This window comes from Hibiscus syriacus, unplaced genomic scaffold, assembly GCF_006381635.1.
Source record: "Hibiscus syriacus cultivar Baekdansim isolate YM2019G1 unplaced genomic scaffold, ASM638163v2 tig00111812_pilon, whole genome shotgun sequence".
NCBI classification, from domain to species: domain Eukaryota; kingdom Viridiplantae; phylum Streptophyta; class Magnoliopsida; order Malvales; family Malvaceae; genus Hibiscus; species Hibiscus syriacus.
Window position 1 is genome coordinate 2,319,720 of NW_024063187.1, and position 144,179 is coordinate 2,463,898.

The 144,179-nt window shown below is 34.1% G+C and overlaps 2 protein-coding genes and 3 pseudogenes across 3 annotated transcripts; 2 read left to right on the forward strand and 3 right to left on the reverse strand.

Moving 5' to 3' along the window:
- Window positions 1–39,813: 39,813 nt before the first annotated feature.
- Window positions 39,814–40,371, reverse strand: LOC120171213 (mitochondrial import receptor subunit TOM9-2-like). The gene has a single exon (XM_039178959.1). It carries the CDS (start codon window positions 40,350–40,352, stop codon window positions 40,035–40,037), a length of 318 nt encoding a protein of 105 aa, XP_039034890.1. The 5' UTR covers window positions 40,353–40,371; the 3' UTR covers window positions 39,814–40,034.
- Window positions 40,372–40,560: 189 nt separating this feature from the next.
- Window positions 40,561–55,622, forward strand: LOC120171148 (annotated as a pseudogene).
- On the reverse strand, window positions 55,616–57,218 carry LOC120171155 (annotated as a pseudogene).
- A 50-nt stretch (window positions 57,219–57,268) lies between these two features.
- LOC120171159 (60S ribosomal protein L23-like) lies at window positions 57,269–58,805 on the forward strand. Of its 2 annotated transcripts, none has more exons than XM_039178931.1 (5): window positions 57,269–57,412; window positions 57,560–57,593; window positions 57,691–57,975; window positions 58,205–58,246; window positions 58,708–58,805. In XM_039178931.1, exons 2-5 carry the CDS (start codon window positions 57,581–57,583, stop codon window positions 58,788–58,790), a joined length of 423 nt encoding a protein of 140 aa, XP_039034862.1. In that variant the 5' UTR covers window positions 57,269–57,412; window positions 57,560–57,580; the 3' UTR covers window positions 58,791–58,805. The 2 variants fall into 2 exon arrangements, with proteins under 2 accessions (XP_039034862.1, XP_039034863.1); XM_039178932.1 differs by having other exon boundaries at window positions 57,695–57,975.
- A 15,169-nt stretch (window positions 58,806–73,974) lies between these two features.
- On the reverse strand, window positions 73,975–77,814 carry LOC120171149 (annotated as a pseudogene).
- Window positions 77,815–144,179: the final 66,365 nt, after the last annotated feature.

Consider the following 144,179-nt stretch of genomic DNA (forward strand, 5'->3'; position numbering starts at 1 on the left):
AGGCAACTTTAAAAGGGTAGTATCGATACTCTTTCATAGAGTATTGATACCATGGCAGGAGTATCGATACTTCCCATAGGGGTATCGATACTGGGGTATTTTTCAAAACATCAAACCAAAATTTGATATCGATACTTAGTCAAATACCGATACCCCAGTACCATAATATCGATACTCATCCTAGGGTATTGATACTGCCTTAACCAAATAACCACGTCAGTTAAAGGGTATTGATACCAACTAAAGGTTTGGTATTGATACTGAAAGGTCAATATCGGTACCCACGAATATATTTGGATAAATAATCCAAGAATTAAGGGATCGGATTCGAGGTACTCCATATACCTACTATAACAACAAATAAGACTTCAAGCGAGAATAGAAAACTGTAACAAAATAGTAGAAACAATAACAACTATGATTACATAAAACTAGCCTTGTTTGACGCTCAGAAATAGCCATGACAACTGAGTCTCTCTTATCAGAATAAGACAGTCACTGGATATCCAAGTTAGTGCGAAGGCACTTCAGTAGCCAATTGGGCACAAATGCCCCAAGGCTTGATGGAGTAAATTAGCGGGTGTACGTTTTTGATGCAGCTTCGATCTCACCCTAGATACCTGAGGGTATCTTAGAAAGGCTAGAGGGCTGTGTGAGATTCGAGATGCAGAAATCTTAGCTGCACCATGATGCATACTCAATAGTTAAAATCAATATTTAGTATTTTCAGACCTGTACCACTAGTCTTTTCATGAAATAAATGCATATAGTATAGTACAATTATTAGTGATGCATTAAACTCGTAAACTCAGCGTTTAGAATATGTTTCCGCACACATGTTCTTAGGGATAGATCGCGGGGAGTTATCATCGCCATACATTCCAGTGCAGCAGTACATACTAGTTGTGACCATTAAAGTACGGCTTGAGTCATCTTTAGAGGGCATGTACTATTTATGGACCATTGTGCATATTCAGTCTATCTTTGAATTGTATTTGGTACTGTATTATTTTGAGATATATTTTGGGAGCCCTCTTATTTGTAAACCAAGATTATCATGATTTATTTTATTACTATGGATGGATTATTTTTAATGATTATAAAACATATTTTAAAGAAATTTTTTTGGATCACTATTTTGGTAATCCCATGTAACATTGTAATCCATGTATCTTCGAGTCAAACTGGATTAGGGTGTTACACTCCAAAACTCTATTTATACAAAAAAATCCAACAACCATAAATGACTAGTTCATTGGAACTTGTCATCAGGGTGATGAGTTACAATGGATTAGTCGTTTATGATTGTTAGAATGAGCTCGTTGTCTAACATTTAGTAATGAATAATCTTTTCAAATTCAAAAGGAACTCGTCACCCCACATAACGAGCTCCTCTTTTATTATAATTAAAATATATTATTTTAATTAATTTAAAAAAATAATATATTTTAATGTAATTCGTCATGTTAACGTGACGAGTTCCATGAAAATTAATAAACAATTTGACCCCATGAGACCAACATACTTGGGTTCATTAATTAGTAATATTCGGGCAAACTCGTCATTAGGGTGACAAGTTCACCCTATACTATAATAAATGTCGTAGAGTGTAAAATAATGTTAGGATTGGTTTATTGGGCCAAATAATTAATCCGCTTAGATCGTTGGCCCAATTTTACCCCAAATGCAACTGGTAGAATCACTTTTTGCCCCTAATTTTATCAATCTAATCATTTTACCTATTAGACTTTTATTATTACATTTTAACCCTCAAACTTTTATTTTATCAAATTAACTCAAATATAACATAATAAAAATGACATCATCATTCTTTTATTTTTATTTCATAAAAATTTAAAATATAAAAAATCCTTATTTAAATAATAACATTGATCTTTGTAATTTTTAATTTTTTTTTAAAATTTTTTGATGATAGGGTAAAAACTGGCAAAACATTTGAACCTAATATTTTAATAAAAATAAAATATTTGATTCCAATCTAATGATTCATTATTGATTCATCATACTTAAGCTAATTTGAGAAGAAAAGAAGTTTGAAATCAAAAGAGATGTACTAAAAGTTTAAGAGTAAAAAAAATTAAATTAATAAAACCGGAGGATCAAAAAGATTATTCTACCAAAGCAAACGAATCAAAGTAATCCGCACAGATTATATACCGTAACGGATTTTTACGTTACGGTATATATTATTATTAAATTAAAAACAATAAACATATATATTACGTATTTATTATTATCTTTGGTTAATATTGTTAAATTTAATTTCTAAATAATATTTTATAAAATATCAAAACAATCAAATAATTTTTTGTGTACATAAAATTATTAAATTAATATTGTAGGTGGAAAACATGAAACACTATTAAAAAAAATTGAAACATAAATTACATAACTTTAAAAAAAGTATCGATCCTTTTTATAAAAAAAATCGATACTTTACAATATATCATGTAAAAATATGATGTAATAGGTAGCGCTTATATAATGTAATAGGTAGCGCTTATATAATGTAATAGGTAACGCTTATATTGTAAAGTATCTATCCTTTTTATAGAAGTGTCCATATTTTTTTCACTGTGGAAAACATTAATTTAAGGTTATCTTTTGAGTGAGTTTTAAGATATCAATTTAGTAATTATATGTATCTAATGATTTTTTTATGTTATGGTATATATTATCATTAAATTAAAAACAATAAACATATATATTACATATTTATTATTATCTTTGGTTAATATTGTTAAATTTAAATACTAAATAATATTTTATAAAATATCAAAACAATCAAATAATTTTTTGTGCAAATGAAATTATTAAATTAATATTGAATGTGGAAAACATGAAACACTATTAAAAAATTGAAACATAAATTACATAACTTTAAAAAAAGTATCGATCTTTTTTATAAAAAAGTATGGACACTTTCAACATATTATAATGTAATAGGTAAATTTACAATGTTATCGGTATAAATATATCGGTTTACTTATAAAATATGTCAATATAAGTTCTACCTATTACATTATATAAGCGCTACCTAATATGTTATTGTACTTTATAATATTTCCGGTTAAATAATATAACATAACCGGTCTAAATTTTAACCGGTCACTTGTTTAACCGGTCACGCCGTATATTAACCATTTTTTAGGCGCCGCACCACAAACTACCCCATTAACATTAGACCCACAACGGCACAACCATAACATCAATCCCTCCAACTTTATAAACGATATTTCCGATTAATATAATGTTTTCAGGTCCGAAGGCGAACAAGTTTTTGTTAGGTGAAAATGGTGAAGTTATGTCATACAATAGTCTTAATATATGATTGAAGAAAGACGTTATTAGAAATATAATTATTTTTTAATATTTTTGGTAAAATTACTTAAAAATTATTTTTTTACTTAAAACATTAATATTTTTTTAACATTTATGGTAAAGTATTTAATATTAACATTTTCGGTAGAAAAAATAATGTTTTAGGTAGCGTTTTACCAGATATGTTAACAAACCCAGTAAAACTCCTAATAGTAATATTTTAGGTAGAAATAATAAAATTTTAGTAATTTTTTACCAGAAATATTAAAAAATAATAATATTTCTGGTAGCATCTTTCCTTAGCCGTATATTAGGCTGCCGCACGTGAGACTTCTCTGGTAAAAATGTATTAGAGGTTATTGTACTTTTAAAAAATATAATATGACACTCATATTTTTTTTATTTTAATATGATCATTCAACTTATAAAATAAATATAAGATAGCCTTTTTACAAACATTTTTTCGTAATTAACTGTTACGATAATGACATGACAATTTATAGTATTGATATAATAATTTAAGGTGTTGATTTAACAGTTTATGATGTCATTCACTACATTATTAATCATCGTGGACTGTCATATAAATGTCGTGAATCACTACGTCGGTGTAATGAACTATCACATTAATATCGTAATAATCAACGATAAAAAATATTGATTAAAAATTATATTTAATTTATTTTTGAATTAAAATATTACATTTAAAAAAACGAGAACAATGTAAATATATTTTTTAAAGCACAATCTCTATTGTAATTTTGTCTTTCGGTTATTGTAGTTTTGAATTTTTTTGGATGCGTCGTCGTTTTCGTCTGATGTTGAGGGCAGGAGACAAAACACAGTCCGAGTTGATAAGATTAGATACGGCTGAATCATTATATCTTTCCACGCCTACTGGTTAGCTGACGTGACAGCTTCAGTCCTCTAAACATGACACCTGTGATTTTAGAGATTAATACGAATAAAAATTATGAAAATGATAACCATTTTGTTTGTTTTTTTTAATGGTTGGGAAAAAACACGTACTCAACAAAGTACAGAGGTAGATTTTTTAATAATCAAATCAATTCCAATAATAAAACATGCGCAAGTGTAAGATTAGAATTTATTCATGTTTTTAATTAGGCATCACATTAAGACGGGTGAGTCTTAGCCGTTCAACTTTCATTCGCGATTTTAATTTGATTTTGTTGAATCATATTTTTATAATATTTTAATATAATAAATTAAGGTAAAATATTTTTGGATTTAATTGAATTTGTTTAAAATTTTTAAAAAAATTCAAAGTTCATTAAACTAGAATTTGAGCACAAAATAGTTTTTTTGGGTATACAGTACATATATTGTTCTTACAGAATCGATATTACATAAACTATACCAATATTGTTAATGTGGTACTGATACCAAAAAGTAAGAGAAGTATCGATACTCTCTAGGTAGTATTGATACTACCAGTTACTTTTCAAATTGCTCAAATTCCAGAATGCAAAATAGGTACTGATACCCAAGGGGTACCGATATTACTTTACACAGTGGTATAGATACCATGAACTATAGTATCGATACTGGTCAAGCCCAACAGTCTTTAACGACTAATTTATTTAAATATTACAAAGGTAATACCGATACTCATTAAAGGAGTACCGATACTCCATAACCTGTGTAGTTTTATTTTGCAGAAAATTAATCCTCAATGGAACCAAAACATCCTCAACGACTAGAAACGGTCACAAACTCATCCCTACATATAAAAACAAGTTGAAGACTCTTGAATAAGGTTGAACAACACATATCCAAGCAATTGAGATCAAGAGAAAAGCTCTTACACTCTTATTTTTCTTTTTCTCTTGTACATAAGTGTTTTAATCTTTGTAAATACTTTCCTTTTGAGAGGTTTTTCTTGTTTACATCTTTTAACCTTTGTAAAGGGGATTGGTTCTAGCTTAGCCTTTGAAAAGCTAGGGAGTTGTAAAAGTTATCTCTTTGTCCTGGAAAAAGAAAGAACTAATTAGTGAATTTGTTAGAAAATCCTTAGTGAGAAACTAAGGTAGTGGATATAGATTTGATTAAGAAGTCGAATCACTATAAATCCTTGTGCAATTTGTTTCATCTTTATACTCCTTACTCCCTAAACTCTAAAAGACAATTCATCATCTCTTGGCAAATTATTCAGTTGATTAATTTGATCTTCATCGAATCCCAAAAATTGGTATCAAAGTTTGACTCATTAGAAGATATAACAACCTTGTCACGATCTTTGAAGAAGCTCTACCCATTTTCGAAGCAACTGAGAAGATGGTTTCCACCTCTGGCTCGTTCTACATGGAAGACTCACAACCGATCGACAAGCCTCCTTACTTCAATGGAGCCAACTATCATCATTGGAACAAATTAATGAAGCTATTCATCTAATCCAATGATATTGATGCATGGGAGATGATTGAAAACATCTCCTCTTCTCCAAAGAAGAAGACGAAGGAGTGAAGTGCCAAAGAACGGAATAAAGCTCAACAAAATGCTAAGGTCATGCACATGTTGTTTTGTGCATTTGGTCCCGATGTTTTTGAAGGAGTTTCTTCTTGTTCAAATGCCAAAGAGCTTTGGAATAAGCTTGAGGAACTTCATGGTGACAAGAAAGAAGAACCACCAAATGTAGTGTTCTTAATGGCTTTTGAAGAGCCCAAGGTACCTTCTAACTCTAGTGAATCAAATTCTTATTCTTTTAATGAGTTACAAGATTCCTATGATGAGTTGTATTTGGAATTTGAGACCATGAATTCAAAATATAAGAAATTAATTTCAAAATTTAAAGTTGAAAATGATTTTATTTTGAACGCAAAAGTTGATTTTAAAAAACAAAATGAAACTTTGAAAAATGATTTAGAGCTTTCAAAAATCAAAATCAATGATTTAGAAAAAGAAACTTTTGATTTCAAAGTTAAGCTTGAAAGCTTAACAAAAGAAAAAGAATTAATTTCTAAAAACAACTCATTATGTTTAAATATGGGAAAATGTTCACATTGTCATTTTCATGGTCATTTGGAACATACTTGTCCTTTAACGAAAGGAAAACGTTTTTAAATTAAACAACTATGGGTTCCAAAAGGAACAAGGGTATTGAAACTATTGTTCAAGGATCCAAAGCAATTTGGATACCAAAATCCAAATGAATGTCTCTTGTAGGTGTGTGGGAGAAATGGTGACAAATTAAAGAAATTGAGATGATCTAGCTACACTTGATATGGAATGGGTAACCTCTAAGCTTATTTTGATTATCTTGCATAATTGGTTGCTCATTTAGTTTAAGCATGCATGAGTTTTTACTTTAAATGATTTTATGTTTTCTATCTCATGTATGTTAAAAAATGTTGTGATGAACATATTTTAAAGTTTTAATGATTTTTCATAAATGTTTGTTCATCATAATGAATTTTGGTCAAAATTGGTTTTAATGCTTTGTTTTTACAAATTTTAATTTTTTTTACCTTAATTTAAATGTTTATGCATGTGATTTATTACAAACGATATCTCTTTAACAATTGATATCAATTTTCAAATGCATAACATTTTTTGATAGCTTTATGCACATGCACTTAAATACAACATTTGGTATTGCATAAAGTATATTAGACTTGGATATATTGAATTTCTTGTGCTACTAACATGTTTGTTAATCTTTGTTGAAATTCAATGTCTTTTAAGTGTCAAGCTTTTAAAGTCAAATTTTTGTTTGAAATGCTTTTATTAAGGGTGAGTTTTGATTTTTCAAATGATTTTAATGTTAAAATTTCTACTTACTCTCCATTGTTGTTTTGTACCTTAAAAGTTTGAATTATTTTTGATATAACAAAAAGGGGGAGAAGTATATGTTTGAAAAATTCAATTTCTCAATAAAAAAGATGGAGCTTTAATATTTTCCAAATATATCTATTTTTCATGAAATATTTTATTAAGGGGGACTTTTGCCAAAAACAATTTTTCAAATGTTTTGTTATATCAAAAAGGGGGAGATTGTTGAACCATGTTTTATAATATTTTGATATAACAAATTAAGGCCAAATTTTTTGGACTTGGTTGAATTTTTTCAAAATTTTCAAAAATAATTCAAAGTCCATTAAACTAGAATTTGAACACAAAATAGTTTTTTCGAGTACGTAGTACCGATACTGATCTTACAGTATCGATACACATTAAGAGTACTGATACTGTTCATGTGGTACCAATACCAAAGGTAAGAGAAGTTTTTCTTGTTTACATCTTTTAACCTTTGTATAGGGTATTGGTTCTAGCTTAGTGATCACTTGTAAATGTATATGCTAAGGCAAGCAATTTTGTGCAAGTATAAACAATCAATTAAAGTAATATAGGGTAAGTGAGTATCGTCTCCTCAGGGATTGGTCTAGAAATTTATCTTCACCACAACTAGAACTAGTGGTCACAAACTAATTCCTACTAGATTGTCAATTTTAAAACTAATATTAATAAAACAAGGAAGTTATATAATGATTGCAGAAAAGTTTGGTCGATGCGAAATAAATATGCAGAATGCTGGAATGAAATAAAATAAAGGCAAGTGTTGATCTAAATATAATGCAAACAACCTCACATATTCAGACTTCTCACAGAGCACTTATGCTAAACTTTCATATCAACAACAATTACTCTAAGTCTAGAATGAATTATTATGACTTGCTTAAGCTGCTTGACAGGATTAATAGGTATTCTTAGTCGGTTGCTATGGCAATACTCCTCAGTGTTAACTACAACCCTTTGTTTGTCAGACTATTGTCGTAGTAATACCTCTCAGCGTGAACTATAGGCGTTGTTTATCCTACTCTAGCGTCTATCCCTTTTAGTCGATTGAAACATATTCCTTACATCTAAGGTAGGCAAGTTAGAACTTCACCATCCTAGATTCATTCCCTTGTTCACGTAGATCTATCTTAATTCTCTCGAATCTAAGAATCACTATCTAGACAAAAGGCAATCTCTCGATGCTCTTACATTTCCAAGACATGTTTTACCAAAACTCTAGGCGATCTCTCTATGCTCTTACAGTGTTAAAGCAAAATATTCAAACAATGAACAAAACAGTCATGAGCAAAAACATAATTCATCATTCATTAAACAAAAAATAATTGTTTAGGCAACACAAAGTTTAACACCAAGTAAGGCAGTCATGGTGCTATCAAAAAGTCATCCAAGATTCAACGTTTAATACAACCCCAAACATATAAAGAGATTAAGAACAAAGGAAGAATGACATCAAAAAATCGGGGGCTCTATCGCGACAATTCTGATCAGTACCTCGCCTGACATGGTGATCAACCTCTCTCGAGACCTGATCACCGCTCTGCTATAGCCTGGTTATGGAGGATACCAAGGAAGGTCGGTTGGTAGATGGTGGGAAAGCACTGCAGTTGCTTGCTCATGCCCTAAGTAAAGTTCTTCTTTTTTCTTCCTTGCCTCCCCTTTTTGGCGGCTAAGGCTGGTTATTTATAGGGATGATTCTCCTAGGGCTTCGTATAATTTAGAGATTCTTTAAATAACCGTTGTTATCTGCCCAGGCTTAAAAAAGAAAGGCGGTTGTCAGAATATTTAAGGCTTGCTTGCACGTGAAGTAGGTCATCCAGCTGGCGTGTGACATAGGCGGTTTCGTCATACCCCCTTTAGACTCTTTAGATAAACCTTGCCTCAGAGAGATAAATCTGCTCCTCACGTTCTTATATGTTCCAATGGCCCTTGCAATTTACATTCTCACGACTGAAATGTTCTTCCTCTGTAACTTTCCTGCACAAACACAACCCAAGCAAACCCTTTCTCTTCAGCAGCATCAGTTAAACCAAATAAATCTTGCCGAAGCAAAACTTATCCACCACAAGCTAACATAACCTATATGCAACTAAAATGTTGTGCATACTTTGTTTAGATGAGCAATAACTTAAGTGAAAAGAATAAAAATTGAGTCTTTTTACGGAGTTATCACACCCCCAAACTTAAGCTATTGCTTGTCCTCAAGCAATGTATACTAACTAGAAGAAAATTAAAATTGTCATGGCAAAGTAGTGTTAAGAGAATCATATGGTTTGAGATTTTAGCCCTCAGAAAAAATAGTTGGCCTCAACATGATCGACAATCATATCAGTCAAGCCCCTTCCCTAGTCAGGATTCCTTGATATTGTGTGTGTGTGATTGTAACCAGTCTATGCATAAAGGTAAGTAGAAAACTTAAAGTAAGCGCTTCTGGATTGTCAAGACATCAAATTATTTGTCAGGCCTAGTTTACACTCCTAGTTATTTATCAATTTTATTTTGGGGAGTCAGCTCATCACTGTAACACCCGTAACCCGTATAATTATACCTATACAGATTATAGATGTCACCTGAATTTCTAAAAATATTTTTAACTTAAAGTGATTTAAATTTTATTTTCTTAAAATGGTAAATGATATTATAAAAATATCATATCATATCAAATTATCACATACTATTTAAAATATATATTAATATGGATTTATTCTATCCATATTGAAACATAGTAAAACAGTTTAGTTTAAGCATTACAAACCAGTTGCTAAATAATTTAACAGAGCAACTAGGACATTATTAATTACACGCCACTAACAAAGTCAAAATTACATCATAGGACGTCTTACTGATATTGTAGTGTATTCCTGGATGCTCGGAGTGCCCTGTACTCTTTACTCTATTTTTGGCTTTTTACCTATGCGTGAAAATCATCAGACGCTAAGTATATACTTAGTGAGGCAATTAAAGACAATCAACAGTATAATACAACTCATGCATGAATTTCAATGTCAAAAACAAATGTCATAAGATAATGTTACCTACATATCCAATATTTTACCATGATCAACATGATATAACCGAATATAAAATTATTACCACTATACTTGTCATTTTATTCCATAAGCGCGTAAGCTTATTTGTATGCTTATCATTTATTAAGCAATAAACCATAAAACATAGCCCAATTTAAAACCCTGAGGACCCTGGGCAATCGAGTACTATTTTCACAGTAGTGCTACACATAAGGTCGTGCCCACCATATACACCGAAGTGTATTACACATAAGGTTGTACCCACCATATACACCAAAGTGTATTACACATAAGGTCGTACCCACCATATACACCGAAGTGTATTACACATAAGGTCATGCCCACCATATACACTTAGTGTCCTTACACACTATAGTGTAATATAAACCCTGCAGCTGCTATACTCTATGGCATGCCAACTATACCCTGTCCCTCAATGACTTACTTGAGCATATAGTCTATTTTATTTGATCAATCCATGGCAAAGTATATTATCATAATTTAACATTGGGCAATTCATACCTGAAATAACATTCATGGTAAAATATCACATTATCCATTATCAATGCATTATAATTTCATACTGTGACATATCAATGTCATGTCGAAGTTATAAAAATGACATAATATCATGCCGATATAAACAAGGTTGACTTGTCGCAAGACTTCCTGGTGATGTATAAAACATCTATGTACATGATGTATAAAACATCTATGTACAATGTCATGCATGTATTGCACTCACCTTGACACTTTATATATTCCAAAATATGTGCCTCACTATGTTCCACAATAAACCCTTTTATTACTTGACTTGCTTCAATCACAAATCAATCACGATTTGTATAAATCACAAATTCATAATAATACATATGTTAGTATTGTACTAACATAAACATATCCCAAAATAACTCCATAATATACTTGAAACTCATTTTCTATCAAAATACTTAACACTTAATAATTCATTTTAACATTGGAACCAACTTTTCCAATTTACACAAGAATGGTCCTTCATCATTTTATCACTTAGATTCTTAATACCAAAAATTCCAGCATTGAAATTATTACCATTCAAATGCTTTTACAAAGATATAATTACATTTAAGTACTTCAACTATGTTAATGTTGTACTTAAATCACCAATCTTTTCAAACTTCCAAAATAGTCATATTTAACATCTAAAAACTCGTTTTAATTCCAAAACAACATTTTCCAGCATAGTACATCCATTCACAACTTTTCCAAAATTATCAAATTGGTCCCCTCAACTTTTCAAAAAATTACAAAATGGTCACCAAATTTTTCTAAGGCTTGTAGAATACTTTTTACATCATTTCCAGACCTTATATAATTTTTTCATAATTTTTCTCACTCAAATACATCATAGCCGAATTCTTTATCCTTTAAAACTATGTTTTCATGATTTTGCTCAATTTTGATTCGATTCAAGCATGAAATTAATTTTCAATCATGAAATTAATTTTCAATCAACCTTATAACATCTTTACAATCAAATCCTTTATCAACTATAATCAGAAAACAAAGTTTCCCCAACATATAATTTGGTCGAATTTTATAGAATTATTTCTAGGAAGATTGAACATGTTATAACCATAAATCAAGCTTGAAAATGAATCTACAACCTCTAAATCATCAAGATTTATCATCAATTTCATGAATCCTATCATGAAAATAAACCCTTAGATTTGGAATCTTTTAATTCCAGCAAGATTAGAAAGAAACATTAGTACCAAATGATACCGTTTTTGCGTAGATCACTTTCTTATTTCACGACATAACCCGAATTCCAAAGGAATTGACTCAAAAATGGAAAACAAATATTTTTCCATTACCTTGGTATAACTCACGTCCATGGAGAAGAGATGAACACTTTGACATGAAATTTCAGATATTTTTCATGCTTATCTACCATTAAATTATCATTTAATGAATATTAAATTCATTAACTTAGGAAAATACCAATATACCCTTAATAAAACTTTATAATTACCATAAAACCAAGATACCTATCCTTATCATCTTCCAAATCATGACACCTAAACCTTATCATCTTTCAATAGTCAAAGATGAACAAAATAGTTTTCCACTTTACCGTTTTGCCCTTGTAATTTCCAAAACTTACAATCATGCCACTTTAATCCAACAGTTCAAATTAAACATGGAATTAAACCCTTAAATATTATTTTCCAACATTTAAAAATGTGAAAATAATATATTTATTTCCTTATTTTCGAGACAAATTGTAACTTTTCAAAATTACCATTTTAGTCCCTAAACTTTTCAAAGTTTATACTTTGGTCCAAACTTTACAAAATCTTATAATTTGGTCACTCACTAAATCCATTTATGGAATAACATTCTTTTTGGGAAAGTACCACTTAATTCCTTAAATTTTTCCCAATTTTCTACTTTGACCTTCAAACTTTCAAAATTTAAATTTTGGTAATTATCTAAATTTTTAGGGTATTACAATTTTTCCCTCCTTAAGAAAATTCGTCCTCGAATTTTAGAAATTTCTATGAAAACCCTTACTTCCCTTTTATATGGATTGCCATAATTTCGGGTTGTCAAAATTGGTAAGGCGTGCTCACGCCTTAACTGTAGACTTCTTCTGTGATAGCTCAGGATGAATAAGTCGTGCCCACGCCTTATGTGAAAACCTCTTCTGGTCTTGCCAACTTCTTAAATTCTGATATTTTTTCTCCTTAAATTTGGGGATTTTGAGAAGATCATACTAATCATTAGATTTTGAACTTATTTAATCCAAATTTTCAACCTAATATGAAGAGGTGTGGAAACTGTTTTCTCATGTCCTATTCTCTTTCCCAAGAGCGACCTCAACTTTATGATTTTGCCAAAATACTTTGACTAGAGGAATCATCTTGTTACGTAGTTCTTTGATTTCTCGAGCTAAGATCTGAACTGGTTCTTCTTCATAAGTCAAATCTAATCGGATCTCAATTTCCTCTGATGCAATGACATGTGAAGGATCTGTTCGATACCTTCTAAGCATCGACACATGAAAAACATTGTATACTTTGTCCAACTTTAGAGGTAATACTAACTGGTAAACCACCAGTCTGACACGCTTTAAGATTTCATAAGGTCCAATGAATCTTGAACTTAGTTTCCCTTTGTGCCCAAAACACAAAATCTTTTTTCCGAGGTGATACTTTAAGAAAAACTTTATCGCCTTCATGAAATTCAATTCTTTCACTTCATGTCTGCATAAGACTTCTGCCGATCAAATGCCATCTTGAGATTATCTTGAATTTATCTTTACTTTATCCTCAACCTCTTTCAATAAATCTAAGCCAACAAGATTTCGATCTTTTAATTCGAACAAATTTAATGGTGTTCAACATTTTCTCCCATATAAAGCTTCATACGGAGCCATCTTGATGCTCAATTGATAATTGTTATTGTAGATAAATTCTTATAGAGACAAATAATTTTCTTTTCCCATGATTCCTTGAAATCAATCACACATGCTCTCAGCATATCTTCTAATGTCTGAATAGTACTTTTTGACTTACCATTTGTTTGTGGATGAAAGGTCGTACTGAAATTCAATCAAGTACCCAAACCTTATGCAAATAATTCCAAAATCTTGAATTGACCCTTGGATCCCTGTCTGATATGATTGATATTAGCATTCCATGTAGTTGAACTATCTCCTTGATATACAACTCTGTATATTTATCCAATGCATAGTCCATTCCCATCGAAATGAAATGTGCCGATTTAGTTAACCGGTCAACTATCACCCAAATGGAATCTTTTTTTTATTTGATGTCAAAGGTAGTCCAATAACAAAATCCATAGTGACTCTTTACCACTTCCACTCTAGAATAAAAATCAATTGCAACAATTCTGAAAGTACTTGATGCTCAGCTTTTATTTGTTGACATGTCACACATGTAGCAACAAACTCAGTAATATTTCTTTTCATACACGGCCACCAAAATGACTCTTTACATCTTGATATCTTTTATTCCCACCTGTATACATAGTCAGTGGAGTATAATGTGCCTCAGAAAGAATATCTTTCTTCAACTCATCATCATGTGGAATACAGATTCTTCCTCGGTAATACAGACATCCATCTAACTTGACTTCAAAGTCTTTAGTCTCACCTTTTTCCACCAATGAAATCTTTTCCAAACATCTGTTATATTTCCTTTGTAGCTCTATTATCCGATCTAAAAGCATCGGCTTTATTTTTAATTTAGCCAACAATGTGTCATTTTCTTTCAATAATAGTCGCACATCCATAGCTCGAAAAGCTACAAAGTTTTCCGATTAAGTGCATATGCTACAACATGTGCTTTACCTGGATGATAATCAATGATCAAATCATAGTCCTTTAAAAATTCTATCCATCTTCTCTGTCTCAAATTGAGCTCTTTTTGAGTCAACGGATATTTCAAACTCTTATGATCCATATAGATATGGCATCTCTAACCATACAAATAATGACGCCAAAGCTTTAGGGCAAAAACTACCGCTGCTAACTCAAGATCATGAGTAGGATAATTCCTCTATTGCGTCTTTAATTTTCAAGAAGCATAGGCTACCACCTTACCTTCTTGCATAAGTACACAACCCAAACCATTATGAGATGCATCACTATACACCACATACTCTTTGCCCGATTCTGGTTGTACCAATACTGGTGCTTCTGTTAAAATCTTCTTTAGAGCTTCAAAACTCTCTTGATATTTCTCAATCCAAGCAAATGAAACATCATTTCTCAATATCTTGGTTAAAAGAGAAGAAACCATCAAAAAGTTTTTCACAAACCTTCGATAATAACCAGCAAATCAAAAAAAAAAAACTTCGGACCTCTGTAACACTCTTTGGAGGTTTCCACTCTAATATTTCTTAAACTTTCTTAGGATCAACTCTTTGCCTTCTGATGAGACAACATGACTAAGAAAAACAACTTCTAATAGCCAAAACACACACTTTGATAGTTTGGCATATAACTTTCTATCCTTAAGTATCTCAAGCATAGCGCGAAATAAGCATCATGCTCTATCTTTGTCTTCGAGTATACCAGAATGTCATCAATAAAACCACCACAAACTGATTTAAGTAAGGTTAAAATACTCGATTCATCAAATCCATGAATGCTGCCATAGTATTTTTCAAACCAAACGGCATTACTACGAACTCGTAGTGTCTATACCATTTTCTGAAAACTATCTCTGGAATATCTTCCTTAAGCTAATCAAACAAGGCATCAATCCTCAGAGGAGGATACTTGTTCTTGATAGTTACTTTGTTTAACTATCGATAATCTATGCATAATTGCATAAATCCATTTTTTATAAACAACACCGGTTCACCCCAAGGTGAAATACTCGGTCTAAAGAATCCTCGATTTAGCAGCTTTTGCAATTGGTTCTTTATTCTCTTAACTCAATCGAAACCATTCAATACGAACCCCTAGATACATGATCAATGCCTTGATAACCATTAATATTGAATTCCACCTCTCAATCTGGAGGTAACCCAAATAATAAATCTAAAAAGACATATGGAAATTCCCGAGTTATGGAAATATCATATGATCTTATTTCAGATACTTGAGTATCTATCACATTAGCTAGAAAAAAACTATGCATCCTTTTTACATCATCTTAATCGCAACCATTGCTGATATCACTTATTGATGATTTCACTTTTTCATCAATCATTAAAAATTTTAATTTCTCCACATTTTTCTAAATTAATCGCTTCCTGCGACCATTAACCCAACCTTAATGCAGAGTCAACCAACTCATGATCAAAATGATCTTAAACTCGTTAATGATAATCCCATAAGATTCACCAGTAACATAAACTCTGAATCTTTATCGGACATTTACTATTTGTCCATCTAACCCTTGTATCATGACCCATATGTCTTCTGCCATAATAACACTTTTTATCAAGTTGAATTTAATATCTATAATTTAGAATTCCTTAAGGAAATCTGTATAACTTTTCCAGATCCAAAGATAATATTTTCGAACATTTGAAACATTTTCTATCTCAAATGAAAGTCTAAATGTTCACATCGTTCAATAAGAAAACTTGATAAATTTATAGCAATAACTTCATAGCAGTTAATGCTAAAATCACACTAGTAAACAAATTTACTCTTTTTCTTATCATTACGAACTTGATACTTTTCAAGTTCTTGAGAATCCTTCTCAATCTAAACAATAATTCATTTCAGCATGAAATCATATACAATATATTTTCGTAAATTTACCTTCAAAAGGTAATTCTATCAAGTTTTATGTACTTGATATTTATTCTCAATCCAACCATAATAATTTGATTCACTAATAACTCAGCTTTTTGTAAACTTTTAGCAGACAACTTATTACCGCTTATTTATTTTCTCTTACTCAAATCAACAATGCTTTAAACAATTTAATGCTTAGCTTAAATATTTCTCACTTCTTTAACTTACCTGGAGGAACCTCAGAATCATCACTAGATTCAGAAATCTCCTCTAGATCCTCATCCGATTCAACTTTTCTTGTAAACCATTCAAACTTTTTAATCGATTCTTCTAATTCAAAAACTTCGTTGAAAGCTGGGGCATTTCTTCCACAAAATGGAGGAAAATCCCTAACAACACTCACCCTTTTAAGGCGTATTACAACAGTCATGTCAGGTTCCTTTTTGTCAACTTCAATCTCGACCTTCTTTCAACATTTTCAAATTTCTTACCTTTGTCTTTAGTTTCTGACATTTGAACAAAGTCAACATTGTCTTACATTAGTAAAGAGTAACTTTACTCCCTAATAAGCATCATCACAATATATACACATCTATCATTAACTTTTGACATTCCAGTGGCATGTATACACTTTTTAACTCAAAACAAACTCGGTTTAGTCCTATAATTGGCTAAACCTATAACTCTGATGCCAATAAATGTAACACCCATAACCCGTATAATTATACCTATACAGATTATAGATGTCACCTGAATTTCTAAAAACATTTTCAACTTAAAGTGATTTAAAATTTATTTTCTTAAAATGGTAAATGATATTATAAAAATATCAGATAATATCAAATTATCACATACTATTTAAAATATATATTAATATGGATTTATGATATCCATATTGAAATAGAGTAAAATAGTTTAGTTTAAACATTACAAATCAGTTGCTAAATAATTTAACAGAGCAACTAGGACATTATTAATTACATGCCACTAACAAAGTCAAAATTACATCATAGGACGTCTTACTGATATTGTAGTGTATTCCTGGATGCTCGGAGTGCCCTGTACTCTTTACTCTATTCTTGGCTTTTTACCTACGCGTGAAAATCATCAGATGCTAAGTATATACTTAGTGAGGTAATTAAAGACAATCAACAGTGCAATATAACTCATGTATGAATTTCAATGTCAAAAACAAATGCCATAAGATCATGTTACCTGCATATCCAATATTTTACCATTATCAACATGATATAACTGAATATAAAATTCTTACCAATATAGTTTCCATTTATTCCATAAGATCGTAAGCTTATTTGCATGCTTACCATTTATTAAACAATAAACCATAAACCATAGCCCAATTTAAAACCCTAAGGACCCTAGGTATTCGAGTAATATTTGCATCGTAGTGCTACACATAAGGTCGTGCCCACCATATACACTGAAGTGTATTACACATAAGGTCGTGCCCACTATATACACCGAAGTGTATTACACATAAGGTCGTTCCCACCATATACACCAAAGTATATTACACATAAGGTCGTGCCCACCATATACACTTAGTGTCCTTACACACTATAGTGTAATATAAACCTGCAACTGCTATACTCTATGGCATGCCAACTATACCTTGTCCCTCAATGACTTACTTGGGCATATAGTCTATTTTATTTGATTCATCCATGGCAAAGTATATTATCATAATTTAACATTGGGCAATTCATACCTGAAATAACATTCATGGTAAAATATCACATTATCCATGGTCAATGCATTATAATTTCATACTGTGACATATCAATGTCATGTTGAAGTTATAAAAATGACATAATATCATGCTGATATAAACAATGTAGACTTGTCACAAGTCTTCCTGGTAATGTATAAAACATCTATGTACATTATGTATAAAACATTTATGTACATGATGTATAAAACATCTATGTATAATGTCATACATGCATTGCACTAACCTTGACACTTTATATATTCCAAAATATGTGCCTCACTATGTTTCACAATAAACCCTTTTATTACTTGACTTGCTTCAATCACAAATCAATCACAATCTGTATAAATCACAAATTCATAATAATACATATGTTAGTATTGTACTAACATAAACATATCCCAAAATAACTCCATAATATACTTGAAACTCATTTTCTATCAAAATACTTAACACTTAATAATTCCTTTTAACGTTGGAACCAACTTTTCCAAATTACACAAAATGGTCCTTCATCATTTTATCACTTAGATTCTTAATAACAATAATTACAGCATTGAAATTATTACCATTCAAATGCTTTTACAAAGGCATACAATTAAGTACCCCAACTATGTTAATGTTGTACTTAAATAACCAATCTTTTCAAACTTCCAAAATAGTCATATTTCACATCTAAACACTCATTTCAATTCCAAAATAGCATTTTCCAGCATAGTACATCAACTATTAAACAATTATACAACCATTCATAACTTTTCTAAAATTATCAAATTGGTCCCATAACTTTTCAAAAATTACAAAATAGTCCCCAAAATTTGCTGAGGCTTGTAGAATACTTTTTACATCATTTCCAGACCTTATATAATTTTTCATAATTACTCTTACTCAAATATATCATAGCCGAATTCTTTATCCTTTAAAACTATGTTTTCATGATTTTGCTCGATTTGATTCGATTCAAGCATGAAATGAATTTTTAATCAAACTTATAACATATTTAAAATCTAATCCTTTATCAACTATCATCAAAACACAAAGTTTCTAAAACTTATAATTTGGTCGAATTTTATAGAATTATTTCTAAGAAGATTGAACATGTTATAACCATAAATCAAGCTTGAAAATGAATCTACAACCTCTAAATCATCAAGATTTATCATCAATTTCATGAATCCTATCATGAACATAAACCCTAAGATTTTGGGATTTTTGAATTCCATCAAGATTAGAAAGAAATATTAGTACCAAATGATAGTGTTTTTTGTGTAGAACACTTTCCTATTTCACGGCATAACCCGAATTCCAAAGGAATTGACTCAAAAATGGAAAACAAATATTTTTCTCTTACCTTGGTATAACTCACGTCCATGGAGAAGAGATGAACACTTTGGCATGAAATTTCAGATATTTTTCATGCTTATCTACCACTAAATTATAATTTAATGAATATTAAATTCATTAACTTGGGAAAATACCAATATACCCTTAATGAAACTTCATAATTAGCATAAAACCAAGATACCTATCCTTATCATCTTCCAAATCATGACACCTAAACCTTATCATCTTTCAATAGTCATAGATGAACAAAATAGTTTTCCACTTTACCGTTTTGCCCTTGTAATTTCCAAAACTTATAATTCTGTCACTTTAATCCAACAGTCCAAATTAAACATGGAATTAAACCCTTAAATATTATTTTCCAACATTTAAAAATGTGAAAATAATATATTTATTTCCTTATTTTCGAGACAAATTGTAACTTTTCAAAATTACCATTTTAGTCCCTAATCTTTTCAAAGTTTATACTTTAGTCTCCAAACTTTAGAAAATCTTATAATTTGGTCACTCACTAAATCTATTTATGGAATAACATTCTTTTTGGGAAAATTACCACTTAATTCCTTAAAATTTTCCCAATTTTCTTCTTTGACCATCAAACTTTCAAAATTTACATTTTGGTAATTATCTAAATTTTTGGGGTATTACAATCACACATACCGTTCCACACTCTAGGTGAAATGGAGCATACCTTCCACCCCAAGCTAGTCGGGCAGAGTCATCTTGTGACTACTTTCATTCACTCATATGCCTTGGAAACTCTTAATTTCTTATGGAGTTTTTCTGTTTATTACTTTGCATAGAGGGGTATCCTTTTTATTTTTCAAGTTTTAAACACCTAGGGAGTTTCACCTTACCCTTAAAATATTTTTGAAGTCTCGGCAAGCAGAAAGTTCTTTCCTAAAAATTTTATAGATTACCTTAAGCAGGGACAACCTACAATCGTGTTTGTAAATTTCAAAGAATCAAACCCAGGACTGGTTCACTTCTTTAGACAGTCTTACAATAATTATGGCCTAAGCAATCAAATTATGCATTCATAATTGGGAATCCCTAATTCATTCCTAAAAATAATCTTAACCTGCTTATTTCATGACAAATAAAATTTTCAACCAATTATCATCAATAGCATTTTAACAAAGTATGGCAAAATATGGTACAATGCCTCCCCCAAACTTGAGGAATGCATTGTGCTCAATGCATGAGAACTAAAACTATATGATACTATATGCAGATGCAAAAAAAATAAAAGTTAAACTACTGTAAACTTACTGTGGTGGGGTGGCTTGACTAGATGCCCTCGTTTGACGTCGTTTGATAGGGGAGGGACTCTCTGATCCCGAGTGTACTACTGCTATCGTCGAGGGTGACGGCTGACGGATACGGCCTATCGTTCACTTGATGTGCTTCTTGCTAGTTGAGGCTTGTGCTGGAGTCGATTACTCGACAGTAGGAGTCGGTTATGTAGGAACTGGTGCTGGACTTTGAGTTGCTTTCTGGACTGGCGTTGCTTGACTGGCAGGGACTGAATAGGATCACGCTTGGGTTGCTTCGGGGTTGGTGTAAAAGCTTATCAGAGAAGAAGTTGGGTGGGCTATCTTGAATGTTCTCGGAGGTCGAGAAAGATGAGAAGCTGAGAAACTCTTCTGTTTTGCCTTGGCCTTCCTCTGGTACAGGCGAGACATGGGTTGCCAGTGGTGGCACATCTGTGGATACTTCTGGGGGAACCTCTAGAGGGATATTTTATGTTGAGGCATGGAATGTGCTACCACCAGTATTGTATTTGAGGATGACGCTGGGGAAGGGAGGCAGATTGGCAGTTATGTTCGGGAGTAACTCCTTTAAGAAGACATTGAGTTGCGCGTCTCTTGCCTTGACATACTCGAAATAGATCTCCATGTGATCCTCTAGGCTCCCTATCTTCTCACGCATTTCTCGTATTTGCATAACCACTACGACCATTCTGACTGTGGCAACAGATTTTGCTCCCCATTCCAAACCTTCATGCGGGGCGTTGTCAATGAAACCCATAAGCTCGGGTACCTTTTTCTTGGTGATACCCTCCTTGGATTTAATAAAATCCTCAAAGGGCTCCTCGGGGACCTTCTTTTTCCTGCACAGTACGGTTATTAAGTTAGGAAACAATAAATTACCCGGTTCCTTTTGGTACACTCGTGGATTTGCTCGAAGATGAGTTCTTCAATGTTGATCTTCCTCCCGTAAATTATCGAGTTCAAGAGCATCAATATTTTCACGAGCACAGTGGTGTTGTGAGATGTTGGCATAAGCTTTTTTTTTTGAGGAAATGGTTTCATAACTTTATGATCGGTTTGAGGGCTCGGCAACAGACTATCTTCCTCGTTGGGGCTTCCCTTTGAACTTGGCCCACCCAAAGCATAAATCTTCTAGAACTCCGCTGTATGTTTCCTGCTCTTCCTCGTCCACAAATTTCTTATGTTGCTTTTCCACCTTCCCCAACTTAAAGTATCTGTTGAGTGAGGAAGGGGAAAATCGAAGGAGCTTTCCAAACATATACCGTGTGGTTGGACGGTTCTTCGAGATGGGTGTATAACTCCCTCACAATCGCTGGTGCTACGACTTTGGGATGGCGAGCGAACTTCTCCCATTTATGTTTTTTATCACGTCCATAACCTCCAGTCCAAACGCTCTTCATCCTCTGCTGGAAATACGAACCCATCTTCCAAGTACACTTATCGTTTTAGGGTAAATAATGGGTGGTTTTGGGGTAAATTGGTCTTTACACGAGGGAAAAATATTTTGCATTGAATGTGGGATATGTGATTGGACGTAAAATTGGGGAAAGATTTCTTTCCCTCTTTAATTCTGCTGCCTAAAATCTTATCCTAGGGTTTCCTTTCTTTTCATGCATGCGCTAATTCCCCATGCAGCCATGTATATTCTTCATGCCTACAATAAACAAAAACAAAAAAAGAAAATAAAGCAAAACGGATAATGAAAGCATAAAATAACTTAATTTATTTATGTATAGAATTCAGATTTTCGTTGCCGCCACAACGAATTTTTGTTCAAGTAAGCAAAGCAAACTCTTGGGCATCTTGTGCCATTGATGTTGATTTTTCACGTATGATTGTGGCTCTTTTGTACTCCTTTAGCCTCTGCCCGTTCACATTGAAGATGGAACCATCGTCTTGGTTTTGGATTTCTATTTCCCTATTATTATGGACTCGATGTACGATAAACGGTCCTGACCATCGTGATTTTAGCTTGCCTAGGAATAACTTAAGACGTGAATTGTAGAGCAGTACTTGTTGTCTAGAATAAAATTACCTCGGCAATATTTTTCTGTCATGCCATCGTTCGGCTTGTCCATTAGTCTGAGGGTGATACGCCATAGCGATCCTTTGTCACACTCCATATCGTTTTAGTGCCTTGGAAATCAATTTGTTGTCAAAATGTGTGCCTTCATCGCTAATGATAGCTCATGGTGTTCCAAAGCGTGTGAATATATTTTTGTGTAAAATATTTTTCACTGTCTTGGAATCATTTTTAGGTGTTGCAATGGCTTCAACCCATTTGGATACATAATCCACTGCCAAGAGAATGTACAAATCTCCAAATGATGTGGGAAAGGGTCTTATAAAGTCTATCCCCCATACGTTAAAAAGATCAATCTCTAGAATATTTTACCATGGCATCTCATGCCGTTTTGATATGTTCCCTGTTCGTTGGCATCTATCACATGATTTATAGAATTCATGTGCATTTTTGAACAAGGTTGGCCAATAGAATCCAGACTGAAGCACTTTCGCCACTGTTCTCATTCCACCAAAATTCACAGAATCGTCTTCTGAAAATAATTTGCCTAGGCCAACATTTTCTGGTTCATACATCTCAGTTATAGGGTCATGGTACAAAACGTTATATTCATCGATTCTTAGAGATTCACCGTATCCAAGGATTATATTTTCTTCTACCTTGTTAATGCATTGGCATTCCTCTGAATCGTCCATATATTTCATGGAATTGAATACATTGATGGTAATGCTTTGTTCTCCTACTCGTATTGTGAACTCTCCTTTTTCACAATCTATTAGAATTCTCCCAGTGGCTAAGAAGGGTCGTCCCATAATGATTGGTACATTTTCATCGGCTTCGTAATCCAAGATGAGAAAATCAACTAGAACTATGAATTTGTCCACCTTTACTATAACGTCTTTTATTCTACCATCGGGCCGCACATAAGATCGATCAGCCAACTATAGGATGACTGAGGTTGAACAGGTATGATACCCTTCTAGTTTCATAAATATAGACTTTGGTATCAAGTTTACACTTGATCCCAAATCAATGAGAGCTCGTCCTATAAAGTCATTACCAATTGAACATGGTATTATAAAACTGTCAGAGTCTTTTTGTTTTGGTGGGAGTTTGCTTACTCCCGAACAGATTTTTGTTGCCGTGGTAACATGTTCTATCTTCCTTTTCTTCGTAACAATGTCCTTAAGAAACTTAGTATAGGAAAGTATTTTCTCGATGGCTTTAAGTAAGGGTACATTTATATACATCTGGTCCAAAACATCAACAAATTTTTTGAATTGGATGTCATCATCATGATTCTTCAACCGTTGAGGGAACGGTGGTGGAGGTCTCACATCATCTGCTGTTGGTGTTGAGAAATCCCTGGCCTTGGCCATGAATTTCTCATTATTTGAACGATGCTTTTCTGAGCCTTTACTTCCCTTATTCTCTTTAGGCGTTTCATCTTGTTCATCACTTTCAGCTCGATCCTCTGGTTCTGTTATGCCATGGCGAGGACTGTTAAGGTGTTCTCCCCCAAACTTGTCATTTTGGTTGACATGTTTTCCACTCCTTAGTGTAAGTACACTGCATTGCTTCTTTCCATGATGTTTAGTGATCTCTGTATCACTAGGGAGATTTCCTTGTGGGCGAGAATGTAATACCGTAGCAATTTGTCCCATTTGATTCTCCAATGCTCTTAGAGATGAACTATGTCTTTGTAAAAGTGTTGCTTGGCTTTGTAACAAATTTACTTGATTTTTAATGGTTGCAGAATGTTTGTGCATCAAGTTTTAAGTTTTTTGTGGAGGCCATGAAATCTTTTGTCAAGGCCATAAATTCTTGCAATGATAACTCCAAGGAATTAGTATTGGAATTAGTATTAGAGGAATAAGCTATACCTTTTGTTGTTTTGCCAGGGCTACTGATGATGCTGATTCTGGAAGTGTTGATGGTCAGAATTATTTTATTGTGGCCTGTAATTTGCTGCTTGATTGTTGTAGTTCCTTTGATTACTCCATGAAAAAATTTAGGTACTGTCTCCAACCAGGATTGTACGTGTTTGAATAGGGGTTATTATTGCTCCGATTGTAGCTACCCACAAAATTGGTTGACTCATGGTGTTCCAGACATTCATTCTCATGATGGTTGCCGTGACAAAATATGCATGCGTTATTGGTTACCTTGACTTCTCTTATCTCATTAGGACGTTTCAAATTTTTCAACATATTAGTTATGGCATAAAGTTGGGCAGCTACTGAATCCTTTCTCTCTAATTCATATACTCCTGATATTTTTCTACCCATTCCCAATCTTGTATTTGGGAATTGATAATCATTATTTACTATCCTATCGATGATGTCAAAGGCTTCCTCGAGAGATTTGTCTAGTAAGGTGTCATTTGCTGAGGCATCTAACATCATTCGAGTTGGTGCATTAACTCCGTTGTAAAACATCACCACTTGTGTCCAGTCATGAAATCCATGGTTGACACATTTGCTAAGTAAACTTTTGTACCTATCCCAACATTCATACATTGATTCATCATCTCCTTGGCGAAAACTTGCAATGTCATTGCGAAGTTGTGTATTCATATTGGGCGGATTATATTAAAGTAAGAAACTCTTGCATAAGTCTACCCATGACTCCATTGAGCCATAATGAACTCTGCTGAGCCAGGCTCTTGCTCTATCGCATAGGGAATAAGGGAAAAGTTTCAGTTTAAGCACGTCTTCATATACTCCTTATTGTCGAAACGAGTCGCATACTTCAAGGAAAGCACAAATATGTTGTCTAGCATCCTAATTGGGTGAACCACCGAATTGACCAATAGAGTTTAGCATGTTAAACATCACCGGTTTAAGTTCGAAATGAGTTGATTGTATTTCAGGTTCCACTATGCCTGGATTGAGATCATCGAGAATTGGGTTCAAATGATCTCGTATCGCTCCTTGCCTTGCAACTTGAAGATTAATAACTGCATCAGGTCCTAAATCTCCCATGTTGTCTTGCATTTGAAGTTGGTTTAAATGTTCTCTGGTTCTTTGGGCACGTAACCTTTGTCTGAACGATTGTTCAACTTCAGGGTCAAATGGTTCCAAAGGTTTACCAACAGATCTCAGGGTCATGCAATAGTAAAAACCTACAAAATAAAATAGTAAACTATGTTAGACTAGATAAATATAAGGTGAAAAACTTGTTATGGCGAATAAAAACTTGATCGCTTGTAAATGTATATGCTAAGGCAAGCAATTCTGTGCAAGTACACATAATCGATTCAAGTAATATAGGGTAAGTGAGTATCGTCTCCTCAGGGATTGGTCTAGAAATTTATCTTCACCACAATTAGAACTAGTGGTCACAAAATAATTCCTACTAGATTGTCAATTCAAAAACTAATATTAATAAAACAAGGAAGTTATATAATGATTGCATAAAAGTTTGGTCGAGGTAAAATAAATATGTAGAATGCTAGAATAAAATAAAATAAAAGCAAGTGTTAATCTAAATATAATGAAAACAACCTCACATATTCAGACTTCTCACATAGCACTTATGCTAAACTTTCGTATCGACAACAATTACTCTAAGTCTAGACTGAATTATTATGACTTGCTTAAGTTACCCGGTAGGATTACTAGGTATTCTTAGATGGTTGCTATGGTAATACTCCTCAGCGTTAACTACAACCCTTGGTTTGTCAGACTGTTGTCGTAGCAATACCTCTCAGTGTGAACTATAGGTGTTTTTTATCCTACTCTAGCACCTATCCCTTTTATTCGATTGAAACCTGCTTTATCTCTAAGGTAGACAAGTTAGAACTTCACCATCCCGGATTCATTCCCTTGTTCACATAGATCTATCTTAATTCTCTCGAATCTACGAATCACTATCTAGACAAAAGGCGATCTCTCGATGCTCTTACATTGTTAAGGAAAAATATACAAACAATGAACAAAACAGTCATAAGCAAAAACATAATTCATCATTCATTAAACATAAAATAATTGTTCAGGAAACACAAAGTTTAACACCAAGTAAGACAGTCATGGTGCTATCAAAAAGTCATCTAAGATTCAACATTTAAAACAACCCTAAACATATAAAGAGATTAAGAACAAATGAAGAACGACTCCAAAAAATCGGGGGCTCAGTCGCGATAATTCTGATAAGCACCGCGCCTAGTTATGGAGGACACCAAGGAAGGTCAGTTGGTAGATGGTGGGAAAACACTGTAGTTACTTGCTCATGCCCTAAGTAAAGTTCTTCTTTCTTCTTCCTTGTCTCCCCTTTTTGGCGGCTACGGCTGGTTATTTATAGGGAAGATTCTCCTAGGGCTTCGCATAATTTAAAGATTCCTTAAATAACCGTTGTTATCTGCCCAGGCTTAAAAAGGAAAGGTGGCTGGCGACTGTCAGAATATTTAAGGCTTGCTTGCACGTGAAGTATGTCATCCAGCTGGCGTCTGACATAGGTGGTTTTGTCATACCCGTTTCAGACTCTTATGATAAACCTTGCCTTGGCGAGATAAAACTGCTCCTCACATTTTTATATGTTCCTCTAGCCCTTGCAATTTACGTTATCACGACTGAAATGTTCTTCCTCTGTAAGTTTCCTGCACAAACACAACCCAAGCAAACCCTTTCTCCTTAACAGCATCAGTTAAACCAAATAAATCCTGCCGAAGAAAAACTTATCCACCACAAGCTAACATAACATATATGCAACTAAAATGGTGTGCATAATTTGCTTAGAATAGAAATAAATTAAGTTAAAAGACTAGAAATTGAGTTTTTTTACAGAGTTATCAATTCACTTTTGAAAAGTTAGGGAGTTGTAAAAGTTATTTCTTTGTCATGGAAAAAGAAAGAACAAATTAGTGAATATGTTTGAAAATCCTTAGTGAGGTAGTAGATGTAGATTTGATTGATAAGTCGAATCACTATAGATCTTTGTGCAATTTATTTCATCTTTATACTCCTTACTTCCTAAACTCAAAATTCTAATTAATCATCTCTTGGCAAATTATTCGGTTGATCAATTTGAGCTTCATCGAATCCAAAAAATTGGTATCAGAGCTTGACTCATTAGAAGGTATAACAACCTTGAGACGATCTTTGAAGAAGCTCTATAGATTTTTGAAGCAACTAAAAAGATGGTTTTAACTCCGGCTCGTTCTACATTGAAGACTCACAACTGATCGATAAGTCTCCATACTTCAATGGACCTAACTATCATTATTGGAAGAAATTAATGAAGCTATTCATCTAATCCAATGATCTTGATGCATGGGAGATGATTGAGAACATCTACTCTTCTCCAAAGAAGAAGACGAATGAGTGGAGTGCCCAAGAACGAAATAAAGCTCAACAAAATACTATGGTCAAGCACATGTTATTTTGTGCATTTGGTTCTGATGTTTATGAAGGAGTTTCTTCTTGTTCAAATGCCAAGGAGCTTTGGAATAAGTTCGAGGAACTTCATGGTGCCAAGAAAGAAGAACCACCAAATGTAGTGTCCTTAATGGCTTTTGAAGAGCCCAAGGTACCTTATAACTCTAGTGAATCAAATTCTTATTCTTTTAATGAGTTACAAGATCCCTATGATGAGTTTTATTTGGAATTTGAGACCATGAATTCAAAATATTAGAAATTAATTTCAAAATTTAAAGTTGAAAATGATTTTATTTTGAAAGCAAAAGTTGATTTTGAAAAAAATGAAACTTTGAAAAATGATTTAGAGCTTTCAAAAATCAAAATCAATGATTTAGAAAAAGAAATTTTTGATTTCAAAGTTAAGCTTGAAAGCTTAACAAAAGAAAAGGAAATAATTTCTAAAAACAACTCATTATGTTTAAAAATGGGAAAATGCTCACATTGTCATTTTCATGGTCATTTAGAACATACTTATCCTAAAGAAAGGAAAACATTTTTAAATTAAACAACTATGGGTTCCAAAAGGAACAAGGGGTATTAAAACTATTGTTTAAGGATCCAAAGCAATTTGGATACCAAAATCCAAATGAATGTCTCTTGTAGGTGTGTGGGAGAAATGGTGACAAATTAAAGAAATTGAGATGATCTAGCCACACTTGATATGGAATGGGTAACCTCTAAGCTTATTTTGATTATCTTGCATAATTGGTTTTTGATTTAGTTTAAGCATGCATGAGTTTTGACTTTAAATGATTTTATGTTTTCTATCTCATGTATGTTAAAAAATATTGTGATGAACAAATTCTAAAGTTTTAATAATTTTTCATAAATGTTTGTTCATCATAATGAATTTTGGTCAAAATTGGTTTTAATGCTTTGTTTTTTCAAATTTTAATTTTTTTGACCTTAATTTAAATGTTTATGCATGTGATTTATTTATTTGATATCTCTCTAACAATTGATATCAATTTTTCAAATGCATAACATTTTTTGATAGCTTTATGCACATGTACTTAAATTCAACATTTGGTATTGCATAAAGTATATTAGACTTGGATATATTGAATTTCTTGTGCTACTAACATGTTTGTTAATCTTTGTTGAAATTCAATGTCTTTTAAGTGTCAAACTTTTAAAGTCAAATTTTTGTTTGGAATGCTTTTATTGAGGGGGGTTTTGATTTTTCAAATGATTTTAATGTTAAAATTTCTACTTACTCTCCATTTTGTTTTGTACCTTAAAAGTTTGAATTATTTTTGAAATAACAAAATTGGGGAGAAGTATGTGTTTGAAAAATTCAATTTCTCAATGAAAAGGGAGAGCTTTAATATTTTCCAAATATTACTCTTTTTCATGAAATATTTTATTAAGGGGGAGTTTTGCCAAAAATAATTTTTCGAATGTTTTGTTATATCAAAAAGGGGGAGATTGTTGAACTATGTTTTATAATATTTTGATATAAAAAATTAAGGCAAAAGATTTTGGACTTGATTGAATTTTTTCAAAGTTTTCAAAAATAATTCAAAGTCCATTAAACTAGAATTTGAATAGAAAATAGTTTTTCAGGGTACGTAATACCGATACTATTCTTACAGTATCGTTACACATTAATAGTATCGATACTATTCATGTGATACCAATACCAAAGATTAGAGAAGTATCAATACTCTCTAGGTAGTATCGATACTACGAGTTGTTTTCCAAATTGCTCAAATTTCATAATGCAAAATAGGTTTCGATACCCAAGGGGTACCGATATTACTTTACGAAGTGATATCGATACCATGAATCATAGTATCGATACTGGTCAAACCCAATGGTCTTTAATGACTATTTTATTTAAATATTACAAAGGTAATACCGATACTCATTAAAAGAATACTGATACTCTATGTCATGTGCAGTTATTTTGTATAAAATTAATCCACAATGGCTCCAAAACATCCCCAACGGCTAGAAACGGTCACAAACTCATTTTCTACATATAAAAATAAGTTGATGACACTTGAAGAAGATTGGACAACACCTATCCAAACAATTGAAATCAAGAGAAAAGATCTTTCACTCTTATTTTTCTTTATCTTTTTCTCTTGTATATAAGTGTTTTTGAGTTTATTGTAAATCTCTTTATTATTTTTCTTATGAGCTTAATCTTTGTAAACGCCTTCCTTTTGAGAGGTTTTTCTTGTTTACATCTTTTAACCTTTGTATAGGGTATTGGTTCTAGCTTAGCCTTTGAAAAGCTAGGGAGTTGTAAAGGTTATCTCTTTATCCTAGAAAAAGAAAGAACAAATTAGTGAATTTGTTAGAAAATCCTTAGTGAGAAACTAAGGTAGTGGTTGTAGATTTGATTGAGAATTTGAATCACTATAAATCCTTGTGCACTTTGTTTCATCTTTATACCCCTTACTACCTAAACTCAAAAAACTAATTCATCATCTCATGGCAAATTATTCGGTTGATCAATTTGAGCTTCATCGAATCCCAAAAATTGGTATCAGAGCTTGACTCATTAGAAGTTATAACAACCTTGAGACGATCTTTGAAGAAGCTCTATCCATTTTCGAAGCAACTGAGAAGATGGTTTCCACATCCGGCTCGTTCTACATGGAGGACTCACAACCGATCGACAAGCCTCCATACTTCAATGGAGCCAACTATCATCATTGGAAGAAATTAATGAAGCTATTCATCTAATCCAATGATCTTGATGCATGGGAGATGATTGAGAACATCTACTCTTCTCCAAAGAAGAAGACGAAGGAGTGGAGTGCCCAAGAACGAAATAAAGCTCAACAAAATGCTAAGGTCATGCACATGTTATTTTGTGCATTTGGTCTCGAATTTTATGACCGTGTTTCTTCTTGTTCAAATACCAAGGAGCTTTGGAATAAGCTCGAGAAACTTCATGGTGACAAGAAAGAAGAACAACCAAATCTAGTGTGCTTTATGGCTTTTGAAGAGCCCAAGGTACCTTCTAACTCTAGTGAATCAAATTCTTATTCTTTTAATGAGTTACAAGATGCCTATGATGAATTGTATTTGGAATTTGAGACCATGAATTCAAAATATAAGAAATTAATTTCAAAATTTAAAGTTGAAAATGATTTTATTTTGAAAGCAAAAGTTGATTTTGAAAAATAAAATGAAACTTTAAAAAATTATTTAGAGCTTTCAAAAATCAAAATCAATGATTTAAAAAAATAAATTTTTGATTTCAAAGTTAAGATTGAAAGCTTAACAAAAGAATTAATTTCTAAAAACAACTTATTATGTTTAAAAATGGGAAAAAGCTTAAATTGTCATTTTCATGGTTATTTGGAACATACTTGTCCTTTAAAGAAAGAAAAACGTTTTTAAATTAAACAACTATGGGTTCCAAAAGGAACAAGGGGTATTGAAACTATTGTTCAATGATCTAAAGCAATTTGGATATCAAAATCCAAATAAATGTCTCTTGTAGGTGTGAGAGAAATGGTGACAAATTAAAAAAATTGAGATGATCTAGCCACACTTGATATGGAATGGATAACCTCTAAGCTTATTTTGATTATCTTGCATAATTGGTTTTTGATTTAGTTTAAGCATGCATGAGTTTTGACTTTAAATGATTTTATGTTTTCTATCTCATGTATGTTAAAAAATGTTGTGATGAACATATTCTAAAGTTTTAATGATTTTTCATAAATGTTTGTTTATCATAATGAATTTTGGTCAAAATTGGTTTTAATTCTTTGTTTTTACAAATTTTAATTTTTTGACCTTAATTTAAATGTTTATGCATGTGATTTATTACAAATTATATCTCTCTAATAATTGATATCAATTTTTCAAATGCATAACATATTTGGATAGTTTTATGCACATGCACTTAAATACAACATTTGGTATTGCATAAAGTATATTAGACTTGGATATATTGAATTTCTTTTGCTACTATCATGTTTGTTAATCTTTATTGAATTCAATATCATTTAAGTGTCAAGCTTTTAAAGTCAAATTTTTGTTTGGAATACTTTTATTGAGAGGGAGTTTTGATTTTTCAAATGATCTTAATGTTAAAATTTCTAATTACTCTCCATTGTTGTTTTGTACCTTAAAAGTTTGAATTATTTTTTAAATAACAAAATGGAGGAGAAGTATAAGTTTGAAAAATTCATTTTCTCAATGAAAAAGGGGGAGCTTTAATATTTTCCAAATATTTCTTTTTTTCATGAAATATTTTATTAAGAGGATTTTGCCAAAAATAATTATTCAAATGTTTTGTTATATCAAAAAGGGGGATAATATTGAACCATGTTTTATAATATTTTGATATAACAAATTAAGAAAAACTTTTTTGGTCTTGATTGAATTTTTTCAAAGTTTTCAAAAATAATTCAAAATCCATTAAACTATAATTTGAATACAAAATAGTTTTTCTGGGTACGTAGTACTGATATTGTTCTTACAATATCGATACACATTAACAGTACCGATATTGTTCATGTGGTACCTATACCAAAGGTAAGAGAAGTATCAATACTCTCTAGGTAGTATCGATACTACCAGTTGTTTTCCAAATTGCTCAAATTTCATAATGCAAAATAGGTTTCGATACCCAAGGGGGTACCGATACTACATTACAAAATGGTATTGATACCATGAACCATAGTATCGATATTGGTCAAGCCCAACGATCTTTAACAACTAGTTTATTTAAATATTACAAAGGTAATATCGATACTCATTAAAAGAGTACCGATACCCCATGTCTTGTGCAGTTTTATTTTGCAGAAAATTAATCCCTAATGGCTCCAAAACATCTCTAACGGCTAGAAACGGTCACAAATTCATTTTCTACATATAAAAACTAGTTGAGGACACTTGAAGAAGGTTGAACAACAACTATCCAAGCAATTGAGATCAAGAGAAAAGCTCTTTCACCTTATTTTTCTTTTTCTTTTTCTCTTGTACATAAGTGTTTTTGAGTTTATTGTAAATCTTTTTATTGTTTTTCTTGTGAGCATAATATTTGTAAACACCTTCCTTTTGAGAGGTTTTTCTTGTTTACATCTTTTAACCTTTGTATAGGGGATTGGTTCTAGCTTAGCATTTGAAAAGCTAGGGAGTTGTAAAAGTTATCTTTCTGTCCTAGAAAAAGAAAGAACAAATTAGTGAATTTGCTAGAAAATTCTTAGTGCAAAACTAAGGTAGTGGATGTAGATTTGATTGAGAAGTCGAATCACTATAAATCCTTGAGACGATCTTTGAAAAAGCTCTATCCATTTTCGAAGAAATTGAGAATATGATTTCCACCTCCGGCTCATTCTACATGGAAGACTCACAACCAATCGACAAGTCTCCATACTTCAATGGAGCCAACTATCATCATTGGAAGAAATTAATGAAGCTATTCATCTAATCCAATGATCTTGATGCATGAGAGATGATTGAGAACATCTACTCTTCTCCAAAGAAGAAGATGAAGGAGTGGAGTGCCCAAGAACGAAATAAAGCTCAACAAAATGCTAAGGTCATGCACATGTTATTTTGTGCATTTGGTCTCGATGTTTATGAAGGAGTTTCTTCTTGTTCAAATGCCAAGGAGCTTTGGAATAAGCTCGAGGAACTTCATGGTGACAAGAAAGAAGAATCACCAAATGTAGTGTGGTTAATGGCTTTTGAAGAGCCCAATGTACCTTCTAACTCTAGTAAATCAAATACTTATTCTTTTAATGAGTTACAAGATGCCTATGATTAGTTGTATTTGGAATTTGGGACCATAAATTCAAAATATAAGAAATTAATTTCAAAATTTACAAGATGCATGAGTTTTGACTTTAAACGATTTTATGTTTTCTATCTCATGTATGTTAAAAAATGTTGTGATGAACATATTCTAAAGTTTTAATGATTTTTCATAAATGTTTGTTCATCATAATGAATTTTGATCAAAATTGGTTTTAATGCTTTGTTTTTCAAATTTTAATTTTTTTGACCTTAATTTAAATGTTTATGCATGTGATTTATTACAAATGATATCTCTCTAACAATTTATATCAAATTTTCAAATGCATAACATTCTTAGATAGTTTTATGCACATGAACTTAAATACAACATTTGGTATTGCATAAAGTATATTAGACTTGGATATATTGAATTTCTTGTGCTACTAACATGTTTGTTAATCTTTGTTGAAATTCAATGTCTTTTAAGTGTCAAGCTTTTAAAGTCAAATTTTTGTTTGGAATACTTTTATTGAGGGGGGTTTTGATTTTTCAAATGATTTTAATGTTAAAATTTCTACTTACTCTCCATTGTTGTTTTGTACCTTAAAAGTTTGAATTATTTTTTATATAACAAAAATGGGGAGAAGTATATGTTTGAAAAATTCAATTTCTCAATGAAAAAGGGGGAGCTTTAATATTTTCCAAATATTTCTCTTTTTCATGAAATATTTTATTAAGGGAGAGTTTTGGCAAAAATAATTTTTCAAATGTTTTGTTATATAAAAAATGGGGAGATTGTTGAACCATGTTTTATAATATTTTGATATAACAAATTAAGGCAAAATTTTTTGGACTTGATTGAATTTGTTCAAAGTTTTCAAAAATAATTCAAAGTCTATTAAACCAGAATTTGAACACAAAATAGTTTTTTCTGGGTACGTAGTACCCATACTGTTATTAAAGTATCGATACACATGAACAATATCGATATTATTCATGTGGTATCAATACCAAAGGTAAGAGAAGTATCGATACTCTCTAGGTAGTATCGATACTACCAGTTGTTTTCCAAATTGCTCAAATTCCATAATGTGAAATAGGTTTCGATACCCAAGGGGGTATCGATTCTACTTACAAAGTGATATTGATACCATGAACCATAGTTTAGATGTTGGTCAAGCCCAACGGTCTTTAACGGCTAGTTTATTTAAATATTACAAAGGTAGTACTGATACTCATTAAAAGAGTACCGATACTCCATGTCTTGTACAATTTTATTTTGTAGAAAATTAATCTCCAATGGCTCCAAAACATCCACAACGGCTAGAATCGGTCACAAACTCATTTTCTACATATAAAAACAAGTTGAGGACACTTGAAGATGGTTGAACAACACCTATCCAAGCAATTGAGATCAAGAGAAAAACTCTTTCACTCTTATTTTTCTTTTTCCCTTATACATAAGTGTTTTTGAGCTCATTGCAAATCTTTTTATTGTTTCTCTTGTGAGCTTAATCTTTGTAAACACCTTCCTTTTGAGAGATTTTTCTTATTTACATCTTTTAACATTTGTAGAAGGGATTGGTTCTAGCTTAGCCTTTGAAAAGCTAGGGAGTTGTAAATGTGATCTCTTTGTCCTGGAAAAAGAAATAACAAATTAGTGAATTTATTAGAAAATCCTTAGTGAGGAGATAAGGTAGTGGATGTAGACTTGGTTGAGAAGTCGAACCACTATAAATCCTTGTGCAAATTGTTTCATCTTTATACTCCTTACTCACTAAACTCAAAAAGCCAATTCACTCCCTCTTGGAAAATTATTTGGTTGATCAATTTGAGCTTCATTGAATCCCAACAAATTTTGATATAATATAATAAAAGTATAACCGATCATGATCCAACTTTATTTTAAAAAAACACTCGATGGAACTCTTCTTGATTATAAGAAAAAAATTAATAAATACATTAAACATGTTATATAAAACAAAGGTAAATTACACGCTTACTCACTGAACTTTATTCTTTCTCTTATTTCACTCACCGCACTTTCAATTTTTTTCAATTTGCTTACTGAACTTTAGACATTGAACATTTTTTGTCACTCGACTATTTACTCAGTAACATGGTGCTCATGTGGCTTATTTTAATAATAAAACATGGTCACTATGCTTTTAATTTTTTTTATTAATATAGCAACGTCATAACACCGTTAGAAATTTAACAGTTGAGTGACTAAAAAAGTTCAATGTCTAAAGTTCATTGAGCAAATTGAAAATTTTGAAAGTACGGTGAGTAAAATAGGAGATATAGTAATGTTCAATGAGTAAGTGTGTAATTTACCCATAAAATAATTATAAAATTAAGATTTTAAGATTTTACAATCTCGTTTCTTTACTTGTTAGAATTCTTAAATTATCTTAATGGTGTGTCGTTTATCTTTTTTTCGTGATTATTGATCAGTGGCAGTATCAACTTTAATATTGGTCGCCGACTATCGATATTTTTTATTATCTTTTTCCTTTCTATATCGTATCTTTATTTGTTTTTCAATAAGTCTGCCTGAGTTACACATTTTCATCTACCATTATGGCACATTTTCTTATGCTTTTTTGGCATATTTTTAGGTTATTTGGTCTTTTTTTTCATTTATCGCTTTTCTAAGGATTGATTTGACACCTCTACGATTAATCAAGATGACGCTTATATGATATCTTGTTGATCTTCCATGCTTTAGACCATCGGATTGGATTTGGATAATCGATTTGTGTTTGTGGATAGCTTTTGACGTTGCTCGAGTCTAATTTACAGTTTGTCGATTGTCTTTCAATAGCTTGATCCATTTTTGTGGTTCGTTTGTCGATGCGATCAGATTTATTTGTTTCTATCTTTGTTCGAATTTATTGGTTAGTTCAACTTGATAAATAAAAAATATAAAATGAAAAAGGTTTAAATGATTTATTTATTAAAAATTGATAAGTTTTTAGACTAAATTTGTTCATTTTTGAGGTCACTCCACTTCAAAGCCCCATTTTTAAGTTGTTGAAGAATGAGACGTTTTATGTTTTTTTTTTGGACGTGTGTTTGAAATAGGGAGAGTCCATTGGGCTGTCAAGCCGTTTTCGAAATTTGTCTTAACCGCACGGCCGGTTTCATTAATAAAATATAAAAACTACATTGTAATTATAACTGAAATCGAATCCGGTTGTATTAAAACTAACTCGTTATCATATAAAAAAAAAACCTAATTCGTGCTCACATACAATTATATTCTACACTCATAACTCCAGTTGAAGTCCTAACTCCTAAGTGAGATTAACAACTACGACTCAAGAGGGCTGAAGAAAAGCCATTGGGTCCTTGGTTTAACGGTAAGACTAAATCTCTGGATCCTTTAAAATCTTAGATTCGAAACCACATCAAACGACCTTAATACAAAGATGGTACTCTTACAAGATCTTACAACACACTCTTTCCCCCCCATGCACACTAAAAAGGTTCAACTTTTTATTTTTATGCTACTTTTACTTTAGCCTGTTATTATTATTTAGGGTTAAGTTGATTTATTTCAATTTAGAAACATGTTTTATTTGCTTGTAACAAGTCCATATTAAAGGCGAGCAGAATATTGGGGGAGGCACAGTACCACCACCGCTTAGCGGGAAGATTCCAGTAGCGTAACTGTTCCTAGGTATACATAACTGGTTTTTCCTACTTTCGAAGGATCCTTTGATCTGCTTGAATCGATATTAACATTTTTTGGAGAACCAACGCACACAAGGCAAACAAAGTAGGGTTGGAAGCCTCCCACATGCTAGGAGAGTCACAACTTTAGTATTATCAGATGAAGTTGGGGGGTGTATGATGAACTAGTTAGAGTTTCGTAATTATTGCTCCTTTGGTTTTGGCCCTCCTGTAGGTAGTAACCTTTGGTACATTTGGTTGATCTGAAACAAACAGGAACAGTTGAGATCTATTACAAACAATTTCAGGAAAAATTGGCAAGGGCTAGTAGTCATTATGTTCTGCCTGATCAACATGTTGGATTATTTTTAGGTGGACTGGACGATTCAGTTCAGCTTGATGTTAAGATGCAACGTTTAGCATGGCTATGAGTCTTGCCAAAGCTTTTGAATAGAAGCAACTGTTATGTGTTGGAAATAACGGACGAGGAGCTGATTTCACAATAAGCATCAATTCAGAAGGGTACCACGAATACTATAGCTGAGGCTTCTTCAACATCTACAACCCCAACTCCATTCATAAGATGCTTAAATAGAGAAGAGATGGCAAAACATAGATCAAAAGGGGGGTGCTATAATTGTGGTGAACCTTATTCGGACACTCATCAATGAAGAAGGTGTTTTGGCTAGAACAGGGACATTAGAGGAGAATATCGAAGTACAGAAAGCGGAACCTGAAATCTCCTTACATTCTATCACTGGTCAGACACATGCTAAGACTATGCAGTTGCAATCAGTAATGAATGGACAACCCTTCTTGAGTCTATAGATTCAGAAAGTCGTAACTTCATTAGTGCCACAGCTGCTCGGCATCTTGCACTTCGGGACACACCTCTATCTAATGCTAGTGTGTCCATTGCCTATGATGACTCAATTCTATTTGAATGTTCTTGACAGACATCTAGCTTTCCAATCTTATAGAATCAACCACCAATGCAACTGGAAAACAAACAACCTCAAAAGCCTCCCGTGATAATTAGTCCAACCATGAATCTAACAGCTAAAATCCCTGAAGAACTCTGCAACTTCGAATGGCTAGTAAAAAGAACTGAAGTATTTTAGTTTTCTTGCTATCACAATATCATGGCAAAGCTAAAATCATAACTACATTGGGGTTCATAATTATCCAAATTTTAGATCTAGTTGAAGCAAACCAGAACCAGGAGAATTACCAAATTGAGGAAGTTCTTACAATTTTTCTTTTCAAGAGAATATTGAAGAATAAAAAGACAAGCAGAATTTGAAGAGATATAGGTCTCTCTATAAACGAGTCCGATAGGTTTCAGTCTCCATTTGACGAGCTTAACAATCAATCACCATAGGTCGTCTTAAGAATTGCAATAAGGGGAAGACATCTGTATTTGACTTTTCTGCCAATCATACGATGACGCAATCCTATTTGCACATTCTTAAAAGACATCTAGCTTTCCGATCTAATAGATTCAATCACTAACGCAACTGGAAAACAAACAGCCTCAAAGCCTCCCGAGATAATTAGTTTGACCATGAATCTAACAGCTAAAATACCTCGAGAACTAAATATCTTGCAATTTGCTTTATGATATATCATGAAGCTGCAACTTTAAATGGCTAGTAAAAAGAACTGAAGTATTGTATTTTTCTTGCTATCACAAATAACCATGGCAAAGCTAAGCTCATAACTACCTTTGTGCACATAACGCCCATATCCCAGGGGTTCATACTTCATAGTTATCCCAATTTTAAATCTAGTTGAAGCAAATCAGAACCAGGAGAACTACCGAATTGAGGAAGTTATTACAATAATTTTGAACCCTAGAACTCTCAATTACCTAGTATTTACCACCAATGATACTAATCAACACCAGAATGAAATTCATAAGAAGGATTAATACTGAACCATAAGATTTCCAAAATAGAAGCAAGGACTCTTCAATTCAAACATCGAAGTATACCATGTACACTCAACTGCTGCAATGTAATCAAAATGCAACCATGAAAAAATTGTCTTTTGAACTATGACTAATTCACTCCATATATTTCTGAACTGATGATGTTTAAGGGTAGTTTCCAAAGTCATTCATCATCACTATCCCAATGACTGTAAATATATGAATTTTTAAAATTTCACAACCATTTGGTTTTCATTCAAACGTTTATGTAAAATGAAACTCCCAAGCATAAACTTGATCAAACAAAATCCAAGAACAACATTCCACAGGAAATTCAAATTTAAAACACCACCAAGAGGAAAAATCTTAAAGTACTAACCAACATCTAAAATGTTTTCGACGGGAATGGCCAAAACAGGGCCAAAATTTGATAAAACCGACGAGATCTGACCTGAAATGACCTAATCCTACCTGATTACTTACTGGCGGGTGCAGTAGGCGGGGCACCGAGGAGACTAGCTTGCTGCAGCTCAAGCTCACTGAACTGCTGCTCACGGTCCATCTCGATGATCAAAGGGACAACTAAGATCAAGAACGTTGTTCCGGCAATCCAGGCGGCTTTGCCGGTGCTACGGATAAGCTTCTTGGAGACGAAAGCGGCGTCGCAAGCGGCTTGCTTACCACGAGAAACGATGGGGGAGGAAGTGATCCGGGCGAGGATGCTGGATTCGGCCTTGGAGGCGGATCGCCTCTCGGGTAGGGAAACTCCGCCTCGTTTGGATTGTGCCGCCATTGGTTTATTACGAAATGATAATGGGTTTTTGGTGAAGGGTTTTGAAGACGGAGAAAATTGACTGTTTGTTGCCACGTTAGCGTATACCGTGTTCGCCACGCGCTTCCTTTATACAGCCAAGGTGTCAAGTTTTCTGTCCTTTTAAAGGGCAAAAGATTCTCTCTCTGTATTTCGCGTAATTTTTGGAGGAAAAAATTTAGAAAACCCAAAATTTGCCCTACGTTTTTCGAATTTTTTACCTTTCCAACGCTAAGGTCACTCTTTCACTGAAATTTCTGGATAAGAGTTTCTGTTCTCCGGTTATTTCCTTTCTCTTTTTTTTGTTAAACGATCTTCGTTTTCTGTATGAAATGTTTTTTTTATACATTTCAACGCGACGCTTTAATTTTTTTTCCTGGCTTAGTGCATTGGTTTTGATAATTTATCGGCTTATGTTTCGTTTGTCTGCTGAGAAAATGTCGTGTTGAGTCGAGAAACGATTCCTCGTAACTCATAAGAAATGAATCGAACTGTGCGTAATTCGGTAATGCAGTGCGGTCGGTGAGATGAAGTTGTTTGGTCTCTGAAATGGCTCTTCATTAATAAAAAGAAAGAAAATAGAAAGTTAAGATTCTGAGCTTTTCTACAAATTTTTAAAGATGTTGTTCCTTTCAAGAGAAGCAGATTCATATGGATGTACTAGGTTTCATGTGGTTATATTTCCCAAGATCGTGAAACATTCTTTATTTTTCCTTTTAAACTAATTCCTGCTGAGTTTTCTGTCTTGGGTATTCAAAAATCTTCATGGGTTTAGCTTGACGAGGTAGAAGTATTCATCTTTGATTAATTCTCTTAATGTAGCTGTAGTTGTAGGCATTAGAGGGTAAAATGTATGTTTCTTTGCCACTTTGATTAAGTAAGTTAATTGTTTGTTTAGTTACTGTCAACACACATTTTTCGTCCTACTAGGATTCAAACTCTTAAAAATATGATAGAATTTTAGGATTCAAACTCCTAAAAATAGGATAAAATTTTGCTAGGATTCAAACTCCTAAAAATATGATAGAGTTCTACTATTATTTAAATTCCTAAAGATAGGATCCACAAGCACTATAAATAGCCATTGTAACTCACCATTTGAAGACACGATTTTACACACAAAACACAGAGGAAAGCACGGAAAATACAAAGGCAAAGTTGTTGTAAACGATTCGAAAAGGAAATAAAAGGTAGCATCTTTTTTTACATTGGTTCGTTCATTTCTCGCATGTGCACGTTATTTTTCTTGAGATTTGGTTCGAATAACCCAAAACGTGGGTTGCGTCGATGACTAAAAAGGGGTGGGATTTCGAAGTTTCGAACCTAGATCCACCCCCGAGGCGTGTTCATTTTTTAAAATATTTAATTCTCCCCCTAAATCATTTTTTTCCTACTTTATTATTCTTGTTATATATGCATATTACTTTCTATTAATTTTATTATATATGTATATATGTTTTTTTATTAGTGTTATTATATATATATATTTATATATTTCCTATTTTGCATGTATATATATGTATATTACTTTTGATTTTTTTTTTATTATTATTATTTTACTTATATATATATACTTTTATTTTTTTATATATTTTACTCATTTATTTATCTATTTTTATATTTATCCTATATTTTATGTTTTTATATTCTTTTACTTGTTTTATTTATTTATTTGCATTATCATTTTATTTTTATTTAGTTGTTTGCTATGCATATATTAGTGTTATTGTTTTTTTATTTTATATATTCTATTCATTTTATATTTACTTTATTTCTTTCTTAATCTCTTTATTTTATTTGTTTTACTTTATTTATCATTTATTCATCTCTTCTAACCCATATTTTGACTTTTAAAGGGTATATTTGTAAATCCGTCAAAGGTAAGTAATTTTGGATCATTATTTTATCTTTTAATTTAACTTGTTATTTTTCTTAATTAAGACAACTGGAAATTACGTAGTACCGAAAGGGCGGTTCAAGAGTGCTAATCCTTCCTTGACCGTAACCGACTCCCGAGCCCGACATATTTCTGGTAAGACGTAGATCATGTAAGAAATAGGGTATCCGATCAACCCATTTATCTTTAAATAAATGATCGGTGGCGACTCCAATCCACATTTACCTAAGTCGAAGCCCAATTCCGGGGGCCCAACCGAAAGACGGTTGCGACAGCTTGGCGACTCCGCTGGGGACAGGTAAGTGAGTCAGGCCGAAATTAATTTTCGGTTGTCTTTTTTAGCGAAAGTTATAAATTTTAATTTTAATTTAGTTATTCGATTCTAATTAGTTACCTTTGATTATTTTTCAAGTAAATAGTTGTACTGACGTTTTTTAATGATCTCAGAATTTTCAAAATTATCATCTCTAGCTCTATACCCGAGCTTCGAACCCTATTTAAGTGGGGGTGAAAGCAACGCCTTCGTGTGAATTTATTCACCGTGCGGGCCTAGCAAGTAGCCTTCGGGATTCATATACCTTATGTCTTCGTGTGAATTTATTCTCCGTATGGGCATAAGGGAATGTTTCCTCTCGAGTTTAACTTAGTCCACACAAGCCTGTGATGGGTTTAGGACTAAGGGTCTGGTAAGCCCAAGGGGGCACCAACAAGGAGAACTCGGGTACCGTTTTTTTTAGAACCTAAACCGGGAGATGATGGAGAATTAGAGCCCACCCCAAAACCTCATTTCAAACCCTAGGATGCCGGAATTATTTCCTGCTTTACTTTCTGTTCAAAGCATGTGAACTAGACAAATATGTGGTTAGGATTTGTGTGAAATTAGCATGCGGGATAGAGATCATGTCCGGGTAGGAATTAAAGCATGCGGGGTAGATATCATGTGGGGTAGGATTTTTCGTTTTTATTATTGTTTTGATTTATCTCACTAACTCTTTTTTACTTTTGTTCTCTTTTATTTTGTTTTCATTATTTGCATCATTTAAAAGAGGTGTTGATCCACCAAAAACTTGTTTGTTAAAACATGAATAATCTGCATTAATGGACAAAGGGGTTGTAATACAAGAGATAAGAACGCAGGGGTCCGGCTATGGTCCGAAAAGGTCTCAGAAAGAAAATGAGGACAATTTGCAAGACAACTATGTGTCACATTCATGGTGCCCACAATCAAGTACATCAAAAGTTAACTTTTCAAAAATGGGTTGACAAATGTGGCAGGGGCAAGACGAGAAAAAGGTTACTGACCTCGAGAGTCCATTCAAAGACAACAAGAACAAGATGGCAAGTCACTGTCGAAAAATTCAAGAAACAAGCAAATGAACTTCGAATAATCCCTTTGATGGAGGATTTCAATGGAATTTCCGATTCAGCAAAGGATGAAAGCCAGAGATGAAGTCATTCGACACTTTTTGGGAACCAATACAAAAAAACTCAACATTTTCACGGTTCATCCAGAGAGGTCGGAGCGGTTCGACAGGTTATTCAACCGGTGAAAGACGAAGGCAAATGACTAGTCAACCAGTTCCGGGCCTAGAGGATTTAGTCCGGATGTACCTTTAAATATGTTTATTATCTCTTAAAAGATAAAACACTTTTGTCCCAATAAAGGTTATTTACAATAACATACATGTTTTTGGATCAATGCCTCGAACATTTAATGCATTTTTGCATTTTGCATATACATTTCATTTTTTAAGTATTTTCATAAACATGAAATCTCTTCATGGAGAATTCGATGAAGTGGTTTTAACCACATGACACCACATGGAAGCAAGATTGTAACATCATAAAAAAACTATCACAACGAATGAGCCCAATCAGCTGGTTGTACGACTAAACCTGCCAAGATGATCTGAGAAAAAAGTCAACATATCCTAAGGGCTACAATGTTGAAGCTATTTGTAGTTGCCACATAGGATGCTCCAAACATTCCTCTGAGAACTATAAGGCGCTGAAGCGCAAGATCCAAAACCTGATGGATTCAGGGGCATTGACAGTCGAAGAAGGGGGCATAGCGTATACCATTTGCACTTAGAGGATTGTTTTGTTTGAACACGTCACTGATATTTCATGTTTGCTTAATCTTTTAAACGATTGAATTTATGCTACTTTCTAAGGTGGAGCAATTGAACAAATTTTAATCTTTAGTTCTTCGAATATTAAATGAATTAAGGATTCTTTTATCTCTTCAAGAATTATAGATTTTTGACATATGACAAGATTAGACCTTTCTTATCATGTCTCAAACCCCAAAATGAAATACCTTGATCATTACCAAAAAGACCAAATTTTGACATAACTTCCCTTTGAAATTCTTGAACATTGTCTTTATCTTTTTGATACACCCATATCTTTCTTTGAGTCAAATAAAGTCATACCATTAGACTCAAAATTGACATTTTAATACCCAAGGCATTGAGTTGTTCATTTGAACATGAGCATTCTTCTAAGACACAATTTGGGGCATCTCGCCGGGAGCCTGAACATTGAGATATGTTGGGAGCAAGGAGCAAAAAAACAATTCATTCGAAATAATTCTATCACGCATTAACTACACTGTTTCCATGTGAATGAAATTAATCCTGAAAATCTATCCCCCTGGGGATACCTCTTCTGTGAGGACTTCCATGTATGAAATGATGAACGACTTTCTTTCTTTATCCCTTTACAACAGGAGAAAATATATATCCCTTGTGTCCCCTTTTGAGCCTGTAGTATTTTTCTTCTGATTCAACCCTAACCAAGGATCACCCTCCACATTGGGGGGCAAGGTGGAAGAAATCTGCTCACATGAGTGAAGACATCAATCAAAAGGAGACACCAAAAGGTGGACCAAATGGCAAGTGCGAAGATCCAATCAAGAACAAAAAAGAAAAGAAGCAAAAAAGCAAAAAAAAAAAACAAAGAAAAAGAGAAAAAGAACAAAAGAAAAAAAGAGCAAAAATCAAAAAGAAAAGGGGACAAAAAGCACATGCAAAGATTCCCTAAAGACAAATGGCACACCAAGCTTCAAACAATGAGATTGATCAAGCACAATCATTCCCGAATCTCTGAATCACTTCACTCGAAGATCATGGAACATCCAGAGAAAATCCAGAGAAACACATATGAGCAGATCCAAATTGAGCAAGACAGGATTGAAGGCATTAAAATGAATTGATCCTTGGTTCAACACCCTGAAACACTTGTTTGGGCCTATTTATCCTTTTCTTTCATAACCATGAGTCTTGGCCTACATTACGTGCCTTAAAAGTCCCTTCTAATCATACATGGATTTCTAAACAGAAGATACTATCTTCAGATTTCATCCCGCCCATCAGGATTAATCTTTGTTTGCAAAAAAACAATGTAATTAATGCATGGTAGAAAAAATAACAAAGGGGGGTTCAAGACGTAAATCCTGAATAACGTCTTGAAACCAAAGGAGGGTTCGAGTTGAAAACCTGAAAAGGCGGCTCGAATATAAAAATTGTGCAACTGAGGCGATCACGTAAATTCATTGATAAGACATTGCACAATCCGAGTGTGACAACAAAGGTTGGGAGTCAGGGAACACTTCCAGCAGAGGAACATGCAAGCTACCCCATTAATCTTTTGAGCATCCAATGTCAAACCTTTGAGCATCAAATGTCAAACCTTTGAGCATCAAATGCCAAACCTTTGACCAAACACAATAACCTGAGACTTTTTATCCTTTCCTTACTTGACTATCTCCCAAAGATAGCTTGGATCTTGGCAGTTATCAAATAGCTATAATTTATTGAAGGATTAACATTGTAATTAATTCTTTGATATCCGATGAACTCTAGTTTTATGATTCGTCTCAATTGTAAAACCGTGATAGGGGCAATATTTTTAAAACTTGAGATTAAACATTTTTTGAAACTCTTTTAATTGATATTTTCATGACTTTGAAAATAAAAGAGAAAGAAAAACATTTTTTTTCAAACAAGACAGTCTCTCTAGAGTGAATCTTGGTAAATGACATGTGACTCTCAAACACAAAGCTCATGCTTAGAATCAATGATGAAGCAAGAAATGAGGAATATTTGGGGTATCTTTGAAGATTCAACATCAAATATTGGGGCATTTTTGGATATTGAGGCATCTTTGGGGATTCAACATCCTAATGCGAATTATCAGACCTTTTTCAGGAGATAAAATATAACCAATTCATGTTACATGCATCTTATGCATACATTTTAGAGCGTCATATCTATCATTTTCTTTCCACGTACATAATTTTTACAGCTTTAGAGTCAAGTTCGACTTCAAGACGAAGGATACTCGATTCAAAAGCACCTTTACAGATTGATGTCGGTTGCTTAGCTCAGCAGCAAGAAACTACACTTCAACCAACTCGACAGACAGAAAGATCGATATTCATTTTCAGATTCGACATTTCCAATATAAATTCTGTCTCGCTTGAGACAGTCTCATTTAATGCAGATGATTATCTCACTTGAGATTGCTTTTTTAAAACAGACTTTGTCTCACTTGGGACTGTTTTACTCGAAAGAATATTTATTTCACTCATGATTGTTTTTCTTAAAACAAGATTTGTCTCGCTTGAGACCGTTTTCACTAGAAGAGTTTTGTCTCTCTTGAGACAGTTTCCCTTGAAACAAATTTTGTCTCTCTTGAGACAGTTTCTCTTGAAACAAATTTCGTCTATCTTGAGACAGTTTCCCTTGAAATAAATTTTGTCTCTCTTGAGATAGTTTCACTTGAAACAAAATATTTGAATATGTTTTCTTTGAAACAAATTCCGTCTCCCTTGAGACAGTTTCTTTTGGAACTAAGTTTTGTCTCTCTTGAGAAAGTTTCTCTTGAAACAATTTTCGTCTATCTTGAGACAGTTTCCCTTGAAACAAAACCTTTGAATTTATTTCCCCTAAAACAAATTTTATCTCCCTTGAGACAGTTACTCTTGAAACACAAAATCTTTAAATTTATTTCCCTTAAAACATAATTTTGTTTCCCTTGAGACCGTTTCTCATGAAACAACAGATATCTTTGAGATCGTTTCCCTTGAAACGAATTCTATCTCTTTCAAGGCAACTTCTTTTGAAGCATCATCTGAACCGTTACACTCAGCTCAGGCACATACTTGAGATGGTCGAGAAGCATTTCTCAAATCAAAAATAGAATGTGCACAACAGATTTGAATATTTGAAGAATTCAAGATCAGGGATCAAAATTTGAAGATTCAAGAATTAAGATTCCAGACAGGCAACTGGAGATCGAGATTTCTCTCCAGAGCCCCAAGATAACATATGTTGCATATGCATTTTAGGCACACCTAAGAGCATTGCATCCATAGCATCACATATATGCATAACTTTTTCAGGTTTTAGCTAGAGTCAATTTCAACTTCGCGGAGAAGGATATTGAACTCAAAGCGACACGATTTGCTCGAGAGTGGATTTCAACTTAACGACGAAGGATATCTAGCTCGAAGCCAAACTTCACAATAAAGGGGTCTCCACGGTTTCAACTTCACGGCGAAGGGAATTGTGTCCACCCGCAACATACAATACTTGGATTTCAACTTCACGACGAAGGATATTCAAGTCAAGGCTCAACTTCACAACGAAGGGGCCATCTGCGATTTCAATTCCACGAAGGAGGATATCGTGGCACTCGAGGCAACACAAGTTCAACTTCACAACGAAGGGACGGCTGGTTGTCAACAAACAATTTCTCAATTTCAGAGCCAATTTCAACTTCACAACGAAGGATATTGGACTCCAGACAACGCAAGTTCAACTTCACGACGAAGGGACCGCTGCCTGTCAACAACAACTTCTCAATTTCAGAGCCAATTTCAACTTCACAATGAAGGATATTGGACTTCAGACAACGCAAGTTCAACTTCACGACGAAGGGACCGCTGCCTGTCAACAACAACTTCTCAATTTCAGAGCCAATTTCAACTTTACAATGAAGGATATTGGACTTCAGACAACGCAAGTTTAACTTCACGACGAAGGGACCGCTGCTTGTCAACAACAACTTCTCAATTTCAGAGCCAATTTCAACTTCACAACGAAGGATATTGGACTCCAGACAACGCAAGTTCAACTTCACGACGAAGGGACCGCTGCTTGTCAACAATAACTTCTCAATTTCAGAGCCAATTTCAACTTCACAACGAAGGATATTGGACTTCAGACAACGCAAGTTCAACTTCACGACGAAGGGACCGCTGCTTGTCAATAACAACTTCCCAATCTCAGAGCCAATTTCAACTTCACAACGAATGATATTGGACTCCAGACAATGCAAGTTCAACTTCACGACGAAGGGACCGCTGCTTGTCAACAACAACTTCCCAATCTCAGAGCCAATTTCAACTTCACAACGAAGGATATTGGACTCCAGACAACGCAAGTTCAACTTCACGACGAAAGGACCGCTGCTTGTCAACAAAATTTCATTCAGATTCAATTTCAACTTCATAACGAAGGATATTGGACTCGAGACAACACAAGTTCAACTTCACAACGAAGGGACGGCTGGTTGTCAACAAACAATTTCCCAGTTCCAGAGCCAATTTCAACTTCACGAAGGAGGATATTGGACTTGGAACAATGCTACTTACTTGGATTTCAACTTCACGACGAAGGATATCCAACTCAAATAAGGATTATCTGCCATCAAAATTGTCGAGTTCGACTCCATTCAGATCGATGACACATCTATCGCACTACTTTCTGGTTGCAGTCGAGGTTTTCAAGTCGAGAAGAGGACCTGGGTTAGCCGTGCCTTAGTGACAAGCAACCATTTTCAAACAACATAGCTTAAGTCAAGAAAAAGCTATCTGTCAATGAAGATTTCTGAGTTCGATTCCGATCCAAGGTCTTTAAACCAAGAAGAAGACCGAAGGGTAACAGGAAGCCACGTGTCGATTCAAATTTCGAACTACGGTTTTAATTTCATATCATTTCAAGATGAACTCGACTTCACGATGGAGGAGTCATCCGTAACTCAATTCGACAGGGAGTTATTGAAACATCAGAGTTAATTTTCAACTCCACTGAACGAAAAGTGTGTCTTTTAATCTTTGCCCTATCCCCGTTACACGACTATGGGCAAAGAGGGGCAGCTGTCAACACACATTTTTCGTCCTACTAGGATTCAAACTCCTAAAAATATGATAAAATTTTAGGATTCAAACTCCTAAAAATAGGATAAAATTTTGCTAGGATTCAAACTCCTAAAAATATGATAGAGTTCTACTATTATTTAAATTCCTAAAGATAGGATCCACAAGCACTATAAATAGCCATTGTAACTCACCATTTGAAGACACGATTTTACACACAAAACACAGAGGAAAACACGGAAAATACAAAGGCAAAGTTGTTGTAAACGATTCGAAAAGGAAATAAAAGGTAGCATCTTTTTTTACATTGGTTCGTTCATTTCTCGCATGTGCACGTTATTTTCTTGAGATTTGGTTCGAATAACCCAAAACGTGGGTTGCGCCGATGACTAAAAAGGGTGGGATTTCGAAGTTTCGAACCTAGATCCACCCCCGAGGCGTGTTCATTTTTTAAAATATTTAATTCTCCCCCTAAATCATTTTTTCCTACTTTATTATTCTTGTTATATATGCATATTACTTTCTATTAATTTTATTATGTATGTATATATGTTTTTTTATTAGTGTTATTATATATATATATTTATATATTTCCTATTTTGCATGTATATATATGTATATTACTTTTGATTTTCTTTTTTTTTTTTATTATTATTTTACTTATATATATACTTTTACTTTTTTATATTTTACTCATTTATTTATCTATTTTTATATTTATCCTATATTTTATGTTTTATATTCTTTTACTTGTTTTATTTATTTATTTGCATTATCATTTTATTTTTATTTAGTTGTTTGCTATGCATATATTAGTGTTATTGTTTTTTTATTTTATATATTCTATTCATTTTATATTTACTTTATTTCTTTCTTAATCTCTTTATTTTATTTGTTTTACTTTATTTATCATTTATTCATCTCTTCTAACCCATATTTTGACTTTTAAAGGGTATATTTGTAAATCCGTCAAAGGTAAGTAATTTTGGATCATTATTTTATCTTTTAATTTAACTTGTTATTTTTCTTAATTAAGACAACTGGAAATTACGTAGTACCGAAAGGGCGGTTCAAGGGTGCTAATCCTTTCTTGACCGTAACCGACTCCCGATCCCGACATATTTCTGGTAAGACGCAGATCAGGTAAGAAATAGGGTATCCGATCAACCCATTTATCTTTAAATAAATGATCGGTGGCGACTCCAATCCACATTTACCTAAGTCGAAGCTCAATTCCGGGAGCCCAACCGAAAGACGGTTGCGACAGTTAGTTTATGTAATTCCAATCTTTTACGTATGTTTGTGTGTTTTGCATTTTACACTTAAAAAATGCAGCATTTTCAATTTCTTGTAGCAACATTGCTACTTTTATTCCTGGACTTACTGTTGTAGCTTACCTTCTCTCACCAAAATGGAGAAATGTAGGTATAGATAGTAGTGCTTGCAAGCCTGCCAAAAGGGAGAGCTGATAAAGCATCATGACACCAAAACCTAGAGTTGTGCAAGCCTTCCGCTCGATGAAGGAAATAGGGATTAGTGATGAAAAAGTGAAACCAGTTTTGAAGAAGCTTCTAAAGCTGTATGAAAAAAATTGGGAACTAATTGAATCGGAGAATTATAGAGTTCTTGCTGATGCTATCTTTGAGGAGGAGGATAGCAAGGTATATTTTCCTTTATAATCTATTTTAGTTCAGATTCAAGTCTCATCTCTTGATGTCTTCGATATTTTTCAATCTTTTCAGTTGTCGAATCCTAAAAATGGCAGGACATGCGATGTACGTGATTCAATCCTCTAACTTATGCTGGTGCTGCATAATTTCTTTTCCTTCTTCTCATCATCCATCTGTATAAGCTGATTTCTTTTGATTGTCTTACATAGCAGGAGAGTATCAACGAAGAAGGTTCAATGACTGATGAGCTTGTACGCCCCTTAAAAAGAACACGATTGAAACGATTGAAAACACAAGAAGGGCTGGCCTCTTCTTCTCATCCAGTCGGCAGCTCCTATGTTGCTGAAACCTTTTTAAAAGAGCCTAAAGTTGAGGATAAACTACTTCCTGGTTCTTTGCAACAAAAGTCACTTCAATCCAATGTTGTAAATATGAGGACAGAAATCCAACCTGCTTCACCTGGTCCTGCTTCACCCCAGCTTCATCCTCCATCTCCTGTTCCTGTTCTTTCTGATCATAATAGTGGTAGGGATAAAGGGAAGCAGACTGTACAACCTAGGCCTAACTATAAAGGAAAGGAACCTATGTCACCTCATGTGGTTTCAAAGGGGACAGGCCCCGAGAGAGTATCTGTAGCCTTTCGCATTAGAGATCCAGCACCAGAGCCTAGTATTATTCCTAAAAAAACTGTCACCAATAATCATGCCCTGATTATACCCATGGAAGAGCCATTTGCTGATGATGTACCACAGGATGAGGTTCCTGTTGCAGTTATTCACCCGGGTAAGTTATTTTAATTCCCAGATAAATGCCATTCCCCCCTCCCCAGTTAACTTTTCATTTCAAATCTTTATTTGATTAGCTCTGTGGCAATTTTCTACCATCTAATTTCACTAAGTCCGTTTTAAGAATACCTCCTTATATTGTCATGCTTACAACATTTAGTTCCATCTACGCACACTTTTCAGTGTGTCTTGGTGTAGAAATATATATATCTATCCATGCATGTATTTACTATAAAACTGCATGGAAACTGAGAAACAATAGTCTGAAGTGTGCCATGTTGCTATATGTGGTAAATTTTGGGTATAGTCTTTAGACTGTATTGTTTTCAACCTGTTAACTTCGCCAAGCATTATCTTTTGTATATAAATCCATTTTGTGATACAGAGAATGTGCTAATCAGCATTTTAACTGTGCTGGATAAGGGATATGAAACCCTACTTTTAGATAGTCTTGTGTCGTTGGATTTCTTTCAAATCTGATGGTATCTATTTGACGGCGTTGGAGACTAAAGTTGGAAACCCTAGTTTTCCTTGGGTCAATGCTCATGGGCCAATATTTGTTATGTATTCGGACTACCCTGAAGCTTTTTCTGCAATTTTCATCTGGGCTTGTAACCTTTATGGGCTGTTGGACTCTTGTAACAAAACAACCAGTTGTTAGCACATATATATTTTAATACCAAAAAAATATTAAAGTTGTAATTGATGCTTTTCTTGAGTTGTTTTTTTCTACATTTTTATTCTTTTATTTATTTTACTGTAACACATTTTTTGTAGATTCATTATGTGGAGGAGATTTTCTAGTTGAGGATTTTTTAACTGAAGTTCATGCATGCAGCTGAAATTGCAGGTGCTAGTGCTTCAGCTTCTGTGAGTGCAAGGCATACCAGTTGTGAGCTAGCTACTGATCCTGATGAAATTCCTTCTGCATTAGAGATTGCCTCATCACCTCCGGGTGAGGTGCAGATTTCAGTAAGTTACAATTATGCTCTTGGAAGGCCAAATTTCCAGTTGCCTAATGTAGATTAACTAAGAACTGCTGGAGCAGTGATGTCTCCAATCTTATAAACTCATTGACCAAAATTTGGGTGTTATCAAAATTCTGACTGATATTTGTAAGTGCTTCATGGAATTGGCAACTAAGTTTTATCATAATTGAAGGAAGGTAATGAGAGGCTTGCTCTTGATGTATTGAAGAAATCTCCTGCAAAGGATTCTTGTGATGTTGAGAATGTTGAGGGGAATGGGTGTTTGGTAGCAAGGCTTTTAAATGGATCTTCCAATAATCACTGCTCTGCAAATGGATTTGTGGACAATGTTGGGGGAGAGGAATTGGTGGTTGCTCCACAGCGTCATCTTACACCTAATGAACTAAGGTGTCTTCATGATGCAAGTGACATAACCAAGGGTGAAGAAAATGTTGAAATTTCATGGGTAAATGAAATTAATAAAGACTCCTCCACCGTTTCAATATATTTCAGAAAACTTGGTATTTCAAAATGCCCATGTTAGTTTTTCTCTTTTTCGAATTGGAGATGAAAGATGCTGCCCTACATGTCTCGGAGATTGTCTCTTGTACCAGAAGCCTTGTGCATGTACTTGTCAAGCTGGTGGAAATTTTGCTTATACCGCGGCAGGTGTTATCAAGGAAAACTTCTTGGAAGAGTGCATCTCTATGACTCGTGATCCCCAAAAACAATGTCTTCTCACTTGTACAGAATGCCCCCTTGAGAGATAAAAAATGGATGACTTTCCAGAGCCTTGTAAGGGTCACTTGAAGAGAAAAGTTATAAAAGAGTGTTGGAGCAAATGTGGGTGCAATAAGCAGTGCGGCAACCAGGTGGTGCAGAGAGGTGTAAATTGCAAATTACAGGTTTGGTTCATCCTGGTCTTGTACAATTTCTGGTCCTTGTTATCTTAAGTTTCTTTCAAGATGAAGACATTAACCTTTGAATTTTCTTTTGTAAACCCACGTCTTCTGTGACTAGTTTTCTCTGAATGTTAGGTGTTTTCAACACCTGATGGAAGGGGTTGGGGTCTAAGAACTCTAGAGAAGCTTCCCAAAGGAGCTTTTGTTTGTGAGTTTGTTGGAGAAATACTCACCATCTCTGAGTTGTATGCGAGGAACAGAGAGAAACATACATCTCCAGTCCTGCTGGATGCTAACTGGGGGTTGCAGGGAGTTTCTAAGGAAGAAGAAGCCCTCTGTTTGGATGCCACATGTTATGGAAATGTTGCTAGGTTTATCAATCATAGGTAATTGTATGTATGCATGTATGTTGTATATTTGACTTTCTGTGCCCCTATTTCTTATGAGTTCAAAAAAATGCAATTGGTTATTTGCTTGTGCATCTGTTCCTGTGTTGTGTGTTTTTGTGACATTAGTAATAGACTTTGATGACATCAAGAAGTTTCCATAGATGGTTTAAGCTGGCTGATTAGTTGAATTTTCTTTCTGTACAAGCATTAGTTGAGATATTAGATTAGGATATGTGAAGAGGTCACCTGCAACATTAACATGATTTCCATGATTGAGGTTTTGTTTTGATTACCATTATGGTTAATGTACATGATGACAAGTGTATAGGAATATCTGAACAACTTTAAGCTGAGATTAAAGATATCTTATTCTTTTTTTCTTATGTTACTAGATGCTTAGATGCAAACTTGATTGAGATTCCTGTTGAAGTGGAGACTCCAGATCTTCATTACTATCACGTATGAACTAATTTCTTTTTCCCCCATTGTCCAATTTGTTTCGCTGTCTTAAATTCTATCAATAGAAAGTCTAATTGAGCATTTATTGCATGTAGTTCGCTTTCTTCACAACAAGAGATGTTAATCCGCTTGAAGAGCTGACTTGGGTGAGTGATTCATCATAAGTTGAATTATTCTGAATATTGTAGTTGCTATTTGTTGCATTTTATAAGATTAAAAAAGAAAAATGGAAGTAATGATCAGATTGTTGATTTTGCCCGAGAAAAGATGGACTTTTATGTTTCATGTGTTTTGAGAAGAAAACTGGGTATCGCTATTCATGTATTATAATGTAGTAATGTTTGTCCTGTTAAAACGTACACATTTTTTAATGCAGGATTATGGCATTGACTTTGATGATCTTGACCATCCTGTCAAGACGTTCCAGTGCAGATGTGGCAGTAAGTTTTGCAGGAACATGAAACGCTCAACTAGTAAGTACTTCGGTCATGTAGAACCTGTTGGTTGATTTGAGTATATTAACCCTGTGAATTTGAATCTACAACCCCAAAATCCATACACAATTTTGAATTTTTTTTTTATCTTTCATGATGAAAGCTTTTGTAGAGCATTATTATTGTCTATGCAAGAGGAAGTTAAACTTGAACTTTAATAATGCTATATTAACTCACTATGAAATAGGCAGCAATCTGCATGAGGGCACTTTCAAGATATCCATACAAATTATCTTTCTTTCTCTGGTGCAGGGTCTAAATTTGCAATGAGATGAGCTGATTTTTGGTCATGGAGACTTTTTTCCGTTTTTGATTTACAGTTTTCCCCCCCTTCTTATCTACTTTGGGAAATATATGTAAAACAGAGTCTCATTCAAGTTAATGGGCTTGTAATAGACTGATTAGGTCATTAGTTCTCGATCCAAGCAGTGTTTTTTCTGTTTCGATTTGAATAACACTACAATATCCGATTTGGATTAGTTGATTAATTGACGGGCGGTGAAACCCCCAAAAAAGAGAAACAAATAAATAGTGGTAGAAGATTTCAGATGATTTCTCCGTGGATGAATATATATTTACGGTTAAAAGTACATATCATACAACTATAAATGTCATAGGACTCCATTTAGGCAACACACTGCACCCTTTGATCCTCCGCTGACATTGATTCCCTGTTGTGAGGTCTGGAGAGGGATTCATGGTCGCAGCCAGAGGGCAGAACTGGTCGAATGCTGCCAGGGTTCAATGGGAAAAGAATCCAGTAATAACCATCCATAATTTCCGGAAAATTGCAAGTAGCTGCAACCTTTGGAATCTGATAAACAAGAAAAATATATTTAGTTTTTACACTGCACGTTTCAGGATGCCCTACAGTCTGTGGCAGCAGAAGGGCAACTATGGGTTTCAGCTTAATTGTCTATCTGATGGTAACTGCTTCCCTAGATTAGTCAAGTTGCAGAAATTATGTAAAAAGCTCTTGGTTTGTTATTGGTACCTGATAAATGTCACGCATGTAGCCATGAAGATTCGGAAACTCGTGCAGCTTCTTCTTGGTGCATTTGAACAGGACATTGTAGACAACATCAAACCTAATCAATGTCGTAAACAAACAAATATCCGCAAGAGTCAGTCTGTCTCCACACAGGTACCTTGAACCACCCAAGTGATCATCCATCTTATCCAGAGTATTAAACAAACCATTCACTGCAACATCATATGCCTCATGGCTTTGAGCACACCCACATCTACAACACATCATCTCAATTTATATAAACATTCAAAGATTAAAAACAATTCAGGTTTCAGTTTTTACCTGTAAACCCCATTATTAACATTGGGGTTAATTACTAGATTCCACTCTTCTATCTACCCTTTTAGCTCCGCCGGTGAGAGATCTAAACCCGGGTTCTGGTCCAACCCGTTTATACCGGAATTGAAGAACTCAATGATATCGTAGCTATCATTGCAGATTACCTCTTTCCGGTCCACACCCCATAGCATCGGCAACGTGGCCCGCCCGTTGTACCAACCTTTTCTCAGCCCATAAACCTCCTTCAAGTTCCGACATCCGTTAATCTTATCCCTGGTTGGAACGAGGGTACCCTCGTCTCCACTCTTCTTGGTGGGGGAAATCTCCGAATTCCCAGGAGTCGTCGGGGCCGGGGGCTGCGACGGAGACGGGGATGGCTTCTTCGAGGCCTTTGAATGATCGGACGATAAGGATTCGGTGGGCCCACGGGCATGGTAAGCCCACGTAGAGGTGAAGTTTGGTGGTTGTTGGGAATTGGTGGGAGAGGTGGAACACGAGGGAGGCCTCGTGTAGCCGCCAGAGGGATCGGAGGGAGCCAATTGGGACATCATTAGCTGCCACGTGGATGTCCACGCCGTACTGACATTGGAGATTAGAAGCCCTGGAGGGAGGGAGGGACCCCATAGGAGCTTGGAAATGTTATTGATTAGAATGAGACGATTGTTGTTGTTGGGGTGGGGGTGGGGGTGGTGGTGGTTTTGTTGTCTGGTCTAGGGATATCCTAGGGCTGATGTGGCATGCCGATTTGAAGGAAGTTTTGGGTGGAGTGTGCAACCGGAGGTGACAAATGGGGAGTGGAATGCACTGCATTCCTTCTTCTTTTTCCCAATGTTCTAATAGTTTACTGCTTATCTCTCTCCTCTTTCAGCGGGGGATGAAGGGTGAAATTGTAAATTCCAGTCATTTTTTGCATTACTTTTGAATAAAACGCTGCGTCCTAACTTTTGTGTCGAGAAAAGTCAAAACCCTAGGCCTGCATATACATAGTGATAGAGAAATTCCTCAGGCTAAAGTATCTCATTATTTAAAAAAAAAGTAAAATTTAATATAATATGTTAAAAAAATGTAATCCATTATTTTTAAAAAAAAATTAAAATTTTAAACTCTCATTTATAAATTTCTGAGTACGTCACAGGTAAAAGAAGAGAAAAGCATAACAGTGCCGATCCAAAATGTCGAAGCGAGGTAACGTATTCTCCTTCATTTTCCAATCCATTTTCAAGCTTGCCAAACAGAAACCACAGTTTTTCACCAATTTTTTCATCCTCGTAGTTTGCAATAGGAAGGGGAGGTAGTGCGGGGAACAAGTTTAGGATGTCGCTGGGTTTATCGGTGGCTGCCACAGTGAACTACGCCGACAACACTGGAGCCAAGAACCTCTACATTATTTCAGTCAAAGGGATCAAAGGCCGTCTCAACAGGCTTCCATTAGCTTGCGTCGGCGACATGGTCATGGCCATCATCAAGAAAGGGAAGCTCGATTTGAGGAAGAAGGTGTTGCCAGTTGTCATTGTCCAACAGCGCAAACCTTGGCGTAGAAAGGACGGCGTGTACATGTACTTCGAAGGTCCACACAGTTCCTTTTTCTTTGAAGTTTATATCTTTGATTTGTTTTTGATGCTGATTTTCATTGTTGGTTACTCTCAACGGGCAGCATAAAATGATGAGAGTTTGCCAGTTTTAAACAACATGATCCGGTTGTTTGCTATGCATTGTTTTACTTGCCTGCTGGTATATTTGATTCAGTTGCTAAAAGTATTTCAAAACTTAATTTGGGTTTATTCATATGTATGCAGATAATGCTGGTGTCATTGTCAATCCCAAGGGAGAAATGAAAGGTAAACTATCCCACTCATCTTCTTCATTCTATTTCGTATTATCCAAATAGGATAAGCACGCCTGTTGAATTGTGGGGGTTAAATGCTGAAGTTCAGCTGTTCATGTTGCTTTTAGCTATGTTCAAATGAATCTCTGGTTCACTTGCTCTTACAGTATCAAATGCGAAATCAAGTTAACATGCGTGACTGTGATCATTCACATAAGGAATCTAATTTCTGCCCCTTCAGTTGACATAGAACCTGAGAAGTGTCACTACTGATTCTAGATGGTTTCCCAAAACATAACTTGAAAAGATGATGGTTTTATCTGCATTTGCGGAGTCCATAGATGTAATGAAATTTGTTAGGCTGGTTTTAACAATGCTTTTTATTATTGGTTTGTAGTTTTCTAGTAGAAAGTGATATGTTCTTTGATTTGATTCTTGAAACTTATTTGGGATCTTTGATTTGGTGTATTCCAGGATCTGCTATCACTGGTCCCATTGGAAAGCAGTGTGCTGATCTGTGGCCTAGAATTGCAAGTGCTGCCAATGCTATTCTCTGAACTCTGAAAGATTTTAATGAAAAAATTGACGAGATAATGGTTTTTTAAAAAAATAATTCACGGGATAATGCATTGGAAGGATTAATTGCTGAGATAGGGTGATTTCTACAGTCCCCACGTAGGTCGCCAAATGCTCCAGGCGACGAAGGTGAGCTGGTGTAGGTCGTCATGCATGCACAGCGTCCTGCTGAAGCTATGCATGGCCCATGCATGTTGGTCGCCTATCCCACAATGGAGGACGTCATGTATACCTCTGCATGTATAACGCACACATTCGTAGCGAGATAGTCAACATGAGTAAGTATTATTTTCAATATTTGTGCATTTTTATGTGGTTTTTTAATTACGGTTTAACACAATATATTATGAAACAGGATACGAACTACGCCGACCAAATTTTAATAAGAGATTGGAGAATTTGAAGGTATTTTATGATGATCAGCGTGTTTGGAAGTGGGTTTTAAAAATACCGAGGGAAAAATGGTCGTAAGCATACGATGAAGGTCGGCGATACGAACATATGACCACAGACCTTGCTGAGGCCATTAATTCAATAATAAAAGGTACATGTCATCTCTCAATAGCGAGTGTGGTGAAAGAGACGTACTTTAGGTTGGCTAAGGTTTGATCCAATAAAGGCAAGGAAATTGAGAGTCTCATAAATAGAGGTCAAACTTGGGCTCCTACAGTGATGGAAGCAATGGAAGCAAATGAGCGATTGACAACATCAATGGTTGTTCATAGTTTCGACCGAGTTAATCATACTTTTGTTGTGTCATGCATATGTCGTAACGTCGGATATTAAAGGTCGTTTTCAGGCATGAAAATATTCATGTGCTCATGCAGTCATTGCATGTATGTAAGATGGTGTAAGCGCATACATTTATGTTGATGAATGCTTTCACCTACATAAGATATTAAACGTCTACAGCTATGCGTTCAAGCAGATCCCAAATAAATCATATTGGCCCAAAAAGGATCATGACGAATGGCTGTCAAATCCAATGTTTTGTAGAAGTCCAAATGGTTGACCTCAGTCCGGTCATATTCATACCAGTATGGATTTCCGTGCTAGAGAGAGGTCAACTAAAGAGATGCGGATTATGTAGGGGTGAAGGCCATTCAAAAAACAAATGTTCTTATTTACCAAGATATAGACATCATCATTAGTAATCATATATGTATTTCTATGTATTTATATATTTGATTTTGTAATAATGAATCTATTTTTGCAAGGAAATTTATGTAATTTTTTTCTTAAATTATTAAATATTCGAATTGAAGTTGAATTTATGTTTTATAACTAAAAATTATTAAATCGAATTTATATTTTTTAATAATATTTAAGTTCATTTTTAATTGAATTATTTATATTTTATTTATATTTTATCTTATTATTATTTATAAATAGTTGAATTTATTCAATTTAATATAATTTAAATCGAATTATTGCACCAAAACACGTGGCTTTCATTCAACAATTATTTATGATCTATTACATCCGACTATCTATAATAAAGGAAACATTATTTCATTAAAAAAAATAACTTAGCGGTCAACTTAGCTTTCAACTTAGCTTTAGTCGTAGTTGAGCATTAAAGGCTCACATGTGACTTCAATTTCAAAACTGAGCAATCTGATTTAAAAAATTATTTATCTTCACAGGTGTGGACTAGTTGAAATCTTCCTCTGACTATTTAAGTATTTTAAAGAGATTCGAACGTTAACCATTTAAATTTTAGCAAATTCAAATTTGTACATATTTAAATCATTTAAAAGAATTATTTTTTAATAATGATATGATTTAGTAATGATTACTATTAATAATTTTATATTTAATAATTTAGTAATGATATGATTTATTAATGATTTGATAATAATGATTTTATATTTAAAATATTAGTCTTATGATTTGATAATAATGATTTAATAGTGATTTTATATTTAATTATTTTATATTTAATTATTTAGTAATGATATGATTTAATAATGAATACTAATAATGATTTATTATTAATATTTAATGATTTGATACGAATGATTTAGTAATGATTAGTAATAATAAAATTATAATAATGATTTGATACTAATGATTTAGTAATAATTAATAATAATGAAATTATAATAATGATCCCATGGACTCTGCGAAATAGGTTGGTGAAAGCCGAATTGCCTCAGTACTCTATCCGCAAATTAGATCTCAACAAAAACAAAATTAATCAATGGTGTAACAACACACCAATATTGACAGTCATCAAAAACATCGTGCGGTACACACGCCATAATTTCTGCATCTACGTATGGTCTCCAATTAAACTGTAAAATTAAAATAACAATAAAATTGATTTAAATAAAATAATATAGTTAAATTAAATAATAATTAATAATAACATATTATATATACCTCCTTTTTGCCCTTAACGTCGATCTTCAGCCTAAATTATTTAATATTGTTGTGCACCAACCCCTTGCCTTCTATTTTATGCCTCCATCTGTATATCAATCAAAACAAAAATATGACCATTTTGTTCAATATTTTTAATTAAAATAAATAATTTATAATTAATATTTTATATTAAAATAGAGAATTCATATTACCTTTCGGCAAGTAGAAAATCAACCGCAGTCCGACTAATCGGTGTCAAAAAACGGAAGTCTATGCCAAGCCCATGATTGTAGCAGCATCAGACATCCACCGATTTCTGCTGTATTATTATTATTCACGACTAATGATGCCTTTCATATCTCACGATACAAGAACGTCAATATCGTCGATCCTCAACTATATTGCCTACTATTCACAAAATTTCTTAAAAATATAATATACTGAGTGTGAACAAAATTATTGGATTTATTCGGCATCAAAATTCCCCCAATCAACTGTAATATATATGCTCGTGTTGCATATATAATTTCTTGTTCCGTATTATTTGGTTGGAGCTGAAATTGATTATTCAACCATGACAACTTCACACGCCACCCTTTACACTCTGGTATTACTGGCATTTTCCCAAGAAACGCACTGCAAAGTTACTCCACATTATTGTACTCATTTGTCATTATCATCGGCATCCCATTTGTTTGGACCTTGAGTTGCATTACCACATCCTCCAGAGTTATATATATCTCTACACGAAAAATGAAATGTGTGCATTTCTGGTCTCCAACGTTCAATCAACGCACTAATCAAACATGTAACCAACTTGTATTCTCGTACAAATGTTACATAGTAAAATCTAGCCTGTTGCAAGTTTTCTTCTATCAATCGATGTGGCTTGGACGGAATATTTAGCCGATGACGAATGACTCACTGCTCGTCCTCTTGCAATTAAATAATTCAAAAAAGTTATCATAATCATAAAATAATATTCAAATATTTAATAATAATAATTCATTAAACAAATATTTTATTTTACTAAATAAGAATAACACTATTATTCCCAAATGAGTTGAAATATGTTTATTGTCAAGTCTCAGCAGTGGAATTTGGTCAGCCATTCGAATGAATCTGTAAAAAAAAATAAACAACAATATTTAAAAAATTATTTAATATAATCTAACTAACTAACTAACTAATTACAACACAACAAAAAAATTTATATAATAACTTATAATATAATAAACTAATAAACTAACAAACTAAACTTTTTAAAATATAACTTAAACGTGAATTTTGCCCTTAAACAACTAATAAACAATTCTTTTATATAATTTAAACTAATAAACTATTTTTTAATTATAATATATTACTAATAAACTAATTAACTATTTTTTTATATAATATAAATTCAACAAATAAATATAACTTAACTATTTAACTAACACAAACTAATTAAATTTAAATATTTTTTATATATAACTAACTACTAACAAACAACTAATTAATTTTTTTAATATATAACTATAAAAAAACTAATTAAATAATTTTTTATTTATGTATGATATAACTTAAACTAACAATAGTATAACTTAAACTAACAAATTAATTAACTAATTTTTGTTTTACCCTAAACCCTAAACTAACAAACTAATAATTTAAAATAATAAACTAATTTAAATAATAAAAAACTACCTCACGAACGATGTTTGAGCCTTTATTTCTCTTTCTTCTTCTTCATTTCCTTTTCTCGGCAAAATCTCTTCTCCCTTTCTTTCTTTTATGCTTCATGTGTTAACCCCATCCTATATATAAATTTTATACCCAATTGCTTCAATTATTTCACCAATAATTGTATAAATCACGGGCTGCAAACATATGTAATAATGCAACAATAATTACTGCATAAAAGCAGCTCAAATCACGCTGCAATAATGCAGCTATGATAGTTGCATGGGAGCAGAGGCATGCAGCGACATGTAGCGGGGGAGCAGGCGAGCAGAAGGGGAGCAGGCTGTAGCAGCGGCAACAGAGAATCTCGCTAGTTTGGTCGTCGGGATCACATGGCGACCTATAAGGTCGTCTGACATACATGGCGACCTCTATTGTGGGATGGGCGACCAACATGCATGGGCCATGCACAGCTTCAGTAGGACGCTGGGCGTGCATGGCGACCTACACCAGCTCACCACAGATCGCTAGGACGACATGTCGACCTACACCAGCTCACTTTCGTCGCCCGGAGCACTTGGCAACCTACGTAGGGACTGTAGAAATCACCCTATCTCAATAATTAATCCTTCTAATGCATTATCTCGTGAATTATTTTTTTGAAACCTTTATTTCGTCAATTTTGCCGATTTTAATGGTTTCATTTTCCATTGTAGTTTTGATATTATCTTTCAACTTATTTCCCTTTTAACATGTATCGAGAGGTTTTAATCAAACCAGATTTTCAAGTGTCTTTAATGATGCTACTGTTTCGTCATGGTTCCCTCAATCTTTTTCTATTTATTTGGAAGAACATAGCCTCTTCGACCGTCATGGTTCCCTCAATCTTTTTCTATTTATTTGGAAGAACATAGCCTCTTCGACTGCAAGAATCCATCCTAGTGTTTAAAAAGGCGCGCCTAGGCGCTAAGGTGAGGCGATTTCAATGAAGCGTAACAAGATGCGCCTAAGGCACACTAGGCGTGTAGGCCTAGAAAGGTGCTGCATTTTCAATTTTTTTTGTTCTCTTTGTCTTTTCTTTAGTTTTTTTTGTCCTTGTTTGTCTTGAAGTTTGAAAAAGAGAAACAAAGGGGATGAATAGAGGCCATCTTTGGTGTTAAAGAAGATAATCGATTGAGTAGACAAAATGAGAGAGGCACAAATTGAGAAGAGAAAATAACCTCAGTGACAAAAAATGCCTTATAATATACGATTTTAACCAACTTTTTTTGGATTTGCCAAAATGACCAACTAAATCGCAATGCGATCGATAATTCACAACGCGATCTCCGGTATCGAAAATCAGTTTCCAGATTCGCAACGCGATTCTGACTATCGCATTACGATTTTCCAAATTCGCGTTGCAATTTTCCTAATTCGCAATGCGAATACGTAAATCGCAACGCGAATTTGGAAAATCGCAATGCGATTACGTAAATCGCAATGCGAATACGTGAATCACAACGCGAATCTGTAAATCGCAACGCGAATCTGACTATCGCAACGAGATTCTGACTATCGCAACGAGATTCTGACTATCACAATACTGAATTTCAAATTCGCAACTCGATTTCTGAATTTGCAACAGGTTTTTGTTTCGCAACACAAATGTTTTGGGTATATAACTACGCAGCAGCAATAACTCATAACCTAAATCCCTAAATCGCAACTCATTCCATCTCCATCTATCACTCTCTCCGGCGACATCCGTTCCTATATCCAAAGACATCATTCCCCATCCGTCAACAGGTTTTAGTTTCGCAGCTCGTTTGTTTAGTAAATTAATTTACAATAATGGAATCATCTAATGTTGATAATGTTTGGATAGATTTGTGTTTTGGAGGGTCATGGGAGAATGCTCATGGTGTTTTACAATATATGCCTTTACCCATGAATCTTTAACTAAAACTGTCATTAAAAAAGTTAACTTATGAAACTCTAATGTTACGTGTTGCAAATAAATTGAATTTAGAGCCCTTAAGTGGATTTAGGTTATCTTATCAGAGAAAAGGTAAAGTTTATTTGTTAACCGACAATGAAGATGTTGAACGATTCATTTCTTACATTAGTGTTTCGCAAGATGATGTTACATTGTATCTTGTTGAACCTAGAAGTAGTGAAGTTGGGTCAGTAGCGGGTAGTAATCAACTAAGTTTTTCAACCCCAGTTTATGGTGCTCAAAATTTAATGGTTCCACCACAATTTCATTACCAAGCAAATTTTGTTTCACCACATTTCCAATACCAAACACAATCTCAAAACCCACAACCTTTCCCTAACCTAAATCTCAATCAACTTTCAGCACCAAATTCCGGTTTTCGTATTAACCAGTTAGACAATGATGAGCCAACAGAAAAAATTATGAGTACTAGTCGGTATTCAAAATTTGATCTTGGTCAATACCCGGACTTTGATCTTGGTCAATACTCGGATTTTGATGATGTTTCAGAAGAAGAAACAGACCCTGCGTGTAATGATTTTGATATTGGTCAATACCCGAATTTTGATGATGAAACAGCCGCTGCCGAGGAAGATGTTGTTGATGATAATGAGGAGAAAGTTACGACTGTGAATGAACATGTTGAACATCCATTCTGTAATTCATATAACACTGAAGAAGAAAGAGAAAAAGAAGAAATCCCCAAAGAAAAGTCCCCGAAGAAAATGCCACGGGAGTATAACTGGAATATGCCAGAATTACTTCAGATACCGGAAGAAGAGTTGGTAAAGATAGTAGTTGATTGTTACACAAAAATTATTCGTATCAAGAAAGATGATTGTTTTGATACAAAGGAAGACTTGAAGATAGCTTTGTATACGAAATGTGTGGAAGATGGCTATCAACTAAAACTTAACAAATCAAGCAAAGATCGTTTCGAAACAAGGTGTATGATTGACAAAAACTGTACGTGGCGTATGATTGCAAAGAGGATAAAAGATTGCGAAATGTTTCAAGTTAGGACTTTTATTGATAAGAATACATGTTCAAGAACCCAAGTTTTTCCTCACCATAGACAGGCAAACAAAAAGTTGTTGGGTGGTTTTCTGGCTGAGTTAATGTTTTTGAATGGCAGGGTATATCGGAAGACATGAAATTATGAATGACATGAATGCTCGGTTCAAGATTAGTATCTCATATTCTCAAGCTTGGAGAGCCAAATGGTATGCCTTGGAATTGTTGAGGGGGTCGCCAGAAGCATCGTTTGCCCAACTGCCGGCTTATTGTCACAATTTAAAGCTGAAAAATCCTGGGTTGGTAACTCATATCAAAACAGATAGAGATGGACGCTTTGAGTTGATGTTTATCGCCATTGGTGCTGCGGTTAGTAAATCAATATAATTTTGTTGACTCATTTTTGTTAGTTACATGCATTTCACATTTAAATGATTATATTTCTTGTGTATATGATTTTGTAGATTCGTTCGTTTATTACTTGCATGGCCCAGTTATTATAGTTGACGGAGCACATTTAAAAGGTCGATACCTTGGAGTAAACTTATTAGCAGTAGCCATGGATGCTAACAATGAGATACTGCCAATAGCTTACGGGGTTGGCAAATCTGAAACCTCTGATTCATGGACATGGTTTGTGGGGCATCTTAGGGATTGCATAGGTCCTATTAGAAATCTGACAATCATATCCGATAGGGCAAACTCAATTGACAATGCTGTTAGAAGGTGTTTCCCAGATGCTTTTCATGGACTTTGTGGTGTTCATTTGTATAGAAATCTAAAATCAAGGTCTGCTGGTATAAAAAATCACAAATGGACATACTGGAAGGCTGTAAAAGCTTATCGGGAAGTGGATTTTAATAAGAATATAAACTGTTTAAGACGTGTTTTGCCTCAGTGTGCTCAAACACTATAAGATGTCGGGTTTGAAAGATGGTCAAGAGTACATCAACTTGGAGCAAGATATAGTTTCATGACGTCTAATAGTGCATAATCAATCAACGCTCTAAGTCGTCATTCCCGGAAATTACCCATTACTATGTTAATGGAGTTTTTTCGAGCCTCTATTCAACAGTGGTACTACAAGAAAAGAAACCATGCAGGTATTATTTCTTTAAATTCGTAACTTATCATATATTTTAATAAGTATTATTTATTTAAATTTACAGGAACATTGGAACATCGCGTTACACCATGGACTGAAAAAAAGATAACGAAACATGTTGTGAAGTCAACGTCATGGAGAGTTGAACCATGTTCAAACACTTTGTTTGAAGTACTGGATAATAACTTAAATGGGCTTGTCGATCTAAATGCAAAGACGTGTAGTTGTATGAAATGGCAAACATCTGGTTATCCGTGTGGCCATGTTATAAAAGTTGCTCTTCATTTAAACCAAGATGATTCAAGCGCATACGCTATGGATTGCTACACTACAGAAGTATATCGACAGACTTATGTCGAGATTGTCTACCCTATTCCACATCATTCTGAGTGAGACATACCAGATGACTTACAAATAATTTTGCCACCAGCCATGGACAGAAGGCTACCTGGCCGACCAAAAAATCACGATCGTATACCGTCTAAGGGTGAAGAGAATAAGAGATCGACATGTAGTCGGTTCAAGGAAAGTGGTCATACAAGGTTGACATGTGGATCACCAGTGCCATCACAATCATCTTTTCCTCTACCAAAATATGGATCCTCATCAAAATCCCAATCACAACCGGCTTCACCTTTTGGGACTGTTAACTTAGGTGATTTTTAAATGCAAACGTTGTATTATGTGTATATTATGTGTGAACTTTTAACATTTTCAGTTAGGCATGTATTAGTAACTTAAGTTTGAACATTGCTATGATATGTAACATTCATTTGACTATCGCAACGCGGAAATTGCAACGCGAATATGACTATCGCAACACGGAAATGACTATCGCAACGCAGAATTGACTATCGCAACGCGGGAATGACTATTGCAACGAGAGAATCGTAATGCAAAATGAAAATCGCAACGAGTGAATCGCAATACGAAAATGAAAATCGCAACGCGAATTTAGTTTCGCGTTACGATTTTCATTTTCGCATTACGATTCTCTCGTTGTGATTTTCATTTCGCATTGCGATTCTCTCGTTGCGATAGTCATTTCCGCGTTGCGATAGTCTGTTTTGCATTCAACATAATGCATATTGAAATCAACAAATCAACTATTACATTTCAATCAATTAAACAAGCACAAATAATAATTATGTACACATCAATTAAACAAATCAACATTTACAAATCATCTTTTACAAATCAATTAAACAATCAAAAAATAATAATAAGAATTATTTCCTCATCAATTATTATTGAATCAACTTTTGCACCCATACATCCATTTCACGCAGCTCACTTCAGGATTAACCTGCAGAAACTAAACATTGAATCAACAACACTTTCTACACATCTAAAACCTACAAACAACAAATTATTGAATTCTAGCTACTTAACCAAACATTTTCAAACCAAAAAGAGTATATATGTTTAACAACACTTGCATTTGACTTACAAATTGTTTATGGACACTTTCATAACGCAGATGCAGGTAGGAAGCGTCTCGCATAAATCGCTCTAGCCATAAAATGCCGAAACCACAAGCCTACTGCACCTCTATCTCTATCGGTGGGAGGTAGAAACTGTGTACTTCCTGTCGTCAAACGCTCCAAGCACATGCATACGAGAGGACCACAATCCCCTCTGGCTTCCTTCGTTTGTTGTGGCGCGGTCTCGTCTCTGATAACTATAACATTGAACTTCTTTGGTTTCTTGTTTCCATAATTAGTCCAATAATTAATTGCATCCAAGAATTTAGCCAAATGAGAGCTCCATCCCTTAATAATATCTCTCAAATCAGACAATGATATATAATTTATCATGCTGTCATATACTATTGTCTTTAGAGATGGGAGCTGAAGCTCGACGAGAAGCCAATGAGTACGTTTTAAAATAGGATAAACACCTGCATCAAAATGTAATAATTCAAATTGCGCACTTATTTATGAACACCTTTAAAATATTTAAACAAATATACTAACCTTATCGACCTCCCACCATGCAGGATAAAGTTTATCTTGTCCATTAGCCAACACATATGATTCCTGTCATTGATTCTTCAAGTGAACTACGTGAAAAGACGTCGGCATAATTGTATATCGCGTTTTTTTATATTTTTCTTCAATTTCCTTACAATTAGAAGACGTGTCACCCATGCATCAATATGCTGTTTAAAAAAGACATATATTAGTGAATTACATAAATTTAAAAAAAATTAATCAAACTGAAATATAAGAAGAAATATAAGACTTACCCCCCATCGAAATAGCCGTTGTCTTCAACCCCTAATAATACACCCCACCAAGACCGTTCAATCAACAAATGCATATCATCGTTGAGTTTGTATATGTCAGCGTAACACCCTTGGCTCCGCTCATGTAGATAAAAATCAACTGCGGTCTTAGCCTAAAGGGTATTATCCATAATTGTTTCCGGTAGTTGTTTCCTCTCCACTTCATCTGTCGGAATGGTACTGGCCGGTAACTTATATGAAAGCCAACAGTTATCCATCATGTCCGACACGTAAGGGGGCTTCTCAATAATTCGATATATTACGCCGTGTGAATCGGGCTCTAGAATGTTGGGAGGGACCTCTTCAACGATGACAGTGACCTCTTGAACGGTGGGAGGGGACTCTTGAGGGATGATAGGGGCCTCTTGAACGATAGGGGAGGCCTCTTGAATGATGACATGTGAGTCGGGCTTTTTCTTACGGATTCTTCACACTATTGGGGTGAACGGAGACGTAATGGCACGTGCACGCCGTCTGATGCGTGAACTCCGTATTGCAAGAAAAACCCGACGTAGAGCATCTACCTTAGCGGGCCGCTAAAAATAAATTAATACATAAATCAGTAAATAAACAGACATGATATTAAACAGAAAACAAAGACAAATATATTTCAAACTTGCACGATATTCACCCAAGTCATTATTATATCATTGTTCACAAAATGCATCAGATAACATTCCAAAAGTAAGCACTTATATAAACATTTAAAAGGACAACATATAGGTTTAGTGAAGGTTCAATGACAACATAAAGAGTAGTAGTTTATTCTTGAAACTTAAATTTTCAACACTGTGAAGTTAGTATTTGTCTTTTGGTTGAAGTAATGCAATTCATTCAAGTTTCAATTTGCAGAAGAAGAATAGAATCTGAAACTTAAAATCGCAACGCGAAAATGACTATCGCAACGCGAAAATGACTATCGCAACGCGAAAATGACTATCGCAATGCGAATTTGACTATCGCAATGAGAGAATTGCAATGCGATTTTCATTTCGCATTGCGATAGTCAATTTCACATTGCGATAGTCATTTTCGCATTGCGATAGTCATTTTCGCGTTGCGATTTTGTTGTTGCGATTTTCATTTCGCATTGCGATTCTCTCGTTGCGATAGTCATTTTCGCGTTGCGATAGTCATTTTCGCATTGCGATAGTAAACTATTCTTCTTCTGCAAATTGAAACTTGAATGGATTGCATTACTTTAACCAAAAGACAACCAAAAACAAATACTAACTTCACAGGGTTAAAGAATAAACAGTTAAACAGTATTGGCAGCAACCGAATGAATTTACTAAGCAATCTAAGTGAAATTATGAGTAAATTTATCATCAAGTTAAATATGAAAAATATTAAACTTACCTCGTTGCGTAGAGTATGAACCTCGTTTTGCAACGATGCTATAATCTCACGTAGAGATGCTACCTCACCACGTAAAGTAGACACCTCAACACGCTATGCACCATTGTTATCGCGTAAAGTACCGACCTCCTCACGCAAGGCATTGACCTCATTACGTAACTCCCCTAACTCATCCCGTGGAGGTGGAGAACAGGGAGATAAACGTCGTGTCATCTTTGCCGGTCGCCTATCATGAGGTGATGGTGGAGAAGAGGCTCGATAATGTGACAGAATAGGTGATGACTCTCGTTGTGGAGGCGTATATTCGAGTCGATCAGGTGATGGCTCTGGGTGAGGTGATGGCTCTCGAAGTGGTGGCTGCTCATCATCCGTGCCATCAAAAAAAAGCTTACTAGATTGCCACCAATCAGTGGCAAGCTCAGCTTCCGTGGGTGTCAGCCTCTGTAATGGAGTGTAGGCCTCCTAACAATATAAAAGCTCAAACAAAGTTAAACGTGTACTAGTAATAACTTGTTTATAAACATTTGGTAGTATTTGTGTTAACTTACATTATTTATTGTAGTATATGGTAGTAAATCTTCCCATTGCTGCAAGGACCGTTTCCTCTTCCAAGAAATAGCCCTAGGAATATCATTAGAAGTTTTTAATGCATATGTCTGCATGGCGGGAAAGGCCTCAAATATCCAAATCTACAAACAATATAATAACAAACATTAGTAATTGTTAAAGAATTAATTATAATTTTGGAAACATTATATAAAAATTATTACCTTAAAGGCCCAAATAAAGCCTGACAAAGTGATTTGGAACCATCGCCACGCAAACTTTTCCGATCATCAAAGGCAGACGACAACTTATTCCATGTAGCTCTCCATAGATACGAACCCCACGGAAACAGGTTCCATGATTTAGGTCCTCTACAATTTAATTAGATCATTAGGAATAGGTTGTCGGGCCTCTCTGCCTAAAAAGCCGGCTTGCAAAAGTATTAGAAGGCATACTCGGACAACATCGACGTCATCCATCCGAGTAAAACCATCTTTCTTATTCAATAATCTCGTCGAGTCTTCCACGTGTAAATTCGACAGCTCAGGAAAAACCCGGGAAAACCATGATAGGTGGGTAATATGTCTAGTGTACCGATCTACATCATCGTGTCCGAAGCGTAGACCGATGATTAAGCAAAACTCCTCCCGCCCAAAACACGTATACATCGGTGGAAAATCAAACCATACCTCTTCAACACGACGTTGTATAGTCTCTGGTAGATCGCTAGTCATGGTTTGAAGAAACAGATGGGTCAACATAGCATCTCCACCCGATGTTGTACTTTCAGCCATGGCCAGAAGCAAGTATCCTCAAATATTTTTCTTTGTGCAGATGAAAGCTTCGACGCAATTGTTTTGGCCAGGCTTACTTTATTTCTTAAGGTCAATTGAGTCGAATAAAAGTTCTACAAAAACAATAAACATACCAAGTTAGATATACCAAAAACTACACTGTGAAGATATAACAAGAACAATAAACATAAAGAGTAGTAGTTTATTCTTCAAACTTAAATTTGCAACACTGTGAATTTAGTATTTGTCTTTGTTTTTTGGTTGAAGTAATGCAATTCATTCAAGTTTCAATTTGCAGAAGAAGAATAGTTTCTGAAACTTAAAATCGCAACACAAAAATGAAAATCGCAACACGAAAATGACTATCGCAACGCGAATTTGACTATCGCAACGCGAAATGAAAATCGCAACGACAGAATCGCATTGCGATAGTCATTCTCGGTTTCAAATACTAAAATTGAAAGAAACTTGAATAGATTGCATTACTTCAACCAAAAGACAAAACAAAGACAAATACTAACTTTACAGGGTTAAAGACTAAACAGTTAGCAGTATTGGCAGCAATCGAATGAATATAATAAGCAATCTAAGTGAAATGGTTAATCTATTATTGAAAACACCAGTAAACTTATCATCAATTTCAATACGAAAAGCCTAATAATAATGCAAAAATTTCAAAATAAAAATAATTAAAAAAACTAACCCTCGGTGGTTGATTTGGTTGATTTTCCATTTCTGACCGTGAATGATTTCGCCGGAGATGGAGACTAATATCGTCGGAGATGGGGGACTGATTTTGTCGGAGATGGGGACGGATGTCGCCTTAGAGAGTGAGAGATGGAGATGAGACTGAGTTGTGATTTAGGGTTTTAGGTTATGAGTTGCGATTACGGGATATACTGTGGACGATTCAGTGTTCCGATATATTAATATATTTGTGTTTGGAATTTGAAAAAAAATACGCGTTGGATACGAATGGCGCTATGTAAATCGCATTGCGATAGTCAGATTCGCGTTGCGATTTACGTATTCGCATTGCGATTTTCCAAATTCGCGTTGCGATTTACGTATTCGCATTGCGAATTAGGAAAATCGCAATGCGATAGTCAGAATCGCGTTGCGAATCTGGAAACTGATTTGCGATACCGGAGATCGCGTTGCGAATTATCGATCGAATTGCGATTTAGTTGGTCATTTTGGCAAATCCAAAAAAAGTTGGTTAAAATCGTATATTATAAGACATTTTTTGTCACTGAGGTTATTTTCTCAATTGAGAATTGGGGGAGGAAAAGATAGGTTTCAGAGAGTTTTGTTGGATAGGGATGGGTTCTTGAGCAGCACGTTTAGCAAATGGCAAAATTTGAATCCATGACAAAGAAAAGCTTGGAAACACAATTTAAAAATATGGAAAAGGAGGATTAAGGTGGATTCGGAGAAGTGGTGTTTAGGGTGTAGGTGGTGTTAACGAGGAGGAAAACAGATTTGTTGAGAGAGGTGAGGGAAAGGGACAAGGAGAAAACAAGAAGTTGATGCCAACTCATAATTAGACTTATATATTGTTTCAGTTTCTTATAAGGAATTGTGGACCAAGGAAGGGGGTTTTGCTTGGGTTCTCAAGGTTCAATGGTGGATGGAACAAAAGTGTTGTTTAATACATAAAATGCTAATACTGAATACTCTTTGATGTTTGTATTGTATGAATTGTTCTTTTTGTTTGATTATACAACTAGAGAAAATATCTTTTATTTTAAAAAAATGTGTCTCACTTTAATAAATTGCGCGCCTTGGCTATAAAATCCCTATCGCTTTAGTGTGTCTTGCTTTGACTCCTATAGTAATATAATACTATAGAAGATTGGGCAATTGGAACGGTTATCAGCCTAAAAACAAACATGGTTGCAATTATAAAGTTCGCATTTACTACCAAAAAGGTTAAAAGCTAAAACAATTATTCACTGGTGCCGAGCCTGTGAGGCTCCCTTAGAATGCCTATGGCTGCTAATTTCTTGCGGAACTGGAACCTGACAATCCAGCTTATTAACTGTGCACAAACGTTTAGAAGCAAAGGTCACCTCCCAATGTGAAATTGGATTTAGAGTTGGCCATTAATTGTATCACTGCAAATGCAATATTTGGTGTCTCGTTAGGTTTACGTCATTCTACTTCTTATATCCAGTTAACTTGCTAGCTGTTATACTTCCTAACGGTTCACTCAGGCAAGCCTGTATTGTTGCTGATAGTTCTTGTGCCACAAACCTCATTGTGGGTCTTGACTCAGCCTTGATATTTGCGCATGCCAAGCTCATTCTGGCAACAAATACAACTTCCTCTGCTATTTTGCCTCTGGGAGATGGGAGTCGTTGGTCTAGCACATCCTTCAAAAGCGTTTCTCTATTTTCATATAAAAATGCTGATGAAGACGATGAGAATGGATTCAAGAGTTCCCATGGATGCCTTCCCATCATAACCTCTAATGCCACCACTCCAAAGCTATAAACATCACATTTATCTGTCAGCCGCATGCTGAGTGCCAACTCTAAACATTCAAGGTAACCAAAAGGGGAAAAAATTTTTTAAGCCTTGTTGTGTGATTCAATCAGTGAAATAAGAATGCAGAAACTGCATTGTTAACCTTGTGCCATGTAGCCATGGGATCCCACAACAGCGGTCCAATTGGATGAATTTGGATCCAACAATCTTGCAGTCCCGAAATCTGATACCTTTGGCTCAAATCCAGCTTCCAACAACACATTACTCGAAGATATGTCTCGGTGTATGATCGGCGGAGAACAGTCGTGATGCAGGTAAGCAATTGCATGAGCCAATCCTTGCACACCCCTTTTAGCCCATCCAAGCTCATCTCCCTCTTCTTCTCCATACAACACGCTTTTAAAACTTCCTTTTTCTATGTACTCATAAACCAAGTACACAAGTCCCCTATAAGAACAAAGCCCGAGTAGCTTGATGATGTTTCGATGCCTAACTTCTGTTAGCATAAGGATTTCATTCACAAAGCTTTGGTGATTGATGACTTGAACGTCTGCGGAGTCCGATATGTGGAGTCTTTTAACTGCGACTACTTGACCCGTAGGCAGTAATGCTTTGTAAACACTGCCTGATCCTCCTTGCCCAATGCAGTACTTTTCATTGAAATCCTCAGTTGCTTTTACACGGTCCCCAAATCTAAAGAAACTCTTTTTTTTTTATCCATATCGGCTCGTAATGTTCGAATTGTCTACTTTCTGCTTCCTCATCTGGTCGATTTCTTCGGTGATGACATGTGAAAATTGCGACCAAAACTGATGCTAATATGCCGAAGACAGGAAGAACTAGGCGTAGAACCTTCAAGGTATGCATTCTTGAGTTCTTTCTGGTTGAAACTGAATTGCAAGGAGGAAGTCCTTTGATGTTTCCTCACAATCCCGGGTTTCCAATGAAGGCTTCTTGGGAAGCATTCTGGAATGGACCAGCAATCGGAATCGAGCCCGTCAGCTCATTGTAGGAGAAATCAAACGAACCAAGACTGATCATTTGGAGCAACGTCGTTGGGATTTCACCAGAGAGATTGTTATGTGAAAGATTAAGATTCTCCGGTTAAATAAGTCTCCCCAACTCTGGAGGGATTTGCCCTGAAAATAAATTGCTGCTTAGACCTAATGAGTACTGAAGAACAACCAAGCTCCCTAACTCACCTGGAATGTCACTAGATAAATTGTCGTGGTTCAAATTCAAGCTCAGTAACTTATTACAATTCCCAAGCCCTTCTGGTGTTGTTCCACTTAAGCTGTTTTCAGACAAATCTATGTATTGAAGCTCTGTTAGACTAACGATGTTTCGAGGTATCGATATGATTCTGACTCAAATTGAGTTTAAACAACATTTTCAGATTTCCAAGCTCAGAAGGAATGGTCCCAGTCAACTTGTTTGATCCCAAGTTTAGCACATGCAGACGTGTCAACTTTCCGAGCTCTGCTGGTATTTTACCCGAGATTTGATTCTGTTCCATCTGTAGATTGGTAAGGATTTTGCATTCTCCCCACTCGGGCGAGATTTCACCAATGAATTGATTGTCACTCAAGTCAATATGATCAAGATTTGGATGAACTCCAAATGCATTTGTAATGCTACCGGTAAATCGGTTCCTATTGAGACGAACTCTGACTAATCCACTGCAGTTTCTCAAGCAAGCCGGCAACGAACCCGAGAGGTTGTTGCCATCAACAGTAAATTCCAAAAGAGCAAAGCCACTGCACAATTCAGGAGGCAATTCCCCAGAGAAGCTGTTATTGGCAAATTTGACATAAGCTAACTGAGGAATGTATCTCCCAAATTCTTGAGGAATTCTACCAGAGAAATTATTGCCAAGCAATGAAAAGTCTTGTAAATTAGTGAGCCGAGAAATGGTCTCAGGCAACTCACCGTACAATCGGTTCAAGGCTAAGTCTAAATAGGTGGTCGATGTCAAGTTACCTATCTCTTATGGAATTGTGCCTTCGAAATCATTTGTATACAGATGCAAGACCTGCAGGTTTTTCAGACCCCATATTGCCAGAGGAATCAGACCTGAAAGCTTGTTTACTCCAAGGATTAAATATATGAGATTCTTCAGGCTGCCTATCTCAGACGGAATCGGTCCGGATAGTGTGTTGTTATACAAAAAGAGGAGTTGGAGCTTCGTCAATAAGCCAATTTCTGGAGGAATCTTTCCAGAGAAAGAGTTGGATTGGAGTTGCAACGAGAACAAGTTGGATCAGTTAGAGACGAGATGGCAGAATCTCACCTGAAAGGGAATTATCAGACAATCCCAACTCTGATATTTTGGTGAGATTGGACAATGAGAATGGTAGTTCCCCAGTAAGTCGATTCCCCGCCAAGGCCAGAAAAGTGAGATCAGAGCAATAACCAAGCTCAAAAGGAATTGTGGAATTTAAGCCATTGCTATGAAGATCGAGTATCTTGAGCTTTTTGAGTTGGCCTAAAGAAGATGGAATCTTCCCCTCAAATGAATTTTCAAACAATTCTAAGGTTTCAAGATCAGAAAGGAAGCCTATACTCTTAGGGATTGAACAATTAAACTTATTGGTTGCCAGATGGAGGTTTATGAGCTTGGAAAGCTTGGAAATGTTTGGTGACAGTGGTCCCTGGAACAAATTATTTGAGAGATTCAGATACTGAAGCTGACCCAAATTGGTGAAAACTGGCTCTGGTATGGTCCCTGTCATATTGTTCACCGACAAGTCGAGGAAAGTTAAATTCAGACAATCTGGTATGAAACCAAGAAACCCCAAATGAAGTGAATTGTTTGCTAGACTGAGGTATCTTAACAATGGCATGGCTAAGAATCTGGACCAGTCTGGTGAGTCCAACTTGTTCCAGCCAAGGTCTAAGTACCACAATTTTTTAAGAGTGCTTACTTGATAAGGGATTGTACCATTGAGATTGTTGTTTGACAGGCTGAGATATTGAAGCTCCGGTAGTTGTCCAAGCACCGACGGTACGTTGCCCTCAAAAGAATTGCTGCTCAAATCCAGGTGAACAAGCTTGGACAGGCTACCGATGGCGATCGATATCGGTCCATTCAGACTGTTGTTCTTGACGTCAAAGCGTGTGAGATTGACAAACTGCGTGAAATCGAACCCAGTGAGCGTTCCACTGATGTTTGAACTCAACAGTTTTATTTCAGACACCATTCCGTTACTGTCACAGGCAACTGAATACCAGTTGCAGAGGTTGTTAATGTTTTCCAGGAACCAAGACTCAAGAGGTTGTTAATGTTCTTCCATTGAACAAGGGCTTCCCCTTGTGATCTTGCTGAAGAAATAATCATCGAAGGAAGTAAGAAAAGAAACGGAAGACGGAAAACAAAAACGGTAAGCTTTTTAACAGCCGACATGTTTTGTTTTCTTTCAGTTCTATATCTGTTCCATCATTATTGATTAACTCTCATTTATAGCAGCAGCTAATGACTGTGATTTCAGCAACAAAAGGCCAAGCCTTCATCTCATTGGTCTCAGATTAACATTTAATATTTTGGGGTTGTTAAAACAGATTAACCAAAGTTTGTCTGGAACTGTGATTTATATGCGCAAGTTCTTCGAAGCGGAAATGGAAAATTCTAAGTTTCTAGATTCACTTGAACCATGTTTTTGTGTGTGTGTGAATTAGTTGAGTTATGACCAACACAGTAGACTTGGAACATCTTTGACTAACAATATTTGTCCGTAATCTGGGAACTGACATATTAGCAAATATTATTCTTCATTTTACTAAACAAGTATGACTAAAACAGTTTTATAATCCTTTTTAACTACCGTCCTTCAAAGAATATTTATCAAAGTTGTAAAATTTTGGATCTTTGTGCTTGGTCTTTGATTGGACCAGTTTTTCTGATGTCTTTTACATCACCATATTTTTGCATTTCAGAAAGAAAAAATAATAATAATAATTCATAACCATTGAAATGTAATTTAATTTGGCGAGTCAAGATTCTCAAAGGCAAGTGAGCAATTTATATTGCAATAATAAATGTTCCCTGTGCATGTCTTAACTTCAGTTTGACCATGGAGAGGTGAAGTGATTCTGAAAAGTGCTTTTTTATTTTTTTATAAAAGGATGCATGAAGTTTTTGTACCTTTTTTTAAATCAATGTATCCTTCGTTCCAATGTGATCATTTGACTAAAACTTTATGAAATTAACCATTAAGATGTTGACGTGATGGTTCATGATGTTAACGTGACATTCTACAGTGATTGATGGCATGACTAATGATGTAATAGATGGATTAAATTGGATTTTTTTAAAGTTCGAGGGCTAAATTGATTTTTTAAAAGTTCAAGGGGTTATTTGATTTTTATAAAAAATAAATTTATTTTAAATTAAAAAATATTAAAATATTAAAAAATAGATATAAAAATACCATTAATTATTAGTATTATTTATTAAATAAAAAATAGGCTATATTTATATTTATTTTAGTTTATTTATTAATTTATTTTTCATTGAAATTACAACAAAAACAATCTATAACACTTTAATCTAATACAACCCGAAGATCGATGGATTAAAATATCACACGAGACCACCAAAGAGACCAACCCAAACATTTTTAATTAAAATAGGTATAAAACATCATATGAAAACCATTAATGGAAGTTATAAAATAAAAGCATAGTATTCAAGTTTACAAATGCGAGGAGCTCCCAAAATACATCCCAAATGTTACAAATCAAGTATTTTAAAATATAGTTACAACTCGAATACATGAAGGTCTATGAACAGTACATGCTCTCTAAGAAAAGACTCAAGACGTAATCTTATGCTCGAAGTTGTTTAGAATGGAAGTTGTGCGATAAGCTCCTTGAACACTCCTCTTAAGAACCTGCACACGAAAACTAATTTTGAACGTTGAGTGTAACACCATAATCCAATCCGACCCGAAGATCCAAGTATTACGATGCCACACGGAACCACCAAAATAGTCAACCCAAAAATTTCTTTGTAAAATATTTATAACAATCAAAATAATTCATCGTGTTATAATTGGAATCGAAATCAATGTTCACAAAACGTGGGAGTTTCCCAAATATGTACAAATACAACCATAGAGCTTAAATCAAGACATACTCTGCAAACGTTTGGTCTGGAATTTACTGGTACGATAGGCTCCTCGTCGATCCCCTACTGACCTGCGCACAAAAACAGATTCCATACACTGAGCTCACAAGCTTAGTGGCACGAAAATAACTGCAATTCTACATGCATTCATTACATGAACATGCCGATGTGTAAAGTCATAAACATGCAAGTATATAGACAAACATAAGATAAGCCAAGTGATGTGGTCGGAGGAATTTTACGTGCATCTCGGACAACATAGTAGCCTATCAAGAACGTGATAGCTTTGGGACAAAACCAAAATTTACGTGCATCAAAACTTATAGCCCTAGTCTATCTCAGATAACCGAGAGGCTGGGATAAGGACTAGAATTTTATGTGCATCGGAAGCTCAAATCCCAAACCTATTCAAGCATAAGGTGCAATTTAAAATTTTATGTGCATCAGATGCGTATCGATATAGTCTAAAATTTTACGTGCATCAGATACGTACCACACAAACAATATCCATATATTTCATAAACAGAAGACGATTGTATTAATGCTAGAGTAACTCGGGTGTCTTGACCATTTCCTGAGCATCATACAAAGACAAATCTTATGTCATCCTAACTTGCTTGATTTCTAGGTGAGAATTTAGTTAACTTGATTGTTCTCACTTGCATTAAATACTTGAAGCTTATACGAACTCAAAACACCCAAGCTCAAACCCCCAAACCAAATAAACCAAATTACCCAAAAATCAACAGTGGTATCAATATTATGCCAGTAGTATCGATACTGACCCTTGGGTATCAATACTCACCCTGAGTATCGATACCAAAAATAGATTCGATGTTTTGAAAAATGCCATGGTATCGATACTCCCTTGAGTATCAGTACCAAATTTGGCTACTGAAATCCTGAAATTATCACCAATATTGATATTGGGCCCCGAATATCGATACCCCTTGCTGGAGTATTGATACTCTCTTCATAAAATTATCTTAGTTTTAGCGTATACGAAGAACAATATCGATATTGTTCTTACAATATCGATACTTACGGCCTAAAGTGACTTGTTTTAGGTATGAAAATGCATCTAAATCTCTCTTATACACTCCCCTAAGACTAACAAAGTTTATTTAAGTCTTATTTGAGGTCTTAGAGATCGAAGGGTGCCATCTTTCATGCTTACAAACAACGAATACATATTTTGCCATGAAATTTACTCTAACATGTTTCATGAACTAAACAAACCATATATGCACATACAATGACCTACATGTGGTATGGTCAAGTTAGAATCATGTTACCTTGATTCTTAGCTACTATAAAGGTCCCCAAATCAACAAAGGACTAGTTTTTCCTTACCTCTAGCCTTTGAGCTCTCCCCTTGCTCTTTCACTAACCAAAGTAATGAAAATGAGTTGTTAACCCATTTGAGTCTTAGAAAAAAGATAAAAACATTTCCTTACCAAACAAATCCCTCAAAATGAACTAAAACTTAGAATTTTATAAGCCCCATAAAAACCCATTTTTGGAGAACTAGGCCAAATCTTGCAGAAGTCAATGAAAGATTGAAAGATGAAGATTGTGAATCTTACCTTAGAATTCACAATGGATTCTTGAATTTCTTAAAGTTCCCAACTTTTGATTGTTCTTGAAAAGGAAAGAAGATAAATAGTGGAGAGAAAGAATAAAAGTTTTTGGTGACAAATGGATGAAATTTTTCAAACGTGAGATCATCCCAAATTAATGGGAAATCAGATTTGATTCAAATAAATAGGTTAATTACCCTCCTAGTCCCTCCACATTTGAATCTAGATTAAAAACACCATTTTTAAAGCTTGTTGGGCTTATCTCAAGCCCAAACATAATCCATTTGGGTCCAACTATACAAAAAACATGGGAAACTTATCCTAAGGTCCATTCAGATAAACCCAAAACTCATAACCTATATTTCGGGGTGTTACACTAAGCTTACTAGCCTAGTGCCACACAAACAACTAAATTATACTACATGCATTCATTTCATGATCATGATGGAAAACAAGACATAATTATACAAGTATGATAAACATATATGCTAAGGTAGGCATCATGGTGTGGTAAGAGGGTTTCACTGTGTAATACCCTAAATACCGGGTCGGTGACCATAGTGAAAGGATAAAAAATTTGGTGTGTTAAATTCAGTAAATTGATAAGTATAGGGAAATGATTTAGGAAATTATGTTTGAGACTTATTATTAAGAATGGAAGAATGGAGGAGCAATCAAGTCCTTTAGATGAAATGAATTTAATATTCATTTAAATTGGGTTATTTAATAAAAGTGAGTGGGAGAAATAAGAGGATAAGTTTTTAAAGTGGTTCTCTCCTCTAATTCTTCTCGTCTCGTGACCCCCATAACAAAGGTAAGATTTCATCTAGTTAGTTTTTCCTTTCGTTTCTGGGTTGATTTTGAAAGGAAAGTTTTAGGAGGATTAAAACTAAGAGATGAATGATTTATTTGAGATTGAATAAAATAGGTTAAGTGATTTGTTGAAATATGGTCAGTTATTGGAGTTTAAACACATATTTGACTTGACAAAGAAGTAAAATAAGAGATTTGGAGACTAAGAAGTGATTAAAAACATGTTTGAAAAATTGGTGTGATTTTTAGTTTTGAGTGTTCTTTGGAGATAGTTGATATTATAGGGAAATTTATGGATGTAAGTTAGTTGGATTAAGTAATGATGAGTTTAATGGTATAGTTGGTGATATAAGTAAGAGATTTAAGCGAAAATGTGGTAAAAATTGAAGTGAAATACATAAAAATTTAGGTAAGGGTATCGGTACTGGAAGAACAATACCGATACTATAGGGTTAAATTTAAGGAAAAATGACGAACACGATGAACAATATTGATACTTATACAAGTAGTATTGATACTGAAGTGGGGTATCGATACCAAGAGGAATGTATCGATACTATTATTGGAAATTGGATTCCAGAATGCAAAAATGGTATCGATACTGGAGTGGGTATCGGTACCATAGTATAGAAGTATCGATATCATAGGAGGGGTACCGATACTATTAATCCTAGAATTTTAAGTTAGGATGAATTTTTAATATAATTCAAAAATAATAGTACTTTTAAGTATTATTATTTTGTATAGATGTCAGACAATATACTAACATCTGTAATGTATGTATGATATGGATGCTTGTGTAGATTGTAATAAAGCTCCTGAGTTAAGCAAGCAAAAAGGCAAGGATAAAGTATCTCATTAGTCGGTCTACAATTAATACATAATAGTAAGGCATACTAGGTGAGTGCATTTATTGTACTTATATGAGATGATGATGATTTGTGATGAGACAACCTCAAATTTTTGATAAAAGTATGTTTTACAGTAATTTGATATGTTTTCATAATGTTTATGAAATTGATAATACGAGTAATGTTAGAGTATGAACTGCTCTAAAATGAATAGACGAACATTTATGTTGTTTAATCTGTTAAGTTGATTGAATAGCCCATTTTATGTGCATTGAGAGTCATAGGTGCATTTCGACATAATTTGTATATAAAAGTTATCGATCGATTTTGTTTAATATAATAGTGCATTTTCGTATCAGTACTATGTGTACTTTCGACACTAAATGTGCAATCATGGTATTCATAATGAGTTTGTAAATTACCATTTCGATATATAATTATGTATAAAAGTTATCGATCGATTTTGTTTAATGCATAATGGTGCATTTCCGTATCAGTACTATATGTACTTTCGACACTATGTGTGCATCCATGGAATTCATAATGAGTTTGTGAATTTCCATTTCGACACTTCTGTGTAATGCATGTACCTTGTATTCTCATTTGACATACATTGGGTAAACAAAGGATAAATTGGAAAAAATACTGATTGATAGGTATGCTGGGTATACTAAATGTAGTTTATCAGGTTATGTGAATGAAACTTGGTTTGCCAAGCCAGTTTATGATATGTTTATATTTAAGTACTCTTCATTTTGTATTACTATGCCTCACTAAGTAAATACTTAGCGTGTGTTGATTTAATGTGTAGGTAATAGCAAAAACTAGTGGAGTAAGGAGTGCAGTGGATATCATCAATCAAAGGTTGCATCATTAGTAACTGTAGGACAATTATGTGTACTTTTAATAATTAGATGACATGTATTGGATTTATGAAAATGCTCTGGATTGTATTTGACTTATTATGTTTGTAAAATATTATAATTTAAGATTATTTTAACTATTGAAAGTTAATAAATATTTTACTTTTATTATATTAAAATGTTATATTTTTAGAAACAAAATTTTATGGGTTTACAAATAAGGAAATGTTTTCAAAATCATGTGACAATTGTAACTTGTGTATGGAAACATATACGAGTAATGAGTGTTATATTTATTGGTATCAGAGCACAGGTTTAGCCGATTCTCGGTCGAAATCGGGTGCAGTTTACTTTTAAAAAGGGTTTATATGCCACTAAGATGTCAATGTTATTGATATTGTATAGTTAGAATATGATTGATGTCACTCCTTACTAACTTGAGTGTTATTATTATATATATTCTAATAGATGTCGGAATCTACGAATTCGTGAAGAGTTACTGATCAAAAAGATAGAGAAAGGCTGGGTAGCGAGAACTATGAAGCTAATAGTGAGCATATGATCCTGTCTGAAAATGCTAGTGCACCAGCATATCAGGGTATGCCAGTGCCAGAGTTTGGGGCTTTTATACAGGCTCTCGATGTAATCCTGACTCGATTTCAAACTCCTCCTCCCCCTGCTCCTCCAGCACCATGGATGTTGATCCCAAAAGAGCTAAAACGTTTGGGAGCTCCTGAGTTCCGGGAGAAGAGGATGAAGGTCCTATAGATGCTTCTCTATGGTTAAATGATATTAAGGTGATGCTGGAGAGTCTTTACTGTTCGGATTTAGAAAAGTTGGGTGGAGCTATATCTTTACTTCAAGGATCAGTTTGAGTGTTGTGGACCAATACTACGATGTATGTACCACTAGAGCAAATGACCTGGCAGTTCTTTCCGGATGAATTTAAGAACAAGTATATCGGTGAGCAGTTTAGGCGGACAATGCTGTTGAAGTTTCTTAATCTGAAATAAGGTGACTGAGCAGTACATGAATACGAGGCTGAGTACAACAAGATGGGTCATTTTACTATTGAGATAGTTCCCAATGACAAAGCTCGACGTGATTAATTCATCGAGAGTTTGAAGCCTAAGTTGAAAGAGATGATGTTGGCTTTAAACTTGCCTAGCATCCAAGAAGTTATTAGCCGAGCTAAGGCTATTGAAAGAGATCAAGAGAAGACTCTAGCAGCAGAGCAAGATATGCGGATGAGAAAAAGAGTTGGAACGTCTTCAACTTCCCATCATACTAAGAGAGGCAAGGGTTCGAATTTCCGATACAACAATAGAGATGGATCTGCTGCAACTTCACAGAAAAATAAGCAATCACAGTCTTTTGCTGCTGGCTCGGGTAAAGCATTTGGAGAAAAAATACTCCATGTCAGACTTGTGGCAAATTTCACTTTGAAGTATGTAGATTTCTTAGTGGAGCTTGTTTCAAGTGTGGTGAAACTGGTCATTATGCTCGAAATTGTCTTAAGAAATCTAGGGGATAATTCAATGCAAATTGAGAGATTAGTAGCAATATCAAATAGAAGCAGAGGAAAAGGTTGATCCAAAGGATAATCTGAGATAATCTCGCAACTAGAGACTCACGGAGTAGCCATAATTTATAATATTAAGACTAATGAAGATCGGGATGACTTGGAGATTGTAATAGGTACATTTCGTCTTTTCGATGAGCCTGTATTTATTTTGGTTAACCCTGATTCTACACACTTTTATATTAATACAAAGTTGGTTAGAACTAGAGGAATTCCTTTAGAACCAATTTTTAGTGAGATGATAGCGGTAAATCCCATTGGTCATAGTGCAAGGGTAACTCGGGTATGTAGAAAATGCTCGATAAAGATTCAAGGGGTTTTGTTTTTGAAAAACTTAATGGAATTGTCTTTCGATGAGTTTGAAATTATTTTGGGCATGGATTGGTTTTTCTCCTCATCATGGATGGGTGGATTATCGCAAGAAGCGATTATTTTTAGAGATGCGGAAGGCTAAGAAATCGTAGTGATAGCGAAAAAGAGAAATCACCATCCAATGTGATATCAATAATGACTGCAAAGAAAATGATTTTGGAAGGATATACAACTTTTGTGGCCAACGTGTTAGACACTCGAATTTTAGAAGCAAGATTAGTTGATATTTCAATAGTTAGAGAGTTTCTGGATGTTTTTGCAGAAGAATTATCAGGCTTACCTCCAGGCCGTGAGCTGGAATTCCAGATTGAAGTTTACCCGGGTACTGAACCTGCTTCTATGGCTCCAGATCAAATAGCTCCAACAGAGTTAAGAGAATTAAAGGCCCAATTGCAGGAGCTGCTCGACAAGGGATTTATCAGACCTAGTGTTTCTCCTTGGGGAGTACCTGTTCCTTTTGTGAAAAAGAAGGACGAATCTATGTGATTATGCGTAGATTATCTTCAGTTAAATAAAGTAATAATAAAGAATAAGTATCTTCTTCTAAGGATTGATAATTTGTTTGATCAACTGAACGACACATCAATGTTATCTAAGATAAACCTGCGGTCAGGATACCACCAATTAAAGATTAAAGAGGAGGATATTTAAAAAACAACTTTTCGGACTCGATTTAGGCATTACAAATTTGTGGTGATGTCATTTGGATTGAGAAATGCTCCTTCATCATTTATGAATTTGATAAACCTAGTATTCCAACCTTACCTAGATCAATTTGTGGTGGTATTTATCGATGATATTTTGGTGTATTCAAAGTCAAGAGAGGAGCATGATGCTCATATTCGTGTTGTTCTTCAGAATCTTCGAGAGAATAAGTTGTTTACCAAACTATCCAAGTGTGAATTATGGTTAGCTAGATTGATTTCCTTGGTATATAGTCTCCGCAGAAGGCATAAGAGTAGATCCCAAAAAGATTCAAGCTACAGTGGATTGGCAACCCCCAAGGAATGTTTATAAAGTTTGGAGTTTCTTTGGCTTACTGGTTATTATAGATGATCCGTGAAGAACTTTTCAATGTTAGATTTGTCTCTAACTAAGTTGCTACGAAAAGATGTACCTTTTTTTGGTCGTAGAAATGTCAAGAAAGTTTTGAAATACTAAAAAGAATTGTAACAGAGGCACCATTGCTTGTACAACCTGAGTCGAGTAAAGACTATGTAGTTTTTAGTGATGTTTTTCATAACAGATTGGGATGTGTGCTTATGAAAGAAGGAAAAGTTATGACCTAACGAGAGAAATTACCCGACACATGACTTGGAATTGGCAACAGTCATGTTTGCGTTGAAGATTTGGCGTCATTATCTGTACGATGAGCGGTGCCATATTTATACAGATCACAAGAGTCTAAAGTATTTGTTGAATAAAAAAGAACTGAACCCAAGGCAAAGAAGATGGATCGAGCTTTTAAAATATTATGATGTGATCATCGATTATCTTTCAGAGAAGGCTAATATGGTAGCAAATGCACTTAGCCGAAAGACTTTTGCACCTTTACGGGCTTTAGATGTACGTATGTCTTTAAAGGAAGATAACACGTTGATTGTTGAGCTTAAGTTAAAGCCGATATTCTTGGATCGGATAAACGAGATGCAAGGACAAGATGAAAAATGTTTGGCAAGAATGGCACAAGTAGAAAAAGGTGAGTCCAAAGACTTCGAAAATAGAATGGATGTATGTTTATATTATCGTGCAAGCCTTTGCATTCTAGATAATGAAGAATTGAATAAATATATTCTTTACGAGGCACATTATAGTTCTTTGACGATGCATCCAGGCAGGATTAAGATGTATCAGGATGTAAAGAGTCGTTATTGGTGGCCTGACATGAAAAACGTTATATCAGAGTTTGTTACAAAATGCCTGATATGTCAGCAAGTGAAAACTGAACATCAAATGCCTTCCAGATTTCTGCAATCGATATCCATTCCCGAATGGAAGTGGGAACTAATAACAATGGATTTTGTTTCAGGGTACCTTTTTCACCTAGTAAAAAGGACTCAATATGGGTAATTGTGGACAGATTAATCAAGACAACTCACTTTATTCCAGTTCGGGTAGATTACTCGATGGATAAATATGAAGAGTTATACATAAAAGAAATAGTTCGGCTGCATGGAGTACATGTTTCGATAGTATCCAACCAAGATCCCAGGTTTACTTCAAGATTTTAGAAGTCTTTGCGCGAGGTATTGAGTACTTGATTGAATTTTAGCACATCTTTTCACCCGCAGATAGATGGACAGTCAGAGTGAACTATTAAGAAATTGAAGGATATGCTAAGAGCATGCGTGATTGAATTCAAAGGATCATGGGAAAGATATTTATGTTTAATGAAATTTTCTTATAATAACAGTTACCAATCGAGTATTAAGATGGCACCGTATGAAGCCTTGTATGGGATTTAATGAAAGAAATAGAAGATAAAGTGAAGGTTATCCAAGATAATTTTAATATAAAATTCTGATCGACAAAAGTCTTATGTTGATCTAAAAAGAAAAAAGATTGAATATCACGTGGGGGATAATATATTTATGAAAGTATCGCCTTGGAAGAAAGTGTTGCGGTTTGGGAGAAAAGGAAAGTTGAGTCTGAGATTTATTGGACATTATGAAATTCTAAAAAGAGTTGGACCAATAGCTTATCAGTTAGCATTGCCTCCTGATATGGACAAGAGCCACAATGTTTTTCATGTGTCGATGCTCAAGAAGTACCGATCAGATCCATCACATATCATCACATTAGAGGAAATAGAGATCCAACCAGATTTGACTTATGAGGAAGAACCAGTGTGGATCTTGGCATGAGAAAACAAAGAACTGCGTAACAAGAAGATTCCTCTATTTAAAGTACTCTGGCCAAATCATAAAGTCGAGAAAGCTACTTGGGAAAGAGAGAAGGACATGAGGAAGCAATTTCCACACCTCTTCGTATCAGGTACGTCTTAAAATTCGAGGATGAATTTTTCTTAAGGGGGAGAATTGTAATACCCAAAATATCAGGTCAGTGACCACAGTGAAAGTATCAAAAATTTGATGGGTTAAATTGAGTAAATTGATAAGTATAGGGAAATGATTTAGGAAATTGTGTTTGAGACTTATTATTAAGAATGGAAGAAAGGAGGTGTAATTAGGACCTTTTGATGGAATAAATTTAATATTCATTTAAATTGGGCTATTTAATAAAAGTGAATAGGATAAATAAGAGGATAAGTTCTGAAACTGGTTCTCTCATTTTTTTCTTCTCGTCTCGTGCCCCTATAGAAAAGGTAAGGTTTCATCTAGTTAGTTTTTCCTTTCATTTTTGGGTTGGTTTTGAAGCCCTAAGTGACATAGAGGCTTAATGAAAGTTCAAGGAGGATTAAAACTAAGAGATGAATGATTTATTTGAGATTGAATAAAATGGGGTTTTAAGTGATTTGGTGAAATAGGGTCAGTTATTGGAGTTTAAAGGCATATTTGACTTGACAAAGAAGTAAATAAGAGATTGGAGCCTAAGAAGTGATTAAAAACATGTTTGAAAAATTGGTGTGATTCTTAGTTTTGAGTGTTCTTTGGAGATTTTTGATATTATAGGGAAAATTATGGATGTAAGTTAGTTGGATTAAGTAATGATGAGTTTAATGGTATGGTTGGTGATATAAGTAAGAGATTTAGGCGAAAATATGGTAAAATAGAAGTGAAATATGTAAAAATCTAGGTAAGGGTATTGGTACTGGAAGAACAATATGATACTATAGGGTTAAATTTAAGGAAAAAGGATGAGCACGATGAATAATACTCATGCAAGTAGTATCGATACTGAAATGGGGTATCGATACCAAGAGAAAGGTATCGATACTATTATTAGAAATTGGATTCTAGAATGCAAAAATGGTATCGATACTGAAGTGTGTATCGGTACCATAGTATAGAAGTATCGATACTATAGAAGGGGTATCGATACTATTAAGACTGGAATTTTAAGTTAGGATGAATTTTTAATAGAATTCGAAAATAATAATACTTTTAAGTATTATTATTTTGTATAGATGTTAGACAGTATAATAACATTTGTAGTGTATGTATGATATGGATGCTTGTGTAGATCGTAATCAAGCTCCTGAGTTAAGCAAGAAAAAAGGCAATGATAAAGTAGCTGATTAGTTGGTCTATAATTAAGACATAATAGTGAGGCATACCAGGTGAGTGTATTCATTGTACTTATATGAGATGAGGATGACTTGCGATGACACAACCTCAAATGTTTGATAAAAGTATGTTTTATAGTCTTTTGATATGTTTTCATAGTGTTTATGGAATTGATATTACGAGTAATGTTAGAGTATGAACTGATCTAAAATGAATAGACAAATGTTTTTGTTGTTTAATATGTTAAACTGGTTGAATAGACCATTGTATGTGCATTGAGAGTCATAGGTGCATTTCGACATAATTTGTATATAAAAGTTATTGATTGATTTTGTTTAATGCATAATGGTGCATTTTCGTATCAGTACTATATGTACTTTCGACACTAAATGTGAAATCATGGTATTCATAATGCGTTTGTGAATTACCATTTTGATATACAATTATGTATAAAAGTTATTGATTGATTTTGTTTAATGCATAATGGTGCATTTTCGTATCAGTACTATATGTACTTTCGACACTATGTGTGCATCCATGGAATTCATAATGAGTTTGTGAATTTTCATTTCGGCACTTTGGTGCAATGCATGTACCTTGCATTCTCATTTGACATATACTGGGCAAACAAAGGATAAATTGGAAAAATACTGATTGATATGTATATTGGGCATACTAATTGTAGTTTATCAGGATATGTGAATAAAACTTGGTTTGCCAAGCCAGTTTATGATATGTTTATATTTAAGTACGCTTCATTTTGTATTATTATGACTCACTAAGTAAATACTTAGCGTGTGTTGATTTCACGTATAGGTAATAGCAAAAACTAGCAGAGTAAGGAGTGTAGTGGATATCATCAATCAAAGGTTGCCTCATCAGTAATTGTAGGACAATTATGTCTACTTTTGATAATTAGATGACATGTATTGGATTTATGAAAATGCTCTGGATTGTATTTGACTTATTATGTTTGTAAAATGTTATAATTTAAGATTATTTTAACTACTAAAAGTTAACGAATATTTTACTTCTATTATATTAAAATGTTTTATTTTTAGAAACACAATTTTAAGGGTTTACAAATAAGGAAATGTTTTCAAAGTCATGTGACACCTGCGACTTATGTACGAAAATGTATACGAGAAATGGGTGTTACATACTGTATCTTGGGACACACACCCCTCTAGCCTACCTAAGGTGAGATCTATAATTTTTATATGGGAAACGTATACCCAGTTGACCTACTCCTTGTGAGTATATGAGGCATCTGTGCCTGACCAACTGCTGAAGAGCCTTGTGCACTGACTAAGTTATGTTTAGACATTCTAAACATACAAGAAGATCGTTATATTGCTAAAGTAACTCGGTGTCGTGACTAATTATCGATTGTCACACAAAGGCTAGTTTTATGAATGGAACTCGCATAAGACTACAGTTGTAGTTGTATTCATTATTTGTTCTCGCTTGTTATCTTAATAGTGAATTTTTGATGACCCTAAATCACATTCTTGAACACTTGAATCGAAACCAATATTGAGTCATTCAGTATCGATACTAACCCTTGAGTATTCGAAGTCACCCGTGGTACCGGTACCAAAACTGATTCTTGAAATCTAAGAAGTCCTATCAGTATCGATATTCTTATCTAGATTATCATTACTTGAGTACTGGGTATCGATACCACTCTAGCTATTGATACCAAAATTGGTTTCGATGTTTTAGAAATTAACTCAGTATCGATACCCTTGCTTAGGGTATTGATACCTTTTTTCATGGTATCAATACTCCCCTAGGTACCAGTGCCAAATTAGGCTACTAGAATTTGATATCTATAAGTGGTATCGATAGTCCACCCTTGAGTATTGATACTCGACGAATAATATTGATACCCAACGAACTGGTATTAGTACTCCCTGCCAAAAACTCATTGTTTTAGGCTATCTGAAGAACAATATCGATATTGTTCATCCAATATTGATACCCAAGTCTAGAAATGCTCTATTTTAAACAAGAAAATGTTACCTAGATCTACCCATTTGCCCCTCTAAGGCTTATAAATGTCATTTATGTCTTATGTAAGTTATTAGGGGTCATAAAGAGTCATTTTTCATACCGAATAACATTATAACTGAAATCTACCATGAAGATACCTATATGCATCATGAACTTATGCAAGCTAACCAAGAGTATCTAATGACTCACAAGTAGTATAAAGAGGTTAAAATGTGTACCTCAATTCCCACGTTGCTGGAAACGTCCCCAACTCAACCAAGAACCAACTTCTCCTTGTGTTGGTCTTTGAGCTTTCCCCAACATCTTTCACTAATGACAATAATGAAAATGAGTTATTTACTTATCTCGAAACTTGGAAAGAACTTAAGAATACACTCTAAGGCTTTAAAATCTACTAAGATAGAAATGGTTTGCCAAAGATTCTTAAACGCCCACTAAACTCATTTATAGTCACCATGGCCAAAACTTGATATCAAATGCTTGTATGGAATCTTAGAGGATGAATATTTCAATTATTACATTTTCTAAACCATCTAAGGTGTCCTACACAAAAAAATTTCATCTTTGATGATTCCAAGTTGAGAGAAATGAGATAGATGGAGAAAGAAGATGACAAAATGGGTGAGAAGGAAAACAATCTATTCAGCCGTGACCTCTCACCAAATAAATGGAAATCAACCTTTGGTTAAAAAGATGGGCTTATCACTCTTTTAGTCATTCAACTTTTGGCCTCTTAAAAAAGATGTCATTTTTATGGCTATCTGGGCCTAAATCAATCTTAATCTAAATCAAACTTGAACTAAGGCTTCCCACAAGTGTAACACGCTAAACCCGATTGGGCCTAAATTGCCACATTAGGTTATCAAGGCAACCCATGATTTTTAAAACTTGTTCGTTTTCTTTTCAAACATGTTGAATGGTATCATAAATAACTATTATAAATTGTTTTACAAAATCAGAGATCCTTGACACATAATTTTAAAAAAAATAATACAAACTCTGAGTTTAATAACTAAATACATTATTAAGGTTTCATGAATGCATATGCCCACTAAGCTAAGATATAGTACTTTGAAGGAGATACTGGAAGTCCTACTGTGATGGTGCTCCACGAATGAACCAAGCTAGAAACCTGCCAACGAAAAACATCTGAAGGTTAAGCTTACAAAACCAATAGTATAACCACTAATCTAGAGCAACATTAAGAGTTTCATAAAAATAGGTGCGCCAAAGATATGATACTAAGTAGTAGGCATATGCATGATCTTGATTAAGTGATGCCTACTTAAGGTCTTACTATTCTATCACTGAAATAGAAATTTCATGCTTGCCTTAATCCTCTGCTAAGGGCCTCACCCTGAGTACACCTATAAAAAGTCTCTAACCCTAGTAACCAAACTGTTGCACATTATCTAAATGTGATACTAACTATGATGCATTATCTGAATGCAACAATGACTCTACTATGCAACACAAATCATCAAACACAGTTGAGGTAGGTATCATGGTGTGGTTGAGGGGGTACACATCCCTCTAGCCTACCTAGGAAACCCGTGGGTATCTAGGGTAATATCCGAAACTACACCAGAAACGTACACTCGACTAACTGATTCCGTTGAGTCTTGGGTCTTCTATGCCAAATTTACAAAAGAAGTACCTTACGAACTAGTTGAGCTCAAAATCCAAATAATCTAACAAATAAGACATGAAAGACAATCTTCATATTACTAAAGTAACTTGGGTTTCCTGGTTGTTTCCCGAGTATCACACAAAGGCTAGTTTTATGAAATCTTATCTTATAAGGTACATATGATAGGGTCATAGATATTATTATCGTTACTCTACTATTTTGTCTTGAAAATTATACAAGTATTTATCAATCTACTATAGTTGATAGTTATTAAGCTTCTCTATTATGATCATTCGTTATTTAAGGGTGTCTTAGTCATTCTCAGTCTCTAAATAAATTTCTATACGTTCATGATTTAACGATGATTTCTGAGTTTTCAACTTACAGGTTATAACACTAGCTAGCTCGATACCCGACTCGGGTCAATACTGAGTGACAATACTCTAGTCGTTATTATAGTACCTCTTGAATTGAAAGGGGCGATTTACACTTCCTAGGTTCACAGACATTCTTGAAGCTTAGGATTTCCGCTATTACTGAATCTAACTTATTCATCTATCGCTTGTTGGTACATCCCCTGTAAGGATCCTCATTTTCAACTATTTGTATACGTTCTAGACTAAAAATATTTAGATGTATCCCGCTTAGTATGGTTTCATCTGTTGTACAATGCTCCTACGAATGTTTCTCGGTATGTTTGGTTATTTATGACCCTCACAGGCTAAGTATTACCATTGTGGATCATCCATAACTCTTACAGGCCTTAACCGGGTCAAATCTAACCATCCAAAGTAAGTAGTATTGATACTCTACTTGCAGTATGACTTTAGACGGTGCTAACATCACGTACATAGCTCTAAGTTCTTTTCTAGGTATGAATGGGGTGACTTCAATTTACCTAAAAAACTTCTATTATAAGATTCTTCGCGAGTTACTCCCAGGATCCATGATTAATGCACGTTAAGATGCAATGTATATCATACAATGATGAGGTATATATGTGAATGCAAAGATGCACATACAAATGCAAAAGTACATAAATGAGAATGCAAAATGCGATATGCAAATGAAAAAAAGAATTACTCCCAAAAGTAACTGTTTCTTAAACAAATCTTTAGAAACCAACAATATCTCAGTACACCGGGGAAGTGAAAATCTGGTCCATCTTCAAGTTGTCTAGCTTCTGCGAGTGTTTGGGTATTGTATCATCTTTCATCATATTTAGGCATATTAAAACCCTTCAAAGCTTCTACTTCGTCTCTTACTTTAAAAAATTCATCGAGCTGCGTCGTGATCTTCAACTATTGGCTTCAATATCGAATCTTCTTGGGTCCACTTGTTACCTCAACAGGTAGATGTCTGACTTATCACCTTAGTAGATAGAATATCTCTTGACACTACTTAATCTACATAGATAATCTTTGAAATTCTATCTAACCCAATGAAGGGCATTGTTGTGGGCATTGTTTTTTAAGAACCTTCTAAAAGATTAGTTATTCCAAGGATAAATACCTTTGAAGGATATGTCATGTTCATGAAAAAATACAGCAAAGGACAAGACAAGACAAAAGGAAATCAAGTTTGTATAAACAAGAAAAAAAGAATCAAATTAGTTAAAATGATTATTCAAATAAATCTAAACTTATAAAAAACAATTAAATACAACTCAAAGCTGAGACTGAAAAATAAAGCATAAAAAGGAAATTAAGAGTCCTAACCACATGCGTTCTAGTTCTCATAGGTTATCCACATGGCTCTAGCGGGGTTTGTTTACTAAATTCTCTACATGAAGTTCGATTATAGCAAAGGATTCCTAAGCCATCTTAACAAATTACTAAGGTTGACTCCAAATCTAGCCCATTATAGACTTGAAATTGGATTTAACTTAGGGTATCACATCACTAAAAGCATATCTCAGAACTAATATCCGGACAAACAACTTCGGATGCTTTCCAGAGGTAGTTTGTCAGACCTACACGAGGAAGCCTAATGCTCCCAATGAGGGTTGATGTTTCCCCTACTTAAGTAAACTATGGTTGAGCTCGGGTTTAGAGCTATGATATGTAATAGTCCTAAATAAATTCACAAAAGCGTAAGCATTAACCAGAGAGAAAATCTTTTTTTTTGTATAATAATATAATGAACTTTAAATAAAATAAGATTGAACTCATAATTTCCAAAATCCTAAATATAGGGTAACCAACTTGTGGCTCGACTCTCCAGTTGTGTTGGAAAACAAAATGGTCCCCAACATAGTTGCCAAGCTGTTGACACCGTTTTTCACCAGAGTGGGGAAAAACTAGTACAACTTGGGGGTTTCTCTAAAAATATTTTGAAATCTGAGGAGTCATCACCAATCATTTTAAGGTACGATTGGGACACCACAAAAACTGGTAATTTTAATACAACATTTTATTTTATCAAAATACCAAGTTTAAGGTCTACGAAAACCAGAAAATAGGTTCGGGAGTCAGTTACGTATGGGGAAGGATTAACACCCCAACAACACCCAAAAATTGGTACGTAGTTGATTACCCTATATTTAGATTTAATAATTTTGAGTTTGAACTTTATCTAATTAAAATTATTACGAATTCAAAGTTAAAAAGGGTATTCATTTATTAAAGCAAATATCATTCGCCACTAGCATGAATGCGGAAGATCAACTATTGTGCCCAATAATCGAATATTGCCTCAAGATTTTAGAAATCATGATGCAATTTTGAAAAGGATGTCGACCTATTTCGAGAATCACCAGTAGTCACACCCTGAACATACTTGCAGGAGATATTCTATTGACTCCTTAATAAGTGAACATTGCCTTGTGTTTAAAAATATATGTAATCAATCAGATAATTGATTTATAATCCTAATTTTAGTAGGTGGGTTTATTAAAGGATTTATAGCCTAAGAGTTGTCAAATTATGTAATTAAAGAATCTAGAGGACTAAACCTAAACATGTAGGTTCTAATATTAATCCTATTTGATTTTAACTAGTTATTAAATCGAATAATCTAGATGGTCCCTTAACCATTTAGGCAAGGGCCAACTCAGACTACTCCCTAAATTAAAGGGACTAAAGTGGAGGATCTAATTATCCAATTAATTTTAATCAATTATGACATATCGAATAATTAATTTGGAACCTCAAGAAAAAACCAGGACCAAATTAAGAATTCTCCTAATTTAAGGACTAAATGTAAAATTAGGCCTAAGATGGAGGCTCTAATTGTTAACCAAATCAATTATGTTAATTTAAAATTCTAATAAAAAGTTTAAAGAATAAAATAAAATAACTAAAGTCTAGGGACCTAAGTGTAAAATATAAAGTCTAGGGACTTAAGTATAAAGAATCTAATCTTAGAGGGCTAAAATTGAAAATACAATTAGTATAGTGACTAAAATAAAAAAGAGAACAATTCAACGATTAAATTGTAATTAAATAAAATAATTAAAGTTAAGGACTAAATTGCAAAATTACAGAATTTTCAAGGGCAAAACGACTCTATTTTGAGGTGTTCGGGCAGGTGCAAAAAGGTCACCATTTTGATGTGCCTATAAGTAGACTAAATCCCTTTTTTTCATTCTTTTTTCTTTTTCCTTTTTTGTTTAGAGAGAGAAGCTATATTTTCTCCCTAAATCGTGGTCGTCTGCTGGCCGTCTTGGTCACCACCGATGGTCGTGCTGTTGCCTTCTCCGGTGGTCGTTCAGAATTAAAATTACACCAGAAGCTTCGTCTCGATGTCAGGAATATAGACCAGGGCTCGACTTCGCACGAAATGGCCTCTAACACCGTGAAAATGATAGAGACTCTTCGATTCTCCAAGGCTCCGTTGGCCGCTGTCCACCATTAAATCGGGCCGAGTTTGAAGTATGTTGTTCACTAGATCCTTGCCACACTTATGATCATTTGGATCTTCAAACGGAGTCCCCCAACATCGGTGAAGCTTCCAGTCGAAGTTAAAAACCCATTTTTCTTTTTGTTTTTCTTGTTTGGTTCGTTAAAAACGAGAAAATATAGTATATTTTGGTATTTGATTTATGAAAAATAAAAAAAATTAGAAAATACTTTTGTTTTCTACTATAGCTCAAAAAATGGTAGGGAAAAAGACCCCTTTACGTTGTTTCTATGCTTTCGAATCGGGGAAAAAGAGACCCCTCCTCATTCGTTTGTTTGGGGTTTATAACAACCTGATTACAAACAAAATTTAGAATAAAACTACATTTTTTTACTGCTGTGGATGATTGGATGATTTGGTGTTGATCAGACAGGCATGGCAGAAATTATGGATGAGCTGGGATTGGTGCAGTAACAATAATCGGGCGTGGGCACCAGCATAGGTACCCGGATTTCGTGGGATTTAAATCCCCCCTTTTTATTTTTCTTTTCTTTTTTAATTATTTTTTAATAATAATAATAATATAATAAATATTTTTTGGGGATAAAAATGGTGATTACAACTGACACTATTTGCTCATTGTTGTGAAACAGGAATCGAGCAAAGATATAAAACACCATTTTTTATCCGGCGTGTACCACTGAAATTCTTGAGCTACAAGTTCTTCTCATTATGAACTCGTAACTTTCCTCGAATGAGTTCTCCTCATTATGAACTCTCTATTGGAATGGTGATCCACCTCCTTTTGTGATGAAATCAAGCGAAAAGGCGTTGTTGATCCAATTTTTTATATGATGGAATTGAGTAAAGTGATGGCACTGATCCAACTCCTTATGTGATGAATCGATCAGAAAAGGTAATATTGGTCCAACTCCTTATGTGATGGACGAGCGAAATGATGATGTTGATCCCACTCCTTATATGATGGACGAGCAAAGTGTTTGAACAAGTTCTTCTCATTATCAAATTCTTCTCTCGGAAATGTTGATCGAACTCCTTATGTGATAGAATCAATCGTAGTGCTGGTGTTGATCCAATTCCTTATGAGATGAATGAGCCAAGGTAGGTTATGTTCCAACTCCTTATGTGATGGAATCGAGCAAAGGTTGAACAAGTTCTTCTCATTATGAATTTCTTCTCCCTCAAATAAGTTATTCTCATTATGAACCCTTTCATTTGAAATGATGATCCACCTCTTTTTGTGAATGAATCGAGTGAAATGTTGGACAAGTTCTCCTCATTAGGAACTTCTTCATTGGAAATGTTGATCCACCTCATTCTATGATGGATGAAGATACTAATTTTTTATCCATTTGTTATTTATTTTTATTATATTATTATTAATATTATTTTATTTATACTATTATTTTTATTTTTATATTATTAATATTATTTACATTACAAGCCCAACCATACCTGAGGCCCACTTATACCCAGATCGGCCTAAATGATAACTCTAAACTTGTTTAGGGTTTATATCTCAACCCCAACTGCCATCAATCATCCACTGTTGGATCTGATGAGATCTAACGGTCCACAGACACGTCAGAAAGAACCCTAGGGTTATGATACCCTAGGGATTACACTGGTCGTCGCCGTTTCACGTCCCAGCCAGCTGTTGCCAAGCCCCGCCGTTTCAACAAGAGACTCCAGAAGAGTTAAGGAAGACTGTCCACGTTGTGACCTTAGGGTAAGTCACCACTATGGGTTCAGTGACTCACCGAGGGGTGTTCTTTTACCCGGTTCGAGGCAAGATTCGTGGTGGCTACAAAAGCCACTGAACCTGCGAAAGATAGAGGACACGAACAAAAAGCCAAAGAGAGTAGACAAAAACCAAAAACCACCAAAACATCGAAAAAAATAGATAGACATTACCGAGGAAGCTGCGACGCCACCAGAGCCCACACGCGCCTCTACGCTCCACCAAAATCCTTTGAAAAGCGAAGGTATTTTTGTAGATTTGCTCCGATTGGGAGCTTTTTAAGGGAAACGGTCACCAGAATCATCATTAGGATGATCCGATCTACATTTTGGTGTAAGGTAGTACTTTCCGGCTACCGGAGGCAGTGGCCGGCGGTGAGGTTGGCGACGACAGACGACTGCCGGCCGATGACGGAATTCCTTCAGATGAAGGAATTTTAGAGAGATGCGAGAGATAATTTTAATTCTCTCTCTTAAAGAGAGAAATAAATGAGGAAAATCGGCCTAAATGGCCGGTTACAAAGGTTTAAATACCCCTTCCCGAACAGCGTCGTTTTGGGGAGGGGCCTGTGTGTAATTTACTAAATGTTAAACCTTGTCCGCAGTCCATCAGTTTTGTAACTTTATATTTTAGTCACCGAAATCAAATCTTAGATTCTTTTAATTCGGTTTCTTAATTTTAATTCTATTTATTTTAGTCATTTACATAAAATAATAGATATTTTAAGTTAATTAAATATTCTAGGTAAAATAACATATTTAGTCCTCTAATTTTAATAATTAATATTTTAACCCCGAATAGCATGTTTTAATTTAATTTGATGTTTGAATTTTATATAATTTTATTTTAGTCCCTAAGTTAATAAATTGGTAAAATAGCAGGTTTAGCCATTGTAATACTAAATAATTAATTATGAATTAGGTATTTAATTTTAATATGTTATAAATTGACCACTAATTTCAATACTTTCATTTAATTATAAGTTTTATTACTTTTTATATTTAGTTTTAATTTTATTTATTTCAGTCATTATTTATTTATATTTAATTTTATATGTTTATATATTTAATTATTATTGTTATTATTATGTAGTCATATAAACATATATAAATAATATTTATTTACTTATTTTTTATATATTAAATAAAATCCTATTATAAATTTAATTTATAAATTACTTTTAAGAAAATAATCATATTTTAATATTTATTTATTTTTTTAATATTAAGAAATAGACTGTCTTAAAGCACCTAGAAGTCATTCTCTGATATTCTTAAATAAATAAATATCTTATTTTTAAAAATTATATATTAATTTATTTTAATTATTTTTACAGAAATATTTTATTAATATTTATTTATTTTTTAATATTAAGAAATGGGATGTATCAAAGCACCTAGGAGTCATTTTCTAATATTTTTAAGTAAATAAATATCTTATTTATAAAAATAAATAAATAAATATATATATATATATATTAATATATTTTCTTAAAATTATATTAATTTGAAATAACAGGATTATGAATTAAATATATTTTTGAATTTTTAAATTTCCAATAATAGATACAATTTATAATTAACGAGTACCAATTTTGGGCGTTATAGGGGTACTAATCCTTCCCTAAACGTAATGAATCCCTTCTTTACTAAATATTTTTGGTTATACGCATATCGGTTTATCTTTTAAATTATGTTTTCTTAAAAATTATTTTAAAAGATTTTTTTATGTATTTGACCTTCCTAACCCAAAAACGCCAATGGTGACTCCCAAAATATTTTTTAAAATCAAATCATTTTATTTTTCCTGCCAAGTAAAAATTCATACCATGGCAAAAACCGGTTACAACAGCTTGGCGACTCCGCTGGAGACCTGGTCAAGCTTTAAAATCAATTATAAATTGTCTCTATTAATTAGAAATTAAAAATTTATATATTTAATTTATAAGTATTTCTTTTCAAAATTTTTATATACTTATTATTTTCATAATATTTATATATATAATTTTTATTATTGTTTTTATTTTATTTTCAAGTATTAAATTTCATTATTTATATGTTCATTAGAGGTTTGAACATTTATCCTCACACAAAACACGTACATTGCATAACATAAGCTTTATAATCAAGCTTGTCCCTTTTAAGTGAGAGTGAAAGCGACATCTTCATGAGAATTTATTCTCCGTATCAGACCTAGCAAGTAGCTTTCAGGGTTCATATGCTCTATGTCTTCGTGAGAATTTATTCTACGTGTCAGGCATAGGGAAATGTGTCCCCTTCGAATTGAACTCGATCCGCTTAAGTATGTAGTGGACTAGGATTAAGGGTTGACAGCCCAAGGGGGTACTAACAAGGACAATTCGGGTACCTTTACTCTTAGAACTGAAACTATGCATATAGTAAACCCTAGAAACTCTTCCGATCTGAAGCCATGCCAAAATTTTATCCAAAATAGGCGTACACAAAGGAGAAATGAATTCTAACTTTTTCCTTTTAATTTATTTATTTACTTCCCTGCTAAATAAATTGCATGTGAATTTAAATTATTTAAAGTATGTTATGTAGAAAGCATGTTTAAAATAGAAATATTTGGGTAGACATTATTATTAAATTAAAATTTTCCTTTATTATGTGAACTAATTCATTTTTTTTTATTTTCTTTTATTTTTATTGTTTTCATAGCATCATACATGATTAAAGGTATTGATTTTCGAGTTAATCGTCTCATTGGAAAACCTTCATCTACGGATAAAAAGTGTTCAAATCAAATAGTTCCAAACTCAGAAGTAAGACAATGGTCTGAGGACTTACAAAGACAAGGGGGAGACAGTTTGCAGGATGATTATGTACCCGAGTTAGCAAGTTACGCTCTGGTTTCTCTAAAAGGAAATGATATGCAAGATTTGTGAAGCATTTGGGAGAGTTGGGACTCAAACAAGAAGTTACGGTTCTATCAGTCTTACGGGGACATCCCATATTTTCTCTATGTCGAAGTTGATGATGAATTGCTTTGACCCCTGATTCAATTATGGAATCCCAGTTATAATTGCTTCACTTTCAATAAAGAGGATTTGGTTCCTACTATTGAAGAGTATACAACTTTGCTACATATAGAAGGGGCTTTGGAGAATCGAATTTATTCAAGGTCATTTAAAACTCAACCTTTCCGAGTTAAATTAGCAAAGATTGCAGGAGTACGAGAGGAATGGGTAGTGGCCCGTACAAAACAAAAGGGTGAGGGTGAAGGCATTTCTTGGACCAACATCAAAGAAATTATTCAGAGTCATCCAGATGATAAAGTATGATTTGATCTCGTTGCTCTGAGTATATATGGTATGGTCATCTTTCCGAAAGCATTGGGATATATTGAGGCTGCAGTAGTAGATTTGTTCAAGCAGTTAATAAAAAACTCAATCATGCTTCTACAATTCTAGCAGAGACTTTTTGATCGTTAAGCGCTTGTAGGAGACTGGGAGGTAGACGATTTTTTGGATGTGCAAAATTATTATATGTCTGGATCTGTAGCCATTTTTGGAGGACAGAAAAGTTTTCATACAGTCACTTTAGTATGGACTACTCAGTGTTGAAAGAGTTTCTGGAGCAAGAATGGCCAAAAGAAGTCACGAAAGACATGTGGATAAATGCCCTTCAAAATCTGCAAAGCAATGACATTGTTTGGTGCGCCACGTGGCAAATACAAAGGGAGTTCTTTTACAAATGTGGTGACTACAACTAGGTGATGTTGTTCGATTTATGGGGAGGAATTGGATATGCACCACTTCTGGTTATAAGGCAGTACGAGGGTCATTAATTTGTTCATGTTACTGCTGGGTTACATTCATCTGAGTTCACATTTCATAGTAAAAATTACAAAAGAAACATCATGGATGTTGCTAAAGCTTGGAAAATAACTTTCTGTATTCGGGCCAAAGCAACAAAAGTAATGTTAACTCCTGATTATGAGGAATGAAGATCTTTCAGGAAAAATGAAAATATTCCTCTACCAGACCAAAATGATGATATCTCTATGGAAGATTGCATTCGGGTAGTCCCATCAGAGATAGAAATCCTAAGAGCTGAGTTTGAATCAGAAAGAGAGGGTTGGTCGAAAGAGTTAGAACAAATGAACGAGATAAAGCTATGCTGGGTCGATGTTGATTTTCATTCAGCACAATGTGTAATGTTGAGGGAAAACAAGAAAAAGTTGATGGTGAGTTCAAAACGTTAAAGAAGAATTACCATGAGATGAAAAAATCCCGGAGAGCATCAAGATCAAGCAAAGCAACAATATAGATGATCAAAGAGTTGAACATTGAGAAATGTCGAGTTGAAGATTTAAAAGGAAAGAATAGTTGTTTACTCAAAAGCCTTGAGAAAGGAAAGCAGAAAATAGAATATCTTGAGGGTGACAAAAGGGAGCGAATATAAAGTACAAAGCTGAAAGCCGTGAGATTATGAATGAAATGCAGAAAGAAAGGGAACGAGCCAAAGAATTAGAAATATAAAGAATAACATGTTTGAGGGGTTTGAGGTTGAGAAAACACTATGTTTAAGGGATTTGAAGCTGAAATGAATAATATGATTGCTGAACTTGAAGTTAGGGGCAAAAGGATTGAAGAGTTCAATTTTGAAAAGGAAAAATGGGTTTTGGAGAGAAAAAACTTCAATACCAGACTCGAAGTAGAGAAAGAGTAGCTAATAATTGGATGCAACGATGTAGAACAAGAATGTGGAAATCCAGAAGCTTAATCAAAGAACACAAGAACACGAACAAACTTGAAGAGGATTTGGATCAGTGGTAGAAACAAAAATACAGTGTTTAATGCTTACATCTTTAAACTTGAAGAATCATTATTCCAAGAGAATGTTCGTCTAGGACCTAGTGATCTTAAAGAGAGTTATGAGGAGAACGCTTCACTACGAAGATGAATCCGAGATCTTGAAAATATTATGCACAGTTGTCAAGTCAGAATCACTGAATTAGAGCAAACGCTCGAGCGAACTAATGAACAATGGAAAAAATCTACTGATTTCTATGAAGAAAGAAGTGAAGAAAGAAGTAGTATGGTATTTGAGGCCATGGTACAAATAAGAAAAGTTGCCAGATATATTGGGGAGTTAGCTGCTGAAGCAAAGATTATTGAGCATCATGTTGATCCATTTTCTAATTTTGGAAAGAAGATGTCATAGAGCTTAATAGGAAAGCTATGACGTATCTGTAGTTATGAACTATTATATAGAATCTTTTGTATGCCGATGGAAGTTGTTTTATGACAGTTAACTTTTTGGGATCAATACCTTTTGCATACATTCATTGCATTATTTTATTTATGTATAATTTTTATTTTACATTAAGATAAAAAAACATTAAATAAAATTCTAAAAAATAATATCAAAAGGATTTTCAATCGAAGTTATCCTGGCCAAACAAGAAATTCAACACCACTACGGTACTAGAAAAACAACTAAGAAAATGGAGGATAAAATACAACGTCTCGAGGAACGACATAATAAAGAACAAGCAAAATGAGAATGAAGTTAGAAAAAATTGAAGCTAGCATTGCAAACTCACAAACATATGATGCAGAAAATAGAAGATATGCTCAAAAAGCAAGCTACCATTGGGAAAATTCATGAAAATCCTGTATCTTTTGACCAGAAACCTATGTATCCTTTAGGTTTCCCACCGGAACCAGTTTATCATTCTGGTATCACACTTGTGCAAATCCATGCTCGCACTTCAGCACTTCAAGATACCAAACCTAATGAAAATAACAATTGGATCCTGCATCTTTAAGCAAAAATCCGCTTATGTCAGATAAGAAGATAGGAAATTTATCCTGAGCATCTAATTCCAGATTTGAATGAGGTGAATGAGAAAGAAAAAGTCAATGAAGAATTGACCAGACAGATCAAGAGCTTGGAGGAAAGAATAAAATCCGTAGAGGTAACTGAATCATTCTATGGATTTGACGCCAGCGAGTTAAGTTTAGTTCCAGACCTAATCCTCCCCATCAAGTTCAAAGTTCCTGAATTTGAAAGATATGACGGTACTACATGCCCTTCGTCCCATATTACCATGTTTTGCCGCAGAATGGCAGGTCATGTGAAATACGAGAAATTGTTAATTCATTGCTTTCAAGATAGCTTGACAGAACCAGCTTTAAAGTGGTATACTCAACTGACCAAAGCTAACATTAGATCATGGAAGGATCTGGCAAAAGCATTCCTAGAGCAGTACCGCCACGTTACAGATATGGTCCCTGATAGATGGACTCTCCAAAATATGGAGAAAAAGAACAATGAAACATTCAGATAGTACTCCCAGAGATGGCGTGACACAGCAGCCCAAGTCCAGCCACCACTATTAGAAAAAGAAGCCACAGTGATGTTCATCCACACTTTAAAGGCTCATTATTTAAGCCATTTAATGGGGAATGCAACCAGAAATGTTACAGATCTGGTCATTTCTGGAGAACTCATTGAAAATTTCATGAAAAGTGGGAAAATCGAGTCAAGTGAGGGGTCTAGTTCAAAAAGACCCATGTATCGAAAAAAGGAGAATGAAGTTAACAATGTGAACGCCTACAACAAGGATACCTCGAAAAGTGTTCGGTAACCTCCAAGGGTTAAGAAAGAAGAAACAACACTAATCGAATGGAATCCAGAGGATCTCGTACGAAAAAAGGCCTTCTTTTGCACCATTACCAGTACCCTACGCTGAGATCTATGATTCACTGTTAAAGGTATATGTCATACGGCCCTATCCTTTAATTCCCATGCAAACACCATTCCCTACATGGTACGATGTAAAAGCACACTACGTTTATCACGATGGAATTACGGGTCACTCTATTGAAAATTGTTTGGCATTCAAAAAGTTGGTCCAAAATTTGATTAATACTGGCAAATTGGAATTCAATTCACCAGCTACGTCAAATCATCGCTGCCAAATCATAGAGATAAAAGCGTGAACGCAATTCAGGAATAGAATGAAAAAAAATTGATGTCTCTGAAATTAAATCTTCCTTTGGTTGGATATTTCAACAACTCTCCCTATCTGGTATGATTCAGCAACAATTCAAGCCAAAGCATAATGAAGGAAAAAATTATTGTGAATATCATCAAGAAAAGGGATATGGAATTCAACTATGCCCTAAATTTAGGGATTTGGTGCAAAAATCGATGAATGACAAAGAGATAGAGTTCTTTGAAGAAGAACCACGAAAAGAGAATATGATGTTTGCGCATTAGAAGCTTATAAACCTAAGCAGAGAACAAGTGATCCCGTGATCATCACTGTGAAATCATCTACAGTGAATCCTACACCAACAAAGTCGAAAGTGGTTATCACAACTCCTTTACCATTTCCATATAAGGATACCCGCAGGGTACCTTAGAATTATACTACCAATGTTTCAATGGTAGGAGGATCTGTTTCTCTAGAAAAGCAGAAGAGAAAGTGCAGAGTGTGGATTCGACATCTGAAGTAGTAAGTGAAGTCAGATTCTTTACAAGAAGTGGGAGGTTACTCTCCCGAGACATCGAATGCATCAGAACAGGGAAAAGCAAAGGGAAAAGCTACAGTGATACCCCAAAAGGTATTTGATGATGAATCCCCGCCAACCGTCAATAAGCCCGTAACAGAAAAACAAGCACAAGAATTTTTGAAATATCTGAAACATAGCGAATATAGTGTGGTTGAACAGCTACATAAACAACAAGCACAGATTTCAATTCTTAATTTGTTGATGAATTCAGAAGTACACAGAAATGCCTTGATGAAAATGCTTAATCAGACATTTATCCCAGAAGATATATCTCTCAACAAGCTTGACAGAATTGTGGGTCACATAGTCGCTGATAATTACATAACGCTCACTGATGATGAAATACCTGAAGGCGGAATGAGATCAGTGAAAACTTTGAATATTACCATACATTATCATGGCCATGTTTTGCCAGGAATATTAATTGATAATGGATCCGCTCTTAACTTGATGCCTTTGGTCACACTACAAAGGATGTCGGAGGATAAATCGCACATGAAGAATTATCAGAATATGCGAGCTTTTGATGGCACTCAAAAGGAAGTAATGGGAAAAATGGAAATACCATTATTGATCGGACCAGTAGTGTACAATATTGACTTTATGGTAATGGATATTCACCCTAAATATAATTATTTATTGGGGATGCCATGGATTCATTCTGCAGGAACTGTTCCTTCTATATTGCATCAGAAACTGAAGTTCATCGTTGATGGTCAACTAATATGTGTAGGAGTCGAGGAAGAAATCATTGCTTCTGTTACAAGTGATGCTCTGTATATTGAAACCAATGATGATGCTCTAGAGTGCTCTTTCTGAGCTTTGGAATTTGTCAATGCAACTTTTATTGCTTTGGGAAACAAAATTCCACATCCCAGATTGTCTTATTGCACTAAGATGACTGTACGACAGACTTTAGGCATATGAGCTAAAACCGGGAAAGGTTTGGGAAAGAATCTTCAGGGAAGTTCAGTTCCTGTAAGCATGAAGATGAAGAAATATCGTTTTGGGCTTGGATTTAAGCCTAATTTTCAGCAAAGAAATAAAGCAATGAAAAGAATAGGTAAAGATAGAAGGGCAAAACTAAAAGGAGAAGAAGTCCCGTGGGAACGCATGTCTTTCCCTCACCTGAAGTCCACATTCAAATCCGGAGGAATGATTAATGTAGAACAACAGCTTGTTGATGCTCTTAAAGAAGAAAAGGTGACAAAAGATCAAAACATAGTTGAAGAAGCTATGGAAGGGTTATTTATCAACATGATCACAAATGACCACAAGACTGGCAAATACTTGGCTGGAATTCACCCTTGTCTTCCTGGGGAAACACTCAACAATTGGACTGCTGAAGATCTCCCCGTAGTTTTTAGTATTAACTCAGAGTAATACTCAGAACTAATCTTTTATGCTTTAGCCCAAGAATATAAAAAGTTTTTGTTATCTTGTAAGGGCAATTATGTTAAGTTCACTTAATATCAAATATAAGAAATTTTCTTAAAATTCTCAAATGGTAATCATTCTTTATACATTACATTTTTTCATTCATTATTTCTCATTCTTTATATTTATTTCATAAATTTACTATATCCTTTCGAAAATATGTCCAATTTAAATTTGCAGGTGTCACAATGTTAATAGCATGATTATTCCTAAATTTAATCATTAGATAAATTTATAGCGACCCATATGTTTGGAGGAAATCATGAGTGTGATGAAGTAGAATGTGATGTTCCTACCGAATTGTTAAGACTGGTAGAAAAAGAAGATAAACAAATCTTACCTCACAAAGAAGAGATTGATGTAAATCTGGGAACCAATGAAGAAATGAAAGAAGTGAAATTGGCACTACTTTGTCAGCCCCGATAACAAGAATTGATAAATCTCCTCCAAGAGTTCAAAGTATCTTCGCCTGGTCTTATATAGATATGCATGGTTTGAGTACAGATATAGTGGTGCACAAAATTCCAATCAGTACAGAATAAAACCTGTTTAACAAAAGCTCAGACGAATAAGGCCAGAAATGTTGTTACAGATTAAGAGGAAGTGATGAGAGATTAATGCAGGTTTCCTACAGGCAGCCAAATACCTAGAATGGGTAGCCAATACCCAGAATGGGTAGCCAACATAGTTCTGGTACCAAGAGAATGGGAAAGTTCGAATGTGTGTGGATTACAGAGATCTTAACAAAGCTAGTCCAAAAAATAGCTTTCCATTACCTCACATAGACACATTGGTGGACAATACTGCAGGACATGCATGGTTTTCATTCATGGATAGTTTTTCAGGGTATAATCAGATAAAAATGAACCCTGAAGACATGGAAAAAAAACATTTATAACCATGTGGGGCACTTTCTATTACAAAGTAATGTCATTTGGACTGAAAAATACAGAGGCAATGTATCAAAGAGCAATGGTAACTCTGTTTCATGACATGATGCATAAAGAGATTGAAGTATATATGGATGACATGATTGCCAAGTCCCGAATTGAAGAAGAACATATTCAAAATTTAAGAAAGCTTTTCCAAAGATTGAGAAATATCAATTAAAGCTCAACCCCGCTAAATGCACTTTTGGGGTAATACTAGGGAAGCTTCTGGGATTTGTAGTCAAAAGGAATCGAGATTGATCCAGATAAAGTAAAAGTAATTCAAGATCTTCCACCACCCAATACAAAAAAGAAGTTGAGGCTTTTTGCGGAAATTAATTTATATCTCGATTCATTTCCCAATTAACTGACAAATGTGATCCAGTGTTCAGTTACTTTGAAAGAACAATCTGAAGTCTGGAATTATGAATGTCAAGAAACTTTGGATATTATTAAGAAATATTTATCCAATGCCCCCATTTTAGTATCACCAGTGCCTGATAGACCGTTAATTCTTTACTTGACAGTCATTGAAAATTCGATGGGATGCGTATTGGGACAGCATGATGAATCTGGAAGAAAAGAAAAAGCCATTTATTATCGAGTAAGAAATTTACTGATTGTGAAATTCGATACCCACCAATACAAAAATTATGTTGTGCCTTGGGTGGGTTACTCGAAGACTCAGACAATACATGTTATATCATACCACTTGGCTGATATCTAGACTTGATCCGTTAAAGTTCTTAATGGAATCACCAGCTTTGACAAGCAAAATGGCTAGATGGAAGATGTTATTATCCGAGTTTGATATGTATATGTCAACTAAAAAGCGATAAAAAGGAAGTCATAGCTGATTTTTGGCCACGTGTATCAGATGATTATCAGTCTCTGAGTTTAATTTTCCAGATGAAGATTTGTTGTGCATATCCATGAATGAAGAAGTAAGAACAAATGATAATCCTGGAAGCTTTATTTTGATGGAGCATCCAACGCCTTGGGACGAGGAATTGGGGCAGTGTTAATTTCTCCAGAAAATATTTATTATCCTTTAACAAGTAGACTGGAGTTCTTTTGCACCAATAACTGGCGAATATGAAGTTGTGTCATGGGATTGAAGGCAGCCATAGAAAGGAAAATTATATTTCTCAAGATATATGGAGATTCATCATAGTGGTGTATCAATTACGAGGAGAATGTGAAACAAAAGATCCCAAATTGTTGGAATACCGAGATTTACTCTCGAATTAGTGAAAGAATTTGAGAGAGTCACCTTCAATTATCTCCCTCGAGAGGAAAATCAATGGCAGATGCTTTGGCTACATTAGCTGCTATGTTTCAGGCAAATAAGAAAGTTGATATGATGTCGATTAAAATGCAAGTATATGAAATTCCTGCACATTGCTACAGTATAGAAGAAAAGGCAGATGGCAAACCATGGTATTATGATATCTTGCAATATATCAAGTATCAAAGTATCCACAAAATGCATCTGAGATTGATAAAAGAACATTGAGAGAATGGTTATTGGATACTTTCTTGATGGTGAGACTTTGTATAGAAGAAGCAATGATCAAATGCTATTGAGATGTGTAAATAATAGTGAAGCCAGAAGCATCATTGAAAGTACATAGTGGGATATGTGGAACACATGCGAATGGTCTTTCCATGGCCAGAAAAATAATGAGATATGGGTATTACTGGGCTACCATACATACAAATTGCATTGATTATGCAAGGAGATGTCATAAATGCCAGGTATATGCAGATAAGATTCATATACCTCCATCACCTTTACATGTAATGACATCACCTTGACCATTTTCTATGTGGGGAATAGTTATTGAGGCAATCACACCAAAAGCATCAAATGGACATTTTCATCCTAGTGGCAATTGACTATTTTACCAAGTGGGTTGAAGCTGCGTCATATGCCATATTATAGGGTCTACAGTTTGCAAATTTAAAAGAAAGAAATAATCTGTCGGTATGGGCTACCAGAGAGAATTATTACAATAATGCTCTGAACTTGAACAACAAAATGATGACTGAACTTTGTGCACAGTTTAAGATCAAGCATGCAAATTCAGTGGCGTATCGCCCAAAGATGAATGGGGCAGTTGAAGCAGCAAATAATAACATCAAGCGAATCATTACTAAGACAACTGAAACTTACAGAGATTGGCACGAGAAGTTACCTTTTGCTTTATATGCATATCGAACTACTATGCAAACATCTACTGGGGCAACACCTTTTTCTTTAGTCTATAGAATGGAAGCAGTCCTACCGATTGAAGTTGAGATCCCATCACTTAGAATCTTGAGAGAGGTAAAATTGGATGAGTCTGAATGGATCCAAGTCTCATGACAAGAAAGTACATCCAAGAGAATTCCAAGAGGGTGATCTAGTGCTGAAAAGATCTTGCCTATACATAAAGATTTCCGTGGGAAATGGATGCCTATTGGGAAGGGCCATATGTTGTAAAAAAGGCCTTTACGGAGGAGCGTTGATCATGGCAGAAATGGATGGAAAAGTTCTGAGAAACCCAATAAACTCAGATTCTGTCAAGAAATATTATGCTTAAAGAAGAAGAAAAAAGAAAAAATGAAAATGAAATAAAAAATAAAAAAATGAGGGTCAAGAAACCGCAAAGGGAGTCTTGCAACCAAAGGAAGGATTTGGTTGAAACCTGAAAGGGTGGCTCAAATGCATGTTGATATTAGGCATCTAGTAATTAAACCCTCTTAAGAGTTTGATATTTGGAGGAACTTTACATCTACAAGCATTCTGGCAACGTTTGAGATCTTCCAGACATAAGCTTACCTCAGTGCTCTAAATTATATCAAGTTGATTATTTAGAAATACTTATGCTAATAATTTGTTGAGTCATTTGAATTTTATCATTCCTATGTTTTCCATGACTTTGAATACATTCTATATATTTATTATTATTCCAAGTTTATCTTTTTGAAATTCAATTTATTCATTTTTTGAAATTCAATTTATTCTTTTATATAAACATCTTGCAAATATATTAACATAATTTTTGAAATAACAAAATATTCTGGATATCACTTTATTAATACTCTAAGTGCATGGAATCCAAAAGAAAGTAAAACAGAAAAGCATTTGAAAAGTAATTCTTATGCAGAAGCCACAGGAAAGGATGAATGTGTGTCAAATGTTTTACGAACCAGTAATTATGGTGCTGAACCAATAATTATGGTGTTGAACTAATGTTGCGATCATATGTATTTTCATCCGAAATGAAGTTTGTCTTCTTCAACACCAAGTTTTGAAGTGAGATATGATGAAGATTTTGTTTCCACAGAAAGAGAGTTGAAATTTTAACAACATAAACTAGTGGAGCCAACTAAGATTGAACAATTGTTGTTAAGCATCTCACCTAATATGGTCTGAATAGCTTTGTTCGAGATCTGATTAGATGTGGAGACATGAAAGAAATTAGTATAAATCCTCCTTATGATGTGTCAAGAGTCATAAAAGAACATACTGCTCTCTTAATTTACCTAAGAACATCTACATTCTTTAAAGATGATAGATTCTCTTTTCAAAGATGATAGATTCTTTCTTCAAAGATGATACATTCTCTTTTCAAAGAAGAAATATTTATTGGATTTCTACACAATCCAAGTAAGAAAACCGGTGTATCCATGATAAAATGGGGCAACAAGACCATAATTCTGACAGTAGCAAGAATTTTGTGAATGAAACATTTCTTCTGAGACTTTAACACAAATAAGTAAAGAGGATATAGAGTCTCTTCCAAAAAAGAATACCAGCTTGAAATGATTTTGACTAAGTGAAGGAAGACCGAGTTGTTGGCCACGTTGAAATCAAATAAAGTTGAACTTAACATTCATGCATCATTTTAGACATTTGCAAAATAGGGCATTTCATTCATTTTATCGATTTTGAATATTTGACAGGAATTTCAAAGATTTTAGCAAAGATTTGAATCCATCACTCAATGGATCAACATTTCTGGAGAAGTTCATAATGAGAAGAACTTATATGAAGAAGGAAGAAGAAGTTCATAATGAGAAGAACTTGTTCAACCTTTCACTCGAATTCATCACTCGATGGATCACATTTCCAGAGAAGTTTATATGAGAAGAACTTATCTGAAGAAGGAAGAAGAATTCATAATGAGAAGAACTTGTTCAACCTTTCACTCGAATTCATCACTCAATGGATCAACATTTCCAGAGAAGTTCATAATGAGAAGAACTTATCTAAGAAAGGAAGAAGAGTTCATAATGAGAAGAACTTGTTGAACCTTTCGCTCGAATTCATCACTCGATGGATCAGCATTGCCAGGTAGAGTTCATAATGAGAAGAACTCGTCTAAAGAGGAAGGAAAAGTTCATAATGAGAAGAACTTATTCAACCTTTTGTATGACTCTATCACAGAAGTAGATAGATCAGCATCAACAGTTCCAGAAGTGTTCATAATGAGAAGAACTCATCTGAAGAAGGAGAAGAAGTTCATAATGAGAAGAACTTGTTCAACCTTGCCTTAATTCATCACATATTGAAGTTGAATTAACAATCCCTCTTTTGAAAATCAACATCTCCAGAAGAAATCATAAGAATTCATCTGAAAAAAGAATAAATTCATAATAAAGAATTTGTTCAACTTTTGATAGATTATATCACATAAGGAGATAAATTGTCATCCCCAGTGGAAAAATAAAAAAGTTCATAATGAGAAGAACCTGTTCAACATTTCCATCCTAATTAAGTGAAGTCAAATGGATAAAAAAATTTATTATCTTTTCGTCTTTGACCTATTCTTGTTAACACAAGAATGAGCAAAGAGGGGCAGTTGAATATACTAATTTTTTATCCATTTGTTTTTTATTTTTATTTTTATTATATTATTATTAATATTATTTTATTTATACTATTATTTTTATTTTTATTTTTATTTTTATATTATTAATATTATTATTATTATTATTATTATTATTATTATTATTTACATTAGAGGCCCAACCATTCCAGGCCCACTTACAACCAGACAACCCGGAGGCCCACTTACACCCAGATCGACCCAAAATAACCCTAAACTCATTTAGGGTTTATATCTCAGCCCCAACCGCCATCAATCATCCACTGTTGGATCTGATGAGATTTAACGGTGCACAGACGCGCCAGAAAGAACCCTAGGGTTATGATACCCTAGGGACTACACCAGTCGACGCCACTCCACGTCCCAGCCAACTGTTGCCAAGCCCCGCCGTTTCAACAAGAGATTCCAGAAGAGTTAAGGAAGATCGTCCACGTTGTGACCTTAGGGTGAGTCACCACTGTGGGTTTAATGACTCACCGAGGGGTGTTATTTTACCCGGACACCAGTCGACGCCACTCCACGTCCCAGCCAACTGTTGCCAAGCCCCGCCGTTTCAACAAGAGATTCCAGAAGAGTTAAGGAAGATCGTCCACGTTGTGACCTTAGGGTGAGTCACCACTGTGGGTTTAATGACTCACCGAGGGGTGTTATTTTACCCGGTCCAAGGTAAGGTTCGTGGTGGCTATAAAAGCCACCGAACCTGCAAAAGAAAGAGGACACGAACAAAAAGCCAGAGAGAGCAGACAACAACCAAAAACCACCAAAATATCAAAAAAAATAGATAGACATTATTGAGGAAGTTGCGAATCCACCTGAGTCCACATGCGCCTCTACGCTCCACCAAAATCCTTAAAAAACAGAAGGTATTTTTGTAGATTTGCTCCGATCGGGAGCTTTTTAAGGGAAGCGGTCACCAGAATCATCATTAGGATGATCCGATCTATATTTTGGTGTAAGGTAGTACTTTTCGGCCACCAGAGGCGAGGTTGGCGGCGGCAGATGGCTGTAGGCCGGCGACGAAATTTATTCAGATAAAGGAATTTTAGAGAGATACGAGAGAGAGAAATGAATGAGGAAAATGAGGAAAATCGGTCTAAATGACCGGTTAAAAGGGTTTAAATACCCTCCCCAAACGGCGTTATTTTGGGGAGAGGCTTGTGTGTAATTTACTAAATGTTAAACCCCATCCGTAGTCCATCAGTTTTATAACTTTATATTTTAGTCACCGAAATCAAATCTTAGATTCTTTTAATTCGGTTTCTTAATTTTAATTCTATTTATTTTAGTCCTTTACATAAAATAATAGATATTTTAATTTAATCAAATATTCTAGGTAAAATAATAGATTTAGTCCTCTAATTTTAATAATTAATATTTTAACCCCGAATAACATGATTTAATTTAATTTGATGTCCGAATTTTATATAATTTTATTTTAGTCCCTAAGTTAATAAATTGGTAAAATAGCAGGTTTAGCCATTGTAATACTAAATAATTAATTATGAATTAGGTATTTAATTTTAATATGTTATAAATTAACCACTAATTTCAATACTTTCATTTAATTATAAGTTTTATTACTTTTATATTTAGTTTTAATTTTATTTATTTCAGTCATTGTTTATTTATATTTTAATTTTATATGTTTATATATTTAATTATTATTGTTATTATTATTATGTAGTCATATAAACATATATAATAAATTTATTTACTTATTTTTATATATTAAATAAAAATCCTATTTATAAATTTAATTTTATATAATTACTTTTAAGAAAAATAATCATATTTTAATATTTATTTATTTTTTTAATATAAGAAATGGACTGTCTTAAAGCACCTAGAAGTTTTTTCTGATATTCTTAAATAAATAAATATCCTATTTTTAAAATATATATTATTTATTTTAATTATTGTAGAGAAATATTTTATTAATATTTATTTATTTTTTAATATTAAGAAATGGGCTGTCTTAAAGCACCTAGAAGTCATTTTCTAATATTTCTAAGTAAATAAATTATTTATAAAAATAAATAATATATATATATATATATATATATATATATATATATATTAATATATTTTCTTAAAATTATATTAATCTAAAATAACACGATTATGAATTAAATGTATTTTTGAATTGTTAAATTTCCAATAATAGATACAATTTATAATTAATGAGTACCAATTTTGGGCGTTATAGGGGTGTTAATCCTTTCCTAAACGTAATCGACCACGAATCCCTTCTTTACTAATTTTTTTTTGTTATACGCAAACTAATTTATCTTTAAATTATGTTTTCTTAAAACTATTTTAAAAGATTGTTTTTAGGTATTTGATCTAACTAACCCAAAAAGGTTAATGGCGACTCCAAAAATATTTTTTAAAATCAAATCATTTTATTTTTCCCGCCAAGTAAAAATTCGTACCCGGGCAAAAACTGGTTACGAAAATGGAATCGAGCAAATGTTGAACAGGTCTTCTCATTATGAACTTCATCTCCCTTATCGGATGAGTTCTTCTCATTACGAACCTTTCACTGGAAATGTTGATCCACCTCCTTCTGTGATGGAATCGAGTGAAATGTTGAACAAGTTCATCTCATTAGGAACTTCTTTATTGGAAATATTGATCCACCTCCTTCTGTGATAGAGTCAAGCAAAGGTTGAACAAGTTCTTCTCATTATGAACTTCTTCTCCCTCATTGGATGAGTTCTTCTCATTACAAACACTTCTATTGGAAATGTTAATCCACCTCCTTTTGTGATGGACTCGAACCAAGGTTGAACAAGTTCTTCTCATTATGAACTTATTCTCTCTCATCAGATGAGTTCTTCTCATTATGAACCCTTCCATTGAAAATATTGGCTGATTTATCCTCTATTTGAAAAGTTTTAAATATGTAAAAGATTATCATATATCAGTGATTTGTATTTAAAGTGCTCGAAGGTAATAACCCGATGGTCCTCAATTTTTGTTAAGATCCATTTTTTTCAATGGTGAAAAATATGCACTGATTCTTTACTGAAATCATATTCTTTCTCATGAAGTCGTGAAATGAAATCTTTGCTGGCTCTTTCAATTCCTGTTAGATATTCATAAATTGATGAAAAATGAATGTGTATGCTCCTATTTTGCAAATGTCTAAATATCATGCACGATATCATTTTATTGTCGCAAATTCTATTATCTCGTGAATCTTTTCTACTTTATTTTCACCGAGTTTTTTTTATCTTTGTTGGGTCAATCCTGGATACGACACTGCTCACTTGCATTGAAGCGATCTGATCACTTCCTGGTAAATGGTTGACTTCTCTACAAAAAAAAAAGTCAAGTTGAAGTAAGATATCCTTGAAAAGGTTTCTAGGGAGACAATCATAAGAATGAATATAATAATATTCTAGATAAACAGTCCTAAGAATAACTCAAATGAATTTTCTAGAAAAATTATCCTAAGAAAGAAAAAATAGTTTTCAAAATAGATTTTACTGACATCCTCATGAGAGGTAATCAAAATTTATCATGTTTATGGAATGATGAAATGTATGTTACAAATATGTAAATTCATGTAATATGTATGAATGCATGTTTTCTTGATCTGTTAGGAATGGTTGCAAGAGCAGTCTTCATTCTCTTCCTGGTTCAACTATATTCCTTATCTGTCACACCCAAGTGTATTGTTGAGAATCTTGACTTGTGAATGGTCGCATCTAGCCCCAATAAATTTTGGCCCTTGATAAATTTGACTTCTCATACCAAAAAGTTTTGAAAAGAGAATCTATCATTTCAAGCCCTGAAGAGCGTGTACTCGCTGCTATGATGAGAAATCAACAGCCACTGTCTAGAACTAACCACAGTAAAAACTAACAGAACATTTGTGTTCCCTGACAAGTCCTACGATACATCCATGCCAAGGATGGTAGTTGAAACCTTATAAACAACCAAAATTGAAGGTGTTTGCTAAACTGCTAACATCGAATTCAACACTCCAAGCTTTGCATTGATTTTTTCAAAGTTCTACCGCTCATTTAGAGAACTTCCCGGTTATCCACTTTTAATCTTGGCACAGACAGAACATGACCTTCCAAATGGGTGAAATTATAATCTATAGAAACCCCTTATGAACTCAACATTGGCTCAACATCATAACTACTGGTACGAGAAGCATCCATCATTTCTCGTGGCTTCAACATTAATGTATGACCAATCACCAGAATAATGTAATTGTATGTTACGAGGCCCGAAGGACTCATCATCAAGAAACCTTTGAAAATCAAACTTGGCTTCCTTAAAAATTCATTTACAATTATCATTAAGAAACCCATAAAAATTACGCTTAGTTTTTTTAAAAATTCATTGGAAGTAATCATCAAGAAACCCCTGAAAATCAGGCTTAGCTCTTTTCCAAATCTATTTGTAAACATCAAGAAACTCCTAAAAAGTAGGCTTAACTCCTTTAAAAATTCATTTGAAAACATCAAGAAACCCTTGAAAATTAGGCTTAGCTTCTTTAAAAATTCATTTGAAAACATCAAGAAACCCTTGAAAATTAGGCTTAGCTTCTTTAAAAATTCATTAGAAGTAATCAAGAAACCCCTAAAAACTAGAATTCTCTTCTTTAAAAATTTAATTTGAAAACATCAAGAAACCCATGAAAATCAAACTTAGCTCCTTTAAAAATTTATTTGTAAACATCAAAACCCTTGAAAATCAGGCTTAGCTTCTTTCAACATTCATTTGAAAACATCATATTGTTTGGATAATGTGCCCCCATCAAAGTAATGATTCTTCTTGATTGGGCTCCTCTATCCTTGAGGTTTAGCTACTTTAAAAAAATCCCCTCTATTCGAGGCATAAATTATGCTCTTTCTTCTCTATCTTCTTTTCTTTGAACAATCTATAAAAATATGCATTGATGCGTAAAATGTGAATACAATAGATATGTATCTAAATGTAATGCATGAGGTTTTTGTATGCAGAAATGTTGATCATCATTTATTCTTCTAGATTTAAAGTGGAGAATTCATTCTTCCTTCACTTGATCGTTCTCAATGGCAACTTGTCAGCTCAGGTTTGTAATCTTTTGGGGATCAGCCTGATCATCTTATGGTCTTTTTTTCTATCTTTATTTTGAAGGAAATGTTTTCTCTCTCGAATTCTTGTTATGACTATGTATATGACCTTGGCACTATTTCTGTCCCTCACTCGATCACTCAATCAAATTTGTTTCTCAGGACTCGTCTTCGAACTGAAGCATGAATGGTATGTTTCTCAAGGTAAGCTCATTTTATTTTCAACTTTTGACCCTGACACTCCAAGTGGCGATGCTCACCTTCAGGGTCTTCTTGATCTTGATCTTGATCTTGTTGTCTCTACATGATCGATATTTTCTGGGAATACCCCAACGTTAAACCTTCGAGAGTCAATATTTGATTTTGAATGATTTGATCCTCGTGCCATTCATCAATGACCACAGGTTGTCATCTTGGGAAAATAGAAATATTGCCACGTGTATTCCTTGTTCTGGTCAAATAGTTTAGGGGCCTTCCCTTTCTATGAGGTCTTAAAAACAAATGGACACTTAAAATGACCAATTTTCCTTTGATATGAATTGAGATATAAGGAAATCTTGAGGTAAGTCACACCTCTTCTTGTTCAGTTTGTTGTTTCTCTTGACTGATCATTGATGTTACATTATCGCAAAATTATGAAGGGCTTCATTCTTGGATCTTTTAATTTTCTGGCTTTGTTATTTAAAAATATGGGGATATCTTAATTGTTCCCCTATCGCTTATATCTTTGCTTTGACTTCTGTTTTTTATATTTCTTCTTTGCTTGAGGCAGAATAACCCTCGTCCACTTCAAGGACCTCTTTCTCAAGAGATTATCCTGTTTGAAATGTTTTTCTTCCTCTTTTGAGAAAAAAGTTGATGCATAAGTTTTTTTATGAATTCTGTCATTTTCTTCAGGTCACATCAAATAAAATTGTAGAACAATAGTTCATTGAATATCAAGTAAGTCAATTCTCTTTTAATCCTTAAAAAAGTATATCTATTTGACAAGTGTAAAGATTGATGTTGATTTAAGGTTTAGGTTGACTTATGGAGGTAGAATATTTTATGTTAATTTGGGGAGGTAATGTGTTTCAGGTTAATTTTGTTAAGGTTTAGCTTTCTTGATTTTGGTGTTCATTGATCTGATGAAGTAGCCATTATTCTTATCTTCTGGAAATATTTACTAGTTCTTATCCCTCATGAGCGCCTTTGAGTAGTGTAGTGCTTTATTGAGAGATGTATAAGATCATATTCTGTGCAGTTGTTGATAATCTTAGTATTCGAGCTACATTTTTAGGTTTTCAACTCAAATTATTCTTTGGTTTCAAGTCGTCATCTAAAATTTTACATATTGAACCCTTATTTTGTTAATTTTCCCTATCATACATTAAAGATTTTAGAAAACTATTTTGCAAATAAAATTAACCCTGAGGGGCGTAATGAAATCTGAAGATAATCTATTCACTTAGAAATCCATGTATGATTAGAAGGGACTTTTTGGGCACGTAACGTAGGCTAGGGATCACGGTTATTAAAGAAAGGAATAAATAGGCCCAAACAAGTGTTTAAGAGTTATCACACCAAGGATAAATTAATTATGTTGTCTTCAATCTTGTTTTCTCGATTTGAATAGCTTACAACTGTTTCATTTCTTCATTTTCTTGGATCCCTCTAGGCTACCCATTTTTGGGTTTTCACCCGAGAGTTCATCTCTATCTCGTTATGTCATCGTATTCTTGATCTTATTGTTTAATCTGGATCTTCGAACTAGTCGTACTTGATTAACCTTGTGGCTTGAGGATTATTGAGTCACTCGTCTTGAAGTATTTGATCTATTTTCTTTCTTTTCTTTCTTTTCCCCCTCTTCTTTATTTCTTTTCTCTTTTTTTATTTTCTTTTTTCTGCTATATATTCTTTTTATTTTTTTCTTTCCATGTTTTCAACTTGATTTAATCTTTGAACGCTTTGTATTTGGTCCACCTTGTGGTGTCTTGTTATTTCTCACTTTATTTCATCATGACTTGCCTCTGTTAAAAAATCTGGATTGATGGCTTTCATTCTTGTAAACAGATTTCCTTCACCTTGCCCCAGGTGTGGAGGTGATCCTTGGTTAGGGTTGAATCAAAAGGAAAATACTATAGGCTCAAGTGGGACAACGAGGGATATATATTTCACCACTTGCCTCTGCAATAAAATATGGATGATGGTTTTCATTCTTGCAAGCATATTTCCTTCACCCCCCAGGTGTGGAGGGTGATCTTTGGTTAGGGTGAATCAAAGGAAAATACTATAGGATCAAGTGGGACAAAGAGGGATATATATATATTTGGTGAAGTGATAAATAAAAAAAAAGTCATTCATCATCTCATACACAGAAGTCCTGTAAAGAGGTATCCCTAGGGGGACGAGTATTCAGGATTAACCTTATTTATATGAACAATGTAATTAATTCATGATAGAATTATTTCAATTATTCCCTTTATTTTACTTCTTCCATTCACTCCCGGTATGCCTAAATTACTTAAGTTATCTTCAAAAAGTTGATCCACATGCATCATCTCGTTCTCTTGTGATAGTGGTTCATGTACACGACGACATCTTGTACTTTATACCTCAGGTTTACTGAAGTTGAGAAATAAATATTGGTTATGTGTTTAGGAAGGGAAATAAATGAATCTGAAGACATCTAACTTGGAAAATGTGTGTTAAGGAAGGATCAACTCTGTCTATGAAGGTAAAAGTAAAGTTTGGCCCAGGGATAAGGGTATGACTTCAGAGCTTTAAAGGGAGTGATGTTGAGGTTCAATTTTTTGGTAACGAGAACACGCCATGTAAGGAAACGAGTAAGGGTGTTCGGCTTGGAGGGAACATGAAATGTCTAATCTTGCCACTTGTCAATATCTATAATTAAGAAGTAATAAGAACTTTTACTTTTAATTCATTTGATATTCAAAGTATTACAAGATTAAAACTAGATTTATTGATAATAACCTTAGAAAAAATATGTTCAAGCATCAAACTATTTATAGAGTATTCAAAGAAAGAACAAAAACACATTCAAACAGGCCAATGCTAGTGCAATAAGGCTTCATGGTGGATGTAAGAATTTTTTCCTGATTGGAACCAAAATGTCTCATTACACGTTAAATGTCAATGCCCCTGGGTCAAACAAATTCTGGACCTTGCTCTTCAGTGACCCACACATTTCAATGATGTAACTCGACTTCAGACGTGCTAACATCACATCCACAGCTCTCAATTCTTTTCTAGGTATGAATTGTGCAATGTATATTATGCAATGTATGATGTATATATGTGAATTCAAAGATGCACATACGAAAGCAAAAGTACATAAATGAGAATGCAAAATGCGAGATGCAAATGCAACAAAGGAATTGCTCCCAAAAGTAATTGTTCCTTGAACAATTCTTGAGAAACCGAAAATGTCTTAGTACATTGGGGAAGTGAAAATCTGGTCCATCTTCAAGTTACCTAGCTCCTGCGAGCGTTTGGGTATTGCATCGTCTTTCATCAGATTTAGTCATATTGAAACCCTTCAAAGCTTCTACTTTGTCTCATGCTTTCAAAAATTCATTGAGATGTGTCGTGATCTTCAACTATTGACTTCAACGTCGAATCTTCTTGGGACCAACTTGTTACTTCAGCAGGTAGATGTCTAGCTTGTCTTCTTAGTAGATAGAATATCTCTTGACACTACTTGATCTACATAGAGAATATTCTAAATTATATTTAACCCAATGAAAGACATTGTCGTGGGCATTGTTTTTCAAGAACCTTCTAAAAGATCAGTTTTTCCAGGGATCAATACCTTCGAAGGATATGTCATGTTCATTAAAAAATACAACAAAGCACAAGATAAGACCAAAGGAAAAGTTAGTAGAAACAAGAAAAAAAACAAATTAGTTAAAATGATTATTCAAAGAAATGTAAACTTATAAAAAATAATTAAATACAACTTAAAGATGAGATTGAAAAATAAAGCATACAAAGGAAATTAAGAGACCTAACTACATGTGTTCTAGTTCTCCTAGGTTATCCACATAGCTCTAGCGTGGTAGGTTTACTAAATTCTCTACATGAAGTCCGGTTTTAGCAAAGGGTTCCCAAGCCATCTTTACAACCTGCTAAGGTTTACTTCGAATCTCATAAATGATATCCTAAAAGCGTATTTCAGAAATGATATTCGGACAGGCATTTTAGTATGCTTTTCGAAGGTAGTTTGTCAAACCCATACGAAGAAGCTCAATGCTCACCATGAGGTGTGACATTTCCCCTACTTAAGTAAATCGAGGTTGAGATCAGGTTTAGAGCTATGCTATGCAATAGTCCTAAATAAATTCACAAAAGCGTAAGCATTAACCGGAGAGAAAATCTCTTTTTTATAATAACATAATGAACTGTAAATTAAATAAGATCAAACTCAAAATTTCCAACATCCTAAATATATGGTAAGCAACTCATGGCTCGACTCTCTAATTGTTTTGGAAAACAAAATGGTCCCCAAAGAAGTCGCTAAGCCGTCGACAACATTTTTTGCCAGGTGAGGAAAATATTTAGTAAGACTTGTGGGTTTTTTTTTGAAAAGATTTTGAAAGTGAGGAGCCACCACCAATCATTTTAAGGTTCATTGGGATGCCAAAATCGGGTAATTTAATAAAATATTTTATTTTATCAAAATACCAAGTTTAAGGTCTACGAAAACCAGAAAATAGGTTCGGGATTCAGTTACACGTGGGAAGTATTGCCCCCTGATTACCCTATATTTAGATTTGAAAATTTTGAGTTCGAACTTTATCTAATTAAAATCATTATGAATGAAAAGTTAAAAGGGTATTCGTTTATTAAAGCCAATAGCATTCACCCCCTAGAATGAATGCGAGAGATCAACTATTGTGCCCAATAACCGGATATTGCCTTGATATTTTAGAAATCATGATGCATTTTGAAAATGATGTCGACCTATTTCGGGAATCACTAGTAGTCACCCCTAAGCATACTTGTGGGAGATATACTATTAACTTCCTAATGAGTGAACATTGCCTTGTGTTTGAAAATATATGTAATCAATCAGTCAATCGAATTATAATCCTAATTTTTCTAGGTGAGTTTGTTAAAGGATTTCTAGCCTAAAAGTTGTCAAATAATGTAATTAAATAATCTAGAGGACTAAACCTAAACATGTAGGTTCTAATATTAATTCTATTTGATTTAAACTTTTATTAAATTGAAAAATCGAGATGGTCCCTTGAGCATTTAGGCGAGGGCCAACTCATACTACTCCATAAATTAAAGGGACTATATTAATCTAACCTAAAGTGGAGGCTCTAATTATCCAATTAATTTTAATCAATTATGACATATCGAATAATTAATTTGAAACCTTGAGCAAAAGCGATGATCAAATTAAGAATTCTCCTAATTTAAGGACTAAATGTGAAATTATACCTAATATGGAGGCTCTAATTGTTAACCTAAACAATTATGTTAATTTAAAATTCTAATAAAAAGTTTAAGGACTAAATAAAAAAACTAAAGTCTAGGGACCTAAGTGTAAAAAAATAAAGTCTTGGAACTTAAGTGTAAAGAATCTAATCTTAGAGGTCTAAAATAAAAAAATACAATTTGTCTAGGTATTAAAATAAAAAAAGAACAATTTAGGGATTAAATTGTAATTAAATAAAACAATAAAAGTTAAGGACTAAATTACAAATTTACAGAATGTTTAGGGGTAAAATAATAATTAATTAATTAAAAGTCACTAAATTAAAACAATTTAAAATTAGGCTTGAAATTAAGAATTAAAACGAGAACTAAAATGTAAAACCGCACATAAAGTAGAGGGTCCTAAAAGAAATTAGACCAATAATTAGATTTAGAAAACAAAAATGAAAAATTATGAAATAAAGACGAAATTCGAATTTAACTATGTAATTAAACAAATATGGTGACCAAAATGAACTCGGGTAAACTTGTGACGTTCACGCACATGGTTAAACCCTCAAGGCCAAAACGTACAGCATCAGGAGGGAAGCAAAACGATGCCATTTTGAGGTGTTCAAGAAGGTGCCAAAACGACACCGTTTTGGTGTGCATTTAAATACACTAAATACCCTTTTTTCATTCTCTTTTTTTCATTCTTTTTTAGAGAGAGAAGCTTTATCTTCTCTTTAAATCATGGCAGCTTGTCAGCCGTCTTAGTCACCGTCAACTGTCGTGCCGCTGCCATCTCCGGTGGTCGTTTGGAACCAAAATTAGGCTGGCGGCTTCATCTCGACATCACAATATAGATTCTTGGTTTCGTATGAAACGACATCTAACGCCATGAAAATGGCAGAGACTCTTCGACTCTCCAAGGCTCCGATCGCCGCCGTCCGCTATTAGATCTGGCCAAGTTTGAAGTATGTTGTTCACCTGACCCTTGCCTCTCTTATGACCATTTGAATCTTCAAACAGAGTCCCCTAGCACCGGTGAAGCTTCTGACCAAAGGTAAAAATCCATTTTCTTTATTCTTTTCGTGTTTCTTGTTTGGTTCGTTCAAAAGAAGAAAAAAATAGTATAATTTGGTATTTGATTTATGAAAAAAAAAATAAGAAAATGCTTTTGTTTTCTACTATTGCTCGAAAAAATGGTCAGGTAAAAAACCTCTTTACATTGTTTCTATGCTTTCGAATCGGGGGAAAAAAGACCCCTCCTCGTTCGTTTGTTTGGGTTTCTATAACAACCCGGTTACAACAAAAATGTAGAATAAAATTACTTTTTCTTACTGATGTGGATGATTTGGGATGATTTGGTGTTGATCAGACATGCATGGCAGCAATTGTGGACGAGTTGGGATCGGTGTAGCAAGAGTAACCGGACGTGGGCATCAGCATGGGATTCCCAGATTTCATGAGATTTACATTCCCCTTTTTATTTTCTTTATGATTTTAATAATAATAATATAATAATAAATATTTTTTGGGATAAAAAATGGTGATTACATGTACCAAATTTTGGTCCTTCTCGAGCAACAACCGTAAATTCGACCAAAAACTTGCAGGCACAAACGAATCACCTACAAAAATGAAAGGAATAACCATACACGATTTATTCACTCGAATTCCTCTTCCTATGAGTGTTGGAAGGTCGATACAATGCCAACAATACATATCCATTGATTGAACCAAAAGCTTTAATTAAACTAAAATAATACATATCATTTGATTGAACCTGAAATTTTAATTAAATTAAACTAAACATACATATCAATTGATTGAAACATTTAGCGATAATATTAAATAATTAAATCCTAATAAATGTAAAGTTAGTGTTCACATATGAACTACTACACTAACACTATGAATTATTATGCCATCACAATGGACGAAAATGTTAGCATGTTGTCACGTAAAAATATCATTTTGTTTGATATGATATTGATTCGAATATCATATTGATTCAAATATCATATTGATGCAATTAAAAGGTAAAAATATCATATTGATTATTTAATATCATATTGATGCAATTAAAAGGTAAAAATATCATTTTGTTTGATATACTGAGTCATTTAGAATTTAAATGATTCAAATATCATATTGATGCAATTAAAAGGTAAAAAATATAATTTTGTTTGATATGCTGAGTCCTTTAGAATTTAAATTTTTATAAAATAAATTAATGATGCTCATTGTTAGTGGTGCTAATCGCTGCCAATATCCAAACACTTCATTATTCCATTTCAGACTCTTATTCTGAAGTTCCATTAGGTTCTCAAACACAGGCACATTGTTATTCCAAGACTTGCCTAAGAACCTATCAAAATCAGGGTGATCATTCCAAGCAGCCATAAAACGGAATGGACGATTTTTAGAACACGACTTCGCAACCTCCGTAGACATTAGAATAGGACTATGATCCGACCCAATTTTTTGTAAATGAGTAACTTCTGAGGAGAAGCAATTAAGCCTATGTCTATTACACAGGCAATGATCAAGCTGCTGACTGAGGTCTCCCGCTGCCATGTAAATTGCGGTCCGTTGAACCCCAAATCAATTAAACCAGACATCTTCTAAGTGAGCCTCCACTTCTTTCCTGAGTCCCACAAATAGCATTAAAATCGCCACCTAGAAGCCACGGAGTATCACTATTCAGATCCAGGGCACGTAGCTGATCCCACACTTTTTTCCGATACCTACCATCGGGCTAGCGTAGACAAAGGAGATGAAAAAACGTTTAGAATTAATGTCGTCCACACAAATCCCATGGAGGAATTGATTCGAGACCAGTAAGAAATAAATAGCCACAAACTCTTTCCACATGACCCATATACCACCCGAAAACCCATTTGCTTCAATTCTGAAAGATCGATCAAATCCGGACTTGCGAATGAACTCATCCGCTTTAGCCCCGCTAACCCTTGGCTCAAACATTGCAAAAATATCTGGATTACGAGTCTTCAATAAGACCTTAATAAGATAATCTTAACCATAATAAGATAATAATAAAAAAGGGTTCGAATCAAATCAATCATGGCGATCACCATTCATTTCTCCTTCAAATGTCGTATTCTCCCTCCACTGCACATTCGTATGTCCTTCATCGCCTCTTTTGTTTAGGTCAATGCCTCCATGCTTCGAGCTGGCTTCGGCCTAATTTAACTCCTAGTTAAGGAAGCAATCCAGTCTGCAAGAACCGGAGAAGCTGATCCCTTCTCATCTTTTTTCCTCGGTTTGGCCCCTTTCTTAATAACACCTGGGACCAACGTCATATTTCCCCCGCAAATTTTAAAATATTCTTGTTGTTCTTGTCACGAATATTTTGCCCAGCCCTCAACGGAGGTCTACCATTTCTATCACGAAGAGCCTCCCTCCTATCCACATTTGTACTTCGGTTAGCAACGTGCTCATTCATGCTTTGAACTGAGGGTACCTGCACCCTCTTCTCTTTTGGATCCGCTACAATCACTTCCTTGTCACCTTCCTGTTGCTTCCCTCCAGTTGCAATGTCCCTAGTCTCCTCATTTATAATTCGAATAGTGTTGTGTTTATTCTTGTTTAGATCAGATTGCACATGCACCATCTTTTCTTTCGTATCAGCAACTATCACCTCCTTATTACCTTCCTGCTGTTTCTCGACATTCACTGCTTGTTTCCTTATGAACGTGCCATTTTGCATCCCAATTTCCATCTTATTAGAACCACTGCTGGAGGGTTCCGCGATTCTTCTAAGTGCCATTTCCAAGTCCCGTGTTTCCTTTCTGATATTGTTTCCAGTATTCATGTTACTAACCCCTTTATCAACTTCCTGATTTACCTCCCCCTCGCTCATTAAGGCCACAAAATGGGAACCCCCCGCACTATAACCCTTAGACAAATCTTCTCGCACAGGTTCTGATATTTTCTACTCGCCTGTGTTTTCTTTCATCTATTAACCACTTTCATCCATGGCCCAAACGGCTCGTTGGGTGTAACATCCGCCTCTCCCCTTTGTTCTTATCCCCCGATCTCCTCCTGGTTGGTTGTAAACAACTTGCTTTCGTATGTCCATATTTCCCACAGGCATAGCAAATAGTAGGTAGCCCCTCATATTCGACATTTTGATATTTTCCATCGATCATCAAACCAGGAACCAATGGTTTGTCAAGGTCGACGACAACAGCCAATCTAGCAAAGCGACCCCTCCAGCCCACTGTCGTGTTATAATCCACTCTCACAATTGCACCCAAGGCCCCAGCAATGGCACGGAATAGGCTCTTCGTATAATATCGATAGGGCATGTTGATACCGAGGGATCCGAGACAGATGATGCTGAGCTGTCAGATTACACCTTGATGGCGTTGAGATACCATGAGTTGGCAGATCAACGCAAAGGCAGGAATTGATTGTGATATGTTCCTCATTGGGGCCGTTTTAAGTGTGTTTCAGTCATTTGACCATAACTTTGGCTACGGGTGTCAGAATCGCGCATAAGACCCCAATCCAGAAAGCTCTTTTCGACTCGCACGCTTTCCCCATGAGCTATGCTCAATGTGGCCTTTTCTCGACCTCAAATTCTGCCGTTTTCCCCTCCGAATCACTAAATTTAGATATTTTTTACTATTTATGGTAATATTTCGATTGTCAATTAGGAAGTCATTTTAAATCCGATTTCGGTCGGTTTTTTTGCAGATTGCTTATTTTATTTTGAATTTAAATTTAGAGTGCTTTTCGGGATTTTGCTATTTTTGGTAAAATTCCGATAAACAAGATTTTTGGCTATAACAGTCCGGCTTGTGGACTGATTTTGGACAGTTTGATTTTATAATATTTTATTAAACTCTAGAGACTTTTTCTCTGGTTTTTGGGTGAATTTTCTCTTGTGAATCATCTGTTGGAACTAGCCTACATGATAATCGTTATTCTGTCTGGCGTCACATGTTAGGTAGCCGAACCCAAACTAAGATTTTCTTTGGATGATCTTCGAGGTTGAGAAATTCCTTGACAAATGGTTGAACGGTGAGATAACTCCCATATATCATCCAAGGCCCTCCACTAAAGACTCTATGATAATCACCTTCTACTGCAAAACGGACAAGAAAGTATTCGTTATCCAAATCTATTTCTCCAACTGGATACCATAGAGTTTGATTATGGTTCAAGAGTGCTCTATATCCTATAGATTTCCCCAGGAGACGTACAATAACCGATTTTGACAGCTTATCAGCGATGGCTTGATATATCATTTCAGAGAAGGGAATATCAGGGATTAAACCATCCATACCAAATTGAACATCACCATCTAACAACTCCACATCTAGATCAGAAATAAGGCTAACAGTGTTGTTTGAACCATTTTGCCTGGTAACCATGTACTTAAACGATGGTTTGGGAGGTTGAGGAATATTACCTTCTACAGAAGTGTCCTTCATTATCTCATCCAAGCCATCAGATCCCACCACCGGTTCCTCCACTTCAACGGGATTAGGCAGAGCCTCATGGCTTCTGGCTTTTTTTCCTACCGGTAAGTCTTCTACCGTTATGTCACCTCCTGGTCTCTCCAGACTCACCGATGTGGTGATGTTGTTCGACCCGTCCGGCGGCCACCCAGGCGGTCTGATTGCAGGCATTCCATTAGGGTTTCCAACACTTTCGGAGGGAATCGCGGAAGAAATATCAGGGAAATTCATTTTTGTATTGACTTTGAGTGTTTGATCAATAAGTTCTGACTATTTAATTACGATATTGAAGAATTTCGTCACAAAAATATGTTATTTAAAATTAAAATTATTTTTGTCACTTTCAAAAAAAAAATTGTGACTTATTTCTATTTGATAACTCACTACATAATAATTGTGATAATGTTAAAATACATAGCAAGTAACTCGTCACTAATATAATGTTTTTTTGTGACTAAAATAAATTATCAATATTAATTAGTCACTAATAATAGTGACAACATATTAAGCAGTGAATATTATTATTAATAATTGTGAAGAAAACTTTTACTCACTATTCTCTGTTGGTGATTTGTGACGATAATTAATTTTGTCACTATAATAAATAATTGTGTCCTATTTCTATTTGGTCATTATAAACTTTGATAGTAACATTTAATCTTCAATTATAATTAGTATTTTCTCTAAAAAATTGATTAGTTTTTATATATAATTTATGATTTTTAATGAGATATATGTGAATTTTACAAAATGCTAGCTAATTATTAGTATATTATTTTTTAATTTAGGACTTTCACCATAAGGGTTAATACATTGTCAAATATTTTTATTTTATTTTATTAAAATAATTTAAAGATACTTTATATTATTTAGGTTTAAATATTAATATTTATATGTTTGTATTTTAAAAGCAACTTAATTATTTTTTATATTTTTCTTCCACAAATATGTTTCATATGAGAAATCGTAGAAAATTTAATTTAATTATTACTACAATAATTAATTTTATAATTAATATATTTTCATAAAATAAATAAAATTAATTACATAAATAGTTTAACCTAAATATTACTGTTTTTGTCAAAAACAAATATTTGTTTCTTAACATAGTGGTTAGACGTTGCACTCTTTACCTGAAGGTCCCAAGTTCGATCATCTTAAAAGACATGTATTGTATTAATTTATCAAAAAAAAAAACATGCGAAACTAACAATCAATTAGTCTAGCGACGTCACATAATCCTTTGTTAACGAATAATTAATTAACGAAAACGATTGCAATGCAAGTTCCTAAAAAAGATTAATATAATAAAAATATAATATATATACTATAATTGATTTCATAATGAATTAATCAATTTAATTATGTAGTTTTGATAAAATAATTGTAGTAATAAAGATAATATTAGTGTCTAAATTTTTGTTACTGTTATTAATCTTTTTGTCAAAAATGTAGTGTCAAAAAACATAAGTAATTGTGATAAAATTCATTACAATTGTCACTAATATAATAGTGACAGAGTTATCAGTGAAGACAAACGACGATTCAAAAATTTTGTCACTATAATATTCAATCACTAAATTTGATATGTTTAATGATCATTCTTAGTGTTACTGAAAATACAATTTATGATGCTTCCTGACTTAAGAAGAAAATGAATTTACATATTATATTAGAAAAAATATTACAAACTATTAAAATTGGGTGTTTTGTGTATGTTTAGAGATTGGATATTAAAGCTTGAATCAAGTGACCTCAGTAATTAAAGAATTGTTGTTATCTTTATAAGTATCATATTCGAGCATTTCGTGTGTAGAGGCATAAATGTTCATTATCAAATGGTTCAGAGTATTTGAATAGATATTATCTTGTATTCACCCTAAGTTTAGAAAAAAATATTAAATGTCAGAAAAATAACTATTGAGACTGATAATGTTAAATTAAAGTACTTCATCAACGATGAATTGTTCGTTGGTGAATGGGTGGAGTAGTCGTCTTTCATATAAATTTTATATATTTTAGATATTTTTTAGTGATAATATATTTTCATCCTTAGATTTTCTTAAGTTCATTCTTTTTAAAATTTTATTAATTTTGTCTTTTAAAATAAAATTATATATTTGTCTCTAAATATTGTAGGTAAATCGTTGTTCTAAGAACCGCTTAATTATAGGGTAAATCAAACATTTAGTATCTAAACTATCATTTTTTATTTGTTTTAGTACCTAATTTTTTTTTCAAAAGCATACTTAAAGTTTATTTTTTGTTTCATTTTAGTACCCCTATTCAAAATTTAACGTTAATTTTTAAAAAATAAAAGTTTAGGTACAAAACTGATAGTTTAGGTATTAAACGCGTTAAGTTTTTAACGGTGAGGTACTAAAAGAAACAAAAACTAAGTGTTAGGTATGATTTTGAAAAAATTGAAAGATTAAGCACTAAAATAAATCAAAACTAATAGTTTATATACTAAATGTATAGTTTACCCTATTGTTATCTTGTACAATTAGAAATTGTCTACAATTTCTCTGCTATTATTTTTTTTGTAACCAAAGAAAACTAATAAATAAACTATCCTAACCTACCTAATATAATCACTAATGCATCCTTCAATGTCCAGTTATTCCTTCAATTCAACAGGTAGTGCAGTGAACCTGTGTAGGCTATGTTTTGAAAACCGGACCGGACCGGTCGGTTCAACCAGTTCAACCGGGAACCGTTGCTTAGTCCGGTTCAATCTAAACCGGTTGAACCGCTATTAGTGAACCGGCCAGAACCGCTGAACCGTTCGAATCGGACCGGCTGAAAACCGGAAAAAACTGGGATTTTTGTTTTCTTTTTTTAAAAAAATTAAACCAAACAACGTCGTTTGTTAAACGAGCCAAGTCGAACTCGAGTATTCCTGAGCTCGACTCGAACTTGAAAACTTTAAAAGTAAGCTCAACTCAACTCAAACTCACAAGCTAAAAATTATCAAGTTCAACTCAAACTCGAAATATAATATTGAAACTTGAACTCAAAAAGGCTTGAACTCAAAAAAAATTTAGAAGCTCGATTGAAGCCTAAAATTCGAGCTTGATTGAAGTGAAAGAATAGTTCACTCAATGCTCACCAAAAGGCTCCATGATTTGAATGCCAAATTACCTCTATTATTTCTAGAAGTTAGTTGTGATGCGCTTCTATGTTTCTTAGCAATGTGAGATTGTTTTGTTCTCATATTTTTACTCTTTAGACTTTTGGGATGCTCTTCTATGTTTCTTAGTCATGTGGATTGTTTTAAAAAAAAATTAAACCAAACAATATCATGTTGTTATGATTTTTTTAACCCAAAATTTATTTTTTAATTATAGTTATATAATTATATTTTTTATTTAATATTTTTACCTTAAATATTATGTTGTAGTTAATTTAAATCATTTTGTTTCACTTGATTTTATGGTTTTTAACTTATATATGTTATGACTTACTTTGAATATGACTTGTGATAAAAAAAAATTATTTTTTATTAAATATTTTTGGTATTTTTATTTAATTTTTTAAATAATTATGACGTCGTCCGGTTCTTCCGACTTGTCGGACCGATTCGACCGATTGAACTAGTGAACCGGTAGCATGACCGGTTCGCTAACCGGTCCGGTTCTGTATGTAGGTGTCTAATTCCTGTTAGGTTCATCTTGGTTAGTCTATTCGTAGTTTGATTTCCTTCCCAAAACATGTGGGTGGTCTTGACCTCCCAATCCTTCTGCAACATCGTTGAAATATGATGGCCCACCGTGAGTTCTAGTTGCGATTGTTCTCTCCTTTGCATGTTCTCCCATACTTCCTTATTGTCCACCTCAACTATTCTCTTCCTTGGACCTAGTTCCCATGCTTCTTTTAATCCTTCCAATACTCCCCACTTCTTAGCCTCTAGTATCGAGAAGGAACCTATCAACTTGTGGATCCCGATCTCCATTGGCCCCTTTCGTCCCTTATAACACCTCCACAATTGATAGATCTATCGAGTTATCCTTTGCACCATCTGTGTTTAATTTGAGCCACCCTTCCGGAGGTGGTGTCCATTTTGTTTTTGCCCTTGATTTACGTCCTTCGATGATCTGTATTTCTGTTTTCGATGTTGTAGCCCTACAAGTCTCCACTACTAGCCATTTACTACGTTCCAGTACAGTTTCTTTTTCGACATTTTCTGGATCAAAGGGTTTTTTGTTCCTTTGTTTCCAAGATTCCATAGAATGGCACCGAATAGTATATCCCATGTTTCCCAGTTTCTGACAAACTGCGATGGATTGGCTAGGTTCTCGTATATCCAATCTTTTATGTTTGCTGAGAAGAGATTTGCCCATTTATCTTCTTCGATAAGCATTATCCATAATGAGCTTGCCACTAGACATTTTCGTAGTATATGATCCACGTCCTCTCATCCATTGCCACAGGTTGTACAGCTTGTATCTGTTGCTGTATGTATGTACACTCTTTCTCCATTCATTAGTATTGCTTCTCTTGCCACCAACCACAAGAACATCTTGGTCCATTGTGTCCCTTTATGATTTGCAATCACTTTCCATATCTTTTTCTCTCTGTCATCTTCTTTCTTTGTACGGGATTGATAAGCGAACTTGACTGAAAATCTTCTATCTGTGTTCCATTTCCAACCTAGTGAATCATCTTGGAACGAGGCTAGCAGAGGTTTGATCGCTATAATATTTACAAAAATCCGTTGTGGAAGATAAGGCTCAATTTCATCCCACTTTCATTCACCTTCTTTATTCACAATGGAAGCGACCGAGTTTGAATTTATGCTCAGTAATTTGTCGGTCATGATATGGTTGTTTAAAGGACCAATTTCTTACAACCATGGATCCCTCCAGAACTTTGTTAACTGGCCTACCTATATTCCAACTACTCCAGAGCGTACGCCCTCCCAAATTTTGGTCAGTCATCTCTATAAATTTGAGCAATTTGCTCTTTTGATGCTTACCGGTAAATTGTCCTTCCATTTGTATTTTGATCACAACAGTTGAACCCATAGTTTGTTCTTGTTTCTGAGTAACTGGAATGTGACTTTCATGAGAAAAACCTCATTTTGTGGTATTAGATTTCTCAATCCTATGTCTCCTTTCGTTATTGGTTTAAATAATGCATTCCAGTTCCCAAGGTTGGTTCCTTTCTTAACTTTCGAATGACCCTACACAAACCTCCTTATAATTCGTTCTATTTCCAAGCATATACCTTTAGGCAAGGAAGTGGATTGCATTGTGTAGGAAGGTATTGTTGCCAGCACCACCTTGGCTAAGGTGATTCGTCCGGTTAGAGAGTTTTTTTGGCTTTCCAACCAATCAACTTTTCATGCACCTTTTGCACTAGGTATTGGTACGTGGTTTTTGTCACCTTTTCATGAATTTGAGGCACTCCTAGGTATTTACCTAATCTTTTACCTCCTTAAAACCAAAATCCTTGCTTATTGACTTCCTCCCACCCTCTATTACATTATTTAAAAAAAGATTTTGCTTTCTCAATGTTAATTTTCTGTCCGGAGGCTAAACAAAAGTGCTCAAGAACTTTTTTATAACCTCTAGATGGTTGATTCTTCAGTAAAAAGGATCATATCATCGGTGAAGAATAAATGCGAGATCTCCATACCAAGCTTATTTGTTTTAAAAGGTTTCCAAATCTTTTTTTGCACATCCCCGTTATTGCTTGAGATAACCTCTCCATGCACATCACAAATAGGTATGGCGATAGAGGTCACATTGTCTGATGCCTCTCGTAGGTTTGAAAGACTCTGTTGTCGATACATTCTATAATAGTTGTGTAGATACTGAGTACATGCATTGCATGATCAACCTTCTTAATTTGTGGTATTCCAATGTCTTAAAGTGTGTCCTCAACAAATGATCATTCTAATCGATCGTAAGCTTTTCAAGGTCGATTTTTATGGCCACCCAACCTCATTTTCCTGTGTTCTTTCACATTGAATGAATCATTTCTTGTGTAATGATAATGTTTTCTTTTATATATTGACTCGGTACAAAGCTAGATTTTGTGTGGGAAATCCAGTCTGGAATGTATGGTTTGATCTGAGCTTATCGGTCGAAATTGACTCATGTACTATGGGGATTTGACTTTTGGAAGTAGGACAAGAAGTATACAGTTTAGACTGTCATCTAGAGTTTATTCCTCAAATAATTTTCTGACTAGTTGGTAATCGATTCCCCTACTATCCGCCAGTTCCGTTGAAAAAATATTGCATGCATGTCGTCCATCCCCAGTGCTTTCCATGGATTCATCTCTAGCACTACTCTCCTGATTTCCTCTTTAGTGACTGGCAATAGTAGTGCTTCATTAATTTTTGGCTTAATAATTGGAATTTCCTCACACCTCATATCCATGTCTGTTTACACCCAAACTAGTGAAAGATTTTGGTAATATTCAACCACCATTGCTTTCAATTTCTCCTCATTAGTGCACCATGTTCGTTATGTTGTTTTAAAGCACCACACTTGTATTTTTTTGTCTCATGTTCATAGTGGATGCATGGAAAATTTGGTATTCTTATCTCTATGGAGATCTATTTTTGTCTTGCCTTTTGGAACCAAAGTTTTTCCTCTCGTTCCAGTATAATTCGAGTCTATTTTAATTGTTTTTCAGCTCAATTAGAAAGTCTGAATGTGCTTTGTCCAATTCTTTCTCAATGCCTTTCAACCTTGCGAGCAGCTCCTTTTTCTTCTTGTCGATTTGACCAAAGGTTTCTTGGTTCCAAATTGATATTTTAGCTTTGAAATCTTATTCATTCATTATTTCATCCTTATCGTTGTCCCAATTGTTTTAACCAAAGATTTGGTTATTGTTTGAGCCAGCCCTCATTGGTTGAGCATTTATCCAACCTTTGATACAAGTTACCTCTTTTCCAAGTGAATTTAGGACCTACGAAACAAATCTCATGTAGTCCTAGGTCAAAGACAAAATTCGCAAAGGCTTTGCTTACCCCATTTCCTCATGGAGATCCACCCCTCCTTTCGTCCCAACTCAAAATTGCATTAAAGTCTCCTCCTAGAACCCATGATTCGTTACTACCAAGATCAAGTTGTTTTAGTTTGTCCCAGAGTAGCTTTCTTAATTCTACTTGTGGGCTTGCATAGACTGCAGTAAATACCAACCATCTACTACTTTCTTTTGCTTTGCATCTTCCATGTACAAATTGGTTAGCTACTTGTTGTATTTTCATATATATATTCTCCCCCTTAAAGTATCCGGATACCGCCATTGAAACCTTATGCTTCAACTCGAAAGGAGTTTGCGAAGCCCAAATTCTTGATAACATCTGTTGTTTTTTTACTGGTTCTGGTTTCCGTTAGTGCCACCACTTGAGGTTTGTTTCTTCGGATCATGTCTTTAAATATTCTTATAAACCAATGGGCTAGTCACCCCTTGGAAATTCCAAAATAGTAACATAATCATTGAAAAAGTTGTTTATGGATGTATTAACTGCTTTTCTACATCACAAACGTGTTCCTTCTTGAACCCAGTCTGTGATTTTGGGTTTATTCAGAGTTCGTAAGTCATAATGCTTTCTAATTCTTAACCCTCGTTTCGATCCTTCATTATTTGATCGAATAAGACCTCCTGCTCCTAAGTTATTCCTTCTTTTTCCTTTTCCTTTAGCACCGCCGCCCTTTTTAATAATGCTACCACAACATGTTTTCTCTCTTCCTTTCTATTTCCTGTATTATCACCTAGGGTATTTGTCCCTCTCGGCTTGGCATCACCTTGATGCTTTTTAACATAGACTATTCTAGTTTCCTCACGTGTTCCTTTACGGATGTTTCTATGTTTTGTTCAGGTCTAGCTTGGCTCTTATCGGTATGAGTATGGTTCTCTATATCTATTACTTCAATATTTTCCTTTGAGTTGTGCCTTATAGTTCTGCTTCTGCGTAAGGATCTTTGGTGTTTGTTTAGGTTTGTATTTGCCTTGATCCTTTCCTTTTTCTCCCCTGGTTACTGCTTGTTTTCCTTTTCACGTTAGTTTTTTTCCTCCAAACTCAGTATCTCTTCTATAATTTGTTGTTGTTCCATTCGCCTGTGTGTTCATCTCCCTGAAAGATTGCAAACCTCGATCCTTTGTTGTACTCGTCTTTCGTGGAATTGATAGTTTTCGCCATCATCCATGGACAGTACATGTCCTCCTGTTGATTGCTATCCAATCTTTCTCCTGGTTTGTTGTGTTGGTGATTCTCTGGAGTGCTCATTCCTTCTTTTTGGGCAGGATGCATCGGATGATCAAGTGATAGCAGTGCTCCTTTGTGTGTCCATACACGCCGCAGTTAAAGCAGATAAGTTGAAGACCTTCATATTCTAATGTTTGGATGAAGCCATCGATTCCTATGCACGGTAGTAAGGGTTTGTTGAGGTCTATCAGAATAACTAATCTTGTAAACATGCCCTGTTCACCCTTGCTCGTATTGTAATCTACCTTCACAACCTTTCTTATCGTTGAGGCAATCATATTGAATAACGATTTTGTGTAGTATCTGTAAGGTAGCCCCTGTAATCTGATCCAAACCACTACGTGTGAAGGATGTTTTTCTAGAGTAGATAATGGGCGGCTCCATGGTTGTACCATAAGGTAGCTACCATAAATTGTCCATGGGCCTTCCGTTAATACCTTAACGTAATCTTCCTCGCATTTGAACCTAATGATGAAATGATTGCTCTCTAGATCCAGTAGTTGGAATCTCCTTTGTGGTTGCCAGAGAGTTTGTATTCTTGATTCTAATGCTTTGAATCCTATACCCTTACCAAGAAGGCGTACTACCACTGACTTCTGCATGTTTTTGTCGATAATGTAATCACCTTCGTTCCAAGCAATCTCGTCTTCTTCTGGCATCGGACAGGATGTTACTCTGGACTTGGAACTCCCGATTACCATAGCGGCATATGATTTCCTCCCTTCCATTTGATGAATCGTTAAGATAAGATCATTAATCTTGTTAATCTCATGATGATGTTCAATGATATTATCTTGCATGGGTGCGTCAGCATCCTTCCCTCATGTAAACACGTCCTTTAGCACTCTCTCCTTCTCGCTAACTAAGTTCGTCTCCACCTCTTGTGATGGGATATCCGGTGGTCTGCCGCTCCCGGTCTGATAATCTTTGGTAGGTTTTCTGTGGTTACTCCTACTAGGGTTTTCCATTATATTGTGATAAAACTCTATCATAGGGCTTTACAGTTATTACAATTTCTATGTTATTTAATACAATAAAAAATGTGAAATGAAAATTAAGATTAATAACAATATTATATCTTTTTAAGAAATTAAATGCCCACCGATCCTATGTGGCTAAACATGAATCTTCCATCTTTCCCTCTTCAATTGTTCCCTCACTCTCCCCTCTACACGCGGTTAAATTAAAAAACATAAGTCTATTAAATTGATTTTTTCTTAAATAAGTTATATATATATATATATATCCTATAATGTAATTTTCTTTTCATAAAAAAATTTATTGTATTAAATTTGTAAAACAAATAATTTAATATATATTTTTTGAATAGACAAGTAATTTATAATATAAAGCATAATAATCAAATATGTGTATGTAAACGACAGCATAAAAAGTCATGAGATACGATTGGAGGATAATCTCGTAATTTTATTTTCATTATGGCAATATTGTAATTTGGTTAAGCCCAAGTAGTCCTGTAAATGAACTGAACGTTCAGCGAACCGTTCATGAACCGTGCGGTAGGGAGTTCGTTTATGTGCGTTTATTTATTAAATGAACGAACATGAACATAGGTCTCGTTTGTTCATTTACGTTCGTGAACGTTTGGTTATGTTCGTCGTTTATGTTCGTTCAGTTATGTTCGTTTATGTTCGTTGGTTATGTTCGTTTATGTTCGTTAGGTTATGTTCGTTTATGTTGTTATTTATCCAATCTTCTTAAATCAATTTTGGTGACCAATTTGTAAGTATCTTAAAAATATTAATTAATCTGATATTCTGATGACCAACTCCATAATTAACCCAATTTTATTTGGAGATTAAATCCAATATGTTAACCCGTGAGGCAACTCGCACCTATATTCAGTTTCCCCATTTTCCCCCCAAATCCTAGTGTTCATTGGAGAGTAGAGACGATCGCTGAAAGCTTCAAAACAAGTTATATTATAGTGCAATCTAAGTTTTACAAGTCTTTTTCATCTCTTTCTCTGTTTTATTTGGCTTAATAGTTATATGTAAAGTTATTGCGGGTATCTTCACATCTAAAACTCAAGAAAACATCATACTTCTTCTAGAAATAGATGGGAAGATAATGTATCAATCGGAAGTATATAAGCTTCAGTAAAGAGAAAAATATATAGAATTTGCCAGAAAACAAAGAAATGTTTCTATGCAATTTCTGAAAAGAGTGTAATAGCGGAAGTAATAGGTTTTCCACTAAGAACCTATTAATAAGTAGAAAATTCACTTTGACAATGAACTTTGTTTTTCATAGTTCTTGTGGACCTTAGTTGTGGAGTAAACTTTAGGTACGTTAAAATTTTGATTGGTGTTTAGCAATAATCAGTTACGATATGTAGCATCGAAGGGATTTCAGATATATGTTATTGCCCTGTAGTCCAATTCGTACCGTTCGAAATCTTCATGCTATTAAATTTTTTACTCTGCCAACAAAAAGGACCACTTTTAACAAACCTCACTAAAGTCTGACATTGATTGATGTCACAAAACTTTTAGCCGGCGAATTTATAGAATAACGTAGTGGAAAATGATTGTTCATATGTAATCATGGACCACTAAGATAAATGTTATAGCATTAAATTAAAGTCTGTGAATAATTTAATATCTTTAAAAGATCGATCGAAATATATGATATCTTCAACATTTCATCACTGGTAATCAAACTCTTACGCTATTTATCAATATAGATTTGGTTGATGATTTGCATTGCGGCTATTTTCATGAAAGAACAATGGAAGGTAGGGTCTCAAGTATTTACTTTTTTCTTTATTTTTAACCGTCACTTTTTCATTTTTACTTTTTTACCCTTGGCCATTTTTCCTAATTTTTCTTCTTTTTAAGAATATTTTAAATAAAAGGGTTTTTTTTTAAAAAAAAAGAAAATTATTTCCGTCCTTGTTTTAATAGATTTTTTTTCTGACGTGGCATGTATCATAAAGGGCAGAATAATGAACACTGCCAAAATGATTTTCTTAAAAAACAAATTTAATCTTTAAAATCTGATTTTTAAAAGATCTCGTATCGAATAATTTAAAGACTTTTTAATAATAAAACATTAAAGACTTTTTAATAATAAAACATGGTTTGAGAAGTCGTCACCAATATTTGATTAGGTGTGATTGGACACCCAAAAACGTATTTTCATTTTAATAAATATTACTTTTAATTAAAACAACAAATATACGATATGTGTTACCAAAAATTGAGTTTAGGAGTCGGTTACACGTGGCGAATGATTAACACCCCCACAACGCCCTAATCGGCACCTAGTCAATTAATTAGTTTTCTTTGCAAAATTTACGAATTCAAATTTAATTATTTAAGATCCCATACAAATAATATTCTTTGAATTTTAGGACGAAACAAAATAATATTTAATTTTTCCTATCGAGAAGAATCGACTTCTCATGCCTTAAAGTAGTCGATTCTTACTCCAATCGAAATAAAGAAATATTACAATTACATCCTAGAGTTCATTATTAATTCAAAATTCAAGCAAAAAAAACAATAAATAAAACAAATTAAATCTAAGATTTTACTTTTAGAACATATTCTTTGAATTTTAAAAGGATAAATAGTAATATTTAATTATTTTCATCGAGAATAAATGAATTCTCATACCTTAAATAGTAATTTTACTTCAATCGAAATAAAAAAAATATTACTTTTTCATCCTAAACTTCAATTAATCAAGCACAAACACGATTAATTAATTATTTTACCAACCTTTAATGAGAATAAGGATGTTCAATTATTTAAATACATCGAGACGAGACCTTAGATTCGATCTAACTATCTTTTCTCGGTGAATTTAATTAAAAGAACATGATCTTTTTCTCAGTCTCCAAATTTCAAATGTAATCAATTTTTTTAGGGTTTCACTTGATATAATACCCTTTTATTTTAAGACTATTGAAAGTAACATCTTATTCTTTAAGACAATCATCTCCCCTAATCTCAAAGTAAATGATATTCTCTTAGTCAAATCATTTTGATTTGCGTCGAGAAATGCTTATGAGGATATCATCAAATTAATTAAAATAAAACCTAGACCGATATGCACCAATAATACATTTACATATATAGCATGCATAAAAATAATAACATAATTAATATATACATAAAATATTATTTAATATAGTATTACACTTAGTAAGAAAAGATTAATAATATATCATATATGTATGAATTTAAAATTCATAAAAGTAACACATAAATTTTTTTCTATATTTTCATACCCATTTATATATATATTAACTTAGAATAAAAATGATTAATTATATCTATAAAATACAAATACATGTATATATGTATGTATATATATATAATAGTATTAAAAATAAAATAAATGAAATTATATATATATATATATATAGTATATTTTATTAATATATAATATACATATATGAAAGACTAATAAACAAATGAAAAGCATAGGGATCAAACTAGAATAATTTAAAAATATACAGGGCTACTAAATCAATAATCCCATATCATTCCTTGAAATGATTAAGCTAAAACATGATAATAACAATAAGAAGTAAATTATAGGATTTAATTCATAAATATAACAATCTCAAACAACATGCTAATACAGTTGAAATGCAACAAATTTCAAAATTACAAATCAATCCAACCATTTAACCATAGCATTTCATCAAACATATATGACTACACATAAATATGAAAACATTTAAGATTCGAAATCATAATAACCCATTTTGTTTTTGGATCAAAACAGAGAGCTACAAAGAGCAAAGGACTTAAAAGGCTATTTATCCCTAAAGTCTCAAAAACACGGGTGATATGAGGGTAAAACGGTGTCGTTTTGGGTTATATATATACCCATACTACATGGCCAAAACAAGGCTATGCCACTATTTCTTTTATTCCCTTTTAACAAAACAGAGAGATTCATTTTCTCTCAACTCTCTCTTCTCCCACATGGGAGATCACCGGCCATTTCCACCGCTGTCTGTCATTCATGGTGGCCGAAACACCTCAAAATATTCCTCTTTTTAATTTAAACCTTGAAATAAAAACCTTTTTCCCAAAAACCAAACCGAAAACCCTAGATCTTGGATTATACCTTTCGTTCAATTGGATCTCGACGACGTTTAAGCTTTCCGATGGGCTAGGGTCTCTTCCGACCAACAAAACAAGGTAAGCCTTCCTATTACTTTCTTTTATTTTCTCTATTTTTTTCTTTGATTTTTTATCAATCGAACCCTCTCTCTATTTTTAAATCGAATCCATCCTCTCTTATATGATTTCTTGTGTGTTTGGTGATGGATTCGGTAGTAGTAGAAGGTAGGGACTGATTTCCCCTAGGCATGCATTCAATGATTTGGATTTTTCTTGGATTTTTGAATTTTTAAATGGTTTGGTTGATTTGGTTAGGCTTGAACTGATTTGGTTTTCTCTAGATGATGTCGAAACGATCCTTAAGCTTTTTTAGGGCTATGGCGGGGAGCGATCCAACTTAATCTTGGGAAAAGGTTGAGTTTAAAAATAAAACCAATAAATATTTTTGGAGTTGCCATCGACCTTTGGGTTAGGTAGGTCGAATACTAAAAAATATCTTTTAAAATACTTTTAAGGAAATAATTTCAAAAGATAAAAATTGATTCGTGTTAACTAGAAAATCATTTTGGAAGGGTTCGGGAGTCGATTACATGTGGGAAGGATTAGCACCCCACAATGCCCGAAATCGCACCTAAGCGATTTATACGTGTCTAAATATTGAATTTGGCAAATTCGAATAACATTTAAATTAGATCCCCTTTTTAGGAAAAATATAAAGGTTTATATTTTGCACGAACAATTCTCGAAATACCTTCCCTGTCAGTTATGGGGGCATTTCCATGGATTCATACAAAATATATTACCCAAATACATATATTAATTATATTAAAAAATTCATTCAAATATAAATTGTATTATTTTATTCGAACCATTCTTGGAAACACACTCCTTATCATTAAGGCGCACTTCTAAAATTTCTCGAGTAAAATAATATTTGAATATATTGCAACTAGAAAGAAATTAATGAATATGTAATTAAGGATCAAAATAATATAAAAAATGTGACTTTAGGGATTAAATTATATAATC

Excerpts from the sequence above, each read along its gene's own strand:
- LOC120171213 (XM_039178959.1), bottom strand. The coding sequence starts at position 40,352 with ATGGCGGCACAATCCAAACGAGGCGGAGTTTCCCTACCCGAGAGGCGA.
- LOC120171159 (XM_039178931.1), top strand. Across the intron at positions 57,976-58,204 it reads CGTGTACATGTACTTCGAAG|ATAATGCTGGTGTCATTGTC; the intron begins GTCCACACAGTT and ends ATATGTATGCAG. Across the intron at positions 58,247-58,707 it reads TCCCAAGGGAGAAATGAAAG|GATCTGCTATCACTGGTCCC; the intron begins GTAAACTATCCC and ends GGTGTATTCCAG.